Source organism: Bubalus kerabau, chromosome 15, assembly GCF_029407905.1.
Source record: "Bubalus kerabau isolate K-KA32 ecotype Philippines breed swamp buffalo chromosome 15, PCC_UOA_SB_1v2, whole genome shotgun sequence".
In the NCBI taxonomy this organism is placed as follows: domain Eukaryota; kingdom Metazoa; phylum Chordata; class Mammalia; order Artiodactyla; family Bovidae; genus Bubalus; species Bubalus kerabau.
In genome coordinates this window covers 10364410-10508588 of record NC_073638.1, presented here as the reverse complement: position 1 = coordinate 10508588, position 144179 = coordinate 10364410, and the positions used below count along the sequence as shown (strand labels likewise).

Genomic DNA, 144179 nt, shown 5'->3' with positions numbered 1-144179 from the left:
AGTTGAAATCATTTCAAGCATTTTTTCTGATCAAAATGCAGTAAGATTATGTGTCAACTACAGGAAAAACAACAACAACAACAACAAACTGCTAAAAATACAAACATATGGAGGCTAAACAACATGCTTCTGAATAACCAACAAACCATAGAAGAAATCAAAAAAGAAATCAAAATATGCATAGAAACAAGTGAAAATGATACACGACAACCCAAAACCTATGTGATTCAATAAAAGCAGTGCTAAGGGGAAGGTTCATAGCAATCCAAGCTTATCTCAAGAAACAAGAGAAAAGTCAAATAAATAACCTAACTTTACACCTAAAGCAACTAGAAAAAGAAGAAATGAAGAACCCCAGGGTTATTAGAAGGAAAGAAATAATAAAAATTAGGGCAGAAATAATTGAAAAAGAAACAAAGGAGACTACAGCAAAAATCAACAAAGCTAAAACCTGTTTCTTTGAGAAGATAAATAAAATAGGCAAACCATTAGCCAGACTCATCAAGAAAAAAGGGAGAATAATCAAACAAATAACAAACAAATAGCAAATAATCAAACAATCAACAAAATTAGAAATGGAAATGGAGAAATCACAACAGACAACACAGAAATACAAAGGATCATAAGAGACTACTATCAGCAACTGCATGATAATAAAATGGGCAACTTGGAAAAAATGCACAAATTCTAGAAAAGTGTAACCTTCCAAAACTGAACCAGGAAGAAATAGAAAATCTTAACAGACCCATCACAAGCACAGAAATGGAAACTGTAATAAAAAATCTTCCAACAAACAAAAGCCCAGGACCAGATGGCTTCAGAGGTGAATTCCACCACAAACTTAGAGAGGTGCAAACACCTATCCTACTCAACTTTTCCAGAAAATTGAAGAGGAAGATAAACTGTCAAACTTATTCTATGAGGCCACCATCACCCTAATACCAAAACCAGACAAAGATGCCACGAGAAAAGAAAACTACAGGCCAATATCACTGATGAACATAGATGGAAAAATACTCAACAAAATTCTAGCAAACAGAATCTAACAAAATATTAAAAAGATCATACATCATGACCAAGTGGGCTTTATCCCAGGGATCGAAGTATTCTTCAATATTTTGCAAATCAATCAATATGATACACCATATTGACAAATTTAAAGATAAAAAAACATATGATTATTTCAATAGATGCAGACAAAGACTTTGACAATATTTAACATTCATTTATGATTAAAAAATCTCCAGAATGCAATAGAAGGAACATACATGAACATAATCAAAGCCATGTATGATAAACCCACAGCAAACATTATCCTCAATGGTGAAAAATTGAAAGCATTTTCCCTAAAGTCAGGAACAAGACAAGGGTGCCCAACCTCACCACTACTATTCAACATAGTTTTGGAAGTTTTAGCCACAGCAATCAGAGAAGTAAAAGAAATAAAAGAATCCAGATTGGAAAATAAGTAAAACTCTCACTGTTTGCAGATGACATGATCCTCTACATAGAAAACCCTAGAGACTCCACCAGAAAATTGCTAGAGCTAATCAATTAATAGAGTACAATTTAAGGATATAAAATTAACACAGAAATCCCTTGCATTCCTATACACTAAGAATGAGAAAACAGAAAGAGAAATTAAAGAAAAATTCCATTAATCATTGCAATGAAAAGGTTAAAATACTTAGGAATATATTTACCTAAAGAAACAAAAGACCTATATATAGAAAACTATAAAACACTGATGAAAGAAATCAAAGATGACACAAATATATGGAGAAATATACCATGTTCATGGATTGGTAGAATCGATACAGTGAAAAGAAATATACTACCCAAAGCAATCTATAGATTCAATGCAATCCCTATCAAGCTACAAATGGTCTTTTTCACAGAACTAGAACAAATAATTTCACAATTTGTATGGAAATAAAGAAAACCTCAAATAGCCAAGACAATCTTGAGAAAGAAGAATGGAACTGGAGGAATCAACCTGCCTGACTTCAGACTATACTACAATGCTACAGTCATTAAGACAGTATGGTATTGGCCCAAAGACAGAAATATAGAAAAACAGAACAAAATAGAAAGGCCAGAGATAAATCCATGCACCAATGGACACCTTATCTTTGATAAAGGAGGCAAGAATATACAATGGAGAAAAGACAATCTCTTTAACAAGTAGTGCTGGGAAAACTGGTCAAGCACTTGTAAAAGAATGAAACTAGAACATTTTCTAACACCATACACAAAAATAAACGCAAAATGGATTAAAGATCTTAATGTAAGATGAAAAATTATAAAAGTCCTAGAGGAAAACCTAGGCAAAACACTCTATGAAATAAATCACAGCAGGATCTTTTATGACCCAACTCCCAGGATATTGGAAATAAAAGCAAAAATAAATAAGTGGGACCTAATTAAACTTAAAAGCTTTTGCACAACAAAGGAAACTATAAGCAATGTGAAAAGACAGCCTTCAGAATGGGAGAAAATAATAGCAAACAAAGCAACTGACAAAGAATTAATCTCAAAAATATACAAGCAGCTCATGCAGCTCAATACCAGCAATATAAACAACCAAATCAAAAAAATGGGTCAAAGAACTAAACAGACATTTATCCAAAGAAGACATACAGAAGGCTATCAAACACATGAAAAGAAGACATATAGATGGCTAACAAACACATGAAAAGATGCTCATTATCAGAGAAATGTAAATAAAAACCACAACGAGGTACCATCTCATGCCAGTCAGAATGGCTGCTATAAAAAATTCTACAAACAATAAATGCTGGAAAGGGGCAGAGAAAAGGGAACCCTCTTACACTGTTAGAGGGAATGCAAACTAGTACAGACACTATGGAGAACCGTGTGGAGATTCCTTAAAAAAACTGGAAATAAAACTTCCATATGACCCGGCAATCCCACTGCTGGGCATACACACTAAGGAAACCAGAATTGAAAGAGACACATGTACCCCAATGTTCATCACAGCACTGTTTGCAATAGCTAGGACATGGAAGCAACCTAGATGTCCATCGGCAGATGAATGGATAAGAAAGCTGTGGTACATATACACAATGGAATATTACTCAGCTATTAAAAAGAATGCATTTGAATCAGTTCTAATGAGGTGGATGAAACTGGAGAATATTATACACAGTGAATGCAGAAAAAAAGAAAAACACCAAAATACAGTATATTATCGCATATACATGGAATTTAGAAAGATGGTAGCAATGACCCTATATGCAAGACAGCAAAAGAGACACAGATGTAAAGAACAGACTTTTGGACTCTGTGGGAGAAGGCGAGGGTAATATGATTTTAGAGAATAGCATTGAAATATGTGTATTACCTTATGTGAAATAAGATTGCCCGTCCAGGTTCGATGCATGAGACAGGGTGTTCATGGCCAGTTCACTGGGATAACCCTGCAGGATGGGATGGGGAGGGAGGAAGCAGGGGGGTTCAGGGTGGGGGACACATGTACACCCATGGTTGATTCATGTCAATGTATGGCAAAAACCACTACGATATTGCAAAGGAATTAGGCTCCAATTAAAAAAATGAATTAATTAAAAATAATGCATTTGATAATATGGAAAATATTGATTTTTTGCCTTCAAACAACAATAATTAATGATTGTGTGTATAGTGAAAAAGTTTATTATCAGTAGAATCATTATTGATTTTGCTAGAAGATACAGAGTGTTATTTTCAAAACTCTATTGTCCTTTTACTAAAAATAATCTAAAGTTATATATTAAATGTATGCCCTTTATCTTTTTGCTTCTCTTTACTAGTCAGTGTTCGCTTGATAAAATTTGGGTTTTGTGTCAGTGAGAAAAACTATTCTTCAGATTTACATTGCAGTTACTTTCAACAGTGTATGACTATAGACTGGTATTAGAGGTAAGTAAGATTCAGTATTTACTCTTAAAAATTATTTATATATTACAAAAATATTGAAAAATACATCACATGCATGCTTTAATTTTCAAAGAATGAACGTGAACATGAAGTCGCTCAGTCGTGCCTGACTCTTTGTGACCCCATGGACTGTAGCCTACCAGGCTCCTCTGTCCATGGGATTTTTCCAGGCAACAGTACTGGAGTGGATTGCCATTTCCTTCTCCAGGGGATCTTCCCAACCCAGGGATGGAACCTGGTTTGGGAATATCAAATATTTTCAAAGAATATTCAGTAAGAATTATAATCAGTTTGTTAGACCGAATTAGTTTTCTTTCACATTTCAACTTTAAACACATAGTTTGACAAAATACAGGAAACATTATTTAAAATATGAATCAATGAAAAAAAATGCCAATAGGCACAGACCAAAAACAAAACAAAACAAAACAAAACCCCAACAAGAACTGAAAGGAGCAAGAAAGGAAGACCCTATCAAACTGTGCAACTCTTAGCTAATAACCACTCCACTCCAAGCATGGCCCTGCTCATTACAGCAAGACCCAGATGCCCCCACAGTCAGTCCTTCCCATCAGAAAACTTCCACAAGCCTCTTATCCTTATTCATCAGAGGACAGACAGAATGAAAACAACAATTACAGAAAACTAACCTAACTGATCACTTGGATCATAGCCTTGTCTACTTCAATGAAACAATAAGCCATACTGTGTAGGACCACGCAAGACAGACAGGTCATGGTGGAGAGGTCTGACAGAATGTGGTCCACTGGAGAAGAGAATGGCAAACCACTTCAGTATTCTTGCCTTGAGAACCCCATGAACAGTATGAAAAGGCAAAAAGATATGACACTGAAAGATGAACTCCCCAGGTCAGTAGGTGCCCAATACGCTACTGGAGAAGAATGGAAAAATAATTCTAGAAAGAATGAAGAGACGGAGTCAAAGCTAAAACAGTGCGCAGTTATGGATGTGACTGATGATGGAAGTAAAGTCCGAAGCTATAAGAACAATATTGCATAGGAATCTAGAATGTTAGGTCCATGAATCAAGGTAAATTAGAAGTGGTCAAAAAGGAGATGGAAGTGAATATTGACATTTTAGGAATCAATGAATTAAAATGGACTGGAATGGGTGAATTTAATACAGATGATCATTGTATCTACTACTGCAGGCAAGAATCCCTTAGAAGAAATGGAGTAGCACTCATAGTTAAGAAAAGAGTCTGAAATGCAGTAATTTGGTGCAGTCTCAAAAAAGAATTATCTCTGTTCATTTCCAAGGCAAACTATTCTATATCATAGTAATCCAAGTCTATGTCCCAATCAGTAATGCTGAAGAAGCTGAAGTTGAATGGTTCTACAATGACCTACCATACCTTTTAGAACTAACACCAAAAAAAGATGTCCTTTTCATCATAGGGGAGTGGAATGAAAAAGTAGGAAGTCAAGAAATATCTGGAGTAACAGGCAAGTTTGGGTTTGGAGTACAAAATGAAGCAGGACAAAGGCTAACAGTGTTTTGCCAAGAGAATGCACTGGTTATAGCAAACACCCTTTTTCAACAGCACAAGAGAGAATCTACACGTGGACATTACTGGAATGTCTATGTGCTATTCTTTCGAACTCTGCATTCAGATGGATACATCTTTTCTTTTCTCCTTTGCCTTTCACTTTTCTTTTTTCAGCTATCTGTGAGGTCTCCTCAGATAACCATTTTGCCTTCTTTCATTTTTTACTCTGGTATGGTCTGAAATATATACAATAATAATACCTGAAAAATGAATATTTACTAGTCTGCCTTATATTCTTTCTAGGTTAATATTTCTTCACTCATGGATACAGCATTTCTTCATGTCAAAAACATACACCAAGATACCAACTACACCAGTACCAAACCCTCCTTAACCACAGGCCCGCATCCTTTGTGCTTTTCCAGGTAGGCCTGGAAGCCACTGAGCCAGAGGGCATCCTCTCCTATGAGCATGCCCACAGTATTCAGCCCTGCTACAACAGAAAGGCCCTTGTAGTGCACATAGGGAGCAGCTCTAGAGTATGCAGACCTAATGAACTGAGGGGAATGTGTTGCTGGGTCCCATAAAATATATTATTCATAAGGTCACTTCTCCAAAAATGGAAATATAACAGTCCTAACTAATAGATAGAAATAAAAACAGAATCAGGTAAAATGATATCACAGAGGAATATGTTTTAAGTAAAATGGAAAAAAAAAAAAAAAAACTTCAAAAGAAGAACCATGTAAAATAGAAATAACCAATCTACCCAATAAAAAGTTGAAAGTAACAGTCATAAAAATGCGTAATGAACTTGGGAGAAGAACGGGTAAACAGAGTGAGGAGTTTAATATTAAGTTTCAAAATATAAAAAGTGGGACGACCCAGAGGGATGGAATGGGGAGGGAGGAGGGAGGAGGGTTCAGGATGGGGAACACATGTATACCTGTGGCGGATTCATTTTGATATTTGGCAAATCTAATAGAGTTATGTAAAGTTTAAAAATAAAATAAAATTAAAAAAAAAAAATATAAAAAGTAAACCAAAAGTTTATTATTACAATAACTGAAATAAAAAATACACTGGAAATAATTGAGTCAATTAAATAAAACAGAGGCACATAGAGAATCAAAAGATAGAGTAGTGGTAATCACCACAGGTTAACAGTAAAAGGAAAAAAAATAAAAGCATGACAAGTAAGAGACTTCTGCAGCAACAATAATTTACTATCATTTGGATTTTAGAGTTCTCAGAAGGAAAAGAGAGAAGAAAAGGAACAGAGAAGATATTTGAAGATACAATAGCTGAAAATTTCCTCAGCTGGGTAAGGAAACAGACATCCATTCCCACACCAAGATGAAACAGTCATCTGGGAACACATCAAGATACATTTCAATTAAAATGGCAAAAATTAAAGATAAAGATAGAATCTTAAAAGCATCAAGAGAAATGCAATTGGTCATCTCTAAGGGAATCCCCATAAAACAATTGGCTGTTTCTGTTTGCTTGTTTGTTTTTTGGCAAAAACTCTGTAGGACAGAAGGGAGTGGCATAATATATTTAAAGTCATGAAAGGAAAATGAAAAACTGTGATTAAGAATACTCTACATGACAAGGCTATCACTTAGATTTGAAGGGGAAAAAATGCTAAAAGTGTTCAGCACAACTTAACCAGCTCTGTAAGAAACATTAAAGTGATTTCTCTAAGAAAGAAAAAGAAAAAAACTGTAACAAGAAATATGAAAATTGTAAAAGGAAAAATATCATTGATAAAGGCAGTTACACAGTAAAAGTAATGGAACAACTGCTTATAGTAACAAGTTTAAAAGATAATAGCTCTAAAATTATCTGTATCCCACTATAAGTAGTTACGTTATACACAAAATAAAAATGTGTAAAATATGATGTCAAAAACATGAAATATGAAGGAAGAGGGGTAAAAATGAAGCATAGTTAAACTGTGTTAAAATTTAAGATATCATAATTAAACAACAAAAAACAGACAACCTCATTAAAAATAGGCAGAGGACCTGCAAAAGTATTTCTTCCAAGCAGGCATAAAGATTGTAAGTAGGCAAGTGAAAAGATGCTCAGCATCACTAATCATCACAGAAATGCAATTCAAAACCACAAAAAGATATCACCTCATTACTTTTCAGGATAAATAATGTCAAATAGACAAGAAATAACAAGCTGTTGAGGATATGGATAAAAGAGGACACTTGTGCCCTGTTTGTGGGAATGTAAATAAAGGCAACTTCCATGGAAGTATGGAGATTCCTCAAAATTAAAATATAACTAATATACAATCCAGCAGTTCCATTCTTGGGTATTTAGCCAAAGAACACTAAGACACTAATGTTAATTCTAAAAAAATCGTGTGGATTCTAAAAAAAAAACAAAAACAAAAAACAACTAAAAGAAAAACAAGTGAACACTCATAACAACAATGGCAACAACAATGTTATAGACACAGAGAAAAAACTGGTGCTTTTCAGCGAGAAATGGGAGCAAAAGAGAAATAGGTGAGGGACATAAGAAGAGACAGAATTTCAGTTGCAAAGTAAATTAGTCAAGGGGATGAAATGTACAGTGTGGGAAAAATAGTCAATAATATAGTCTTTGTTTAGTGATATGGTAACTAGACTTACTGTAGTGACAATTTTGTAATGTTTAGAAATATTGAATCACAATATTGTGCACCAGGGTCTAACACCATGTTATGAATCTACTGTACACCAAAAGCAAACCAAGAAATAGAAACAGAGACTAGATTTTGTGGCTACCACAGCAAACAGAAAAAGGGTTGGATGAAGAGTTAATAGATATAATCTTCTAGCTATAAGTTAAATAAGCACAAGGAATGTAAAATACAACATGATAAAAACAATAAATAGTGCTGTATGAAAAAAATAAAGTTAAGAGAAAAAATCTTAATAGGTTTTATCACAAGTAAAATACTTTTCTTATAATTTGTTTCTATATATGGTGATGGACATTTATTAACCTTATTTTGGTAATGATTTTGTGTTTCTGTAAGTTTAATCTCTTTGTGTACATCTTATTATAAAGTAATATACATCAAGTATATCTCAATAAAACAGTGGGTAAATATTCAAAAATATGATCACTGAAAACATCTCAAAATTTTCAAGAGACAGAAGCATCCAGATGAAAAAAGTTGAGAACATTTTAAGATAAATAAACCCTATGAAATCTGCATCAAGACACCATGATATTTTCCCTAAGCACAGAAAACAGCTTGAGGATGGCAGGAGGAAAAGAAAACTTCTGAGATCTTACCTGTAGAGGATAAGTAGTTTCAATGGCAGTAGATTTCTTACCAGAAACATGGAAGTTAGAAGTGGTACAATATCAAAACCTGAAAAATACTATTAACTAGAACCATATCCTAGTAAAATATATTTCTTCAATGAAGGAGAAATCAAAACATTCCAGGTGAAGGAATACAAAAATAGCTTCTTTGTAACAGACCTCGTAATAAAAGAATGACTAAAGGAAGTTCTCTAAACTAGAAATAATGAGAGGCGGAAACCTGGAACACTAGGAAGGGAAAAGATACAGTAAGTAAAAATATGGATAAATGCAATAGGCTTTTTTTTTTTTTTTTTTTCCTGTGGATTTTCTAACTTTTGTTTTGTACTTGAAGCAAAAATTATAGCACTATGTGATCTGGTTCCATACACAGAGAAAATACTCGATAATTATACTATAAATGGGGTAAGGGCGATGGCACCCCACTCCAGTACTCTTGCCTGGAAAATCTCATGGATGGAGGAGCCTGGTGGGCTGCAGTCCATTGGGTCGCGAAGGGTCGGACACGACTGAGCCACTTCATTTTCACTTTTCACTTTCCTGCATTGGAGAAGGAAATGGGAGCCCACTCCAGTGTTCTTGCCTGGAGAATCCCAGGGACGGGGGAGGCTGGTGGGCTGCCGCATGTGGGGTCGCACAGAGTAGGACACGACTAAAGCGACTTAGCAGCAGCAGCAGCAGAAGTGATGTACAAAGACGCAAGTGTTCCATACTCCACTAAAAGTGGTAAAATAATGATGTTAGTAGATTGTGACATTTTGTATTAATATATACACTGAAATACTCAGAATAACCATTAAATGTGTATGTAAAAGGAGATATCCTAATCAAAAGTGTAGATAAATTAACATGAAATTCTAAAAAGTGCTCAAGTATGAAAATAGAATAAAACAGAAACAAAAATCAGAAAAAAGTAAAATAGCAGAATTACTCCTTAATATTTCAATAATTACACTGAATATAAAGAGTATAACTACAGTAACTACTAGACAGGGATTGGCAGAGTATTTTTAATGGCCCAACTACATGCTCTCTCCATGACAATAACTTTAAATATAAAACATAGTAATTTATATTTTATAAAGGAAAATCAATAGAAAATATATCATGAAATATTAAGCCAACGAAACTATGGTTTTATATATTATTAACAAAAAAATTTGACTTCAGAGCAAAGAAGATTATGAGAGACAAAGTTAAAAGGGTCAACCTACCAAGAAGACCTGGTACTTTTAAACTTGTATAAGCCAAACAACACAGTTGCAAAATGAATGAAGTGAACGATGATAGAATTAAAAGGAGAAACAGACAAATTCACACTTACAGATAGCAAGAGTCTTCTCAAAAATTGAAAAAACACATAAATGGAAAATCATCAAGAATATAAGAATCACTATCAATGAACAGGATAAAATAGGTATTTATAGAACACTCCATTCAACAAACAGAATATACACTTTTTTTCAAGTATGCAAAGAACATATGAAAAGTAGATCATAAATGGACGATAAAACAAACCTCAAGCAATTGAAAATAATTGAAATCATATAAATTGTGTTCTGTAACCACAATGAAATCAGACTAGAAATCAAATAAAATTAATAGGAAGATAACGTAAAATGTGAGCAATAAATATTGGACTTCTAAATAATCCATGGGTCAAGGGAGGTAAGTCTCATGGGAAATTAAAAAATATATATATCTACATGAAAATGAAGACACAGCATATAAAAATGTTTTGGTCATAGATATAGCAGTATTGATAGGAACTTTTAGCTCTAAATGAATATATTACAAAAGAGGGCAAGTCTCAAATAAATAACATAAGCTCATATGTCAAGAATCTAGGAAAAATAGAACAAAAATATTAAACAACAAAAAAGCAAGCAAGAGGTAAGTAATAAAGAGTGGAAATCAATGAAATAGAAAAACAATAGAGAAAAATCAATGAAACAAAGAGCTTGTTCTTTGAAGAGATCAATAAGTTTGACAAGTAAGAAGAAAAGATTAAAATTGTCAATAGTGAGAATAAAACAGAGGACATAAGTATTATTGTAGTTACCGAAATTAAAGAAATGGAATATTCATAATTTAAAACTCTTCCAAAATGGAATTTTCAGACCCAGATCTCACTGAAGAATTTAATCAACTGTTGAATGAGAAATTATCACCAATTCTATCCAATCATTTTAAGAAATGGGAGAAAAGGAATAATTCCTAATATAGTTTTTGAAGTTAGTATTATCATGCTATTAAACTCAAAGTACAGAAAAAAAAAAAAGAAAGAAAAGTAAAAGAAAATGACACATCAATAACTCTCATGAATATAGAGGCCAAACTGCTCAGGAAAATATTATCAAGGCAATAAATATAATTTAGCAATACATAGGAGGATTTAAACGAAATGATCAAGCAGTGTTGATTCTATGCATTTGAAACTAGCCAGGTATTCAAAATTCAATCAATATAATCTACACTGTTAGGCTACTGAAGAAAAAACACATAATCATTTCAATTATTGAAAGAAATCACTTGATAAAATTCAGTATTAATTTTTTCATAAATATCAGAAAATTAGAATAGAGGAAAACTTCATTAATTTGATAAGGAATACTTAAAAATGTTGACATTTAACATTATACTTAATGTTCAAAACGACTTTTCGAAAAGATCAGGAAGTAGGCAAAAGTATTTTCTCTTACCATTCCTATTCAATACAGTACTTGAATTTTGAGCAAAGGCAATAAGGCCAGAGATACTGAAGGACTGGGAAGCCTGGCATGCTGCAGTCCATGGGGTCACAAAGGGTAGGACACGACTGAGTAACTGAACAACAACAGCAAACAAGGCAAAAGGAGGAAATAAAAATGCATACAGATTGGAAAGGAAAAAATAAAACAGTCCCTATTTTCAGATGATATGATTATCTATAGGAAATTGCAGCAATCTAAAAGTTAAAAAAAAAAATCCCTACAACTGGCTCATTGTGAGTTCAGTAACTTAAGAAGATGCAAAACAAATATATACAAATTCATTGTATTTCTACATATTAGCAATGATACTTATAACTGCTGCATCAGAAGGAAAGGTCAAAACATAAAATGTGGAAGTTTAAGAACAAATACAATACAAACACAAAAATAACTAGGAAAAATTCAAACAATCTGTATACCATGCATTTGTAGAGAAAATTTTTTTGATTTCTCATAGACAAAGCCATCATAAAGTTTTGTGAGCAACTTGGTAAGATAAAGTGTATAAGAAGCACAAATAAATAAGAATAATCAAGACAGTTCTGATAAGTAAAATTAATATGTGAAGTTTTGCCTCTAAGAATCAAAAAATTATAAAACTATATCAATAAAATAGTGTGGTATTGACTCAAAGAATTACCAGTTTGTCAATGGAACACAATAGAGATCCCAGAAACAGTCATATATGAGTGTGCATGCAAGTATATCACACACACAAAAAAGGTACTACTGAGGAATGGGAAGTATGGAGTTCTTAAAAAATTGGACTTGTAAAAAATATTCTCCACGTGAAAAATAAAATAATGTGTTAAACACACACCTGTATGTGAAAGGAAAACCTTTTTTAAAAATTGTGCACAACAAACAAAATCCACAAGATTTTAGAAAACGACAAAAAAAGTATATCTTATCATTTCAGCACAAGTAGCACTTGTCAATGAATACATTTTATTGTTAACACTAACAGAAATTCTTGAAATATTCAATTCATTACCTGTAAGAAAACTGGTTTATCAAAAGTACTATAGATAAAAAATTAAAACAAACAAACAAACAAACAAACAAAAAAACCTCCACATTCTCCAAGGGAAGATATGTGCAGTACATATAGCTGACAAATAATCTGGATCTGAAAAAATGTAAAGCAAGGCTATAAAGGGCAAACTTATACAAAATGAACAAAAACATAAATGAACAAAAACATGGTAGCTTCCTCTATCATGAGATATTATCTCATACATAGTCTATGGGGTCACACAGAGTCAGACACAACTGAAGCGACTTAGCAGCAGCAGCAGTAGCAGACTGACAAAAATGAAGTGTGACTGACAAATTTAGTAAAAATGTGGATCATGAGGGGCTTCCCAAGTGGCACTATGGTAAGGAACCTGCCTGCCAACTCAGGAGATTTAAGAGACACAGGTTGGATCCCAGGGTCAGGAAGATGCCCTGGAGGAAGGCATCAAAACCCACTCCAGTATTTCTGACTGGAGAATCTCATGGACACATGAACCTGGTGGGCTACAGTATATGGGGTCACAAAGAGCTGGACACGACTGAAGTGACTTAGCATGCACAGACATTGGAATAAGAAATCACTTCTAGCACAGGGATTTCAAGAGGAATCATTAGTTGAATAGGCAGAGGGTAGTCTCTGGATGTAAGGAAGTTAAGAGTGAAGAAGAGAGATGGCAGCCAAATCATATACGACTGAATCACACTGTAGTGTATTCAGAAATGAGAGGAAATTTGAGTATTTTAAGTGACTGGCCCATCAGATTTATGTTTTATAAAGAAAAGAGGAGGTCGCTTTAAGGATAGTTCAGAGAAGAGCTAGAGAGGAAACAACCACCAACATCAGAGTGAATAGCAGATGTTTAAAAATGGAGAAAGTGGTGAGTGAAAAAGTTGGCTTAAAGTTCAACATTCAGAAAACGAAGATCATGGCGTCCTGTCCCACCACTTCATGGGAAATAGATGGGGAGACGGTGGAAACAGTGTCAGACTTTATTTTTCTGGGCTCCAAAATCACTGCAGATGGTGATTGCAGCCATGCAATTAAAAGATGCTTACTCCTTGGAAGGAAAGTTATGACCAACCTAGATAGCATATTGAAAAGCAGAGACATTACTTTGCCAACAAAGGTCCGTCTAGTCAAGGCTATGGTTTTTCCTGTGGCCACGTATGGATGTGAGAGTTGGACTGTGAAGAAGGCTGAGTGCTGAAGAATTGATGCTTTTGAACTATGGTGTTGGAGAAGACTCTTGAGAGTCCCTTGGACTGCAAGGAGATCCAACCAGTCCATTCTGAAGGAGATCAGCCCTGGGATTTCTTTGGAAGGAATGATGTTAAAGCTGAAACTCCAGTACTTTGGCCACTTCATTCGAAGAGTTGACTCATTGGAAAAGGCTCTGATGCTGGGAGGAATTGGGGGCAGGAGGAGAAGGGGACGACAGAGGATGAGATGGCTGGATGGCATCACTGACTCGATGGACGTGAGTCTGAGTGAATTCCGGGAGTTGGTGATGGACAGGGAGGCCTAGCGTGCTGCAATTCATGGGGTCGCAAAGAGTCGGACACGACTGAGCGACTGAACTGAACTAAAATGAACTGAAAAATGGAGAAAATAAGAATAGTATGAGAGAAATACTATTTCCTAAACAAAAACTTGACACAATTTTAAGTATTTTATTACTAATTCAAAATTACATTATGTCACAGGGATAGTGAAGAATCCCTGAAGGAGTTTTTAATCATGTTCGTGTTTCCTCAAAATAAATTATTTGATTAGAGACTTGTTACTAATTTAAGAATTTTTAATTAATGCCTTATGGCCTAAAGGATTTCTTAACCAAGTACATTACAAACCTATTGTGCAATTAATAATAATTTAATGAGTCAAGTGACAATTTTCTAAATTATTATATTTGACAGGTTTCATAGATTAAGCCTACATTATTTTAAAATTTTATATTGATACTGTAAGCTGTCTGCTCCAAAACTGCTCTAAAACTGTGTAATTCCTGCCTCCAGATAGACTCTATGAATATAGGAAACAATATGTATTTAACCTCCAATTAAAATAAATAAATTTATGTTTAAAAAGAAATATAATAATTGAATACATTTGTTTTCATTAATCATATACTTATTTCCTCTAATTAATATTCATGTGCTTTTACATTTCATAGGAATGTCATTTAATTACAGGATTTTGGCAATACATTAGAAAGTCTATTAAAAATAATTGAGTAAATCAAAGAAAGCAAATTATTAAGAATTTTTATCTCTACATTTCTATTTTTATATTTCATAATGTTAAGCATTTCACCATTTTTTAAGCAGTTTGGTTTAGTCCTTTGGCTTATTCTTTGGTAGGGGTAAGATGACTGATACAGTTAGAGAAACCACATTTTCAGACTGTGCCCATAGCTGGAGGAAGGGTGACAAGGAACAAATGAGCATTCCTCATGCCACTCTTGCCTCCATGAGGGAGGAAAATCTTTTACAGAGTCTCTTAAGCAGTCTTTATTTATATATCATTGCCCTTTCCTCAACCAGTCCCAAGCAGCGGCATAGAATCACCATGACTGGCTCAGGCAAAATCATGACATGTCCCTTGGAGCTGAACATGTTACTTCTCAAACAAACAAACAAACAAACAAACAAACTGAGAATGGGAAAGAATAAAGACTGATCAGTTTACTGCAATAGAAATGATGCTGCCATTTGGGGTAGTGATGGACGGGCAGGGCTAACGTTTTTTGAAGGCCCACCTGTATCATCTACTAAGCTGTAAAATTTATATGGGTTAGGAGAGAAGACAACAAATCTGGTATTTAAAAAATAATATTCATGCAGTATACTGCATCTCTTTTATCTTGTTTAAATGATAACACATTTAACATATATATTTAAACCTTAATTCATTTAAAAACAATTCAAAAAATACAATATTTGTAAAAAGATGTTGAAAATGCAGATGAAGGCAACATTTCAATCACTTCTGCATTATATTTTATTTTCAATTAATTTTTATTATAATTGCTTTAATATATTGTGTTTGCTTCTTCTATTTAGCAAGGTGAATCAGCTATACATATACATATATTCCCTCTTTCATTTTTGGATTTATTTGCTATTTAGCTCACCACAGAGTTTTGAGTAGACTTCCTTGTGCTGTAGAGTAGGTTCTCATTAGTTATCTATTTTAAACATAGTAGTGTATATATATCAATCCCAAGCTCCCAATTCATTCCACCCTCCTTCACCCCTGGTATCTATACTCCTAGTCTCTACACATGTGCCTCTATTTCTGTTTTGCAAATAAGTTCATCTGTATTATTATTATTTTTTGTATTCCACATATAAGTGATATTATATGGTACTTATTTTTTCTAACTTCCTTCTGTATTACAGCCTCTAGTTCCATTCATGTCTCTGCAAATAGCACAATTTTGTTCCCTTTTATGGTTGAGTTAATATTCCATTGTATGTATGTACAACATCTTCGCTATCCATTTATCTGTTGATGAACATTTAGTTAGCTTCCATGTCCTGGCTGTTGTAATGAAAATTGGGTGCAAATATCTTTTTGAATTATAGTTTTCTTCCAGGAGTGGGACTGCAGAGTTATGGTAGTTCTATTTTTAGTTTGTTACAGAATCTCCATTAAGTTCTTCATAGTGTCTGTATCAATATACATCCCCATCAACAGTGTAAGAGGGTTCCTTTTTCTCCACATCCTCTCCAGCATTTATTGGTAGTAGATTTTTATGATGATGGCCATGCTGCCTGGTGTGAGGTGACACATCATTGTACTTTTGATTTGCATTTCTCTAATAATGAGTCATGCTGAGCATCTTTTTTTTTTTTTTTTTGTATTTCTTGGCCATCTATATGTCTTCTTTGAAGAAATGTTTATTTAGGTCTTCTGCCCATTTTTGGATTCAGTTGTTTGTTTTTGTTCTTTTTTTTTTTTCATTGAGCTGCATGAGCTTTCTGAATGTTTTGGAGATTAATCACTTATTAGTTGCCTCATTTGCAAATATTTTCTCCCATTTTGAGGATTGTCTAATTTATTTATTTGTTCATTATTTATTTGGCCGTGTTAGGTCTTCATTGTTGCATGGAGTCTTTTCTCTAGTTGCAGGAAATGGGGGATATTCTCTGATTGCATTCTGTGGGCTTCCCATTGCAGTGGCTTCCCTCATTGCAGAGGATGGTCTCTAAGGTGCATGGGCTTTAGTAGTCGCAGCACATAGGCTCAGTAACTGTGGCTCCCAAGGTATAGAGCACAGGCTCAGTAGTTGTGCCTCTGGATTTAGCTGCTCTGCCACACATGGGATCTTCCTGGATCAGGGATCAAACCCATGTCTCCTGCATTGCCAAGTGGATTTTTTTTTTTTTTTTCTTTTAATCAGTGAGCCACCAGGAAAGTTCCTGAAGATTTTCTTTTTGTCTTATTTATTATTTCTTTTTTTTGTTTATTTTTTCATTTTATTTGTTTTAACTTTACAATATTGTATTGGGTTTGCCATATATCAACATGAATCCGCCACAGGTATACACGTGTTCCCCATCCTGAACCTTCCTCCCTCCTCCCTCCCAGTACCATCCCTCTGGGTCATCTCAGTGCACCAGCCCCAAGCATCCTGTCTTGTTTATTATTTCTTTGCTGTGAAAAAGCTTTTAAATTTAATTAGGAACAATTTGGTTATTTTTCTTTTCATTTTCATTTCTCTAGAAAGTGGGACAATAAAATCTTGTGGGGATTTATGCCAAAGAGTGTTCTGTCTTTTCCTCTAAGAGTTTTATAAGTGCATGGCTTTACATTTTAGGTCTTTAATCCATTTTGAGTAAATTTGGTGTATGGTTTTAGGAAATATACTAATTTCATTCTTTTACATGCACTGCATATTAAAGGGTCTGTCTTTTCCATGGCATATTCTTGCCTCATTTGTCATAGTTTAGGTGACCATAGATGTGTAGGTTTACCTCTAGGCTTTTTATCATGTTTCATTGATCTACATTTTTGTTTTTTGTGCCACTAACATATTCTCTTGATTACTGTAGCTTTGTAGTATAGTCTGAACTCAGGGAGCCTGATATCTCCAGCTCTGTTTTCTTTCTCAAGATTCCTTGGCTGTTTAGTGTCCTTTGTGTTTCTTATAAAGTACAACTTTTTTTTTCTCTAATTCTGTGAAAAATGCCCTTAGTGATTTTGATAGGAATTGCATTGAATCTGTAGATGGCTTTGGGTAGTATATCATTTTTACAATATTTATTCTTCCAACTGAAGAACATGGACTATCTCATTTGTGTCATCTTTGATTTCTTTGAAAGACATAAAAGCTCATTCCATGAGGTTACAATCACCCTGGTTTATGCCCTGTTATTTTATTATTTTTGCTGAAATGGTAAATTGGATTTTTTCCTTTATTTATCTTTATGATCTTTCATTGTTAGTGTATTGGAATATAAGAGATTTCTGTGTATTAATTTTGAATCCTACACCTTTACCAAAATCACTGGTTAGCTCTAGTAGTTTCTGGTAGCAGCTTTAGGATTGTCTATGAAGAGTATCATATCATCTACAAACAGTTACAATTGTACTTTCCCAATTTGGATTCTTTTATTTTTTTCTTCTCAGATTGCTATGGCTAGAATTTTCAAAACTATGTTGAATACAAGTGGTGAGAGTGAACATCCTTGTCTTGTTCCTGATCTTAGAGGAAATGCTTTCAGTTTTTCACCATTGAGAATGATGTATTCTGTTGGTTAGTCTCTTTAAAATGCTTCTATTTATAGAGCTAGCTTCCCTCTAATAATTATCTGGTTTTTATTCTTCAGTTTGTTAATATGGTGTATCACATTGATTGATTTGTGTATATTAAAGAATTCTTGGGTCACTGGTGTAAATCTGGTTGATTACGGTATATCAGCCTTTTCATGTGTTGTTGGATTTTGTTTGCTAGTACTTTGTTGAGGATTTTTATGTATATCTTCATCAGTAATATTGGCCTTAATTTTCTTTCTACCTCTGGTTTTGGTATCAGGGTGATTGCAGCCTCATAGAATGAGCTTAGTAGTATTCCTTTCTCTGTGAGTGTTTTTGGAAGAGTTTGAGATAGATAACTTTTATTCCCTTTCTAAATGTTTGATAGAATATACCTGTAAAACCATCTGGTCCTAGACTTCTGTTGCTGGAATATTTTAATCACAGTTTTAATCATTTATGATTGAATGTTCATATTTTCTATTTCTTCCTGGCTCAGTCTTGGAAGGTTATACCATTCTGAAATTTGTCCATTTCTTCCAGGTTGTCCATTTTTTGGAATATATTTGTAGCAGTCTCTTAGAAATCCTTTGTATTTCCTGGCATCTTTGTTGCTTCTCATTTTTCCTTTTAATTTTATTGATTTGAGTCCTCTTTCTTGTTTCCTTAATGAATCTGTCTAAAAGTGTATTGATTTTAACTTCTAGAAGAACCAGATTTAGTTTCATTGACCTTTGCTATTGCTTTGTTTCTATTTTATTTATTTCTTATCTGCCTTTATGCTTTCTTCTACTAACTTTGGTTTTTGTTTGTTTTTCTTTCTCTAGTAGCTTTAGGTGTAATGTTAGGTTGTTTATTTGAGATTTTTCATTTCTTGAGGTGAGACTATATTGCCATATACTTCCCACTTAGAATTATTTTTGCTGCATCAAGTAGTTTGGGGTCATCATGTTCTCATTGTCATTTGTTTCTAGGAAATTTTTTAAAATTATTTTTCTTTAATTTCTGCAGTGAACTATTGGTTATGTAGTATGACACTGTTTAGCCTATATGTGTTTGTGTTTTTGCAGTTTTTTTTTCCTGTAATTGATTTCTAATCTCACAGCATTGTGGTTGGAAAAGATGCTTGATATAATTTCAGTTTTTCTGTTTCTTAAATTTACTTAGATTTGACTTGTGACTCAAGATAAGATCTATCTTGGATAATGATTTGTGTGCACTGGAGTAGAAAGTGCATTCTTTCTACTCCTATAATGAATGAAATGTTCTATAAGTATCAACTAAGTCTATTTGATCTAATGTGCCATTCACGTTTGTTTGTTCTTATTTGAATTGATTCTTTTGAGGGCATCAAATTGATGCTTTTGAACTGTGGCATTGAAGAAGACTCTTGGAGTCCCTTGGACTGCAATGAGATCAAACCAGTCAATCCTAAAGGAAATCAGTCCTGAATATTCATTGGAAGGACTGATGCTGAAGCTGAAACTTCAATATTTTGGCCACCTGATATGAAGAACTGACTCATTGGAAAAGACCCTGATGCTGGGAAAGATTGAAGGTGGGAGGAGAGGAGATGACAGAGGATGAGACGGTTGGATGGCATCACCAACTCAATGGACATAAGTTTGAGCAAGCTGTTGGAGTTGGTGATGGACAGGGAGGCCTGGCATGCTGCAGTCCATGGGGTTGCAAAGAGTTGGACACAACTGAGTGACTGAACTGAATTGAACTGTCCTTATTAATTTTCTGTCTGTATGATCTGTGTTTTGGTATAAGTTGGGTGTTATATTCTCCCACTATTATTATGTCACTGTTGATTTCCGCTTTATGACTGTTTACATTTGCCTATGTATCAGTTCAGTTCAGTCGCTCAGTTGTGTCTGTTGTGTAAATATTTACTATTTTTATATCTTCTTTTTCGGTTGATCCCTCGATCATTGTTTACTGTCTTTCCTTGTCTCTTGTAATGTTGTTTCTTTTATAGTCTATTTTTTCTGAGATGAGTCTTGCTACTCCAAATTTCTTTTGATTTCTATTTGCATGGAATATCTTTTTCCACCACCTCACTTTCAGTCTGTATGTGTTCCTGGGTCTGAAATGGGCTCTTATAAACAGCATATATATAGGTTTTGCTTTTGTATCCATTCAGGCAGTCTGTGTCTTTTGGTTGGAGCATTTAATCTATTGATATTTAAGGTAGTCATCAATATGTATATTCCTATTACCATTTTCTTAATTGTTTGGGGTTTGTTTTTATAGGTCATTTTCTTTTCTTGTATTTCTTATTAGAGAAGTTCCTTTAGCATTTGTCATTAAACTGGTTTCTTTGTACTGAATTCTCTTAGCTTTTACTTGTCTGTATAGACTTTGGTTTTTCCATCAAATCTGAATGAGATTCTTGCTCGATAAAATAATCTTTGTTGTATCTTTTTCCCCTTCCATCGCTTTAAATATACCTTGCCTATCCCTCTTGCATGCAGTTTCTCCTAAAAAGTAAGTTGTTAATATTATAAGGATTCCCTTGTATTTTATTTGCTTTTTTTCCCTTGTTGATTTTAATATTTTTCTTTATAGATAGTTTTTGCTTGTTTAATATGTGTCTTGTCATGTTTCTTCTTGGATTTATTCTCTGTGGGGCTCTCTGCACTTCCTGGAATTGGGTAACTATTTCTTTTTCCATGTTAAAGCATTTTTCAATTATAATCTGTTAAAATATTCTTTCAGGCCCTTTCTCTTTCTGTTCTTCTTCTGGGATTCCTATAAATTGAATGTTGGTTAATTTAATGTTGTCCCAGAGGTCTCTGAGACTGTCCTAATTTCTTTAAATTCCTTTTTTAATCCCACTCCATGGAAGTTATTTCCATTATTCTGTCTTCTACTTCACTTACCTGTTCTGTCTTAGTTATTCTGTTATTGATTTCTTCCAGTGTGTTTTTCTTTTAAGTTATTGTGTTCTACATCATTGTTCTTTAGTTCTTCAAGGTCCTTGTTAAACATTTCTTGTATCTTTTCAGTTCATGTGTCCATTCTATTTTGTAGATCTGGATCATCTTTACTATCAATATTCTGAATTCTTTTTTTTTTCATATTTTGACATTTTTAAATTTTATTTTATTTTTTAACTTTACAATATTGTATTGGTTTTGCTTCAGGGAGATTGCTTATTTACTCTTCATTTATTTGGCCTTGCAAATTTTTACCTTGTTCCTTCATCTGCAACATATTTCTCTATCATCTCATGTTGTCTAACTGACTGTATTTCTAGTTTTTTCTCTGCAGACTGCAGTGTTATAGTTCCTCTTGCTTCTGGTGTCTGCCCACTGATGGGTGAGATTGGTCCACTGGCTTCTGCAGGCTTCTTGGTGAGAGGGAATGGTGCCTCCCCTCTGGTGTGTAGACCTGAGTTTTTTTCCTCTGATGGGCTGAGCTTCATCAGGTTCTGTGTGTTCAGGTGTCTGTGATCTTAGTACCACTTTTGCTGCTGCTGTTGCTGCATCGCTTCAGTCGTGTCTGACTCTGTGCGACCCCATGTACTGCAGCCTACCAGGCTTCTCCGTCCGTGGGATTCTTCAGGCAAGAACACTGGAGTGGATTGCCATTTCCTTCTCCAATGCATGAAAGTGGAAAGTGAAAGTGAAGTCGCTCAGTCGTGTCTGACTCTTAGTGACCCCATGGACTGCAGCCTACCAGGCTCCTCCATCCATGGGATTTTCTGGGCAACAGTACTGGAGTGGGGTGCCATTGCCTTCTCCCTAGTACCACTGTAGGCAGCCTTATCTGCTAATGTGTGGGACTGTGTTCCATTCTTGCTTGTTGCTTGGCATGAGGCATCCACCACCAGAGTCTGCACCTCTAGGGGGAACTCAGCCTTGTTGTTGAGATGGAGTCCTCCAGGAGAGTTCATGCTGATTAACATTTCCTAGGGCTGGGAAATCTCTGGTGATCCAGTGTCTGGGATTTGGAAGCTCAGCCCCAAACCTCAGCTGGGAAATCAAGACCCTACAAGTCACATGGTGCAGCCAAAAATTAAATAAATAAATAAGAGAGGACAAGAAAATAGACAAATAAAACATAAGATACATGGTAAAAGCAATAACAAACAAAAACACTGGAACAACCAATGACTGAATAATAAAAACAAACAAAAATAAATCTAACAAGAACAAAAATAAAAAACAGAAAGCAAACTCAAAATAAAAAAAGAAAAGGAAAGGAAACATAAAACACAGTAACAGTTAAAATAAACAAGAATTAAATAAAGAAGAAAAACAAAAACAAGAAAAAGACATAAAACAACCAAACAGTAAACTAAAAAATATAAAGATAAAAAAGTAAAAAACACAAACTAACAGAACAAAAGATAAAACGTAACATTAATAATAATATGTTCCTGAGGCCTCCACTCTCAGTTTTTTTTACCCGTACAGTGAACTACAGCCAATCCCCATTGCCCCACGAGGCCCGCTAATACCTTGTCAGAGCTACGGACCAACTCTGGGCACTGTGGAGGCACCACACTGTGTACTGGCCTACCACCCTTGTGTACATGCCCCCAAAGTCCACTGTTGCCAAAGTTATACCAGTTATATCACAACTTTCTCCATTGTGGAGTTACTCATTGTCCATTTATATATTCCACAAACACAGGGTTTACCAAGCAGACCAAGGGGATTTAATCGGTGGGGGAGATAGCTGCACAGAGAGATTGCCATTCCTCTTCCTTAGCCTCACAAACCCTGGGGCTGCACTTTTTTTTTTTTTTGGCCCCACCTCTGCATGTGTGCCACCCTCAGGCATCTGTTCCCTGCCCAGTTGAGGTGGGGTGAAAGCAGTGGCTGATTGGGACTTTCAGGCTGATTAGGGCACTTATGCACTCAGGCCAGTGTGAGATAGTGAAGTTAAGTCTCTCAGTCGTGTCCGACTCTTTGCGACTCCATGGACTGTAGCCTATCAGGCTCCTCCGTCTATGGGATTTTCCAGGCAAGAGTGCTGGAGTGGATTGCCATTTCCTACTCCAGGGGACCCTGCTGACCCAGGAATCGAATCCAGGTCTCTTGCATTGCAGGCAGATGCTTTACCGTCTGAGCCACCAGGGAAGCCCAGTGTGAGATAAGGCAGCCACAACCGGGGTGTGTGTGAACTTCCTGTGGTGGCATGGACCAGCAGGAAGTTGCAACAACTTGGTAATGCTCCGTCTGGGGGACATCCCTCCCAGTGCCCTAAGAGACAAGCTCTAGTGGTTAGAGAGGGGTGCTGCAATGGTGGCCCAGCCCCTTGCATGCCACTCAACAATGACGCCTCATTTCTAGGGTAGACCAGGCTTCCTCGAGGAGCATTTCTGGCCATAAAGCCCTTCATTTCAGTTTCCTCAGTTGGTTTCTGTGCAGCCAACAGCAGTCTTCTCCCCAGATCTGCTCTCCTAAAAGATGCTTTAGCATGTAGCCCCCTGCCAGCATTACTGGCCTCCTGCCTCAGGCAGGGGCACCCATGACTGATTCTGGTAAGGCTTTGGCATGGGAAGCATGCAGGCCCACATGCTTTAACTGGATCCTGTGCAGTCAAAAGGAGACTTTAGCAGTAGCAGTGCTCAGGACACCAGAGTCTGCACTGGCTAGCTTTTGCATTTTAATTTAAGTGTTGTTTTAGAAAGCACAGGTAATTGGAGAATCAGATACAGATAAAAGGAACCTGAATATTCGCATAAGAAAGATGTATATATATGGAAACAATGAAGTTCAAAACATAAATTTCAGTAAAATAAAGAAGGTAAAAAATTAAATTTGGAAATACTAGGATGAACTTTGACACAACGAACACTGATTAAAGCATTTCTTGTATGTTGTATTTATTGTTTATTTTCTGACTTCTAGATTTTACACTCCTTTTTACTTCTCATCTGATACTAGTACACTATTCATATGTTCATTCAAAGTTATCCCTTTTGTATTTTCCTGTATTTTATTTCATATTATTCCATTTCTTTTTATTGTGTTGTTTTCCTCCTTTTCTTCTGGTCTGTTTGCCTGTACCTCTCCATCCCCAAATGCACTTATTTCCTTACCTAATGTGCTCTGAAATATGCATGAAACATTATCAAATGTGAGATGCTGTTGAGGGTGTGTGCTTTAATTTAAAAACATTATATTTAAATATGAATTTTTATTTTGTTGCTTTTATTCTAAACACCAATATTTGGAGATATATTCATGCTTCTTTATATGTTTCTAAGTTGTTAACTTCTTTCCACTTAAAAATATTCAGCTCACCACATTTTACTTATGTGTTCTCCACAAATTGCTCAGGTTTGAGCCTGTGACCAAAAGAATGATGAAGTGATAAACCCTTTCAAAAAGGTGTTTTTTTTTTGTTGTTTTTTTTTTGTTTTTTTAGTTTGTCCAAAAATGGTATTGGTTTGTGTTTTAGATGATATACAATTTAAGGCCACTCTACAGTGTTAGTTAGTTCAGTCGCTCAGTCATGTCCGACTCCTTGCAACCCCATGAATCATGGCACTCCAGGCCTCCCTGTCCATCACCAACTCCCGGAGTTCACTCAAGCTCACATCCATCGAGTCAGTGATGCCATCCAGCCATCTCATCCTCTGTCATCCCCTTTTCCTCCTGCCCCTAATCCCTCCCAGCATCAAAGTCTTTTCCAATGAGTCAACTCTTCGCATGAGGTGGCCAAAGTACTGGAGTTTCAGCTTTAACATCATTCTTTCCAAAGAACACCCAGGGCTGACCTCCTTTAGAATGGACTGGTTGGATCTCCTTGCAGTCCAAGGGACTCTCAAGAGTCTTCTCCAACACCACAGTTCAAAACCATCAATTCTTTGGTGCTCAGCTTTCTTCACAGTCAAACTCTCACATCCATACATGACCACTGGAAAAACCATAGCCTTGACTAGATGAACCTTTGTTAGCAAAGTAATGTCTCTGCTTTTGAATATGCTATCTAGGTTAGTCATAACTTTCCTTCCAAGGAGTAAGTATCTTTTAATTTAATGGCTTCAGTCACCATCTGCAGTGATTTTGGAGGCCTCAAAAATAATGTCTGACACTGTTTCCACTGTTTCCCCATCTATTTGCCATGAAGTGATGGGACCGGATGCCATGATCTTTGTTTTCTGAATGTTGAACTTTAAGCCAACTTTTTCACTCTCCTCTTTCACTTTCATCAAGAGGCTTTTGAGTTCCTCTTCACTTTCTGCCATAAGGATGGTGTCATCTGCATATCTGAGGTTTTTTATATTTCTCCAAGCAATCTTGATTCCAGTTTGTGCTTCATCCAGCCCAGCGTTTCTCATGATGTATTCTGCATATAAGTTAAATAAGCAGGGTGACAACATACAGCCTTGACGTGCTGCTATTTAACTAGAAAACTAGGTTAACAAAACTCCTGGAAGGGCTCGAGTAGGTAATATCAGGGAACATTGCTATCACCTCTCAGAATCACTCCTAGATTCCATAGCATCAGGAAGTGGACTCGTATCAGGAAGCAGAGTGAAAAAACTGAAGCAAATAAGAAAAACCCTTCCAATGTTCATGCATAGTAGAAGCAACTGGAAAACTAAAGTTGAAATACCATACTTCATTTTTTATTTCGGAATTCATTATTTTGCTTTAACAAAAATAAAAATCAAACAAAAATTCATAGCTTTTCCACCTACCCACCCCCCTCACTACAAATTTTGTTCCTGCTTGCTCAGCCTCTCAGTATTTGCTGTCCCTATTTTTGGTGAAAGTAAGGAAAATGGAACTGTCAGAGCCAAGGGTTCTATACTGAGTCATATTATGAAGCAGAGTTGGTGTAAGAAGAGAAATTTAAAGGATGATGGAAAGTAGAAAAAGAAGAAATAAGTGCACTAAACAAATCAGGAATATATGTGATCTGAGAATCAGAGGATTTAGAAAATTAGAGCTATTGAGGTGACTGCTGGGCTTGTGAAATGATGAGAGAGGACTTGGGGAAAGGAGATGGGAGAGAGAACTGGTCAAAACATTATTAAAAACATCTATGTCTTAGGAGGAGATTTGCTCCTTTAAATCTTTTCAGAGTCGTAAATACTTAAACTGCCTTTCAATTTTCTATGCAAGTCTGGTGATTATTTAATTATAATTGTACTCAAAGTTGACTAAGGGTAGCTCAAATTTATATGGGTTCACTTAATTAATTTTAGCCTTAGAACAAAAGTTTCTAAAATGTAATTGCGCCATTAGGTTATATTCCTTTACTTACTAGATTTTTGTATGCATGTGCATATGCATGTGTGCCTGTAAACCCTAGAAGACTTAATTGTCATGTTAGTTTTCCTACTGATTATATGGAATGTTGTGTCACACTGCTGAAGCATTTGCTTTATAAGGAATAGAAAAGTACCTTTTACAAAATGCTAGTTACCACTGAAGCCTGTATTCCTATAAACTAGGTAGCTAAATGCTTTCTTTTTTAAATTTTTATTATTTTTTGCCACACTGGGTATTCACTGATGCATGTGGGCTTTCTCTACTTGTGGTGAGCGGAGGCTACTCTCTAGTTCTGACATATAGGCTTAGTTGCTCCCCAGCAGGTAGAATCTTCCTAACCAGGGATTGAACCTGTGACCCATGCAGTGCAGGTGAATTTTTGACCACTGAATCACCAGGGAAGTCCTAAATGCTTTCTATACAGCGAATTCACATTAGCTATTTTGGCTTCCCTGGTGGCTCAGACAGTAAAGAATCTGCCTGTAAATGCAGGAGGCCCAGGTTCGATTGCTGGGTCTGGAAGATACCTTGGAGAAGGGAATGTCTACTCACTCCAGTATTCTTTCCTGGAGAATTCCATGGACAGAGGAGCTTGGCAGGCTAGAGTCCATGAGGTCGCAAGAATAAAACATGACTGAATGACTAACACATACAGACAAAGAATCAAATCTGTGTAAATATATGGACATAATAATAAATGTTTTAATCTTAACACAGTTAAATCATTCTGATTTATAAAACTGACATTAACCAACATTAGTGGTTTCTAAAAGGGGGTCCTAGGATCTGGGGTGTTGATGACCCTTTTAGGAAGTATAGGAAATCAAACTACGTTCATAACAGGGCTAACATTTGCTTTTTTTATACTTTAACTCTCTCATGAGTGTAGAGTGGAGTTTTCCAGCAGCTACATCCCATTTACTGCAACAGATTAAATGCAGAAGCAGACATGAGAATCCATCTGTCTTCTATTAAGGCAGATATTTTTTAACTTTTGATAAACATAAAATGATGCTAATCTTTTCACTATTTTTTTGAAAAATACAGGCATTTTCATAAAATGTTTATTCTAGCAAACAATGATTCATTATTGCTAGTTTGAAATGGATTATAAATAACTGTTTTCAAGTTTCTCATTTTAATTTCTTAAATTATGAAAGTCAACAGATGTAATCAATAACAACAACAAAAATTTGGGGACATTAACATATTAATTAAGACTGCAAAGCAGTTCTTAGACCATAAAGATTGACCATCTCGGGCCTTAAAGCTTTTAAAATAATTACATTTTTCAGAATAGAGAGGCTACTGTATTTTTTTTTTTTTTTGGAGTTTCATATATATCTTTGCTGAAGAATTAAAAACCAAAGATAACAAAAAGAGAAGGAAGGACTGATGAAAGGGCGGGAAGACAATAAAGAACATTGCAAACGGAACAGAAGGAAACAAACTCATTCGTTCTTCATACATCACATGTCAAACAGACACTGTTTCTTTTATATGAATAAATAAACTACAAGAAATATCAGAATTCCACTGCCTCTACTCTCAAAACAACATTTATGCCAGACTCTTTGGATAATATAAAATATGAAAGGCAAAATATATAGATCTTTAAGATGAAAAAGTCATGTTGTTCTTGTTTAGTTGCTCGACTCTTTTGCTACCCCAAGGACTGTAACCCGCAAAGCTCCTCTGTCCATGGGATTTCCCAGGCAAGAATACTGGAGAGCGTTGCCATCTCTTTCTCCAGAGGTAATACATTTCTTATATTTCATTTTTGGAGTCATTAGGGGACAGTGCTTTTATTTCATAACACTTTCTAGTTCTTTATCACTTAAAATAAATGCATGCAATAATCAAAAATCTTAGAAGTCATTGAGTAATTTTAAGAGTATGGCATAGAGACACTGTACCTATGGCATAGTTAGCATGTTTTTAATCTTTCTAAAATAGGCAAAATTAATGTTGCAAAATCAAGTTTTGCAGTGCATATAAAGTCATGGAAAATATTAATAAGCCAATCACCAAGCCAATGTAATACCAAATCAGTAAGTCTAGTGCTTAAAATGTAGTGCTAGATGATTTAATGATGCTATTAGCGATATTTGCAGTTATTGGGCTGGCACAAACAATTAGTATTTAGGATACAGTTTTTTGGTAGGAAAAAAAACACAAATTCCACTAATTGTCTCTAGTTCTGCTTCTATTAACTACATACATTCTATATGCTACTAATCTTATTATCACCTGTTTCTGAGTTAATTAAAATTCATGTATACAAGCATAAAACAAAATAAAAAGACATATTCTGCTCAGTTTTTATATGTTAAATAATTTTGGAAGACCAAATTTAAACATTCATCTCCAGAAAATTCAAGAGAATTAAAAATATGCATATGCCAAATTAAACTTGTAAGAAGTTGTAAAAAGGTTGTAAAAATAATTTTGCATTCTCATTATAATAGTTAAGAATCATGCCAGTCCATCAATTGGTTTAGAAATACATTCTTTGTTTTCAGAAAAGAATTATTTATGTATTTTTTTGAATGAAGGAATTTACCCCCAAAAGACTCTTTTGATTTGGGCTTTTTGTCTGAACAGCTAAAATATATTTTAATTTGCTCTGTAAGTTCCTAAATCAACCTGAGGTATGTTTTCTTTTGGGTCGGTATTTTATTTTATCAGTTTTAGTAAATAATTTCTAAACAATAGTATAAGTTGCATGGAGGACTCTTTTTTACTTTTTATTTGTTAGAAGGAAATCATATATGGTGTCACATTTGCATCTAGCAGCAGTGACTTGAGTTTTAAGACTCTATTATATATAACTCATCATTTGTGACAATGTATTTATAACAGACAGTGTTTTACAATTAAGACCATAACAGTACACTTTAGTTATGTTCATTTGTGTTATTAATAAAGACATAAAGATGTTAGGTATGACTAATCTTAGCAGATTTTATTCAAGGAGAATCACTCTAATTGGGACCAAATTAAATGAGTAAATTTTCCTGTGACTTTAATTTATTCTGTAAACATTCAAGCTGCCTGGCTTCTCTCAAATGGGAATTGGCAAGTGCTGTGTTGTTATAAGCTGATACACATCCTGTAGTAAGGGCTCTGTGTTATAGTGTGCCTTTTGTTTTAAGAACAAATCATTCTTAAATTGTCAGAATAAAGTGTCATATATTTATATGTTTGTGTTAGTCAGTCTGGAGTGGATTGCCATTTTTCTTACCCAGGGGATCTTCCCGACCTATGGATCAAACTAGGGTCTCCAGCACTGTAGACAGATTCTTTATTGTCTGGGCTACCAGAGAAGCTCATATACAATATTTTGATAAACAAAATATCTATATCCATTTCATGTATGGACTAGGCACCAGAAATTGAATTCCTAAAATACAATCTTCCTTGTAACAATGACAAAGATAAGGATAGAAAAAAAGTAAGATGCTATGCTTGAAAAATATCTCTTTAGAAAAACAAAAACAAAAAACCTTTAACTATATATATGTACAATTGATCTCAAGTGAAAATTCAGCCAAATAAAGAGTTTTACCAGGTGGAATTTTCACCCCCTAATATTTCTCTATGTTCTACTTCATTAAAACAACTATGTCAAAATTTGGATGATCTGTTCATGTTCTCCATTGCTTCTTAAGCATTTTTTAAATAACTGCAACACACCTGTGTAGATTTCCAACCTCCTTGAAGCCAGACCAAAAACTGGTTTTTCATTCTTATTTCTTTGAACTTGATGCATCTATGAATGGCCCTATTTCTTGAAGTTCTTTCCAGCTTTGGCTTATTTGACATCCTTTTAAGTGATTCTCCTTCTACATACATGATATTGCCTCAGCAGTGTCCAGTTTTAGTTCTTATTTCTCTATATCTCTAAAATATGGTGTTCTCCAAGTTTCCATCTTTGTCCCTGACTTCTTTTGTGCCCGACCCTTTGCAACCCGATGGATTGTAGCCTTCTAGGCTCATCCATCCATGGGATTTTCCAGGCAAGAGTACTGGAGTGGGTTGCCATTTTCTTCTCCAGGGGATCTTCCTGACCCAGGGATTGAACCCAGGTCTCCCGCATTGCAGGCAGACACTTTACCATCTGAGCCACCAGGGAAGTTCCCCTAAAATACGGTGTTCTCCAAGTTTCCATCTTCGTCCCTGACCTCTGCTTAAGATATCATTCTTGAGATATAAATCCACTTATTCCATGCATCAGCTAAACTATACCAACTGACTTTCAAAGCAAGATCTATTACCTTAAACACAGGCACTCAATTTTATCTGGTCCGCTTCCTTCGGCATTGCACAATTGAATGCATATTAGTATCTCCAAAGCTTAACTCAATATTTTTCCTCCCAAGAATGCATCTCAGCTAAGCCCACTATTTTTGAGCAACAAGGGTTCTCCCACTGTTCCACTTAGCCCAGTGGGTTCCATGTAGTGTCTTATTTACTTATCTACATCTTTCATTGAAATAGAACATCTGAGAGGGCAGAGTTTGTTTCTTGTTTGTTTTGTTCACCATGGTGTACCTAGGTCTGCTGTCCAAGAAGATAGAGCTAATGCTCAGTCACTCTTCCCGGTTACCCTCCTGCATGCCCAACTACTCCACAAGTCCTCTTGATTTTTCATCCTAAAAGTCTCTGGAATCCAATGCCCTGACACATTTTTAGTTTTTTCTTTTATTATCTATGGCTACAAATATTACAACAGCTTCCTAACTGATTTCTTTGCTTAAAGGCTATTCATCTACAGAATTGCCTCCTTTTGATTACAACTACACAATGATTCCATTTCCTTAAGATGATGTATAAGTCTTTTCACAGTGGAGCTGCTACTTACTTCAGTATCATTTCAGGCTCTGCACTTTTCCAGGGGCTCCAGCATCAACCCATATTCATTAACTTTACAGAACACATGAATTTGAAACAGCACATTGTGCACCTATCACGGCACTGGATAGACATTGATATAGGTATAAGTTCAGATATCTATGAATATAAAGGAGAGATAAGAAAGCCTTCCTCAGTAATCAATGCAAAAAAAAAAAAATAGAGAAAACAATAGAATGGGAGAGACTAGAGATCTCTTCAAGAAAATCAGAGATACTAAGGGAACATTTCATGAAAAGATGGGCACAATAAAAGACAGAAATGGTATGGACCTAACAGAAGCAGAAGCTATTAAGAAGAGGTGGCAAGAATACACAGAACTATACAAAAAAGATCTTCTGATCCAGATGATCATGATGGTGTGATCACTCACCTAGAGCCAGACACCCTGGAATGTGAAGTCAAGTGGGCCTTAGGAAGCATCACTAGGAACAAAGGTAGCGGAGGTGTTGGAATTCCAGTTGAGCTATTTCAAATTCTAAAAGACGATTCTGGTAAAGTGCTACACTCAATATGCCAGCAAATTTGGAAAACTCAGCAGGGGCCACATGACTGGAAAGGGTCAGTTTTCATTCCAGTCCCAAAGAAAAGTGAAAGTGAAGTCACTCAGTCGTTTCCAACACTTTGCGACCCATGGACTGTAGCCTGCACGTGGGATTTTCTAGCAAGAATAGTGAGGTGGGTTGCCATTTCCTCCTCCAGGTGATTTTCCTGACCCAGGGAATCAAGCCTGGGTCTCTCCCATTGCTGGCAGATGCTTTACCCTATGAGCCACCAGGAAATCCCAAAGAAAGGCAATGTCAAAGAATGCTCAAACTACTGCACAACTGCACTCATCTCACAAACTAGTAAAATAATGCTCAAAATCCTCCAAGCCAGGCTTCAACAGTACATGAACCGTGAACTTCCAGATATTCAAGCTGGATTTAGAAAAGGCAGAGGAACCAGAGATCAAATTGCCAACATCCATTGGATCATCAAAAAAGCAAGAGAGTTCCAGAAAAACATCTACTTGTGCTTTATTGACTATGCCAAAGACTCTGACTGTGTGGATCACAATAAACTGTGGAAAATTCTGAAAGAGATGGGCATACCAGACCACCTGACCTGCCTCTTAAGAAAATCTGTATGCAGATCAGGAAGCAACAGTTAGAACTGGACATGGAACAACAGACTAGTTCCAAATAGGAAAAGGAGTACTTCAAGGCTGTATAACGTCAGCCTGCTTATTTAACTTCTATGCAGGGTACATCATGAGAAACACTGGAATCAAGATTGTTTGGATAAATATCAATAACCTCAGATATGCAGATGACACGACACTAATGGCAGAAAGTGAAGAAGAACTAAAGAGCCTCTTAATGAAACTGAAAGAAGAAAGTGAAAAAGTTGGCTTAGCCATCTGTATGTCTTCTTTGGAGAAATGTCTATTTAGTTCTTTGGCCCATTTTTTGATTGGGTCATTTATTTTTCTGGAATTGAGCTGTAGGAGTTGCTTGTATATTCTCGAGATTAGTTGTTTGTCAGTTGCTTCATTTGCTATTATCTTCTCCCATTCTGAAGGCTGTCTTTTCACCTTGCTAATAGTTTCCTTTGATGTGCAGAAGCTTTTAAGGTTAATTAGGTCCCATTTGTTTATTTTTGCTTTTATTTCCAATATTCTGGGTCAGAGAAATGCAAATCAAAACCACTATGAGGTACCATTTCACACCAGTCAGAATGGCTGCGATCCAAAAGTCTACAAGTAATAAATGCTGGAGAGGGTTTGGAGAAAAGGGAACCCTCTTACACTGTTGGTGGGAATGCAAACTAGTACAGCCACTATGGAGAACAGTGTGGAGATTCCTTAAAAAACTGGAAATAGACCTGCCTTATATTCCAGCAATCCCACTGCTGGGCATACACACTGAGGAAACCAGAAGGGAAAGAGACACGAGTACCCCAATGTTCATCGCAGCACTGTTTATAATAGCCAGGACATGGAAGCAACCTAGATGTCCATCAGCAGATGAATGGATAAGAAAGCTGTGGTACATATACACAATGGAGTATTATTCAGCCATTAAAAAGAATACATTTGAATCAGTTCTAATGAGGTGGATGAAACTGGAGCCTATTATAGAGAGTGAAGTAAGCCAGAAAGAAAAACACCAATACAGTATACTAACACATATATATGGAATTTAGAAAGATGGTAACAATAACCCTGTGTACGAGACAGCAAAAGAGACACTGATGTATAGAACAGTCTTATGGACTCTGAGAGAGAGGGAGAGGGTGGGAAGATTTGGGAGAATGGCATTGAAACATGTAAAATATCATGTATGAAATGAGTTGCCAGTCCAGGTTCGATGCACGATACTGGATGCTTGGGGCTGGTGCACTGGGACGACCCAGAGGGATGGAATGGGGAGGGAGGAGGGAGGAGGGTTCAGGATGGGGAACACATGTATACCTGTGGCGGATTCATTTTGATATTTGGCAAAACTAATACAGCTATGTAAAGTTTAAAAATAAAATAAAATTAAAAAAAAAAAAAAGAAAGAAAGAAAAAGTTGGCTTAAAGCTCAACATTCAGAAAACTAAGATCATGGCATCCAGTCCCATCACTTGATGTCAAATACATGGGGAATCAGTGGAAACAGTGACAGATTTTTTTTTTCGGCTCCAAAATCACTGAAGATGGTGACTGCAGCCATGAAATTAAATGATGCTTGCTCCTTGGAAGAAAAGTTATTACCAAACTAGACAGCATATTAAATACCAGAGACATTACTTTGCCAACAAAGGTCCACCTAGTCAAAGCTATGGTTTTTCCAATAGTCTTATACAGATGTGAGAGTTGGACTATGAAGAAAGCTGAGTGTCAAAGAATTGATGCTTTTGAATTGTGCTGTTGGAGGAGACTCTTGAGAGTCCCTTGGACAGCAAGAAGATCCAACCAGTTCATCCTAAAGGAAATCAGTCCTGAATATTCATTGGAAGGACTGATGCTAAAGCTGAAACTCCAATATTTTGTCCACCTGATATGAAGAACTGACACATTGGAAAGACCCTGATGCTGGGAAAGATTGAAGACAGGAGGAGAAGGGGACGACAGAGGATGAGATGGTTGGAAGGCATCACTGACTCAATGGACATAAGTTTGAGTAAGCCTCGGGGATTGGTGAGGGCTGGTGTGCTGCAGTCCATGGGGTTGCAAAGAGTCAGACATAACTGCACGACTGAACTGATATAGATATAAGCATAGATATGGATGTATAGGTGCTTCCTCAGTGGCTCAGTAGTAAAGACTCCACAGGAGATGTGGTTTCAATTCCTGGGTCAGGAAGATTTCCTGGAGGAGGGCATGGCAACCCAGTCCAGTATTCTTGCCTGGAGAATCCTATGGACAGAGGAACCTGGGGGGCTACAGTCCACAGGGTTGCAAAGAGTTGGACATGACTGAAGCAGCTTAGCACAAACTCACAGACAGATGTATAGATGTAGAAGTGGATATAGATGTAGAGGCCGATTAGATATTTTTAGTCACTTTGAGTCAACTCTTCTATTCATTCTAAGCCAATTCAAATACACGTCCTTGGTGAAGAACTTCCTTCAACACACAGAGCAGTATTCTCCCATTTCATTCTACAGAATACTGAGAATATCTGTGTTAAGGCACTTTGGATTTTGCATTTACATGTTTAGAGCATAAACTCCTTAAGAGTCAATCAATGTACAATGGTATATGACACAGTGTAACATAATCAGTAGTAGAAACATTTGTAAAGGTATGCGTCAATTAAAAAAAAAGACAATTTATAATAATTATCAAATTAATCTATCAAATGAAGAAAAATAAATTTAGTTTTTAAAACAGCTATCCAAGTATCAGTGGCAAAAAGATATTCAAATTAGAGATCTTACAAATAAAAATCAATTTCAGAACTCTTTTCATAAATACAAGACTATTAAGTAATACTTAATATAAAAAATAAATGCTGAGATAGGAAACAAGAAATAAATATTTACTTACATGAAAAACACTTGGAACACTCCTCTCATTTATTTTTAATTTTAACTGGTAAGTATATGAGATATTAAAAAGGTTTATAGTTGAGAATGTGATTTTTGCTAACACCCACATTGCTCTGAGAATTCAACATTAAATTGTTAAATGACTTAAAACTGTTTAATGGCTATTCTATTAAAAGTTTTCAAAATTCTCCTGGTCAAACATGCAGTTATCACCAATAGTATAGACCATTACACATTAAGTGTGCTGATTTTCACTGTAAAACAAAGATACTGTTACCCTTCAGGGCCTGTCACTGTTGGTGGCATCGTCCTAAGGCTCACTATGAGTGTAGAACACCCACTGCTGTCATTTTCCAACAAATATTGTGAATTTTTTCTTGTTTCATATTGTTTTCCACTGAGTTTTGATATAATTTCTTCTTCTGCTGGGTTCTTATCACCATCTCCTCTCTCATTAGCAGAAGCCTGAGCTGACATGATGCCACCTTGTTCAGCCTTCTGGTTTTCCTTGGGACTATCCATCAGAGATTCCTTTCTCTTCAGTATAAGACTGCCAACCTTGGCCAGCTAATAATTAAGTACTGGTTAATGCTGGATGAAAAAATTGCATTTTATTGTACTTGGATACCTGAAGTGATTTATTTTCATCTCATTAGGAATGTCTCTTCACCAATTGCAACTGAAAGCAAGTTCACAGTGCCTTATTCTCTCCCTTCGTATAGTTTGTGTACCTTCGCAAATGATGTGGCACAGGAAATAATGAGAGGTGTATAAAAGCCGTGTCATGGAGTTATACTATATTGATTAATTTTGTCGCTGTATTAAATAGGCCTGGTATCCTTACAAGAAAGATGCTATTTAAGCACAAAATAATGGTGTTGTGTCTGTACTTGCATAGTTTATAAATTGTATCTCAAAATTTCACAGAGACAAAGCAAGTTTTTACCATTGTCAGCAGCAAAGCCAGAGAGACTTTCCAGAGAGAGCCTTCTCCATTAAGGAAACAATTGCCAGTGGAGTACTAATCCCTTCATTGTTATTAGTTACCTTGAGTGAAGTCTGGTTGTGAGTCAGAAAGAACACAGCCCAATTTCTGGATGCTAGGCTGAAACTGACATGGTGACAGGAAAATACTTTTTTTTTTTTTAATCTACAAAGAGCACGAATCAGATATAAATAGAATTGATGACAAATACATTTGGATCACCAAAATGTAGTATCTTCTAAACAAACAGCACATGTTGTGAAAACTCTGTATTTTCTTCCACAACTATGGACTGTCTTGTGCCAATTAGCAGTTTGAATCAAGTATTATCCAGGCAAAACACTAGAATGAGAGAATCTATAGTTATTCACTTTTTGAAGTGTTGACATGGAAGTTTCACTAAAACCTCACTTCATGTATGTATAGTGTTTAGAAAAGTAAGTTCCTAATACATGTCACTTGAATGAATGTCTCTGAGAATAAACAAAAATGCTACAAACTGCCAACCAGTACGTTTAATATGGCATTAATCTTTTTATACACTTGTACTAAAATTATTTTCCATTTACTGCATTTTCTGTACATCAGGTCTGTTCTTTGGATCTGGTACTTGTTAGTGGTGATTTGATTAATCAAAATAAGGTTTGGGTTAGTGAACTGGTTAAGAACACATGGTGGAGGCAGGCTATTTGAGCTTGAGTTTCAGCTAGACTACTAAAATAAAATGGACAGTTCATCTAAAGCATGCCTGTTTTAATGCCTTGTGTATAGTTGGTGGTGGTGGAGTCATGTCCGGCTCTTGTGACCCCGTGGACTGTAGCCCACCAGGCTCCTCTGTCCATGGGATTCTCCAGGCAAGAATACTGGAGTGGATTGTCATTTCCTTCTCCAGGGAATCTTCCTAACCCAAGAATTGAACCTGGGTGTCCTGCATTGCAGGTAGATTCTTTACCAACTGAGCTACAAAGGAAGACCCAAATGTATAGTTAACTCTCAACAAATGTTAATAGCTCTTAATTTAAGTGCAAGATCACCTATTAAAATTTTGACACTTTGCAAATTGTTGATGTTTTTATTATATGTTGTATGTTAAAGTATATATATATATAACTCTTCTTATAGTCTCAATTACTAGTTTGGGGGTTATTCTGAGTTCCTAAAAATTCAGAAAATCCCTAGGACAGAAACTGACATTCCTAATTAGAACACGATTGCCATCTAGTGGTAACAATTGCTATCTACAGGCTTACTGGTGAACAGAAATGTAGGTGGTGAAAATGTTCTGCTTCTGCTTCAAATGCAGGCTGTTGGAGAGAATCTCTGACAAACTAATGAGGCTTACTATATGGACACTACCCAACCAATAAAGATATTTAAAGACACATTTCATCAGAGTGTGGGGGAAATTTAGTTCCTGGCCCACAGGAAGCATACAGTCTAGTTCTACACAGAAAGACCTCTGGTGGTGGTGGTAGAGTCGCTAAGTCATGCCGGATTCCTTCGACAGCATGGACTGTAGCCTGCCAGGCTCCTCTGTCCATGGTTCTCCAGGCAAGAATACTGGAGTAGGCTGTCATTTCCTTCTCAAAAAAAGACCTATATACAATGCTTAAATACAAATTTGAAAAAAGAAAGCTGTGAGTCCATGTGTAAAACAGACAAAGGAGAGTTGAAGAAAGATGGGTATTTAAAGAAGATTATTCTCATTTGGTGCAAAATGTCAAAAAATGTCAAGTTAATGCACCCAAGATATAGGAAAGTGATGGAAAATAGGAAAGAGATGGGAAATAATCAAGGTGCAATACACATAAGAAAATCCTTTAAAATCATTTAGAATATAAGAAGCCATTAGAAGTTTTTATCTCAGATTGAGAAGATTGGTGTGTCAACAGAGACAAGAGCTTATAAACAAATAGATCCTAGTTCAAATTGATCCTAGTTCTTTCTTCATATAAGAAGATCTTGGTAATGCAATGCTATATGGAATGGAGGTTAGACATCTATAAATGTATTAAAATAGATAGGTGTTCTTGTACTGAAGACTTATCTAAGAAAAAATGGAAGTGCTTATCTAAAGAAAGTTACCGTATGTAAACTAATAAGTAAACTTTATTTTTAAATTTTTAAGATTTAAAGTTTTGCTTCTGTTTTCTAAATTGTTTAACTTCTAATGTTTTCTGTTATCTTCTAAGGAAGAACTTTTTTGCTAGACAAAGATGTTGCAGAGGGTGAGCACAAGAACCTCTTAGAAGTCAGTTATGTCCACGGCTTCTGTGAGCATAGGCTTGCACTATGAGCAGCAAAACAGCCAAATAAGAGCTCTCTCTCTCACACCACTTAATGGATGCAGTTGCAGATGTTATCAAGACATCTACAAAGTAGGCTATGTTCTTTAGTGTTGGTAACTGAAACAGCTGTTAAATTAATTAAGTCAGTATATTTTCCAAGTCTGATTAGGATATGTTTATTTCTGCCTTCACAAAACAGCTGCGATGTAAGTAGTAAAACTGATGTTCTAAGAAACCTAAAATAAAATTAAAATCATCATAAGTTGTCCAGTTCAAGTGAAAGCTTACTTTTGGATCTTCATGTTTTATTTACTTATAGGAACACTAGTGTATATGGGCAAAGCAAGATTTTAATGTCTTTGTTTGTAAGTATTTTCACATTTGTTATTCTTTTTAACATATAGTATAGAGGACTGAAACATCAAAACAGAATATGATATGCAAATGCTGAAAGTGGCTTTATTAAGCAAAGAAGGCAATCCAAGAAAAAGGACTAAACTTGAATTGAGTATTGCTCTGGGTTTCCCTATGTTTTATGGTACAGTTTGTTGGAATATAACTGTAGTTATGGTCTATTAACAAGAATCTAGAAGCTTATTTGAGTCATATGAAAGGAGAGAAAAAAAAAGGGCACAGTTTAAAGAAAAAATCTGTAACAAAAATAAGACAAAAGCTCAGAGGCAACTCAACTGCTCCAGATGTTCTGCATCTGCTCACTTGCCCACTGGGGACCAGGAGATAAAGAGATTAACACATTTACACAAAGATGGTTAGACAACAAGCTCAGATAAGGAACATGACAGCTAAGTCCAGGTACCCTAACCAGAGTATGGAGAAAATGACTCACTAAACCTCTTAACTCACTTACACATGATATTTTAATTTATTTAATGTTCAAATGCTACCATGGTAGACTATGAACTGGTTATTAAAAAAAAAAAAGTCACTTTCATTCTGAACTAGAAACATAAGATGTTTTAATAATGACTTTTCAAAGGAAACAGAATTAGGATTTTATAAGAGGTAATGAATAATACTCATTTTTTAATTACAATTTTAAGTGAGGACAGTATTTTAAAATCCCATTTTCACATGAGAATAATAGAAAATCTTAGTTTTGATGCATGTGAGAAAATTTAGAAAACAGAGGAGTTAGTCTCCTCTTGGCAGACCTACTACAAGGAATTTTTTTTGTTGTTGATTCCTACTTTATGCAGTTTTTTTTTTCTAATTTCAAACGTTGAACTGCATATTCCTGAACCCTGAGGATGTAATAGGATACCAAGGTGAACATGATCTAAATAAATACTTTTCATACTTTTCAAATATGCAGCACAAAGATATAGTCCATCACAGCAAAATTCTAAAAATTTCAGGAAGATGTTGAAGTAAAAAAAGACTCATATAGCCACATATAACACATGAGACGATGTTAATATATAATATATAGTATTAATATAGAATACCATAAAATGGAACAATATAAAGTCATCTATCCTGAAATCTTGCTGAAATGTGTCCATATAATCCAGTGATCCTTAAATTAAGACTTGGAGCTAACAGTCTAAATTTGAAATAACAGAAATTAACCAGGTTCATCCTTTCCTTTCTTCCTCTCTAAATTATCAGATACCCTTCAAAGTCCCATTATGTCATCTTCTTGTTACAAATGTTTCTGGCCCATTCTTACAATATCACTTCCTTTATAAAAGTCAAAATATGTCTTTATATATAAGCCTTTATTAAAAAAGGAAAAAAGATTTAATCCATCCACATTATTTGAAACATAAATTTCCTTATTCATGTTAATTATAGGGGGTGCCATGAATCATGTGACTGGTACTGTTTCCTTGTTTACATTGGCTACTATCTTCATGGTACACTGAGAGGCCCATTTCTAACACAATGTAAATGGATTTTTCTCTTGAAACCTCATTCCTGGCTTCATATCTCTCCTACTATTACCACTTTACCCTATGTCTTGATGTGACTGACCTACATTTTTGATTAATTTTTTAGTTGAAAAAATTCCTGTAAGCCAATTTAAATCCTTTCTGAAACAACACTAGTTGAAAGAAAATACATGAAATACATGAGATAATGACTCAAATGCCAAATTACCAAATCACATGTAATATAAAGGTGCTCTAGGAAGTGAAGCGAACTATAAACAAGCTCAACCTCTGTACCCCCCATTAACGCTGGATGTGCTCAATTATAACAAACACTTAAAGACAAAAACCCCACTGCACAATAAAAGAAAATGTTTTAAGCTTTTAGACTTTGAATCTATTTCGTAATATATTTAAAGAGGTTATAAAAGTCCTGGTGATTCTCTCCGTGAACCAACAGCCTAACTCCAGAGTGGAACCAGCGAAGCAGAGAAAAAGCCCAGAGAAGTCGAATCTCGGCAACAATCCCTCAGTTAACACATAAAGAAAATAACCTAATTACTGGAAAGTGGGGAAAAGAAAATAAAAAAGTATGGAAGGGTAGAGAAGCATTAAATGTGAACACACACATTTGTCTTCGCTATGGAACAAGAAATCAGCCCAGATCCTGAGGGTAGCCATAAAAAGCAGAGACTGACTGTTTGTACAACATGTGTGGATGAATGAGAAGCAGCCAAGAAACAGGAAAAAGACTAATTTTAATTACCAGAAAAGCTGCAAAATAGAGAACACAGAGCTAGTGGCAGGAAGGCTTCCAGCTACAGGCTGCACGACACTGAACTCTCCTCGCCAATTAGAGCCGTCAGACCCCATCAGGGGATTAAGTGAGCAGGAGAAACAGCCTCCGTGAGGGTGAGGCTGGACTCATCATACGAGAGGCGGCCGCGGGCCGGCAGCGGGGGCGGCCTGAGGCACGCTCCCGGTTCCAGAGACCCACAGGCAGAAACAGCCAACAGTGGGTGGGACTGCCGTCTCATTACAAACAGGTGCTAACCCCGCCATCTATGGAAATAGGTTGCCAAAGACATGTAGCATAATTTAACCAACAATTACATCCAGGGAGAGAATTCCAGAAGGACTCAGGAAAAGTAGGAGGGGGTACTGGCTGAACAATGGCACTAAAGCTGCCACACTGTGGATTTACTACCTGTGTTATGTTTCCAATTACATCCATCGGGAAAGGAAAAATTCAGAAAGGAAAGGGGGCTGCTGTCTGAGACTAAGCCCACTCGGTCTTCAGTTTATTTTGAAGTGAGCCGGGGCGGGCGGGGATCAGGGAGACACAAACACAAGAGCGTCTAAGAGCCCTGAGATAAAACTCGCAAGTGTAGAAACAAAGAGAAGCGCTTCCCAGGACCTGAGGGGATTCTCCGAAGTGGGAAAGTCCACTCAGGAGCCCGCCTCAGCCAAGGCAGCAGCCGGTGCCGCCTCGCGAGGTTAAGGCGCCGGGGCTCTGAGAATCCGGGGAGAAAGGAGACGGCCGACGACCGGCGGCCGGCGCGAGGCGCAGGAACTCAGCGGAGGGGCCCCGCGCGCTCGGCCGCGGCCGCGCTGGAATCTCTGACTGAAATTCGCGCAGGTTGCGGGGCGGGGTCCGGAGTTGGGCCGCGAGGGAAATAGCGGCTAGCGAATGAGACGCTGAGACCCAGAGAAATCCCTTCCAGGGGCGAGGGGACCTGCTCGCCAGGGGACGCGCCGACTGAAGCCAGCGGCAGGAGACGCGGGCGGCGGCGGCGCAGGGGGCGGGGCGGGAGCGGGCCGCGCGGGGCCGCACAGCCAGTCAGAGGCGCGGCACGCGAGCCGCGCGGACGCATTGGCCGCGACGCCCGGGCCCCGGACGCGCCCGCCGGGGGAGGCGCCGCTCCGGCCCCCCGATTTAACCAACTACAGAGACGGGGAGCGTGTCGGCCAGGAGGCGGCCGCCGAAGTGCCGTGGGAGCGCCGCGCGGGAAGGATGCGTTACCTGCGTCCCCTCCTCAGGGAGCGGCCGGGCGAGCTGGAGGATTCTCTGTGAAGGACTCGAAACTCCGCAGTTGGTCTCCTGCCATAGGCTGGGGTGCACCTGAGCCTGGGCTCTTGTCTGAGCTGTGCCGACGGGCAGGAGGATGGTAGACGGGAATTGAGAGGCGCGGAGGAAGGACGGGGAAGCCTGGCGTCTCCTTGGTAAGTGGCTGACATTCCTTCGCCGGTGACTGCTGTCTGCGATTGTGCACTTGGCTTCCCAGGCGCTGACAGTTTGTGACACGCTCGCTTCTGCAAAGCCATCCTTTCTTGCCGTGTTGCCAGAATTTTTAAACTGTCACATAAAGCTGCTTTTCCCCCCGCCCGCCCCCCAACCTTCTTCTTCTTTGAAATCAAACGTGCTCTTTTTCTCTGCTGGGGGTTGTAGGTCAGAAAAGTTGAGGCAACGCTAAGCATAATGTATTTGTGTACCTCGTAATGTCATTCAGAATGCGAGTAAACAGTTCCTACAACTGAAGTGGAAGGTGACAGATGTCAGGAGAGGGTAGGAAATTGTCTGCAAGAGAAACTAAATGTTCAGAAAATAGGCTGTCGTTCTCAGGTACTGAATGTGTGTCTTCTGACTTAGCAGTGTGTTTGTGAGAATAGAGCCTAGATCACTGGACATCTGGCAGTGCTATAACTTGTTAAAATTCAGTAGAGATGCTCTATAAGTGGAGTTCTACAAAGTTCAAGAGACTGAACAAACAAGTATCTTGCATTATGCTAAGGTGTTTTCTCAGTGTTGTGTAGGAAGGTGATAGAATTTTTTTAAATGAATATAAAAATATGCTCAGACATATACTCAAAACTCCTGAGTTTTTTATTGAAAAAATTGGAGAGAACATTAATTTGCATATATATGAACATAATATACAGTAAGTTAAGAATAACACAACCTCAAATTTTTTCAGTTTTTTAATTAACCTTATTTTGAAAATAAAAGTATTCACTAAATGTTTGAGAATTATTTTATTTTTAAATTTCATAACCTCTGTCATGAAAACTATAATCAATGTGGTAATTAAAGCACAGGTTTGGAAGAAAAAGAAAACCTTTTAACTGTGAATTGCCTCAACCTGTGTTCAGTTCGTCTGCTTTTTCTGTTAATTTAAAAGATAAAGTCATTTAAAGATGGCATTCTTCTATTTTAATTCTCTATTTTCACTGGAAATATGATGAAAGAAATAGATGTTCATTAGAATACTAGCGTTGAGAACTGCACACAAATAGTGGGTCAAATTTTAAAATCAATAGAGGTATTTTTGTGTACTGTTGAACTATAACAAGACTGCAGAAATAACTTAGGACTATCACAGCAAGCTTAAAGAGTTCATCATGATTAATATTGAGACCCTAAACATAAAAGAACTGGTAATGATTAGGTCATTATTTTTTTTCAAAGTGACTGTAATGCATTTTAAGCCACTCACAAATGTTTCTTTGCATATTTTTGTACTTCGTATTCAGATTATTATAAGCTTTCTGAGGAGTAGTATATTGAATCTCATACTTGACAGGTATATGTTCCTTTGATTTAAGTGGAAAAAACAATATGACTATGTAACAATACATCACATGAAACAAATGAATACAAAGTAGAAGGTGTTACTAAGACCATCTAAGTTAGTAAAGAAAACAAAGCCCAAAATTCAGTTACAAAAGGAAAGGAGATATAAAAAATAGAATTTGAAAAGTAACTGGAGTGTGGTGAAATGGTATTAAAGTGTATTTGAAAATAGAAAATCAATAAAATGTTTGTTACAATGTAAGTGCCAATGTTTTGTGCAAGGATTGGTGGCATTTTTCTTATTTAAAATATCTGAAAGCTAAAAAATGAGGAAAAGCAATTCATTTTTAAGTTCTCTTTGATTCCATACACAGCTGTATAGATAGTTTGAGTTCTCAAAGTTTAGAAAAAAGAACATTACCCCAATAGATTAACTGAATGCCAGATTTTGCTTGTAAATTGTGAGGCACAAGCATAGGAGGATGCATTTGAAAATAGATCTGAGAAGCTACAGTTGTGTGATTTTTAGATGAATTCCTAAAATACCTTAGTGTTTCCCAAAGTGAGTAATACTTCAAATATTAGGTGGTCTGAAATCTTTGGTTAGTTAGGAAGAAAAGCTAAAATCACACCTTGAATGTAGACATATGCTATGTTTATTTGAACAATAATTAAAACTAGTTTCTTGTGAATGTTTAATCTTATGTGTCCAGTTAAATGACACTAATAAAAATGAACCAAGTCTGGTTAATATATAATTCTTTATATATCTTTTTTATTTAACAGTTTAGGAAATGTTCACCACCTGGGAAGAGGTTGGAGTGTGGTTTAATATCAAAACTGACTTAGTGATCAGGACCAGAGGGTGTCAGTAAAGGGTAGAGGGCTCTCCAGATGGAGAAAGTAAGAGCATGTGGTGCTAGTCAAGTCATTTTGGAAGTCTGTCTTTTAGCTCCAACAGAAAGGTATACTTTTATGGAATTTAAAAAAAAAAAAAAAAAAAAAGGATGAAAACTTGTCTGGATGACTGTTCTAGGTTAAAGTTGTTTTAACTATATTTAAGTTCCTTTGGTTAAGATGAAGTTTTATAGAGGAACTTACTGTTCTGTAACCATTAAAAACTAATTTAGGAATTTGATGAGACTAAGATACTTAAAATATAGTGAGATGCCAGTTCCATCCTTGAACACCTATTTTGCTTACCTGTAGTCCTTGAATTGCCTCTCTTTTTAAATATGGGTAAAACAGTTTTTTAACTAAGAGGTTGGAAATGTATTTGTCTTAATTTAAGTAGACTTGTATATTTATATTATTTGATATCTCAAAATTCCAACTTCAGGACCTCGGATTTATTCATCTATTACTTATTTCTGAAGATACAAACATAAAGTGGGAGAGGTTTATTTCTGACAAGATATTTTAGATTAGTGTTACAAGGTTGTGTTTATATGCCGCATAAACTTCTTAGTACTTTATAGCAGGAAAGAGGCTGGTCGGAAGCTCAAAGCGGTGGGATCTTTGCGAGGTCTGTTTTCTGAGCATTTGTGATCAATAACTCTACATCAGAGACTGGTGCATTTTAAAAAGTAATGAAGTATACAAAAACTCAGTAACACTTAAGATTTAGGGTTAATGACTATCATTAACAATGTCTCATATCTCTACTCAGACCCTTTCAAATAATTGCTGTTTTATATTTTTTAATATTCAAAGTATAATGTTAGAAAGGTTCTGAAAAATGGAATGTTATCAGTTAATATTCCTCTTAGATATTTTTACAGTTTTTTAAGTTAATTGTTTTCATGAAAATGAATAAAACAAATTTGGTAGTATTGCACTGACGTAGATATGGGGAATTTTTAAATGGCTTTATTATATATTTGCTTTTTAGAAAGATATTAAATTCTTTTATTAATCAGTTGTTGGTTAAATTAAAATTATATCCTATGAACTTGATTTAAGGCTACATATTTAACTTCATTTGATTTTTACTTATTATAAATCTGTGTATATGGTAAATGTTGAACATTTTCATCCTTATCAACCTCTTAAGTGAAACAGTCTTTAATTTCATATTCCAGAGTATTGCATATTGTATTTTTGATTTACAGACTTCTTAACTTTAAATGTTTCAGTGGAATCATCAGCTCATAAGGCTTACTGAAACTGAAAATGTTAGTTGCTCAGTCATGTCCGACACTTTGAGACCCCATGAGCTGTAGTCTGCCATGTTCCTCTGTGCATGGGATTTCCCAGGCAAGAATATTGGAGCTGGTCAAAAAATGGAAGCTCTTCTCTTCTTTAGTACAGGGAAGTGGAACTTTAGAAATAGTCCTTAATGTAATTCTGAAAAATAATCAAAATTCTGTTCTTTTTGGGTAATAGAAAAAAAGAAATGAATCCACCATTTCTTAATCTAATATAAAACAGTATGGTGTGAGCAACTTTAGAAAGTATAGTCATGTTGTTTTACCATGTGTTTCTTGACCTGGAGTTTCTTGTGATCACTGTCATTTCTAAATAGTTCCAAAAATGTTTTATTGGATGGATTTGACAACACAGGTACAAAACTTATTTTTATTCCGGTCTTCTCAGTGGTCACTGATTAACTTGCTTCCCTTTGGATACTACTTTTTATTTTTAACAAGTGGACTTCTCTTAAAGATCTTAGTAGGACTTGCACATTTTCTCTTATTCCACTCATAGTTCCAAGTATTTCTTATACTCACTTGTATAGACCAAAAAAGTTAAAATCTTGAAAGAAAACAACATATTAACATATTGTACTAATGTATGTGTCCCACAGGCATACCTTTACAGTTTGTATCTTTACTGAAATATGAACCTGCCTATGGTTAAAATGACTAATTTGAAGGTTATCCAAAATTTAAGAAACTATAGATCAGGCAAGGAAGAACTAGAAAGTATTTCATTCATCTGAGTAATCAAAAACTCTTTTTTGTGACTATTGACTGGAAAAGTGTAATTATATGAATAAACATTTTATGATGGGGAATAAGAATCTGCTTGCTCATTATCATCCTTATAGCTGTTAAATGCTCAAAAAGGAGATCATCTCATTTTCTGTTATGATCCAGTAAAGTAACTATAGCATATGGAGTTCAGGAAGAGAAATTTTGCTGATCACTTAGGTGATAAAAGGTAGATTGAAAGTCTCTTTCTCTTGATAGTCATAATATTGGCAGAAATATTCATCATGAGGCTAAAAAATTTAAGGGCTTCTTATTGAGAGAGATTTCATAATATGGTAATTATAGTTATAATGTCTAGAGTCAAAAACACATTTTTAATGTGTTTTCACAGATATTTCACTAGTTGCAATATTTTGTGTTTAGTCGGTAAGTAGCAGAGAAACGGTATATTTATTTGTTGAAAAATTTACTTTTGAGTGTATGAGGTTTCATCTTTATTTTCTCAGATATTTAATTTCATATTTATAAGTATTAAAGAACAAAATTTTCTGAAACTAAACCAAAGGTAACAAAGAGTTTAATTTTAAACTTACTAGGTTTCCGATTTCATTTCTCTTTATATAAGAACTGACTTTTAAATAATACAATATTTGATAAGTTACTCTTATACTTTCAGAATAATAAGAAATTCCTGGTGATTAAGATGACTATTACTTGGAAAATACAGATTGGAGTGGAAATATAAAAAAGAAATATAGTTTTCTAGAAATACATTTTTATTTATTGGCATTTATAATCATTAATGTAAAATTGTTTCCTGGGCATCTAAATAATGTTAAGTGCCCCTCCCCAATATTTCTGAAACCTTAGAAAAATGTTGTATTTAATCTTAATTAGATTTTGGCTTTGTCTTATTTTTTTATTTTGAAACTTATCTCTTTATATTCTTTTCTAAAAGATATAAACAAGGTTAATCTAGTCTCTTATGTTCAAAAATTAATAAAACTATGTTAGTGATGATTGGAGAAGGCAATGGCACCCCACTCCAGTACTCTTGCCTGGAAAATCCCATGGATGGAGGAGCCTGGTGGGCTGCAGTCCATGGGGTTGCTAAGAGTCGGACACGACTGAGCGACTTCACTTTCACTTCTCACTTTCATGCATTGGAGAAGGAAATGGCAACCCACTCCAGTGTTCTTGCCTGGAGAATCCCAGGGACGGGGAAGCCTGGTGGGCTACTGTCTATGGGGTCGCACAGAGTTGGACACGACTGAAGCGACTCAGCAACAGCGGCAGCAGCAGTGATGATTAATTTTGTCAGTTTTGAGTATATATAATGATACATTTATAAGTTACCTCTTTTGTAATAGAATTGATACTTCATAATCTGACACTCTTCCTGTTTCACTGCCATTATTCAAATGGCAGTGTGTGGAGCTACTGATGGAGAGTTCTTAAGGCTAAAATAAGCATCTCAGTAAATATAAGCACACATCTCATGAGTTATCGATGATGAATAATGAGAACATTTAGAAAAAGGTGACAAAATAATACCACTTAGTGTTGATTCTTTGTCCACCTGATGTGAAGAGCCAACTCATTGGAAAAGATCCTGATACAGGGAAAGATTGAAGGCAAAAGGACAAGGGGGAGGCAGAGGATGAGATGATTTGATAGTATCACCAACTCATTGGACATGAATTTGAGCAAACTCTGGGAGACAGGGAAGGACAGGGAATCATGTTGTGGAAGTGACTTAGCAGCAGCAGCAGTCCATGGGGTCACAAAGAGTTGAGTATGACTTAGCAACTGAAGAACAACAATAAAAGTCTTGGGAGGAGGCTTAAAGAGCTAGTATTTTATTTAACATAAAGAGTAAAGAGATGAAGTTATATGTTTAGCATTACATTTGATGCAAAAAATGGGAGGTCTCTTTAATATATAAATCAGAGATTTTTATAGTTTATACCTTTGTTTTTTTGCTGTGAAAATCTTATTTTGATTTCTACTCAAATTAAAACTAAGATATATGTAATATTCTTTTGCCATTGATTATCTGTAAAACTAATGTTTTACAGTTTTTAAGACTAGAAAATTAAAAATCCAGTTATATTAACTCAGAGAAAATAGCTATGCCCATATTCTTTTAACCAAAGGCTGAATTGAATGTCTAGACAATTAAATTGCTAGCTGTGAACTTTTTCACAATGAACTTAGTGTGCACTCAACAGCTGAATCAAATGGAGAAGATTTTTGACATTTGAGTTAAGAAACCTGGGAACCCAAGGAGGAAAATAATTGTAGTTGTTTTTTTCTGCAGTATATTTAGAAAGAATTTTCCATTTCTTTTGTTAATATTTTTTCTCTGTATTGGCAATTGTTTTCTTCAGTAATTCATGTTTAGAGATACACTAAATGAAATAGAAAATCAATGAAAAATGTGAGGAGAGAATATTCCTGTGACTTGACAAGTTTGGGTAAAATTTAAATTATGGGCTCCCTTAGGACAGTAACAATTTTAGCATTTAATAAAATGCAAAACAGAAAGTGAAATAAAAGTTTTTTTAGAAATAGGCAGTATTTTTCAATTTAAATATCAACTTTTATATAAATTCTAGTTTTACTGTTACAGTAATAAAGGAATTAAACAGAGCAATTTTGAGCCTATAATAGTATTTAGTTATCATTGTGTCTGAATCAAAGTTCCTCTGTGCTTAATTTTAAAAACATGATGTAAATTATTTTAGAATGAATATATGCTAAAATTTTTCTTCTGTAGAGCTGAACATGCTAAACTGTAAAATTGGCACAGTGCAACTCAGTGGAAAGGCAGTTATATATTGCTGGGTTCCTGCTATAATAATAGTTTTACAGATGTCTTCTCTCAAACGTTTGTTTGTCTAATTAAGACAATAATTGTTTTGTGTGTCCATGTGGGGTGACTTCATATTTAAGACTCTCTTTTTCTTTAAATACTGAGTATTTGAAGGCAATAAAATACATTTAACAAAGATGAGGTAAAAGATTGGTTGAAATGATTGATGGCTGATCTGAGATTTGTTCTACTCTATGCATACAACCAAACATTGCAAATAACTCTAGTAGAAAATATAAAATATATTCTCAAACTTCAAAGTATAAATGATCCTTAATATTCTTTGAATTTTTACTTTCTTTAGATATTTACTCACCTACAACCTAACTGTGAAATTTTCGGAGAACAACAACCTTAATATGTAATATTGAGATTTAAGTTAAACGATCCAGAATTGATTTTATGAAAATTTACTATTATAAGTATGTTTGAAAACTTATGACTACTTATGTTTGTTTTTCATTCCTTAATGTGGTCTTGGTGGTTTATACTTCAGTGATTAAAAGTAAATAAAAGTAGTTCTTTTCACATTCAAATTAATTTTTACATTATTTCCTCACTCAAATGGTCCCTGGTGGGCAGTTGTTGTCAAGTTAGAATGTAAAGGGAAATAAGTAGCTCATGGGCTGGTAGAGGAAATAAGCACATAGGGTGAATACAATTAAGTGTGAAATATGCATTTAAGAGTTATGTGCAGCCAAGATACAAATTTTCAGTATTTCTCCTTTTGGAGATGGCTGTTTACTCCTACTGCGACTTTCCGGCATACACTGTTTCATGCTAGCGTTGGTTCTCTAATTGCTGCATTTACTTCCTAGTACCTAAGTTATTCTGAAGTACCTTTGGTTTCAAGATTCACCTAACCACTTTAAATGAATGTTGTATTTTTCTACATCTCATTATAGTGCTAACTTTAGTATCTTAAAACCATCTAGTCTCTAATGATATAGACGGATTTGTGGTGAATGTGGCTTAGATGCTGTGAAAAAAATGCAGTTCTTTTATGTTGTTATAAATAAGCTTGATTTCCTTCAGTTATTAAGTATGGAATATTTATGGTACTTGTGTTGGCAATAGTCATTTTGCAGGGGTGGATTAACTGTGAGGCTGTGAAGCTTTGCTTACGCAGTCCCTACTATATAGTAATAGTAATAGTAGTAACAGAAGCAGGTGGTAAATGTTATTTTGATAATTATATACTATATCTAATATAAAGAGGCAGTATGAATTAGGGGGTTTTGTGTTTGAATTTTAGGATTCAGTCTTGGCTCTACAATTTATTAGCTGTGTAATTTTAGAAAAGTAACTTAACCTTTATTTATATGCAACATCAGAATAGTAAAATGTCATGCAGTTGTGATAATATAAAAGAAAAAGATTGACTTTTCAGTGACAAAAAAGTGACATGTTAGAAACATCAAAAGCATAAACCTGGGAAGAAATTTTGATTTTATGCCAGTCCCTTCTAACATATAAGCTGTAAATTATCTGTCTACCAAAATATTCTGTCCCTGTTTTACCTGTGGACAGTGACACTGACATGTGGAGACCAAAATCCTTTAAAGGTTATTCTGTGTGTCTTCTTTTTCATTTGAATAATTTACTTCAGTAGACATTTCTTAAAAAAAATTTAGTATTTATTGGTACCACTACCTTTGGAGATCTGAAGGAAGTGAAAGTTTTGATCCCTGACAGTAGAGACATGGAAAATAATCAGTCAGAACACAGTAAGAAACTTAAGAAAATGTACAAGTAAACGTAATTATTGAGCTATTGCTCACACATTTCTCACTACCTTGGAGGAACAGAAATTGTCATTGTGGGGATGGATTTAACTGACTTCCCAGGTAAAACAAGAAACACTGGGACTTGAAGGAAGTTTCAGTTAGGGATTGTCAATGTCTTTTTCAGTTGGTGAGAAGAAAGGCAGAAATGATGTGGATATTTAGAAGGAAGTAGAAAGATTACTTAATGTAAAGACAACTCTTTGTAATGCAAAATGTTAATATATGCCAAATGAAGAAATGTAAAGGATTCCAGGAGACAATTGCAGAATTGGAATTTTGTTCAAAAGCAAGATGTAAACAGTTCATTTTAAGATTAGATGGTATTTAAGATGAAGTTCAGCCCCAGTTTTTCAGCTTGTTGTTAGTTGGTCAGGTCACTTCCTCAGTTTATTAATACTTACTTTCTCAAGCAAAAAAGTTAAAATCAGTGAAATAAAAGGACTTTTTCTCTTCACGTTTTGATCAGCTGTGATTCAGAGTCTGTGTGTGATGTGAAGTTTTGATGAAGAGGAAAATTGAAACAGAACTGTAGTTGTGGACAGCTGAGTTTAGGATAGAGTCCACCAAACAGAGATAATATGAAAAGGGATCATGTTCCTGGCATACGGGGAGGCCATGGAAAGAATATGGACTTGTTACACCCATGCTTGGTCCTGGCTCAGCAGCTTCTGTTGGTTTCCCTGAACAAAACAATAACTTTTTTGAGCTTTCAGTTCTTTTCCTGTTGAAGGATGATGTTAACTACTAACAAGTTTTCTTTTTTTCTTTTTTTTTTTTTTCTTTTTAAGGAAGGCAATGAGACTGTAGATTCAGAAGGCAAAATCACATTCTTCACATGTATAGATCTAGTTGCTTATAAAAATCTCATTTTATGCTTAGGTTCAAGAAATACTTAAAGGCAGAAAAATCTTTTGAGTTTTGTATAAATATACATGGGTACAATCATTCTAGTTTTCCAAATATGAGGAAAACCACTTAATTTGTAGGCATAGCCTTGTAAATTTGCTCATAGGTGCTTTCTTTTCATTTTGTTAATTTTACTTGGACATATTTAAAGAGATGATTTTGTTCTTAATTGTCTTTTTATTTGCTTAAAAACGTAGTTGTTGTCAAAAAATAAGTCTTTAATGTCCCTTTACAAAATTATTTAGAACATAGGATCTATTTTGGTAGGAAGGGGAGATGTTTCAAATATTGTTTCTGAATCTCATGTGACATAAAATGGTATAAAGTATATTCATTTGAAAATAAGTTCCTTCAAATTTTATTACATTCTTGTTAATTAAAAAAATTATGAGAGTGGCTTATGCTGTAATCATTAAATGATAATTTACTGCTAATTCATTAAAGCAAATATGTATGTGTATCTTTTAAACTGTGAATTGTCATTTAATTGCAAAATGAAATCTTTTTATTTTTATTAACATTTTACAGGTGTATTTTTATAACATAATATTTGGTATATTGCTTTTATTGGCTGCTATGACAAGAAGTTATTATCAGCATATTTATGATAAGTGTGCTACTTTAAATATGTATATGTTTTGTATCTGTACAATTAATCCAACAACTTCCTCCAGTATATACAGATCATTTTGTTATTGCAGAAGATTTGACACATTATTTACAAAATGGAAGAAATTAATTAAAAAAATAGTGTCTTTCAAAAAGGTGTGGTCAAGCTATACTGTGTCTGGAGATACTGGCCAGAGAGGGAAAATGAAAGGTGGAGAAAGCTGCAAAGCAGACAGGAGAGGGAGCTGATAGAAAGCAATTTTATGCTGTTCAATAAGGATGTGATTAAGTAAGTATTCATATCTTGAGATACTTTTCAAAATGCCTGGAGCTGATATTTCACCTGAAATGAAAGTGTCTTTTCATCTTTTTCTGCATGTAGTTTTCTTATAAGATAATAGGCTTTAGGTATAAATGTATGGTTGATTTTCCAAGATTGAATATACAAATGCCATCTGTTAAAATATATTGTCTAGTTGTTCTGATAAATACTAATTTAGAATAAAGAAATTATTCAGTGTTCTCATTCTGATTCTTATTTTCCCTGTTTAGATATTCTTCATGATCAGGTGTCTCCTGCATATTACAACTTTAATAGATGCTTAAAAGTTAAGACAACTATCTTGATTTATTTTCAAGTTAACTACTTTTTCCAAATGTTAATCTTTACTTAGTTAGTGTTTGCCTTTAGTCAGTGTTTAGATAAATGGTCTATCTGAGATCAATTTCTTTTTTATTTGAAGAAATTACTCTATAATTAGGTTCTTTTATCCTTTTTATTTCAAACACAGTAAGGTAATTCAGGTTTTCTCAAGAGAAAAAAGGAAAAGGCAAATTAAAATAGATATATCTTATTAATTTTTCCCCAGGTAAAAATAATAGAAACATTATATTAAGGATTAATTTAGAAAACCATTGTTTTGTAGAGGAATTACTTTCCAGTAACAAAAAGGTGCTTATATTTTTATCTAGCCTTTCATTGATAAAGAGTGGAGTGCTGTCTGACAATTATTTTAAATATGATCCTGAGACACTTTATGTTTGAGTACAAGTGATTTGTTCCATTGGGTGCGTGATCAACCTGGCCACTGCAGAATAAAGCAGCTCTCACAACTCAGAATGTAGAGAATGAATACTGTTGTCATCTTTTATTTCCTAACATCATTGAATTGACAGTGAACAGTATAAAAAGAATATAATCAAAGCCCTGAAATGTCTCTAGCTCCTCTAGAAAGTAGCCATCCTCATTAGGACTTTGTATCTACATCCTTTACGAAGCTGTTACAGTATGTCTTTTTTTTTTTCTTAAAATAATTTTGGTTGTGTGCATTACAATTCAAAAAGGTATACAGTTTTTGAACACTTTAAACTACTCCATAATAAAGATATATCATAGTTTATATAAATAATTATTGACTTGAAATTCTTTGTCAACTTATTTTATTAGCAAATATGAATGAATATGAAATGAAAATTCTTATATACGCATTTTTATACAAGTGTGGGTAGATCTAGAAGTAGAGTTGCTAGGTCAGTGAGAACATGCATTTAGAATATCGGTTTTACTGCCAAATTGCCTTCCACAGGGATGTTTCCAATTAGTACTCCCACCAACACTGTATTAGAATGTCTGCCTCTCCATATTGTAGCAGTACAGTGTATACCAAACTTCTCAATCTATACCCGGTGGAATAGATGAAAAGTATCTTGTTTTTGATTTAATTTATGCCTAATATTTTGAACATTTTATATATTTAATAAAACATTTCTTAAGCTCTTCTTTTTGCTCTTCCTCAGTTTAAGTCTATTAAATTGATCTTATTCCCTTTACATATTAACTGAAACCAAGAAACACATAGCAGCAAGAAGTCAATTAAAAATGATTTGAGGCATTGCCAAATTTTTGAAAAAAATAAAATGCACATCTGTGAAAAGTCAGAGATGTTTTGTAAATAACATTGTTTTTCCTTTCCTGTGCTGTGTGTAAAAGATTCAGTGGCATTAAAATGAGGACGAGAGAGTTCTACTTGGGTAGACTGGGAAAGGCTTCAAACATAGGAATTTTTCTCGACAAATATGCCCTCTCATTTTCAAACTAGTCTTCCAAATTTTATTTACCCAGCACTAGTTTAGGGCATCTTTCACTAGAGTAACATCTCCAGATTGCTTTATCTCTCTGTATTCTCCCATGTATCAATCTTTCTCATGGAACAATCTTTCAGTAGTCTTTCAAATCTTTCAAGTCTTCTCATGCCATTTTCTTGCTTTGAAAGTTCTAATGGCTCCGACTGTTTGAAGAACACACTTCAGATTCTGCAGCATGCCAAGGAGTTCTATAACCGTCCTTTAGAAACCCTTTCAAGGCTCCTCTGCAACTACACCAATGAACACATTGTGGATTGAGCCACAACCTACATCAAAACCTGTATTACATTTACCATCTCTATACTTTTCCTGACATTATACTTCTGCCCCAAATGATGCTTCCAGATATCTCCATGCAAAAACTACTTTTCCTACCTGGAAATAATAAGCTGCTTTAAAGATAGGAACATATTTTGATCTTTTTTTGGAACTACTTTGTATAACATCAACAAGTGAAATATTTGTTTGATTATATTAGCCCTTTGTCCTAACATAATTCACTGTAAATAACAAGGCTTTGAAGATTCCAGTATTGAGAAATGCTGCATAAGAAGCAAATTACCTTTAGTATAGTATAACACAGAATGATCTCTCAGCAAGTGTTCTTTACTATGACTCTGTGTAAGTTTGTGTTTGAAACTGGACCTGATAAAGTCAGTAAAACTCATTATTTGTCCAAGTTATCTTTTCCTAATTATAATAAAGAAACCAAGCTTGTATATCCTTGAGAAATTTGTGTTGAAGGTTTTTAACCATTTTTAACATTTTTATTTCAGTTTCAAAATCCATTGAGTTTATGAATTTTGTTGTATCTGCATTTCTCATTATAGAACATGTAACATTATGTGTTATAAAAATATGGGCAGTAGACCAATATTACTTTTGCACTCCTGAAACATGGGCACATGTTTTTCATTTTATACATCATTTATAAATCAGTTTCACAAAGTTGAAGCTTCTTAGCACAATGAAATCAAGAAGGATATATACTATTTTATACTTTATTGTAAGATACTACATAGGTAAAGTTTATAATGAAAAATGATATATCATGTTTGAATTTCACCATTGAATGAGATCTCAAGTAGCAATGAGTAAAATGTCCTGTATAAACTTATTTCTTCCTACCATATAATTCTATTCTAATTCAACAAATTAGCAATCTGCTAACATGTGGTGTATGTCTATTAGATATCAAAGTTATCATAATAATAAAAAATTAGCTGAAAAAGCATTTTCTACATCTTTTCATATAATTAAATTTTTGTCATAGATATATTTTGGGTTCTTTTTTTTTTTTATTTTGTATTTTTTAGCTGCACTGGGTCTTTTTGCTGTGCACAGGCTTTCTGTACTTGAGCCAGCAGGGGCTACTCTTTGTTGTGGTAAGCAGGGACCACTCTTCATTGTGGTGTGTGGACTTCTCATTGTGGTGGCTTCTCTTGTTGCTGAGCGTGGACTCTAGGTGTGCAGGCTCAAAATTTGGGGCACACAGACTCAGTAGCTGCAGCTTCCAGGCTCTAGAGCACTGGCTCAATACTTGTGGCACACAGGCCTAGTTGCTCTGTGGCATATGGGACCTTCCTGGACTGGGGAGCGAGCTTAGATTCCCTTCATTGGCAGGCAGATTCTTAACCACTGGACACCAGAGAAGTTGGGGTCTATTTTAAATAAAACATAATTATCTTATTCTAAAAAATAATGTTTTCCCCATTCTGGTGTATATTTTCAGTTCAGTTGCTCAGTCATGTCTGACTCTTTGCAACCCTGTGAACTACAGCACGCCAGGTCTCCCTGTCCATCACCAACTCCTGGAATTTACTCAGACTCCTGTCCAATGACTCGGTGATGCCTTCCAACCATCTCATCCTCTGTCGTCCCCTTCTCCTCCTGCCTTCAATTTTTCCCAGCATCAGGGTCTTTTCACATGAGTTGGCTCTTAGCATCAGGTGGCCACAGTATTGGAGTTTCAGCTTCAACATCAGTCCTTCCAATGAATATTCAGGACTGATTTGCTTTAGGATGGACTGGTTGGATCTCCTTGCAGTCCAAGGGACTTCTCCAACACCACAGTTCAAAAGCATCAGTTCTTTGGTGCTCAGCTTTCTTTATAGTCCAACTCTCACCTCCATACATGAGTACTGGAAAAACAGCCTTGACTAGACGGACCTTTGTTGGCAAAGTCATGTCTCTGCTTTTTAATATGCTGTCTAGGTTGGTCATAACTTGTCTTCCAAGGAGTAAGTTACTTTTAATTTTATGGCTGCAGTCACCATCTTTTTGATAACAATTAAAAATTGAATCCATAAACTTGAGGTCATAAGGTCATAGAAACATCAGGAATACAAAAATAGTAAGTGCATTTTAGGAGAAAAAAGAACAGGGAACTACTAGAGAGGATTTTGATCCCAACAAGCCTAAAAGTATTTCTCAGTTTTTCAGATCATTGACACTATATAAGTCTTGGGGTGTTGTTAGCTCCTTTATCTCCTGCTCTTCTTTCTTCTTTATCATATTATTCCATTCTTTGAACCCGTTCCCTCTGAACAAGAGCTGTGTGTCATCAACAGGAAATACTGTGTAAGGATCTATATTATTTTTTCCATCACTAGACAAATACAGGAAACCTAAGCTGCTGTTCGTTGTTTCTCTCTGCCTCAATAGAAAACACTAAAAGTAAAAACCAAATAGAAGACCAAGACTCCTTTCTGAGATCAGGGAAAAAATGAGTTTGCAAGTGCAAATACAAAGACACTAGCTGGAGTCACAAACATTTCAGTGTGCACAGTTAAAATTAACTTATCATTTCTGTGATTTTACTGAATAGTAGGCAGTTGGTTAATAAGGGAAAAGACGAATGAGTGTGTATACTTCCTGCTTGCTGAGCACTGACTCCAAAAGCAGAAAAGAAAACAATTGTATTAGCTTCTGTGGTCCTAGTGCTGAGAATTAGATGGCCTGGGGGAATCAGGCCTATCAAACATTAAAAAGGAATGTTCTTTGGCATTCCTAAATGTCTATGAAAGAAATTCAGAGTTTTTTTTTTACATTAAAAATGGTGTAGGATGTCAGTATCAAAAAGAAAATCCCTCAAATAAGTTGAATATACCTATGTTAATTTGTTTTTTAATTTTAGACTTAGAATTTTTTAAGGTGAAAGAGGGGTTAGGAATTTATTTTTCATTTGGGCATAGAATCAATTTGATAAGAACAATTCTGCAGCAGATCTTTACTAACAGCAGGGGGATAAGATTTGGACAGTTGGACTATGGCTAACAAGGTGCCAATTACTGCAAAAAAAGCAAGAGATGATTAATTATGACTCAGATATATGTAAATTTTGGAAAAAAAAAAAGAAAATTTAATGAATAGAACCCAAACCATTTTTCTAATATTTAAATATATTGTTTTTTTATTCCAAATACTATGAAAAGTCTCAAAGGTCGAAGACATTACTTAAATTATTAGTCTTGGAAAAAAGAAATTCCTGTAGCAAAGGTTTATCATAAAAAGGATTATATACATTAAACACATTATATATGAATATAATGTGAATAAATATTGCACCTACCTGATTAATGAGCATAATACATATGTTTGGTAATATTTGATGCCCTTATTCTTAGGCTTTATATTTACCAGTTAACTATGTTACTTTCCATATAATTTAAATGTAAAAACCTGAAATTATAAAAATTCAAAGAAAAGACCAAAGAAAAATAAAAGAAATATTAAGAGCTCATGCAAAAATAAAAGTAAAAATTGAGTACACTTCAATTCATCCTGTGTTTATTTGCTGTTTACTATGTTGAAGGCGAGTTGACATGTAGATGGAGGAAACTCATTTTTATATATTAGCAATGTATCAAGTTTACTCTGAACTTTTTATTCATAAATCAGAACCTCACAATATCCATTATATAAATGGTTTTGCTGATGCATGTATAGAGATATTGTGTATGCTTTCAACATCTTTTATGTTCAGTTCAGTTCAGTCATGTCCAACTCTTTGTGACCCCATGAATCACAGCATACCAGGCCTCCCTGTCCATCACCAACTCCTGGAGTTCACTCAAACTCATGTCCATCGAGTCGGTGATGCCATCCAGCCATCTCATCCTCTGTCGTCCCCTTCTTCTCCTGCCCCCAATCCCTCCCAGCATCAGATTCTTTTTCAATGAGTCAGCTCTTCACATGAGGTAGCCAAAGTATTTGAGTTTCAGCTTTAGCGTCAGTCCTTCCAATGAACACCCAGGACTGATGTTTTTCAGAATGGACTAGTTGATCTCCTTGCAGTCCAAGGGACTCTCAAGAGTCTTCTCCAGCACCACAGTTCAAAAGCATGAATTCTTCGCTGCTCAGCTTTCTTCCCAGTCCAACTCTCACATCCATACATGACCACTGGAATTTGCAAAGTAATGTCTCTGCTTTTTAATATGCTATCTAGGTTGGTCATAACTTTTCTTCCAAGAAGTAAGTGTCTTTTAATTTCATGGCTGTAATCACCATCTGCAGTGATTTTGGAGCCCCCAAAAATAAAGTCTGACACTGTTTCCCCATCTATTTCCCATGAAGTGATGGGACCAGATGCCATGATCTTAGTTTTCTGAATGTTGAGCTTTAAGCCAACTTCTTCACTCTCCTCTTTTACTTTTTTTCTGCCATAAGGGTGGTATCATCTGCATATCTGAGATTATTGATATCTCTCTCGGCAATCTTGATTCCAGCTTGTGTTTCTTCCAGCCCAGTGTTTCTCATGATGTACTCTGCAGAAGTAAAAACTGTCATAAATCTCAAGTATTTACCACTAACATTTTTCTGCTAGCCATAATCTTAGGGCTCAATGTAAAATTAAAAAACAAAACCGCAAAATTTAATTAATGCACTTTTGAAGTGTTAGTATTAATGATAGTAATAAAAGCAATTTATGAGATATAAACAAAAGGTATACGGGCTTCCCTGGTTGGTGCAGTAGGTAAAAAATCCGCCTGTAATGCCAGAGACCTGGGTTCTATCCCTGGTTTGGGAAGATCCCCTGGAGAAGGAAATGGCCACCTACTCCACTATTTTTGCCTGGAGAATTCCATGGACCGAGGAGCCTGGCAGGCCACAGTCCATGGTGTTGCAAAGAGTTATTAGACACTACTGAGCAACTAAGCGCAGCACAAACAAAAACTTTATAGAGGGATGGAATGGGGAGGGAGGAGGGAGGAGGGTTCAGGATGGGGAACATATGTAAACCTGTGGCGGATTCATTTTGATATTTGGCAAATCTAATACAGTTATGTAAAGTTTAAAAATAAAATAAAATTAAAAAAAAAAAAGAAAAAAAAAAAACTTTATAGATAAAGAAATGTGACTTTGTTTTAAACTGAAATGGTATCCTTGAATCTAGAAATCTCTGTTTCTCATTTATTCAATGAGAACACAAAACTAGTAAGACAGGCTGTGATGGCCTTGAATTTTCAGAATATGGCCTTAACTTTGGTAGAGTAGATCTTTACCTTACAAACCATCTCTGTGAATGTTTTTATTATTTCAAAACTTATCTGAAAATTTTACCTTTTCAACACTTCTGTTTCCACATCTGCTTTTATTCAGTCATTTTATTTTTCCTTCTGTTGGGTCTCCATCTCTCAGGTTTTTGCCCACTCTTTAGTATCTTCAGTTTCTCCTTTTCTCTGGCTTAAAGAAAGTGAAGTCACTCAGTCGTGTCCAACTCTTTGTGACCCCATGGATTGTAGCCCCCCAGGCTCCTCTGTCCATCGAATTTTTCAGGCAAGAGTACTGGAGTGGGTTGCCATTTCCTTCTCCAGTGCATCTTCCCGAGCCAGAGATCAAACCTTGGTCTCCCGCATTATAGGCAGATGCTTTACTGTCTGAGCCACTATGGACGCTGCATACATTCACTGACTTGCTTTTGTCCTAAAAGAATAGAAGCTGATCCAGTACAGGGAGGGAGGAGGGAGGAGGGTTCAGGATGGGGAACACGAGTATACCTGTGGCGGATTCATGTTGATACATGGCAAAACCAATACCATATTGTAAAGTTAAAAAAAATAAAAAAATAAATTAAAAAAATAATTCAAAGAGAAAAATAAAAGCAAGACACTTTCTTGTCCTGCTTTTGCTTGAGCTAATACCTATGTGTATTTTCACACTTCCCTTCTCCAGACTCATTTGTTGGCATACTTTACCTCTCTTCTTGTTAATTCAGTGAAGATCAATTTACTGAAGTCCGTATTCCCATCACCAAAGACTTAAGACCTTTGCCAAATACTTACTGAAGGCATACACAAATCCTACCATGTCGTATAATTTCAATACACTTGCGATCATTTCCCATGCTAGAAGGTTATGCTCAAATTCCTTCAATCTGGGCTTCAGCAGTACATGAAACGAGAACTTCCAGATGTACAAGTTGTATTTAGAAAGAGCAGAGGAACCAGATATCACATGGCGAACATTCGTTGTATCATAGAGAAAGCAAGGGAATTCCAGAAAAAAATATCTACTGCTTGATTGAGTACACTAAAGCCTTTGCTTGGGTGGATCACAACAAACTGTGGAAACTTCTTCAAGAGATGGAAAACCCTTTCCTGTCTCTTGAGAAACCTGTATGTGGGTCAAGAAGCTACAGTTAGAACCAGACAAGGAACAATGGACTGATTCCAAATTGGGAAAGGAGTACATCAAGGCTGTATATTGTCACCCTGCCTATTTAACTTATATGCAAAGTACATCATGCAAACTGCCAGGCTGGATGAATCACAATCTGGAATCGAGATTTCTGGGAGAAATATCAACAACCTCAGAAGAGGATTAGGTGGTTAATTAACATTACCAACTGACATGAATTTGAGCAAACTCCAGGAGACAGTGTAGGACAGGGAAGCCTGGTATGCTGCAGTCCATGTGATTGCAAGGAATCAGGCATGATTTAGTGACAGACCAACGACTCTCATGAAATGTATTTTTAGATAGTCATAGAATTTGTTGTTTAAATTAGTTGGAGTATAAATAGCATGCTATCATAAATAATAGCCCTTAATCTCTGAGTTTTTAGCACATGTGGAAATAACTTGGTGATAGTTATGGGTAATATACAAAGTGCTATTTATTACATGATTAAGGGCCATAATTTAATTTCAATGTCCAAATCAGTAATACTTATTTGAGTTTTGTAAAGTAACAAATTCTAATCTATTAGCTAATCTGTTATAGCTAGCGCTACTAGCTATGGTGGTAGTCTGATTTTGTAATGATGGTTTCAGGGAGAAAATACAAATAGCTCATGGTATATAGAGCTGTTTGTTGGTATATATGCCAACATGTTTCCCTCCTCACTGTCTTTCTGCATTGTATTCCTTGGGCCTGAAATATTCCTTCTTCTTTCTTTACCTAAATACTTCCTACTGTTTAGATCTAGAGTATTACTTCATCAGAAAGGCAAACCATCTGTCTGATAATTTTCTATTTCAGTAAAATTTGTTCCCATTATAATATTTATCAAATTATGTGATTATATGAAACTTAGTTACTCAGTTGTATCCAACTCTTTGTGACCCCACAGACTGTAGCCCACTGGGCTTCTCTGTCCATGGAATTCTTCAGGCAAGAATAGTGGAGTGAGTAGCCATTCCCTTCTCCAGGAGATATTTGAGACTCAGATCGAACCCAAGTATTATGCATTGCAGGTAGATTCTTTACCATCTGAACTAGGGAAACCCATGATTATTTGATAAGTAACACACTTCTATTTTTGAAAATCTGTGAGTTCAAATTTTATTTTATAGATTTTTCAAATTGTGCATTGCCTGTAATATTTTGTGTACTTGATAATACTTATTAAATGAATGAACAGGTGAAGGAACACAAGGACAGTCTGGAATAGCTCTTTAATGCACAGTTCCAATAGCTGAGGAATTAGCATTTCCATTGATCTCCTTAGTGTACTGCCACAACTTCAGGGGACTGTGATTCCTTCTCTAACATTTACAATTTAATTTAAATTTCTCCAGATGTACATAGCTTTATTTGTTTTCAGCCCCCAAACCATTTCAACCATACAGCTTACATTCTTCAGTAGAGTTATCTCCTTGGACACTAAATTAATTTGACTAAAACCTTTCCTATCCTTGATTAGAAAATGGAGAAAATAGCTTAGGAAAGGAGATGTAGGAGGGGAGATATGTTTTCTAACAATGTTTGCAAAACTCATTTGCTAGAATGTTGCTAAATATTAGAGGAATAAAATCATAGTGCCATAGGAATTAACTTCTAAATTTCATTATTTTGTCTGAGTATTTAGAAGTTGCACTATTGAAAATCAGGTGTGTTATACTTTAAAGAATAGTAAAAAAGTATAATAATGCCTTATAATTAAGAAATGGTCATTGATGTACGTGAAAATAGAGATATCTTAGAAAGTGGCTAAAAATTGCTGATATTTAATTCTGTAGTGTCTTTAACCTAAAAAAGCTAAATTTTCTATATAATGTTGACTGAATCTTAATAATTTCCTAATATTAAATATTATTCACTTTCACATTTTTCTCCTCATACCATTTTTCTTATGATAAAATTAAAACAATATAGTTTTAAAACAGAAATGATACTAGAATTTCAGTTACACAGTATTAACTAAAAATCTGAATGTTTAGAGATAGATTTCTGTATGATATTGATTCTGAATGCCACCCAAAGTGAGTTGTCCTCTTTATTGTTTTTATGATTATATGAATTCTGTGGATGTTCTGATGATAAATGAGATAATATTAGAGAGTTGTTGTAATGTCTCTAAGTATAGTCTAAGTATAGGTATTCAATAAACAACATGAAGTAAGTTTCTATTGTTCTGTGCCCTCTCTTAAAGCATTAATTATGTTCATATTCACTGTAGAGAGAAAAGAAAAGTCTTTCTTATACCAAGTAGGTGAAGAATATGAAGTAACAGTCGAATACTGTTATATGATATATATATATATATATATATATATATATATATATGTTATATGAAATAAATATATGAAACCAGGCCCTTCCCTAATATTTGAGAGTCAGGGACAAGAATATTTATTGGTTCACATACCATGTGTAAATACTTAAAAGTTTTAAGCTAAGCTAATGAACTTCTGCTCTTCAGTTTGATAAATATCTCTTTATATAATTCCTGAGAAATCAGTTGTGAATTTACAATTTTTTGTTCTAAACATTGGTAAATATATAATTTTTTATTTTTTAAATGTTGTAAGTCTTTATTATTGACTTTTGTATTTGTAATCATTACATATGTTTTCGACATTTCATTTTTCTGCTCCATTGTATTCCATTTACACGAATGACTTAATAAAATTGATTTGGATTAGTAGACAGGAGAATTTTTAAAGTTTCTAAAGGTTAAAGTTTATTCATATATCTGTAATAAATATAAAATCATTCACTTCAACATTTATTAACTTATCTCTGTTGAAAAATAGAATATTATCATTTAAACATTGCAGTAATTACCTGTTTTTAAATGATTAACCAAAACAAAAAGTATATGGATAGAACATTCTTCCCATATGAAATCAAAAAGTAATGGTTTCAATAGTTTATTAAAGACTTACATTTTAATAGCCTTTTCTATTCCAGTACTCTTAACTTGTTCATCCTATGTGAGTGAAATACATGTCTCATAAATTTATCAATATTGAGAAGTGGTAATACATGAGGCTGATCTTATTATTTGATCTTAGAAAAAAGCTAAAAACATGAGTGTGTGTGTATGGTGTGTCTTGCAAAATTAGGGCATTTAGAGTGTACTAATATATAAATTGTAACTGTCATTGTGTACATAAAAAGCAGGTACTTTCGGTTTTTTAAAAGCTCCTAAAACAGGGTATGGGGCTTCCCTTATAGCTCAGTTGGTAAAAAGTCCGCATACAATGAAGGAGACCCTGGTTCGATTCCTGGGTCGGGAAGGTCCACTGGAGAAGGGATAGGCTACCCACTCCAGTATTCTTGGGCTTCCCTTGTGGCTCAGCTGGTAAACAATTGGCCTGCAATGCGGGAGACCTGGGTTTGATCCCTGGGTTTGGAAGATCCCCTGGAAAAAGGAAAGGTTACCCATTCCAGTATTCTGGCCTGGAGAATTCCATGGACTGCATAGTAGTCCATGGGGTCGCAAAGTTGGACACAACTGAGTGATTTTCACTTCACTTCAAAACAGGGTATATATTATAAAATTTTTCCATATTGATCTTATGTTTCCAGTAATTCACCCAGTAAAAGCTAATCAAGAATTTCAACCACCTGAACAATGAAAATGACTTCTTAATAGGATCAACTGTTCCTCTTTTGACTTTGTGAAATTTTACCCTAAATAAAAAAAAAAAAAAAAAAAAAAAACAACAACGAAATCTTAGGTAACAGCAACACCCATCATGGCACAAGCTATTTCCATAACTCATACATAAATTAAACAAGTGTTCTGTTGTTCCTATTACACACTTTGCAACTTTCAGATATATTTTCATACAGTTATTTTCATACTTCCCTTGTGGCTCAGCTGGTAAAAGAATCCGCCTGCAATGCAGGAGACTTGGGGTCAATCCCTGGGTTGGGAAGATCCCCTGGAGAAGGAAGGGGCTACCCACTCCAGTATTGTGACTGGAGAATTCCATGGACCTTATAGTCCATGGGGTCGCAAAGAGTTGGACACAACTGAGTACTTTTCATTTTCATCTTACATAGTTGTGAAAATTTATTTGTACTTGTTAAAAAATATAGCTTATGAGATTTTCACATAATTTGTGAAGTTAAATGTATATAACATGTTTTAAAAATGTGTTTTGAAAGTTAATTCTTTTTCCATGCCTTTTTATAAAAAAAAAATCAGGTATATTTCATTTTTACAAAAGATAATTGAAAACAAAGCAAGCTGTTTGACAGACATATACAACTGTAAAGCTTATAATAACATAATACCACCCTTTTTAAATTTTTTTGGAATAACTTTCCCTTTTCCTTATGTTTTGCCCAGTAGGTTTCACAGTCAGTGCACAAACTAAGTCTTAAAATGATAGTAAATCAGACTACTGATGTCAGTTTACAGATAAAATTGAAGGTGACCCAACACATTAAATCAATGGAGTGACTTTAATATCTGCTCTAAAAAGTTCGAGGTACTGCTATACAGCCTAGGGCAGAGCAAGGCTATCTCAGTCCAGAGGTGATGTCATGAATTGTACTCCTTTTATTTATATGATGTTAGAATATCAGTTATTTTTTAAAAGAATATTGACCAATTTTACAATTAATATCAAAATGCTTCATTATATCCAGTTTTTCTCTATTTTCAGGAATTACTCTGTTTAAAGGACCACAGAATAAAAATCTTACTTATCCAGTATCTTTATTTAAATATTTTCATATTATTAGTTATGAAATAAATTACTGTATAGGAGGCATATCCAAGTTGGTTGTTCTTAATGTTTATACTATTTGTGTTTAATTGGCTTCTACATTCTAGTGCATCACGTGAAGCTTTCAGTTTTTTGACTCTTTAGAGACTACACTGTCTTGCAGGCTTAGTTTAGCAAAGCCAGATTCTTATTAATAGCTGGTATACCAAAATGTTTTTATTATTGAGAAAAGCAATTCAAGAGGAATTTACCTGTCTTAAATAAGTATTACCACTGTGCCATTAGTTACGTTCTAAGTCAGGAGGACCCCCTGGAGGAAGGCAAAGCAACCTACTCCAGTATCCTTGCCTGGAGAATCCCATGGACAGAGGAGCCTGGAGGGTTATGGTCCATAGGGTCACAAAGCGTCAGACATGACTAAAGTGACTTAGCACGTATGCAGTCTACATCTTAGGCAAAGGTTGTTTCTGTTCTGAAATTCACCAAACGTGGTTCATCCTTACTTTTTCCTTAGTTTGCCTTTCATTGTATAGTTGGACTAAAAACCAATAATAATGCCTTGAAAACACTGTTTATTTTGTGTTAATTCACAAGCAATTTTAATTTTACTGTGGCTCTGCTCTTGTCTCAAAAAAGGGATACCTCTTCCCTTGCTGAAAGAGATTTCAGAAACATAGTAATAGCTATGGCTGCTCTATCTAGTCAAAAAGTAGTCATGCTGGAGCCAAGTCACCCAAGTATTTTCCTCCTTTGTAATGATCTTAATTACAATACTTAGTAAATTGAAGGTGGCTTTTGTAGTTGACTTAACCTTAGCAATTGACTTAATTTTGTTTGCACATTCACCTCAGCTAGGTAGAGAAGTAAAACAGAAAAGTAAATGCACAAGATGTCAGGTTTTCAGATTCTCTGGCTGTCTTTTGAAATATGACTTAAATGAGCATATCCCTTATACTGATGACAGTACATGGTCACCCTGATTCCTTTAAGGGCCAATTACTCCAGAAGTATATCTAAAATCTATTCATTATTGCAGAATGAAAACCTACATGAAAAACATTAATATTTTTTTCATATGAATAAAGAATGGAAAGTGAGAGAATGGAGACAAATTAATAACAATTTTCTTCAAGTCTCAGTATATATATTTTCACATTCATGTCTATATAATCCTGTTAGTTCTTTAAATGACAATGATAAAGACTGAAAATTTAATATTTTATATTTTCATTTTGTCACAATCCTATATGACAATGATCCTATTTTTCACATTTCCCATTTTACAAAGGAAAGAATAATATCTTGCATGTTCTTTTTTGTTTTATTTTCAAAGACTAGGTAATATTTTGAATCTAGTTGATGGTGAAAGTGTTATGCAATGAATTAGTTTCTAGATAACTACTTTTTGTTGTATAGCACAGTAAACAGCTATTAATTTAAAACTTACAAATTGGAAATCTGGGGCCCATTGCAGTAGAGCTAGTAGAAACATTCTTTCAGAATGTGATTACTAACATAATTCTTAGGTATGGAGAATTACTCTCAAACAAAACAGTCAACTCTCCACAGTGAGATGTGTTGACTGACACTTTAGTAGAAGAAAAAATAGAAAATGAGGACATAAGAAGAATATATATTTTTGAGAATATCATGTAAAAGACAAACTAAAACAATTTATGCCTTTTTTTATATTTAAGAGAGTAAAGAAAGCTAAAAAATAAATTTATAACATTTATGCTATTTTAAATATATGTGCTTTCATATCCTAATTTGGTGGAAGATCTTCTATCTTTACTTAGATTAATTCAATAATTAGTATTTTTCAGAAACAGAGATCCTTTACATCAGAATTAATATTTCAAATAGAATAAACATTGGAGAAAAAGAAGGCCATACCTTAAGAAAATAAGGATTCAATTTTAAATTGAAGTAATAAATCCATTTGTAGTATGCAGTTATTCATGTTCAGCTTAAGACTTTTCTTGGGGAAAACAGGCTCTTTAATGGTGATCTAATATAAGTGTTTGGCACATATTTAATATTTTGGTGCTTTGCATATATTTAGCAATTTATAAACTTGAGCAGTATTTTGAAGTTTCAATATTTTCGTTCCTATCTCAAGGAATAATCATGGGATGAAACATGAATGTATTCTCATATTAAATAATGCTTTTTACATGCAATATGTTTATTACAGCCTTTTTTTGAATCATAGCTTATTTCCTTAAGTGAATCTCAGTATGTAGCAATTATTAATATCCTATATATATGCTAATATCACACATGCATACATATATATACACACTATACATGTGAATATATGTGCTTTGAGTATATATTAATATCCTATTTGTATACTATATCATATTCTAGTTATTTCATAACTCAAGTTCAGAATAGTATTATTTCACATGGCCAAATTAATCATAGGAGGATGAAATGAAATTAGTTCAGTTTAGTTCAGTCACTCAGTCATATCCGACTCTTTGTAACCCCATGGACTGCAGCATGCCAGGCCTCCCTGTCCATCACCAACTCCTGGGGTTTACCCAAACTCATGTCCATCAAGTCGGTGATGTCATCCAACCATCTCATCCTCTGTCATCCCCTTCTCCTCCTGCCTTCAATCTTTTCCAGCATCAGGGTCTTTTCAAATGAGTCGGCTCTTCGCATCAGGTGGCCAAAATATTGGAGTTTCAGCTTCAACATCAGTCCTTCCAATGAATACCCAGGACTGATCTCTTTTAGGATGGACTGGTTGGATCTTCTTGCAGTCAAGGGACTCTCAGGGGTCTTCTCCAACACCACAGTTCAAAAGCATCAATTCTTGGGTGCTCAGCTGTTTTTATAGTCCAACTCTCACATCCATACATGATCACTGGAAAAACCATGGCCTGGACTAGATGGACCTTTGTTGGCAAAGTGATGTCTCTGCTTTTTAATATGCTATCTAGGTTGGTCATAACTTTTCCTTCCAAGGAGTAAGTGTCTCTTAATTGAAATCAAATAATCTGTATAAATATGGAAAATAATAATTTCCTGATTTCAGTCATATTAGTGGAAGCTATTTTAGGAGGCATTTATATTTCTCTCCTACATCATATTATTCTTACTAATTATAAGCCAGATATCCTTTTTATAGTGCATTTGAAGAACATCATTTATAACTGTTTTTGTTTAATGCAGTATAGTGGCATCAGTGTACTTGGTCCCAAAGGGAAAAAAATCAAATAGATGAATCATTACTGCCATCCAGAATTTTCTCACTTTTGAGACTTAAATTTTCAATATTTCTAGCAATTGCAGCTAGCGGTGGTATATCTGAAAGTATGACATTCACTTGAAATATTCAGTGTATCATTCATAAACTTTCCTGTGGTGATTTAATTTAGCATGCCAAAAATCACCAAGGGGAGTTCTGTTACTAGAAACAAGCTTGGCTTATTTTTGTAAATTTATTTTAGTTCAACAGTGAGTATTGATTACCCACTGTGTTGATAGCATTGTACTGTGTATTGTGAGGAAGTCATTACATAGGAAGTAAAATATTTGCTTAGAAACTCATTTACTTGTCATCTAATGAAGGTAGGATGGAAAATGTTATACAAATGATTAGGCATCAGTCAATCTATCCATTTACTCTTTATTCATATGTACATTGAAGTTTACTATTTATTTACCTTTTTTTTAAGCTTTTGGAATTTATACAGATACAAAAAAGTATTTATGGCCTTCAAAACTTACAGAGTCACAATATAACTACATCCAGAACAATATAACAATTTATTATCACTAGGAGTTCTGGGAAGCAAGATTGGAAAAGTAATTTTTGACTGTGGTCTTAAAGGATGAATTGAATTTTGACTGTGAGAGATTGAAAAAGTAAAGTTCACTAGAGAAAATCTCATAAACAAAGGCACAGAATTTGGAAGAAGAGTCATACTAAGGTATTAATAATTGTGAAACTGCAAATAGTTTAGTTGGGCAGAACAAAGATTGTGCTACTGAGGAGACAGATAAATATGGGGGTATATGGTTATATGTATAATACATAGTATGTGTATTTATTGCATATTTATATGCATTCCTAAAAGATGCAAAGTACGAGTGGGTGAGCTTTGTTGAGCAAAATTGATGAAACATCTTGAAAAGTACTGTTAGAAGTTTCAAGAACTAATGAATTGCTAAACATTTTCAAAACAGTAGTTAATGTGTTCAAGTGTTCACTTGTAAAACATATCTATTCATTATATGTGGTATGGATCGACTTTATGAGGAGACAGCAGTTTTATTATATGACCTGGAAATGTTCTGAATTTAGGGAGAATGTTTTTAAGTCATATAGGTTCTACATGGTTGGTGGATTTAGTCTTGTCCTTTTTTGAACTTTAATGCTATCACAGATAATTTTCTAATTCTTAAATTTATTATATCTTATATACCACATTTAAAACAGCTACAAATTAGACTTCTTCAAAAGTTTGAGTCTGGTACATGGTGAAATCCAAGCATCAAAGCATGATATACAAGACTACGTTCTAGTTTTAGACTCAAGTCCCTCTACATCCCCCACCTCCATGTCCTTATGTTCTTTTTTTTCCCCTAGAGGAATGAAGTTTATTTTCCTGAATAAACAATAAAACAGCAATATGTTTTCCTGAATAAAGTATATGAAACAACAATTTTTAAGACATCAAACATTAGGCAATAAAGGGTGGTGATCCATTTAGCTATATAAACATATGAGATAACACCTACAATTGTCCTGGCTTATTGCCTGCAGGTTTCCCAAGCCACAAGGGAGAAAACCCAGACAAATTGTGAAAGTGAAGCTAGGAGTTTGGGGAGACCTCAGAACCTTGAGTTCATAGATAAGAGTGTAGCAGAGGAAAAAGCTTTTCTGAGAAAGGGAGAGAGATCTCTGTAGGTTTGCAGAGTCCTCTGTGAGTCTTCAGCTGAGTAGTCTTTGCTGTCTGAGGGTGAGGAAATTGCTCAATGCAGAAAGGATTAGAAGGAATAATACTCAGTGTTTATGGAGGGCACTGGCCAAAATGGAAAACCTCATAATTTATGAGGAATGTTGAGTAAAGTACTCACAAGAGTTTTGCCTCAGCAGTAGCAAAATCATTCCATCATTCCTAAACTAAATGCTGCTCTGTTTTCTCCTAACAGTGCTTGTAAGCAAGACCTGAATGGCTCAAACTATTCCTAAAGAACAACATCATGGAATAAAGCTCAAGTATATTTATACAAATTCAAGAATATATAGCATCTAAGAAGATAAGATTAATAATGATCAATCAAAGATTATCGTGCAAAGAAGCAAAGTATAATTGGTCCATAGAGAGAGATTATCAAAACCAATACAAATGGAACACACAAAATAGAATTAGTAAATGAGAACAATAAACAATTACTGTATTCCCTAAGTTTAAGAGGGCTTCCCTGATAGCTCATGGTTAGGAATCCATCTGCAAAGCAGGAGACCCTGGTTCAATTCCTGGGTGGGGAAGATCTGCTGGAGAAGGAGTAGGCTACCTATTCCAGTATTCTTTTGCTTCCATTGTGGCTCAGCTGGTAAAGAATCCACCTACAATGAGAGAGACCTGGGTTTGATTCCTGGGTTGGGAAGATCCCCTGGAGAAGGAAAAGCCTACCCACTCCAGTATGCTGGCTTGGAGAATCCCATGGACTGTATAGTCCGTGGGGTTGCAAAGAGTTGGAAACAACTGAGTGACCTTCACTTTCACTGAGTTTAAGAAGCTGGAGTAAATATTGTACATGTTAGGTAAAGACAGACTATGTTAAGGACTCAAATTGGACTTGAAGGGATGAAAAAGCAATGTGTGAAATGAAAAAAAGTACCAAATGGATTAATGATGTATTAGACATTGGAGAAGAGATGTTTATTGAACTTGAAGACATGGTAAGTGAAATTATACAAATTAAGCACATAAAAATGACTGAAAAAGAGTGCATTGTTTTAAAATATTTCTTATAGTACAAATCTGCCAGAGGTACGGTAAATCCTTTCAGTCTTTGCCTGCTTTCAAATGGCTGTATTTTGACTTCATGTTGAAAGGATATTTTTACTGGATATAAAATTATATTTTAGCAGTTTTTCTATAAGGGCTTTAAAGATGCATTTAATTACTTCTCCCCTTAGTTGTTTTATTCTGATAGGATTTGTTTCCATTCTCCTGCTTTGCCTTCAGCCTTCCTCAGACACTGCTTGTCTGCATCTCAGAGGGATATCTCTAGGCTCTCTTGCCTCTGCCCCAGCCAGAATCAGTCATTGCTTTGTACCTATTGAAGACCTCATGTACCTGAAGAGTTCAGTTCAGATTTTCCTGTGCTGCCTTCAGACTTTTAAGAAATCCCCTATGCTTACACTTTAGGGAAGAATCTCTTTCATCTCCCCTACCCCTCTCTCAGTCATAAGATTATTATTGCTCTTACTTAGGGTACAGCCTGGAGAACTTAAAGTTCTGCACAACTGTGCCTTTGTGGAGGAGGTCTCTCTCAGTGTTTATGCTTGTCTTCACCAAACTTGGTCCCTTTATACTTTGTATCAGTGTGAAACCTGAGTGCTTGAAAGTTTCTTTCAGCATTTCTACTCTAGCCCCCCAAACAGGATAAAAGAACAGGACAGAAATAAATATTGAAAGAGATAATTACTGACGATTTTCTAAAACTGAGGAAAGACATCAGCTCACAGACCTAAGAAATTTGGTGAAACCCAAGAACAATAAATGTTGAGAAAATTCCATCTAGGAATATCATGGTTGTACTGCTGAAATCTAAAGCAATGCATAGACAGTCTGTTGATTTTTGATGGTGAGGTGGCTGAATGAAGAGATATCTTTCAGAACCAGACTTTTACAGGCAAAATAAAACAGGTCTGAGAAAAATTCTCCCAAGTTTTATCATGTGGGCTATAAGGCAGGATTTGTTCTGTAGAGGCTAATTCAGTGAGAACTTCTAAACTCATTGGCCCTTTGGAGATGGCTCTTGGATGAACTTATACTTGTCCTAGTTCTTACAAACTTCTACAGAAAGGAAAGAAGAAAACATATTAAGACAAATAGTAATTTTGTTAGTAATAAAACATGCTTCTATTGAAATGGATGTTTTCCAAAAGGACTTCCTAAAAGTATTCTAATAATACATATAAACATTCATAAATATGTATGCACATATTATATATTATACACACACACACACACACACACACATATATATATATATATATATATATTTCTTTTAAGAAAAAGTCCTCTTTACTCCTAGAAATATTTGGGGAGTTTGGAAAGAAAAAATATGAGTTCAAATCCAACACAAATTTTACTTTATCGCCAAGATTCAAGGGTTGACATTTTCATAGTTGTATTAAAAGAAGCATTTATGAGTAAACAGTTGTATGGATGAGCCTAGTTGAATAATTTTTCCTAGAAGAAGAATATAACTCATATGAAGGGTTAGTGCATAGTTTATTTTTCAAATGTGTTAGAAAGTTCCTTAAAAAAGTAAAGCTATATGAAAATTCATCTTTTGGGCTAGCATTTTTTTGGATTAGTAGTCATGCTAAAAATAATGTAGAATGTATCTTAAAATACAGCCACCCCAAAAAAACACATATAACTAGGCTTTATTCCCAGAATTCAAAATATCTGAGCTGATGCCCTGGCATTTGCAGTTGTAAGAAGTTTCTAGTTGATTCCAGTATTGCTGATCTGTGAGAACACTTTGAGAACCACTGATGTAGACAGTCTTACTCATTAACTGCTTTAAGCCATGTGACTGGTGATATAAAAACTAAATAAAAATTTGAATGCCTATTAATTTCTTTAGGACAGCTCACATTTCTGTTTGTAGTATTCAAGATGTTTATTACTTAAGAGAAATATATTGGGTTTCCTCTAAAGTCAGGAACAAGACGAGGGTGCCCACTTTCACCATTACTATTCAACATAGTTTTGGAAGTTTTGGCCACAGCAATCAGAGCAGAAAAAGAAATAAAAGGAATCCAAATTGGAAAAGAAGAAGTAAAACTCTCACTATTTGCAGATGACATGATCCTCTACATAGAAAACCCTAAAGACTCCACCAGAAAATTACTAGAACTAATCAATGATTATAGTGAAGTTGCAGGATATAAAATCAACACACAGAAATCCCTTGCATTCTTATACACTAATGAGAAAACAGAAAGAGAAATTAAGGAAACAATTGCATTCACCATTGCAACGGAAAGAATAAAATACTTAGGAATATATTTACCTAAAGAAACTAAAGACCTATATATAGAAAACTATAAAACACTGGTGAAAGAAATCAAAGAGGACACTAATAGATGGAGAAATATACCATGTTCATGGATTGGAAGAATCAATATAGTGAAAATGAGTATACTACCCAAAGCAATTTATGGATTCAATGCAATCCTTATCAAGCTACCAACAGTATTCTTCACAGAGCTAGAACAAATAATTTCACAATTTGTATGGAAATAACAAAAAACCTCGAATAGCCAAAGCTATCTTGAGAAAGAAGAATGGAACTGGAGGAATCAACCTACCTGACTTCAGGCTCTACTACAAAGCCACAGTCATCAAGACAGTATGGTACTGGCACAAAGACAGAAATATAGATCAATGGAACAAAATAGAAAGCCCAGAGATAAATCCATGCACATATGGACACCTTATCTTTGACAAAGGAGGCAAGAATATACAATGGATTAAAGACAATCTCTTTAACAAGTGGTGCTGGGAAATCTGGTCAACCACTTGTAAAAGAATGAAACTAGAACACTTTCTAGCACCATACACAAAAATAAACTCAAAATGGATTAAAGATCTAAACGTAAGACCAGAAACTATAAAACTCCTAGAGGAGAACATAGGCAAAACACTCTCTGACATACATCACAGCAGGATCCTCTATGACCCACCTCCCAGAATATTGGAAATAAAAGCAAAAATAAACAAATGGGACCTAATTAACCTTAAAAGCTTCTGCACATCAAAGGAAACTATTAGCAAGGTGAAAAGGCAGCCTTCAGAATGGGAGAAAATAATAGCAAATGAAGCAACTGACAAACAACTAATCTCAAAAATATACAAGCAACTCCTACAGCTCAACTCCAGAAAAATAAATGACCCAATCAAAAAATGGGCCAAAGAACTAAATAGACATTTCTCCAAAGAAGACATACAGATGGCTAACAAACACATGAAAAGATGCTCAACATCACTCATTATCAGAGAAATGCAAATCAAAACCACTATGAGGTACCATTTCACACCAGTCAGAATGGCTGCAATCCAAAAGTCTACAAGCAATAAATGCTGGAGAGGGTGTGGAGAAAAAGGAACCCTCTTACACTGTTGGTGGGAATGCAAACTAGTACAGCCACTATGGAGAACAGTGTGGAGATTCCTTAAAAAACTGGAAATAGACCTGCCTTATGACCCAGCAATCCCACTGCTGGGCATACACACTGAGGAAACCAGAAGGGAAAGAGACACGTGTACCCCAGTGTTCATCGCAGCACTGCTTATAATAGCCAGGACATGGAAGCAACCTAGATGTCCATCAGCAGATGAATGGATAAGAAAGCAGTGGTACATATACACAATGGAGTATTACTCAGCCATTAAAAAGAATACATTTGTTTCAGTTCTAATGAGGTGGATGAAGCTGGAGCCCATTGTACAGGGTGAAGTAAGCCAGAAAGAAAAACACCAATACAGTATACTAACGCATATATATGGAATTTAGAAAGATGGTAACAATAACCCTGTGTATGAGACAGCAAAAGAGACACTGATGTATAGAACAGTCTTATGGACTCTGTTGGAGAGGGAGAGGGTGGGAAGATTTGGGAGAATAGCATTGAAACATATGTAATGTCATGTATGAAACGAGTTGCCAGTCCAGGTTCGATGCACGATACTGGATGCTTGGGGCTGGTGCACTGGGATGACCCAGAGGGATGGAATGGGGAGGGGGGACGGAGGAGGGCCCAGGATGGGGAGCGTATGTATACCTTTGGCGGATTCATTTTGATGTTTGGCAAAACTAACAGTGTTTCAGGTTTAAAAATAAAATAAAATAAAGAAAATAAACACATTCAAAGGAAAAAAAAAATATATTGGAATCTTACTGTTCTGCATAACTAACCTTAAGATATGCTTGTGTTTTTTTTTTTTGTTTATTTGTTTCTTTGTTTTTTATTCCTCTATACTGTAAAGAGATTTCTCCAACATTAATTACTAACTCAATATCAGCTATCAGGATACAGTTTATTCTGATTCTTTAGAGGTCTGTTACATTATGAAAATAGATCAGTCAATAAGAATTAATATATACTGATTGAGGAGATGTGCACATTGGCTCTCTGGCTTACAATATTGCACTCAGTACAGGTTTTTATCAATATGTGCTGCTCACTGTCAATCCGTTTTCTCTTTTTCTCTTTCATTGTCTAGTTTTCTCATAAGCCATTTGCTGCACATTTAAATTCTTGCCACATCCCAGCTCTTAGCAATCAGACTTACTATCATTTTATACAAAATGCAGGCTGCCCCTAGTTATATGCTTAGTTTTTCAATTCCAGGGCATTAAACATGCTGCCTCAAAGCTTGGTCCATTGTAACTTATTGCTAGAGCCAAAATGAGTCTTGCCCTGAAGGGATCCTTTCGAACTCACTGTTGGGCCTGAATGCATTTTTGCCCTTAGGCTTTCTCTGTTCCTTCAGCCTGATCATCCAGGCTCCGGTGAATGTTGCCTTTGGGTTGTCTCCCTCAGTTTCAGTTTCAAGGCTTGCATGCTTTTTACCCTCAGGTTTTCCCTTTTCACCTTCTGTGTTTTAAAGGCCTGGTGGCTTTAAACACATTCTCATTGCAATACTTTCCTGTTTCGTGCTTCAGTAATATAGATGTGGAATACTGTTTCATTGATCTGATCTTCCCTGTTAAGAATTTCAATATTCCTTCTTATTTACTTGTTTTTATGTTATACCTTATTTCAAATCTCAGATTTAATCTGTGATAAAGTATATGTAGCATATAATCACCCATCTCACTGAATACTTATTTTCTATTAGAAGAAAATCACTTGCACATCTATACTATTATAACCAGCCATAGTGCTGGTAATAAACAAAAAATACATGCTTGTTTTAATTTAAGCAGAAACAGGCTTATTGGAAAGTATTCAAATAGGACACTGAAATAATGTTAAGCTGAGAACCATGCTCCAAAAAACCAACGAAGGGAAGGTAGAGGGAACCAACTGAAACTAGGCAGTTTGAAACACAGCCAATGGCATTGAAACATGTAAAATATCATGTATGAAACGAGTTGCCAGTCCAGGTTCGATGCATGATACTGGATGCTTGGGGCTGGTGCACTGGGACGACCTGGAGGGATGGAATGGGGAGGGAGGAGGGAGGAGGGTTCAGGATGGGGAACACATGTATACCTGTGGTGGATTCATTTTGATATTTGGCAAAACTAATACAATTATGTAAAGTTTAAAAAATAAAATAAAATTAAAAAAAAAACAAACAAAACAACAACAACAAAAAACAAAACACAGCCACACATACATCGATCGTACAGCTTGGTTAGGGCATGGCTAATGCAGATGATGAACACTACTGCCAGTGTTTGCTGGATGACACCCTTCTCCTACTGAAACAGTTACTAAAAGTTTCTCCTTTGGAATCACTAGTTTTGTATTCAAGGCCCCAGCTTGGAACCAGACTGACTGAACTAAGTCTGCCCCTCCTATTGCCTTCTTGTGGGATAAGTGGCCCTGCTACTCATGGCTTTCCTGATGGCGGCATTCCCCACACACAATACCAGAAGTGACTTAGATTTTGTGCTGAAGAAAACATGATTCTTAATCATGGAAAAGATTTACAGGATCATTATGTTAGAGGATGTCATTGGGAGATTGTGACCACTATTTGACTCATGACCTGGATCCTCATAGTTGGAGACTCATTTCCTTTTCCCCCTCTGTTGTCGTTTTATGCACATCCCACCTACTATTCCTATGCTAACAGCTATGTCAAGGATGTACCCTTGAAAGAATAAAGTGTTGTTGATACCATTTGGACTGAACATGTGACAACTCAGTTAAGGCTACTCTCAGTTCAGTTAAGTCACTTAGTCATGTCCGACTCTTTGTGACCCCTTGAATCACAGCACGACAGGCCTCCCTGTCTATCATCAACTCCCGGAGTTCACTCAGACTCACATCCATCGAGTCAGTGATGCCATCCAGCCATCTCATCCTCTGTCGACCCCTTCTCCTCTTGCCCCCAATCCCTCCCAGCATCAGAGTCTTTTCCAATGAGTCAACTCTTCGCATGAGGTGGCCAAAGTACTGGAGTTTCAGCTTTAGCATCATCCCTTCCAAAGAAATCCCAGGGCTGATCTCCTTCAGAATGGACTGGTTGGATTTCCTTGCAGTCCGAGGGACTCTCAAGAGTCTTCTCCAACACCACAGTTCAAAAGCATCAATTCTTCAGCGCTCAGCCTTCTTCACAGTCCAACTCACATCCATACGTGACCACAGATAAAACCATAGCCTTGACTAGACGGACCTTTGTTGGCAAAGTAATGTCTGTGCTTTTGAATATGCTATCTAGGTTGGTCATAACTTTCCTTCCAAGGAGTAAGCGTCTTTTAATTTGATGGCTGCAGTCACCATCTGCAGGGATTTTGGAGTCCCCAAAAATAAAGTCTGACACTGTTTCCACTGTTTCCCCATCTATTATCCATGAAGTGATGGGAATGACCGGATGCCATGATCTTCGTTTTCTGAATGTTGAGCTTTAAGCCAACTTTTCCACTCTCCACTTTCACTTTCATCAAGAGGCTTTTGAGTTCCTCTTCACTTTCTGCCATAAGGGTGGTGTCATCTGCATATCTGAGGTTATTGATATTTCTCCCAGCAATCTTGATTCCAGCTTGTGTTTCTTCCAGTCCACTGTTTCTCATGATGTACTCTGCATATAAGTTAAATAAGCAGGGTGACAATATACAGCCTGACGTACTCCTTTTCCTATTTGGAACCAGTCTGTTGTTCCATGTCCAGTTCTAACTGTTGCTTCCTGACCTGCATACAGATTTCTCAAGAGGCAGGTCAGGTGGTCTGGTATTCCCATCTCTTTCAGAATTTCCCACAGTTTATTGTGGTCTACACAGTCAAAGGCTTTGTCATAGTCAATAAAGCAGAAATAGATGTTTTCCTGGAACTCTCTTGCTTTTTCCATGATCCACCGAATGTTGGAAATTTGATCTCTGGTTCCTCTGCCTTTTCTAAAACCAGCTTGAACATCAGGAAGTTCGCGGTTCACATATTGCTGAAGCCTGGCTTGGAGAATTTTGAGCATTACTTTACTAGCGTGTGAAATGAGTGCAATTGTGCGGTAGTTTGAGCATTCTTTGGCATTGCCTTTCTTTGGGATTGGAATGGAAACTGATCTTTTCGAGTCCTGTGGCCACTGCTGAGTTTTCCCAGTTTGCTGGCATATTGAGTGTAGCACTTTCACAGCATCATCTTTCAGGATTTGGAATAGCTCAACTGGAATTCCATCACCTCCACTAGCTTTGTTCCTAGTGATGCTTTCTAAGGCCCACTTGACTTCACATTCCAGGATGTCTGGAAGGGTACTCTATAAACTTTGAATATTCTTGTGAGTCAGTGGTGAGATGCACTGGTCTTGAAGTGGCCTAAGACTACTCTCATTTGTAAGTTCCCTTGATTATTAAAACTTGCCACCTTCCAGTCTTTAGTGGTCTGTGCTTTTTTTTATTCTTTCCTTAACCTCTGTGTGTGGAAACAACTTTGGGATACAACACATAGTCATTCATATAATACATATAAATAGTATCACATATAACTTTTGACAGGCTTTCATCTTTGAATTTCTCGTTCAGTAGGACAGATAGTGTTATTTCCTTTCCTGGTTGCTCATCATCATTTTTTTTTTTCTCTTTGGTCTTAACTCTCCTGGAATATAAGGAAAATTATGAACACTACCTGTAGACCAAATTTCAGCTTCTCATTAAAGGGACAGCTTTAGCATCCTTAAGAAGCACAATTTAATCCGGTCAGAGGTAACAAATTATTCTGTCGCTTGGGATAGATGGTTATGTTGCCTTTGAAACACTTACAGGATTCTGTCTACCACTGCATGCTCTTAAGTTGCCCTCAGTGAGCCTGGTGTGTTTATCTTGAAGATTTTCAGTAACAGCCATCTATCTTTACTTCCAGTTTCCTGGCTTTCATATAGTTCTGAACTGTGTCCACCCAAAGTCTGTATATAACCTGCACAATGCAGGCTTATTCTTTTTTTTTTCCAAATGTATTGAAAAGTTGTCCTTATAGTAAATAATAGTATTTGCTTATTTCAGACTGGGAGAGACCAGATTCTTCCTGTTCTTTCTAAGTATGCTTTTGAGTAAAGGGAGATGACACTTATAGACAGAAAAGAAGCCCAGCTGTAACCTACAAGTACGTCTTTGTGTCTAAAATCAATCCAATGGATGGGCTGTTTAATTCAGTTATACATGACTCAACTGTGTGTCATTGAATGTATTTTAAAGTAAAATTTTTAATTGTAGTTCATTTCTTCATTTAGTAAACGCTTAAGTACCCACTTTGCACCAGGCACTGTTCTCAATGATAAGGATGAAATATTGAAAAAAGGAAGGTGAAAAATGCCCACTTATATTAGAGCTTACATTCTAATAGGACTGTCAGACATATATGTAATAAGTAAGTGAAAAAAATACTAATATAATGTAGTGAGATGTCCATAAGTGCTGAGTGGGAAATGGAGAGAAGAGAGTTGGCAGTGTTGGGAGAGACAGAGTATAAACGTTTAACAATTTAGAAAGAGAAAAAGGTGATATTTAAATACAGACAGGAGAGAGTAAGACATGTAGACTTAAAAGAGATGAACATTCTAGTTAGAGGAAAAAGAGTGTAAACATCTCAGGCAGGAACTTCCCTATATTTCTGGGGACATAAACGAGTCAGGTTCTGTTGACTAAGTATAAGGAGTTTGGGAGAAGATGAGGGGATTAAGTCAGAAAACAGGTCAGTATAATGACACTGGGTTTTACTGTGAGTGAGACAAGAATCTTTGGAGGCTTTTGAGTAGAGGACCGTATATTCTGACTGATACTGAGTAACACAATTTTGGTTCCTAGGTGAAGCATAAATTATAGGGAGAGTAGGCAAAAGTGCGAACATTCAGAATATTAAGAAGGCTACTGCAAATTAAAAAAAAAAAAGGTGCAGACCTTTGCTAGGTGATACTGATGCAGGTGGTCAGATTTTGGATATATCTACAGACAGCACTTGCCATTTTGATCTTGAATGTGAGGGGAAGGAATAGGATGACTCGAGTTTCTGGCCTCAGCACATGGGGTGGTGCAGTTTACTTTGAGGTGACTATGTATATATGTATATATGTGGATATGGATTACACACACACATATATATATATTACATAAATACATATATATTATATATATTACATTAATATATATATAATATATATTACATTAATGTATATTACATTATATAATACGTATATATTATATATATTTATGGAAGAAAGTGAAGAGGAACTCAAAAGCCTCTTGATGAAAGTGAAAGTGGAGAGTGAAAAAGTTGGCTTAAAGCTCAACATTCAGAAAACGAAGATCATGGCATCTGGTCCCACCACTTCATGGGAAATGGGGAAACAGTGGAAACAGTGTCAGACTTTATTTTTCTGGGCTCCAAAATCACTGCAGATGGTGACTGCAGCCATGAAATTAAAAGACGCTTACTCCTTGGAGGAAAGTTATGACCAACCTAGATAGCATATTCAAAAGCAGAGACATTACTTTGCCAACAAAGGTTCGTCTAGTCAAGGCTATGATTTTTCCTGTGGTCATGTATGGATGTGAGAGTTGGACTGTGAAGAAGGCTGAGCGCCAAAGAATTGATGCTTTTGAAGTGTGGTGTTGGAGAAGACTCTTGAGAGTCCCTTGGACTGCAAGGAGATCAGCCCTGGAATTTCTTTGGAAGGAATGATGCTAAAGCTGAAACTCCAGTATTTTGGCCACCTTATGTGAAGAGTTGACTCATTGGAAAAGACTCTGATGCTGGGAGGGATTGGGGGCAGGAGGAGAAGGGAACGACAGAGGATGAGATGGCTGGATGGCATCACTGACTCGATGGACGTGAGTCTCAGTGAACTCTGGGAGTTGGTGATGGACAGGGAGGTCTGGCATGCTGTGATTCATGGGGTCACAAAAGTCGGACACGACTGAGCGACTGATCTGGTCTGATACATTACATACAATGTATATATTATATATATATATATATATATATATGTGTGTGTGTGTGTGTGTGTGTGTGTGTGTGTGTAGGGAAAAGCAGATTTGGAAGGAAAGATCAATAGCTCCGTTTTTGATACATAGTTTGTGTTGGCTATTAGATAACAAAGAGTAGATGCCAGGAGATGTCAGTTAAGTGTCTAGATATTCAAGTCTAACATTTAGAGAAGAGGTCTAAATAGGGAGGTAAATATGAGAGCCATATTCATACAAATAATGTATATTCTCAACACTATAACCTATTTGTACGTAACAAAAGCACCCTTAAATTAGCTCCTTAGGTTGCAAATTAAAATATTTTCTCAGTTTTAGAGATGAGGAAGCTACAAGTTGGGGATCTAAATAGCTCAGTCACACACACACACACACACACACACACACACACACAGGGTGTTTTGTGCCAGGGCTCGGTTTCAGAGATCTTTATTGCTGAAGACTCAGTTCCTTCCATTACACAGCTCTGCCTTCTGAGCATCTTCTTTGAGCTGGCTTCTCTTATCACAGCTCCTACCCAGTCTGCTGATGTGTCCCACTCTGCCTAATTCTCCCACTTGTCCAGTTTGCTTTATCTGCATAAACTCTCTTCACTGTCATTAATCAAAGATTGGCACTCTTCCAGTCATCAGAGCAGACAGGAGGGCAAAAAAGAGGAATGGACAAGGTGCCTCAGAGCTCAGACAGATAATGAGATCAGACTCTTTAGACAGTTTTAAATGATTAGGATTGAATGGAGAATAGGGAGAAGGGGCAACTAATGGTGGGCATTTTATATATATTATCCACACACACACTTTTAAGGAAAGCAGACAAGTAATTTTTTGTTGTTGTTTTCCAACCAAATTGAATTACTGAACTCCCAGAAATTACAGAAAACAGCTCTGCAAATTTCCACAAGAAATAAAATATGAATGAATGCATTCAGCAGTGTATGGCTTTCAAAAGGTATTTCCCTCATTGTCCATTTATCGCCAAACTCTAGAAATTCCCTCTAGACTAGTCTCCATTCCATCAAATTATTTCCTCATGATCTGAAAAGATTACTGACTCAAATTTCTTTTAGAAATGAGAAATGTTAAAACTCAGATTACCCGGTGTTACAATAGAGTGCTGTGGTATCTATAGTGAACTTGAGCAGATTCAGTTCAGTTCAGTTGCTCAGTCATATTGGACTCTTTGCAACCCCATGGACTGCAGCATACAAGGCTTCCCTGTTACTCAAAAACTCCCAGAGTTTGCTCAAACTCATGTCAGTCGAGTCAGTGATGCCATCCAACTGTCTAATCCTCTGTTGTCCTTTTCTCCTCCTGCCTTCAATCTTTCCCAACATCAGGAGGGTCTTTTCTAATGAGTCAGTTCTTCTCATCAGGCAGCCAAAGTATTGGAGTTTCAGCTTCAGTGTCAGTCCTTCCAATGATTTCCTTTAGGGTGGACTGGTTTGATCTTGCAGTCCAAGAGGCTCTCAGGAGTCTTCTCCAACACCAAAATTCAAAAGCATCAATACAACTCTTACATCCACGCATGATTACTGGAAAAACAATAGCTTTGCCTGGATGGACCTTTATCAGGAAAGTAACGTTTCTGCTTTTTAATATGCTGTCTAGGTTGGTCATAGCTTTTCTTCTAAAGAACCTCGTGTCTCTTAACTTCATGTCTGCAGTCATCATCTGCAATGATTTAGGAGCCCAGAAAAATAAAGTATGTCACTGTTTCCATTGTTTCCTCATCTGTTTACCATGAAGTGATGAGGCCATATTCCATGATCTTTGTTTTTTGAATGTTGAGTTATAAGCCAGCTTCTTCACTCTCCTCTTTCATTTAATCAATAGGCTCTTTAGTTCTTCTTTGCTTTCTGTCAAATGGGTGGTGTCATCTGCATATCTGAGATTATTGATATTCTCCCAGCAGTCTTGATTCCAGCTTGTGCTTCATCCAGCTCGGCATTCTGCTTGATGTACTCTGAATATAAGTTAATGAAGTAGGGTGACAATATTCAGCCTTAATGTACTCCTTTCCCAATTTGGGACCAGTCCATTGTGCCATGTCTAGTTCTAACTGTTGTTTCTTGACCTGCATGCAAATTTCTCAGGAGGCAGGTCAGTTGGTCTGGTATTCCCACCTCTTGAAGAATTTTCCACAGTTTGTAGTGATCCACAGTCAAAGGCTTTGGCTTGGTCAATAAAGCAGAAGTAGATGTGTTTTTTTTTTTTTTCTTTTTTCTGGAATTTTCTTGCTTTTTTGATGATACAGTGGATGTTGGCATTTGATCTGTCATTCCTCTACCTTTTCTAAATCCAGCTTGAACATCTGGAAGCTTTGGTTGGCATACTATTGAAGGCTGGCTTGGAGAATTTTGAGCATTTCTTTGCTAGAGTGTGTGCTGTGTGCAATTGTGCAGTAGGTTAAATGTTCTTTGGCATTACCTTTCTTTTTTTTTTGCAAAACAGATTTTATTTTATTTTTTTTTCCTTTCTTTATGATTGAAATGAAAAACTGACCTTTTCCATTTCTGTGGCCACTGCTGAGCTTTCCAAATTTGCTGGCATATTGAGTGCAGCACTTTCACAGGATTTGAAAGAGCTCAACTGAAATTCCATCACTTCCACTAGCATTGTTCATAGTGATGCTTGCTACGTCCCGCTTGACTTCACATTCCAGGATGTCTGGCTATAGGTGGGTGATGATACCATCATTGTTGTCTGGGTCTTAAGATCTTTTTTGCCTAGTTCCTCTGTGTATTCTTGCCACCTCTTCTTATTATTGTCTGCTTCTGTTAGGTCCATACTATTTCTGTTCTTTATTGTGCTCATCTTTGCATGAAAAGTTCCCTTGGTATCTCTAATTTTCGTGAAGAGATCTCTAGTCTTTCCTATTCTATTTTTTATTCTCTATTTCTTTGCATTGATCACTGAGGAAGGCTCTCTTATCTCTCCATGCTATTCTTTGGAACTCTGCATTCAGATGCTTATATCTTTCCTTTTCTCCTTTGCTTTTCGCTTCTCTTCTTTTCACAGCTATTTGTAAGGCCTCTTTAGAAATCCATTTTGACTTTTTGCATTTCTTTATCTTGTGGTTGGTCTTCATCACTGCCTCCTGTATAATGTTACAAACCTCCATCCATAGTTCTTCAGAAACTCTCTGTATCAGATCTAATCCCTTGAATCTGTTTGTTGCTTCCACTGTATAATCATAAGGGATTTGATTTAGGTCATACCTGAATGGTCTAGTGGTTTTCCCTACTTTGTTCAATTTAAGTCTGAATTTTGCAATAAGGGGTTCATGATCTGAACCACAGTCAGCTCCCAGTCTTGTTTTTGCTGACTCTATAGAGTTTCTCTATATTTGGCTGCAAAGAATAAAATCAAACTGATTGTGGTATTGACCTTCTGGTGTTGTCCATGTGTTGTTGGAAGAGGATGTTTGCTATGACCAATGCGTTCTCCTGGCAAAACTGCTAGCATTTGCCCTGCTTAATTTCATACTCAAGAGCCAAATTTGCCTGTTACTCCAGGTATTTATTGATTTCCTACTTTTGCACTCCAGTCCCCTGTGGTGAAAAGGACATCTTTTTTAGGTGTTAGTTCTAGAAAGTCTTGTAGGTCTTCATAGAACTGTTCAACTTCAGCTTCTTCAGCATTAGTGGTTGGGACATAGGCTTGGATTACTGTGATACTGAATGGCTTGCCTTAGAAATGAACAAAGATCATTCTGTTGTTTTTGAGATTTACCCAAGTACTGCATTCAGACTCTTTTGTTGACTCTGAGGGCTACTCCATTCCTTCTAAGGGATTCTTGCCCACAGTAATAGATGTAATGCTCATCTGAATTAAATTCACACATTCTAGTCCATTTTAGTTCACTGATTCCTAAAAGTGTCGATGTTCACTCTTACCATCTCCTGTTTGACCACTTCCAATTTACTTTGATTCGTGGACATGGCCTTCTGGGTTCATATGCAATATTGTATTTTACAGCATCAGACTTTACTTCCATCACCAGTTGCATCCACAACTGGATGTTGTTTTCACTTTGGCTCCATCTCTTCCTTCTTTCTGGAGTTATTTCTCCATTCTTCTCCAGTAGCATATGGGGCACCCACCAACCTGGGGAGTTTATCTTTCAGTGTCGAGTTTATCTTTCAGTGTCAATTTATTTTTCCTTTTCATACTGTTCATGGGGTTCTCAAGGCAAGAATATTGAAGTGGTTTTCCATTCCCTTCTCTAGTGGACCACGTTTTGTCAGAACTCTCCACCATGAACCATCTGTCATAAGCAGATTAGTCTTGCAAAAAAGTCTCTGTTTGTCTGTCTCTCTCCCTCCTTAACACTGTGTTTTCCAAGATTAATACAGCCCTGTCCCAGATGTAGTCCACTTCAAATTTCTATTCAGTGAATTTTAAAAAATAGTTTCTTAATCTTTTTAATTTATAGTTTAAATAAGTTTATTTAAAAAACAATGGCCTCCTGTTCTCTAGGAGCTAACTGAATCTCTTCACTTTCCATTATTGGTTTAGGTTTCTTCTATATGAGTGAATTGTACTTAACATTGAGCAGAGTTCCATATGCATACAAATAATAATCAATACTATATTGCCTATACAATAGATATATTGCTATGCAATACATTTTTATTGATTTCCATTTTAAATATAGCAGTGTGTGCATGACCTTCCCAAAGTCCTTAAATGTCCCTTCCTCACTGACAACCATGGGTTCGTGTTCTAAGTCTGTAAATCTCTGTTTTGTAAGAAAATGTTCTTGGTGTTAAAAGAACATACAAGTTAAATTAAAAAAAAAAAAAAAGAGTGAACTGTACTAATGGATATGAGGGCTGTGGAAAATGTCTTCCAAACACTTCTCCTTCATAAGTACTTTTATAATGCAGTGTTTAATTAGCAAATAACTTATACACGCCAAATATGTTGGTCCATGTCCTACATTACCTACAGTTTTCCAGACACACACATGCACACACACACACACACACACACACACACACACACACACACACGAAGCATGGGAATGAGAGATGTTACATATTCAAGTCCATCAGTCTTTAAAATGATGGGATATGGGACTAGACATAATATCCATTTTTGATAGTATTTTGGAGAAATGGCCCCTCTGTTTGTTCTCCCCTCCCTCCCTGACTCCCACCCTACCTTCCTTCCTTCCCCCTTTCCTACTTTTGTGTTTTCTTTCTCTTTAATTTATAGACATGACACTTACAGTGGTCATTTTAACTATATGAGTAAGGCAACCATTTAAAAATTGAATACATAATGTTAGGAAAACTGGTAGGATTGTCTTTATTAAGCTTATATGTAGTCCCTATAAATAAATTATTGTTAGACTTTCTTGTCCTTCATTATCATAGAAACTAATGTAGATTATTATTTTACAGAAAACCCAAACCGTTGTTTAGTAGAGAAATTTACTTCACTGATCCTCTGTTATGATCTGTGATGCTGCTGGTAGTGATTGCTTCCTTAGTGTTAAATTCCTTAAATTTAACAAATTTAAAATTAATACTACACTTTATTTCAGGTTAGTTCCCAGAGCTAAATATTCTCAGGATAAGATAAATAATTTCGTTTAGTCATTTATGGGCCTGAATGACCAATAGATTTTCTACTCTGAAAATCTCTGCAGTCCTTTATCTGACCATTCATTATTATCAAGTGTAATTCACATACACTTTCCACATTCTCATTAAAAGTGTTAGAGGCTTCTTGCTGCCAATATTATTGACGTCCCTGTAACATCCTATTTACAATATGTATTCTGAGTTTCCAGTATCTCTATTAATATTTCTATTAGCAATTCTATATGTTTTATCTCCTCTCTTTAATAATAATGTCATATGTACTGGTTCCAAAGTGCTTATTTTATTTTCTCATTAAGGGATTCTGCGCATCCCAAGCTTTCTTTTGTACATATGTGATGGATCAAGTTTGCATATAATTCCAGAAAGATCATTATCATTTATATGAATGCAATTTGTAATTGTACTAATTGCTCATAAATTAATCTAACTGTAGAAGTCAGTTTGTAAATTGTGAGCCTAAGGTCAATATGTAATTCAAATGCAAGTCATAGTGAGATATATTTTTTGTTTATATTTTCCATTTACTGATTTGAATTCATTTTAAAATATTAAAATTTAACACTGGAATGGTAATGTAAGAGAGAAAAAGATTGGTTTAAATTTTACACTAGTAAATATGGGTATGCATGGAACTGTAGTTAATCTCTTGATTGGGAAATAAGGAGTTTTATTTGATTAACTACAGTAAAACAACAACACAAACATATTTCCTAGTACTCCTTGGTTAACTACTGCAGTAGTAAGCTTTGGCTATGATGAAACAGGAGGAGTACTAATCAAAGGTTTGTTAAGGATTGTGTTAGTTTGAGGTGTGGTTTTTGTTGGACTAAAAGATCAGACAATCACAATACAGTAGTTTTGAAGAAAAATGAAATCAATGCAAATATTTTAGGTTAAGAAATTTTTCTAATCTTAGGAATTCCCTTGCAGTCCAGTGGCTGGTACTCTGCAGTACCACTGCAGGGGTCACAAGTTTGATCTCTCATTGATCTAGCAAGCTGTATGACGTGCCCCCCCCCCCCAAAATGTGTCCAGACTTGTGTATGTGTGTGTGAATGCACAGTAGTAAATTACTAAGAAAATTCTTTATTTAAAAAAATCTAGATTTACAAAGAAAATACAAAATTCACATAACTCAGTACTGAAAACCAAATAACACTAAAGCTATCATAATTGGAAACATAGTTATGATCTGATTAATAATTAACTGGCTTATAATCAGATCGATCGTTGGTATTAAGATAATGTTGTAGAAGATTCAATTAGTAACAGACAGGGAGGAAAAATATGAGCTTGATATAGGAAATGATTTTTTTTCATTATAGAGAAGCAATGCAAAAAAAATTTTCATAGATCTATAGTGGAGAGAAAAGGGCTTAAATAATACATTGTTTTTCATTAAATGCATTTTAGTATTTTGTTGGTGTTAAAAATACATAAACAAAATAAAACTGGGCCTCTGTTTTAAATTAAGATTCATCCTCAGATAGCTTTAAAACCCTCAAAAGGAAAAAAACCTAACACAGAAAGCTCTTCAAAGTACTATATGTTTAGGGAGGGCTTTTGAAGAGGTGGCAATACTGTATACCACAGTGTGCAGATTAAAATGCCTCTACTCATCTCTTTCAGTTCCTCACACAGTATTGCTATCGTAGTCTCCATTATGGCCATTCCCTCCAATAGCCTCTCTGCATTTCCCTTCTCCATTGTCATAAATCCATTCCCAGTTTTGATAATTTTATTTTTAAGTAGTTTTGTGTTAATTAGAAATTAGTTTATATAACCTGGGAACAATTCAGTTAGTCATTGTTCATTGGTCTTCCTGTACGACTGTGATCTGATATCTGATAATAAATAAATTCTCCTTTGATGACTGGGAGGAGGGGCGAAGCCTGTGAATATCTACGCTTTTTTCCCCTACCTGAATATCACTGCACTGGAAAATTGTTTTCATTCTTTAAAAACAAATATCCATGAAATATGCCTCTGGGAACAGGGAGTTGTGGGCAGTATCAGGGAACCCATATTAGCAGCAGTGGAAATGAAAATCTGATCCAGCACAAATGAGTCTGCAAAGAGGAGAAGCTTTATGGGGTGTGGGCCCACAAGGGTAAGGGTGGTACATGGATTGACCTTGGCTTTCTTCTCTTGCTGCTGTTAATAGTCTGATCCATTGCAGGCTCTTGGGCGAGATACAAAAAATAAGGTGTATTCCATGTAGAAAAAAAGGAAAACCACAGTCTTCATAAATGGAAAGAAGAGATTACAGGCATGGATAATGAGGCAAAATTTCAGCTGGATTTAACTTTAAAAGGTGACAGAATCTTTCTGAACTCATAAACTGCAGACAGATTCAGTAATTAAAATCAGTGACTTCTGATTAAATTGGACTCAGTTGGAGAATTTTGGAAACTATTGGAGTTATTCAATAGTAGGAAGAAACTTCATGACAATTTTGAAGTAAATGATCTTTCTGAAAATGAGAACATGACCCAGATTCAGACTATGATGATGCTTCAGCAGATTTAATTAAATCTAAAAGGTTCCATACAACAGTCAGCATTACAGAGAAACAGACAAAATAATCTGATGTAGAAAATTCAAAGGAGACTATAAATTGGTTAGCATATGAGAACCAACATTTGTTTCAGTCATTTATGTATAGCAGCCTACCTGGAACTAGGAATAGGGATGTTCCAGGTACTTCCAGGTCAACAAATATATTGCCTGTACAGTTATTGTTAATTTTTGTTGTTCAGTTGCAAAGTCATGTCTGCCTTTGTGACCCCATGGACAGCAGCACACCAGGCTTCTAATGTCCTTCACTATCTCACAGAGGTTGTTCAAATTCATGTCTATTGAGTTAGTGATGCCATTTAATTGTTGCATCCTCTGTTGTCTCTTTCTCCTCATGCCATCAATCTTTCCCAGCATCAAGGATTATTCCAGTAAGTTGGCTGTTTGCATCAGATGGCCAAAGTATTAGAGCCTCAGCTTCAGCATTAGTACTTCCAATGATTATTCAAGTTTGATTTCCTTTAGGATTCACTTGTTTAATCTCCTTGATGTTCAAGTGACTCTCAAGAGTCTTCTGCAGCAGCACAATTCAAAAGCATCATTTCTTTGGCATTCAGCCTTCCTTATGGTCCAGCTCTCACATGATCCGTACATGAACTCTGGAAAAACTATGGCTTTGGCTATATGGACCTTTGTCGGCAAAGTGTTGTTCAGTCACTCATTCATGTCTGACTATTTGCAATCCTATGGGCTGCCTCATGCCAGCCTTCCCTGTCCTTCACTACCTCCTGGAGCTTGCTCAAACTCATGTCCACTGAGTCGGTGATGCCATCAAACCATCTCGTCCTCTGTCGTCCCCTTCTCCTCCTGCCTTTAGTGTTTCCCAGCATCAGGGGCTTTTCTAATGAGTCAGCTTTTCACATCATGTGGCCAAAGTATTGGAGCTTCAGTTTAAGCAACAGTTCTTCAAATGAATATTCAGGATTGATTTCCTCTAGGATGGACTGGTTTGATCTCCTTGCAGTCCAAGGTACTCTCAAGAGTTGTCTCCAGCACCACAGTTCAAAAGCATCAGTTCTTTGGTGCTCAGCCTTCTTTGTGATCCAACCCTCACATCTATACATGACTACTGGAAAAAACATAGCTGATGGTACAGACCTTTGTTGGCAAAGTAATGTCTTTATTTTTTTAATATGTTGTCTAGGTTTGCTGTAACTTCTTCCAAAAAGCAAGCATCTTTTAATTCCATGGCTGTAATTAACCATCTGCAGAGATTTTGGAGCCCCCAAAAATAAAATCTGTCACTGTTGTTCCACTTTTTCCCCATCATCTATTTGCCATGAAGTGCTTTGACCAGTTGCCATGATCTTAGTTTTTTGAATGTTGAGTTTTAAGCCATAATTTTCAGTCTCCTCTTTGACCCTCATCAAAAGACTTGTTAGTTCCTCTTGGCTTTCTGCTCTTAGGGTGATAACATCTGCATATCTGAGGTTGTTGATATTTCTCCCAGCAGTCTTGATTCCAACTTTTAATTCATCTAGCCTGGCATTTTGCATGATGTACTCTTGCATAGAAGTTAAATAATCAGTGTGACAATATACAGCTTTGATATTATTAGCCTACAGATATATTTGTTGTAAACTGACAGATATTTTGATTGTTCAGTTAGTAGCCTGCAGATGAACTCTGGTAGAGGACTTAAATAAGCAGGGATATTTAGCACAGGAATGATGGATGAAAAGAAACTAACACAACAGCCAGTGTACAGCTCTGTACAGATGAAGCCTGAGAAATTATCTAGCAGAAGATGTTGGAGAAGCATTATTTTGTAACTCTAGGAATTGGGAGATGCATAAAGATATAACTGATAGTGTTAACAATATCTAATATTTATTGAGATATACTATGTACAAAATTTTTGTATATGGATAAAACTTTATATTTATATGCTGTTTTTATGCACTTGCTCCCACTGAGAAAAACAAGGCCCACAAATATTGAGTAACTTGCTCAAGATTATACTGTTTAAGGGCATCAGAGCCAAGGTTTAGATTCAGAGAGTTTGGCTTTGGGATGTGTGTTCTGAGTAATTGTATAGTCTACCTCTTAATTTAAGGTACACTTTAGTAGTTCAAAAGATTAATAATGAGAGTAAGTTGAATTCTTATTAATGAAAGCCTTTGACTGAAATTCTGTAAAATTAGAAAAAGTATATATAACCATAGTATCATAGTTCCTGATTTCAAAACTTATTAGCTCTGTAGAATTTACTAGTGATACAAGTCAGTTAACACACGAATGTTTCTACATGTGTAAAGCAGGGATTATATTTACATCATAGAATTGCTATATGAACTAATGAAAATAATCCATATAAATCACCTGGACTTCCTGGTGGCTCAGTGGTAAAGAACTTGCCTGCCACAGCAGAAGCAAAAGATATTAAGAAGAGGTGGCAATAATACACAGAAGATCTATATTCAAAGAAGAATACAAAAAGATCTTAATGACCCAGATAATCACGATAGTGTGATCACTCACCTCGAGCCAAACATCCTGGAATGCAAAGTCAAGTGGGCCTTAGGAAGCATCGCTATGAACAAAACTAGTGGAATTAATGGAATTCCAGTTGAGCTATTTCAAATCCTAAAAGATGATGCTATGAAAGTGCTACAATCAGTATGCCAACAAATTTGGAAAACTCAGCAGTGGCCACAGGACTGGAAAAGGTCAGTTTTCATTCCAATTCCAAAGAAAGGAAATGGCAAAGAATGTTCAAACTGCCACACAATTGCACTCATTTCACAAGCTAGGAAGTTAATGCTCAAAATTCTCCAAGCAAGGCTCCAACAGTATATGAACCGAGAACTTCCAGAGGTTCAAGCTGGATTTAAAAAAGGCAGAGGAACCACAGATCAAGTTGCCAATATCCATTGGATCATCAAAAAAAAAAAAAAAAAAAAGAGAGTTCCAGAAGAACATCTATTTCTGCTTTATTGACTTTGACTGTATGGAAAACAACAAACTGGAAAATTCTTCAAGAGATGGAAATACCAGACCACCCTACCTGCCTCCTGAGAAAACTGTATGCAGGTCTAGAAACAACAGTTAGAACTGGACATGGAACAATGGACTGGTTCCAAATTTGGAAAGGAGTACATCAAGACTGTATTTTGTCACTCTGTTTATTTAACCTATATGCAGATTACACAATGTGACATGCGGGGCTGGATGAAGCACAAGCTGGAATCAAGATTGCTAGGAGGCATAAAGAAGAAGTGAAGTCGCTCAGTTGTGCCCGACTCTTTGCGACCCCATGGACAGTAGCCTGCACCAAGTTCCCCTGTCCATGGGATTTTCTAGGCAAGAGTACTGGAGTGGGTTGCCATTTCCTTCTCCAGGGAATCTTCCCAACCCAGGGATCGAACCCAGATCTCCCACATTGTAGACAGGCGCTTTACCGTCTGAGCCACCAGGGAAGTCTAGGAGGCACGATGGCCCTTAGTAATTATCAGCAATTTCTCATATTATTATTTGCACACTAGACATACGGGACGGGGGAGCCTAGTGGTCTGCTGTCTGTGGGGTTGCACAGAGTCCGACATGACTAAAGTGACTTAGCAGCAGGAAATCTAGATAGAGCTTAAAGTGTTTGATGTTTAGAACAGAGGTCGAATCTGGACATATTTTTTAGCAAGTCAGCAGCATAGAGATGATAAGTGAAGCCCTGAGAATAGATGATCCTGCTTAGAGAGTAAAGGATGATTGGAAGGAAGAGGTCAGTGACACCAAGGGGGAGGCCCAGGGCATTAGTATTAGTTCATCCTATAAGGGGATCACTTATCAACTAGAACTTCAGCAGGGCTTTTAGCAACGACAGTGAAGACAGATGCAATGAAGCTAGCGAGACTGGATTGGGATGAAAAGTGAAGAGTTGGCATAGCCAGTAAAAGCAGCTTTCAGGAAAGGTTTCTTAACAATGGAAGGAGAGTTAGGAAAAAAAAAAAAAAATATATATATATATATATATATATACATACATACATACACACACACACACATATATATACATATATACACACATACATACAGGACTCATCTATTTGAGAAGGCCCTTTGTGTTTTAGCTGGTGGAGACTTAAGCATGTGTATAGAAGTAGATGGAGTTCCAGAGGATACCAGGGAGAAGATTGAGGAAGACAAACAAAGAGCCAGATAAAATGAAAGCTACAGTTCAAGGAGCAAAATTGTATTGTTTGCTGTTTTTCTGAGTGGTAGAAATTATACCAAACAAGAAAACTTAGCTTATTTAGAAATGCATAAGTACAGAGAATACAAGCCTAAAGAGAATATTTAAAAAAAACATACTAAATAGAAAAAAAAAAATTTAGATGTGTTCCATGTACACTCACAAATGTATGTATACTTTTTGGAAACCATGAATGTTAAAGGAGTTACAATTTGATGAATGACCAAATACAAAAGCAACATTTTTTCCTACTCTTGCCATTTTTAACTTATTAGCCTAGAGCCAGCCTTCTATATGTAAGGTTAAATTATTAGCCTTCCTTTTGGAATTATAAGAGTCTATAAAGAATTCCAATTATTTAAAAAAAATCTACTTAATTTCACACCCCTGGAATTATGCCTGTCCCATCAGACCCCCCCCCCCCGAATTTTTTTTTTTTTTCTAATGTTATCAGACTTCTAAACAAGTTTTGAAAAACTGAGTAGAGGCTATTGTGCTAGCAAGTTACGGTAGACTTTGTGTGAGGAACACAATTTCTAGGAATCATTTCTATAAGATCACTTCTATAAGAATCTCTATACCTTTGCAGTCCGATGCAGCAATTTGAATGTAGTGACTCCAAACTGAGATATGCTAAAAAGGAAAAATATATATATGTCAAGTATCAAATACTTAGTATGAAAAAAAGTAATCTATCACAATAATACTTGTGCAGTATTCAGTTCAGTTCAGTTCCCTCAGTCTTGTCCGAGTCTTTGCGATCCCATGAATTGCAGCACGCCAGGCCTCCCTGTCCATCATCAGCTCCCAGAGTTTACCCAAACACATGTCCATTCAGTCGGTGAAGCCATCCAGCCATCTCATGCTGCCCTCCTCTTCTCATACCCCCAATCCCTCCCAGCATCAGGGTCCTTTCCTTATATATGCATATAATATTTTGGGTTCAGTTCAGTTCAGTCTCTCAGTTGTGTCCAACTCTTTGCAACCCCATGAGTTGCAGCAGGCCAGGCCTCTCTGTCCATCACCAACTCCCCGAGTTCATTCAGACTCATGTCCATCGAGCTGATGATGCCATCCAGCCATCTCATCCTGTCGTCCCCTTATCCACCTGCCCCCAATCCCTCCAAGCATCAGAGTCTTTTCCAATGAGTCAGCTCCTCCCATGAGGTGGCCAAAGTACTGGAGTTTCAGTTTTAGCATCATTCCTTCTAAAGAACACCCAGGACCGATCTCCTTTAGAATGGACTGGTTGGATCTCCTTGCTGTCCAAGGGACTCTTAAGTTGATGTATGGCAAAACCAATACAATATTGTAAAGTAATTAGCCTCTAATTTAAATAAATAAATTTAAATTAAAAAAAAGTCTTCTCCAATACCACAGTTCAAAAGCATCAATTCTTCAGTGTTCAGCTTTCTTCACAGTCCAGCTCTGACATCCATATATGACCACTAGAAAAACCATAGCCTTGACTAGACAGACCTTTGTTGGCAAAGTAATGTCTCTGCTTTTGAATATGCTATCTAGGTTGGTCATAACGTTCCTTCCAAGCAGAAAGTGTCTTAATTTCACGGCTGCAGTCACTATTGCAGTGATTTTGGAGCCCAGAAAAATAAAGTCTGACACTGTTTCCACTGTTTGCCCATTTATTTCCCATGAAGTGATGGGACCTGATGCCATGAACTTAGTTTTCTGAATGTTGAGCTTTAAGCCAACTTCTTCACTCTCCTCTTTCACTTTCATCAAGAGGCTTTTTAGTTCCTCTTCACTTTCTGCCATAAGGGTGGTGTCATCTGCATATCTGAGGTTATTGATATTTCTCCCGGCAATCTTGGTTCTAGCTTGTGCTTCTTCCAGACCAGCGTTTCTCATGATGTACTCTGCATGTAAGTTAAATAAGCAGGGTGACAATATACAGCTTTGACATACTCCTTTTCCTATTTGGAACCAGTCTGTTGTTCCATGTCCAGTTCTAACTGTTGCTTCCTGACCTGCATACAAGTTTCTCAAGAGGCAGGTCAGGTGGTCTGGTATTCCCATTTCTTTCAGAATTTTCCAGTTTATTGTGATCCTCACAGTCAAAGGCTTTGACATAGTCAATAAACAGAAATAGATGTTTTTTTTGGAACTCTCTTGGTTTTTCCATGATCCAGCGGATGTTGGCAATTTGATCACTGGTTCCTTTGCCTTTTCTAAAACCAGCTTGAACATCTGGAAGTTCATGGTTCGCATATTGCTGAAGCCTGGTTTGGAAAATTTTGAGCATTATTTTACTAGAGTGTGAGGTGAGTGCAATGTGCAGTAGTTTCAGCATTCTTTGGCATTGCCTTTCTTAGGGATTGGAATGAAAACTTACCTTTTCCAGTCCTGAGGCCACTGCTGAGTTTTCCAAATTTGCTGGCATATTGAGTGCAGCACTTTCACAGCATCATCTTCCAGGATTTAAAAGAGCTCAACTGGAATTCTTTTTTTTTTTTTTCTTTTTTTTTTAATTGTATTTTTTTTTCTTTTTTTTTAAATTTTATTTTATTTTTAAATTTTATATAATTGTATTAGTTTTGCCAAATATCAAAATGAATCCGCCACAGGTATACATGTGTTCCCCATCCTGAACCCTCCTCCCACCTCCCTCCCCATACCATCCCTCTGGGTCGTCCCAGTGCACCAGCCCCAAGCATCCAGTATCAACTGGAATTCTATCACCTCCACTAGCTTTGTTCATAGTGATGCTTTCTAAGGCCCACTTGACTTCACATTCCAGGTTGTCTGGCTCTAGGTGAGTGATCATACCATCATGATTATCTGGGTCATGAAGATCTTTTTGTACAGTTCTTCTGTGTATTCTTCCCACCTCTTAATATCTTCTGCTTCTGTTAAGTCCATACCATTTCTGTCCTTTTCCGAGCCCATCTTTGCATGAAATGTTCCCTTGGTGTCTCTAATTTTCTTGAAGAGATCTCTAGTCTTTCCCATTCTGTTGTTTTCCTCTATTTCTTTGCATTCATTGCTGAGGAAGGCTTTCTTATCTCTTCTTGCTATTCTTTGGAACTCTGCATTCAGATGCTTATATCTTTCATTTTCTCCTTTACTTTTCACTTCTCTTCTTTTCACAGCTATTTGTAAGGCCTCCCCAGACAGCCATTTTGCTTTTTTGCATTTCCTTTCCATGGGGATGGTCTTGATCCCTGTCTCCTCTACAATGTCATGAACCTCCGTCCATAGTTCATCAGGTACTCTTATCTATCAGATCTAGTCCCTTAAATCTGATTCTCACTTCCACTCTATAATTATAAGGGATTTGATTTAGGTCATACCTGAATGGTTTAGTGGTTTTCCCTACTTTCTTCAATTTAAGTCTGAATTTGGCAATAAGGAGTTCATGATCTGAGCCACAGTCAGCTCTGGGTCTTGTTTTTGCTGACTGTATAGAACTTCTCCATCTTTGGCTGCAAAGAATATAATCAGTCTGATTTTGGTGTAGACCATCAGGTGACGTCCATGTGTAGAGTCTTCTCTTGTGTTGTTGAAAGAGGGTGTTTGCTATGAGCAGTGCACTCTCTTGGCAAAACTCTATTAGACTTTGCCCTGCTTCATTCCGTATTCCAAGGCCAAATATGCCTGTTACTCCAGGTGTATCTTAACTTCCTACTTTTGCATTCCAGTCCCTTATAATGAAAAGGACATCTTTTTTGTGTGTTAGTTCTAAAAGGTCTTGTAGGTCTTCATAGAACTGTTCAGCTTCTTCAGCATTACTGGTTGGGGCATAGACTTGGATTACTGTGATAATGAATGGTTTTCCTTGGAAACAAACAGAGATCATTCTGTTGTTTTTGCGATTGCATCCAAGTACTGCATTTGGGACTCTTGTTGACAGTGATGGCTACTCCATTTCTTCTAAGGGATTCCTGCCTGCAGTAGTAGATATAATGGTCATCTGAGTTTAATTCACCTATTCCAGTCCATTTTAGTTTGCTGATTCCTAGAATTTCGACGATCACTCTTGCCGTCTCTTGTTTGACCACTTCCAATTTGCCTTGAATATTTTGGGTACGCTGCTTTAAATGAGATATATTCTTAAAGACAGTATTTTCTCTTTGTTTTTACTGCTCTGCTGTAGAGTGCTGCTTTAGGTCTCATCCAATAAAAGTGGAATAAATTCATTAAATCTTCTATATTGGCAACACATTGTGGTCAATCTATACTTGTATATGATTAAATAAATGTGCTTTTTTGGTGTTATGTATGACTATGAAACTGCATGAATTAGTTGTGTGTACATCTGTGGGTGTGATTCTGCCACTGCTCTTCACTGGCTGATTGACTGGTTCAGAACACGTTGATTAAGCATTGCTTTGTTCATGTCTTGAGTCACATTCACAGTGACTCAGAGCATCACTTCCTCAAAGACAAACTCCTTGTTTTAAAGTGAATCAACTTATTTGTTCAGTCAGTCAGTCTGCCTAAGCTCTAATACATTGGCCACCTGATGCAAAGAGCTGACTCATTGAAAGAGACCCTGAGGCTGGGAAAAACTGAAGATGGGCTAGTTACATAGTATCACCAACTCAGCAGACATGAATTTCGAACAACCTCTGGGAGATAGTGGAGGACATTGAATGCTTGTTGGCTACAGTGCATGGGAGTCAAACATGAATTAGCGACTGAACAACAGCATCTTGGGTCTTGAGTCAGACTCACAGTGGCTCAGAACATCACTGCCTCAAATGCAGACTTCTTTTGTTGAAGTTAATCACCATATTTGTTCAGATACTCCGTCTGCCTAACCCTCTTGCTTTGCAGTTCTTCACAGCCAGATTATACTATGTGAACTCTTTTTTCTAATATGTTCTTATAGTTTCTCTTCTACTTGTCTCTTCAGGAGCTCTTGACAAGCTCTTCACTTGTCAGTGTAATGGCTGCTTGAGCATGTTTTGCCAGTTATTTCTGTGCACACACCAAAGATTCTCTTGGTACCATATCCTGAGATTTTAGAGTCCTGTGTGTACAACATATCAGGAAATAACTTAAATCAGTAAAATGTGTAGATCATTTGAGTTTTTTTTTTATTATGGAAATAACAGATTTTGTCAGAAAACATAGTCAAGAGGAAGCTGTTTATATAAAGTAATGACATACAAGCTAAATGAGACTTGTTTTTTATATTAAAAATTTTTGGTAAGTGGCTAATGATCATGAACATATCCATCTCTTCATTCACCATATGAATAAGTTGTGAGTTGAAGGTCTCATAGTCTTTAGTATTGAACAAATCTTTAACCCAAATGTTTTTAATGAAATTTATATTAAAATATCACAGACTTTGTTAATACATTTTTAGTGTATCAAAAATAGTTTCATGTTGTCCACAAAGTATGTGGTATCACAAAGAGAGGAGCAAATTTTCACTTTAAAAACTCATGTAAAAAACAAAATACTTAAAAACAGTGTTATTTTTGTTAAAAAATCATCTTTAAATTTTTTAGAAGTGTTTGTAGGGTATGAAAAAGTTTTCCTTAACATTCCTAGGGTTCCTGACTAGGTCAGAGAATTAATCTGTCAGAGATATATTAACAGGAGAAAAAACACCAATTTATTTAAGAGAAGTTTTACATATACAGAATTCCATGGACAGAGGGCCTGGTAGGCTACAGTCAGTGGGGTCACAAACAGTTGGACACAACTGAGCGGTTAACACTTTATCTTTCACCTTTACTGACATGGGAGCTTTTCAGAAAGAAAGAAAGACATGAAGAAACAGGCCTGTGTATTTTTATGCTAGGTTTGAAGCATGAGTGCACAGTATGGAAGAATATGTTAGTTTATGGGCAGAAAACTTTTCCCTTCTTTTCTAAGTTATTTGGCTGGTCTACTAATTAAATTGATACGGGACACATTAGCAGAAAGAAACCAAATTTTGTATGTATGGGGATATTATAAAAAGATGAAATTCCAGGACATCCAAGTAATCGAGGCTTATATAACATATGAGTTAAGGGTACAGAGGGAAGGAAGGCCATTCACAGGAAGTTGTGTTAGGATGTTTGGAAAACACAGTTTGCCCTGTGACACAGATAAGTTTCTTAGGTAAATGGGTGTCCCCTCAGTAGCTCTTTTTTCTGGTACAGGATGCCTTTCCTGTGTAAATTTAGTCAGTTGAGGGGGCAGTAACATGTTTTCCTGAATCTGTAGGGTTTTGATTGCCTTTAGCTCAAAATACTACCTATGCCAAAGTGACATATGTTGGGGTGACAAATTCTGCTCCCCTTCAATAGGTTAAGGAGCATGGGGTTTAATGGCACCCCACTCCAGTACTCTTGCCTGGAAAATCCAAAGGATGGAGGAGCCTGGTGGGCTGCAGTCCATGGGGTCACTAAGAGTTGGAGACGACTAAGCAACTTCACTTTCAGTTTTCACTTTCATGCGTTGCAGAAGGAAATGGCAACCCACTCCCGTGTTCTTGCCTAGAGAATCCCAGGGACGGGGGAGCCTGGCGGGCTGCCGTTTATGGGGTCACACAGAGTCAGACACGACTGAAGCGACTTAGCAGCAGCAGCAGCAGAGGAAACTTAACAATACTTGTTTCTTAGGGTCCTTCTTGACATCCTTTGGTCTTTGAAAGTAAGGATGCCCCTGGGAATCCTCTTCCTCTGGGGAAGAGAGACTACAGGGTATATGGAGGAGCTTTTCACATGAGGGTTCTGTGACTTTTTTCAGAGGCAGAAGGAGGGCCTGGGGGAGGGCACAGTGGCTTTCTTGCTTCTGCTATTTTCTCAAGCTATTTTAACTTAAAATGTTCAGTATGCCAAGGTGCCATAGTGTGGAGTAGTGTGTCCTCTAAACACATCGTATTTTTTTATTTCTAAAGTTTTATTAAGATTAAATAATATATAAATGTTAAGTTGATATTAAAACATATTATATAGAATAAAATATTATTTATATTTTGTAACCCTTAATAAAAATTATTTGGCCTAAGATTTAGAAAGTAAGAGTAATTGCCTTGTAAAGAACATGTTTGCCCTATAATTAGATTTTATAATGAAAACCTTAGCACTACTAATTTTTGTAATAAAAAATAACAAAACAGAATGATACCATTTTAAAAGCATTTCAGTTTTTCAATTAAATGCCTGTGAGAGTTTGTGTTTCCGATTATAGATGAAAATAGAATTGCAAAGTAAAGCTACACATAAAAGAGTAGGAGACATACAAATTAATGGGAAATCTTCAAATTCACAGTGATCATGTGGAAATCTGCTCTCACTGAAGGTGTGCAATTATCTTAAGGATATGTGACACAAAAAGGCAGTAAGCGAGGTTTTCAGTAGTAAATCACAGTGACAGTTATCCTTAAAACGGTAAAGGAGACAGAATTACCAAATTTAGCAAGGACTATACAAGTACAGAATGGAGAAGGCAATGGCATCCCACTCCAGTACTCTTGCCTGGAAAATCCCATGGACGGAGGAGCTTGAAAGGCTGCAGTCCATGGGGTTGCTAAGAGTTGGGCACGACAGAGCGACTTCACTTTCACTTTTCACTTTCATGCACTGGAGAAAGAAAGGGCAACCCATTCCAGTGTTCTTGCCTGGAGAATCCCAGGGACAGGGGAGCCTGGTGGGCTGCCGTCTATGGGGGTGCACAGAGTCGGACACAACTGAAGCGACTTAGCAGAAGCAGCAGCATACAAGTACAGAAGTATTAGGATTAGGGGTAAATAGAGATCAAATTGCCCAACATCTGCTGGACCATGGAAAAAAAGCAAGAGAGTTCCAGAAAAACATCTATTTCTGCTTTATTGACTATGCCAAAGCCTTTGACTGTGGATCACAAAAAACTGTAGAAAATTCTGAAAGAAATGGAAATACCAGACCACCTGACCTCCCTCTTGAGAAACCTTTATGCAGGTCAGGAAGCAACAGTTAGAACTGGACATGGAACAACAGACTGGTTCCAAATAGGAAAAGGAGTACATCAAGACTGTATATTGTCACCCTGTTTATTTAACTTCTGTGCAGAGTACATCATGAGAAATGCTGGGCTGAAGAAGCACAAGCTGGAATCAAGATTGCCGGGAGAAATATCAATAACCTCAGATATGCAGATGACACCACCCTTATGGCAGAAAGTGAACATGAACTAAAAAGCCTTTTGATGAAAGTGAAAGAGGAGAGTGAAGAAGTTGGCTTAAAGCTCAACATTCAGAAAACTAAGATCATGGCATCTGGTCCCATTACTTCATGGGAAATAGATGGGGAAACAGTTGAAAGTGTCAGACTTTATTTTTCTGGGCTCCAAAATCACTACAGATGGTGTCTGCAGCCATGAAATTAAAAGACGCTTACTCCTTGGAAGGAAAGTTATGACCAACCTAGATAGCATCTTCAAAAGCAGAGACACTACTTTGCCAACAAAGGTTCATCTAGTCAAGGCTGTGGTTTTTCCAGTAGTCATGTATTTATGTGAGATTTGGACTGTGAAGAAAGCTGAGCGCCAAAGAATTGATGCTTTTGAACTGTGGTGTTGGAGAAGACTCTTGAGAGTCCCTTGGACTGCAAAGAGATCCAACCAGTCCATTCTGAAGGAGATCATCCCTGGGTGTTCTTTGGAAGGAATGATGCTAAAGTTGAAACTCCAGTACTGTGGCCACTTTATGTGAAGAGTTGACTCACTGGAAAAGACTCTGATCCTGGGAGGGATTGGGGGCAGGAGGAAAAGGGGATGACAGAGGTTGAGCTAGATGGCTAGATGGTATCACCAACTTGATGGCCATGAGTTTGAGTGAACTCCAGGAATTGGTGATGGATAGGGAGGCCTGGCTTGCTGCAATTCTTGGGGTTGCAAAGAGTCAGACATGACTGAGTAACTGAACTGAATTGAATTTGAAAAAAACAGTGAATCTTAAAATCATAGATTAGTTATAGAACAAAAACATGTCTCTTCTCCTACAGTTTCCTTTATCTTCAAAGAAAATCAATGATTTCATAGTTTTGCCATCTCTTTATGTTGTATTGAATTAATAACAGCAATATTTATATGCAGATAACTTAAAACCCAGAGGTCATTTTAAAAGCACATGTAGTTTTATTAGAAAATGTGAAAAATTACACATATTTTGAAAGGACACCACCTACACATGCAGATCCATACACAAATGTGCTGGCCTTATTAGGGCTGATTCATCCCCTATTTGACAAAAGCAATGAGTGAAAAGTTTGATATTTTTAACTTTTCTGTTGAAGTATAAACACAGTTAATAATGAGCCACATTTTAAAATATATATGTTTAGCATATGATTTTTAATTCACAGTTTTGAACTTACTAATAAGTGTAACCAAGCAAAAGGTTTCTGTGCCTGTAGTGCAGAAATCCAAACTCCTCACAGTGGGAGTTTGGATCAAAGTAAGGGTTTATGGCAGGGCACCATGCAAAGGAGTGGGAGGGAGGAATGTCTCAGATCCACTCCAGCTTGGTTTCAGTAGTTTGGCTTTACTGCATGTGAGTGAGTGGACCTGGGTTTGGTTGAGTAACAAGTAGATAAAATAACTAACAAATATAGATGATATGTTGATTAATGTTATATCAAGGAAATTTCCCAATGATGAAGGCCATACCATGTAAAACATACTGTGGGATTCTAATTGACCAGCTCTTAAACTCTAAAATATATCATTGTATTTAAGCTGATGCTTCATTTCCCACCAGCTATACCTAACCAGTCGCTAAGCACAGCAGGAATACTAAGGCAGGTTTGTTCCTGGGAGATATGGAGCTTTAATGATCCTGACTTAGACTCAAGGACTTACCATTGTCCTTGCCACACTTTCTTCCAGCTGCACTGCAATTTAAGATCTTCTATCCAAACTCACTTCTCTTTTCTTCACATAATCAGAACCTTGTTATACTCTGTCAGCTCTCTTGACTTCCCACCTCCTTTCCATTTTCTATCATAGGCATTTTCCTCAGTAAATCACTTGCATAGCTAATTCCATTTTGGGGTTTGTTTCATTGAAGACCCTGACTAACACCCACATACTTTGGTATTTTGGGAATTTCATAGGAGGAAAACTACTTAGACGTTCCTTTCTAGGTTTTTTATTTAGTTCTAAAAAGCATCATTTTGGTCTTTCAAATACTAATGGCATGCATAGTCAGATAATTTGTAAGAATTACAGTAGTGACCAGATGCTGATGCAGCTCTTGGCAGCCCCTTACTTTTATATGCCTTCTTTTTAAAGAGCATTTGTTCTCCTAAAATAAATATTGGCAGTTCTGCCAATAGAGAGCTGTGCAAGGGAAGCAAGCAATCAATTTGAATTAAACATAAATGGAAGTCTTCCCTAGAAGCCTGAGAATGGGACGATTGACTTGTGTCATCTTTGCCATTGAAATGCAAGAACATATGAAGAGGAATGTAGGGATGTGCAATGAAGAGGATGGGGAGATTTTAGAGTATTCAGAAGAGGAAAATAAAATGAAAATTAAAAAGCTTTGAAGTTTGAGGAAAACTTGACAGATCACATTTAGACAAGCAAAGCAGATTTCTACTTCTGTAACGTAAGGATGGGCTTCCTAGGTGGTGTGGTAAAGAACCTGCCTGCCAATACAGGAGACATAAGAGATAAGGGTTCAATCACTTGGTCGGAAGAACCCCTGGAAAATCCCATGGACAGAGGAGCCTGGCCAGCTAGTTGATGGAGTCGCAAAAGAGACACAACCGAAGTGACTTAACACAACATAAGGATATAGTAGATGATCTCTAATATCTTAAGATAAAGTTTAAATATTCTAAGACTCCATTAATTTAGTACATATTTACACAATGCCTGTTATATACCTGCTTTGTGCAAAGCGCCAAGCTGTAGATCTTTAACAGGGAAGAAAGACAAGTAATCAACATTTGCAGTACAGGGTGGTGCATACCATTAAAAGGTATGCCTATGATGTGATGGGATATAGGATAGTTTAATTCATTCATGTGAGAAAACTCAAAAAAGAAATTTCAAGTAAAAGAATGTATGGTTAGAGCTTAAACATGAGTTCAGTTTCTGCATGGTTTGGAGCAGGGGACTGTGCATCTAGACAACAGCTTGTTTAAAGACACTAGGCCATGTGGTGGCACAATCTATTTGGAGACATTAGGAAAAAGCACATCTTGAGCAAGCGATGCAGGTGAGAGAGCAAAATGCATGAGACAGGAAACAGAGACAGGCCGGGTCTCTAAGCTCTTGGGAAACCAGAACTTTCATCCTGAAAGCCATGAAAAGTATTGGAGGAATTTTAGGAAAAAAAATGTTCCATAATCAGTTTTGGCTTTTAGAAAGATTGCTTTGAGTGTAGTGTCTGAAGTATGTGGCGACAGGCAGGGAAATCTTTTAGAAGTTTACATAAGATGAAGTAGCACATAATATGATTGAGTATATTTTGGTTGGACAAATAGAAAATTAGTTGCAAAAATGCATAGGATGTGAGTTCTAGAAATTGAATACATTTAATAAAGAAATTAGATCTCACCATAGTGAATGAAAAAGGAAAATCTCTCTTGACTCTCTTCCTGGACTCTCGCCTTGTGATAGCCATGATTCTAGCAGAGTTCCCCTCCTTAGCTGGCATCACTCACTGTAGTTGGCAATGATTCATTCTTCCCTTATTTGAAAGCAGTAATGGGAAGCTGGCATGGTTGAAAGTTATTGCCAAACAGAAAATCATCCATGAGGAATCAGTTGATAGAAAATTGAGCCTTTCAGAGTTGGTCCTCTATAAAATGAAGGTTATCTCCAGAAATTGACTCTTGGATGATAAATATGCCTGTCCTAATGGTAGTTTCTTAATGTACAATCATCCGAATTTTCTTATCACTTAGATATAAACCAGCCTTAGGATAAAGGGGCAGATAAAGGTCAGGAGACTCTTAAGTAGGAGTGGGGGGGTCAGTAAAAAAATAGGAATTGAAGGGTGCCTTCAAAAGAAAGTCTAAGTCAAAGTCAAATATACCCTCCATTTTGTCCTCAAAAGGCAGCATTAGATTGGTAGATACCATGAGATCACCTTGTGCTTATATTCCTTCCATGCTGTTACTGTGAACATCTCTGTGATTACTGTGATCTTTAGTTTTGTTAGTTTACAAGTCTGTCTCTCCTGCTGGACCATAATCTACTAGAGAATAGATACTGAGTGTTGTTAATTTATTTATTATCTGCACTTTTCATCAGTACTTGGCATATATTAGATATTTAGTAACTTTTTTCTGAGAGTACATAGCTTGATTGTTACTATTTTTAAAAGAGAAAGTGGTCTTTTAAATGCTTTGAAAGTGGTCTGTTTCATTAATACAAGTTTCTTTTCTTTAGTTTTTCTTGTCTTCCAAGAATTACTCTGCTAAGCATATAAACCTCACTCATGCTCTTTGCGTTAGGCGGCGATTTCAAGATCTTTGCTCATGTCAGTGTTGCTGCTTACAAAAGTGCACAGGGGTTAAAGCTGAGCCCTCCGGCTTGTTTCCTGGCGTCAGCAGGGAAGGACTTAATTAGCCACTTAACTTCTTCAGGTGTAGGGGACAGCTCTCCCTCTTCTGTTAATGAGGTCTGAGATGCCAGCCAGCCACACTCAGGCAGAATCTCTCCTACACAGCTGGTGAGCTGGCTTCCTGATGACTACTTAGTCCCCACTAGTATGAAAATAGCCCTGTCAGTATCTACCCTGGCTGTGCTCTGGGCAGTATCATCTCCCTAATAACTTCAGAAGAGTTGTAACTCCAAAATCTATCTCCTGTCATTGACTGTTCTACTTTATTGAGTGAGGAGAAGGATCTTCTCCTCTTCCTCTTTTTGTCTCAGGTCTTCCCCTTTCTTCCTTCAAGGAGATTTGTATACAGAGAGAGTTTTGGTTTAGAATTAAGGTGTGTTTAAAAAAAAAAAAAAAAAAGAAAAGAAAACTTTTGTGTTCAGGAATAATGACTTTTTTTCTGAAAATAATTTTAGATGCTTTCTTTGTATTAATAAAAATGCAAGCAATACAGAAAAGTAAAGAGAAGAAAATGAAAAATACATCAGATCCTCTATCCAGATGGAACTATTTAAGCATTTGACAGAATTACCTTCAGATATATTTGTATGTGTGCAGATAAAAAATTAGATGAACCAAGGGATAGGCAAATCAGATCTTTATATGTATGTTTCTTGGAGAAGGCAATGGCACCCCACTCCAGTACTCTTGCCTGGAAAATCCCATGGATGGAGGAGCCAGGTAGGCTGCAGTCCATGGGGTCGCTAAGAGTCGAACACGACTGAGCGACTTCACTTTCACTTTTCACTTCCATGCATTGGAGAAGGAAATGGCACCCCACTCCAGTGTTCTTGCCTGGAGAATCCCAGGGACGGCAGAGCCTAGTGGGCTGCCGTCTATGGGGTCGCACAGAGTCGGACACTACTGAAGCGATTTAGCAGCAGCAGCAGCATGTATGTTTCTATTTACTTCTAATTAAGTAAAAACAATTATTATATCTATGTTCTAATATATCTATGTTTATATATAGGATATACCTTCTAGGACAGAGTGGGTATTTTTTAAACTTTAAATATATTTTGAACAAACATATCAAATTATACCAATGGTTTTAAAATGACACTTTTTTTTTTCAAACACACTAGAGACCTCATTCAGATGTTATGCACATTTGTGTCAGATTTCAATATTAATATAATCAGCCTAGAGAATATCAAAAAGGATCTCAAAATAGCCAGAGAAATGTGATTACAAAGTAAGAGTACTAATAATACTATTATAATAATAGTACTAATAGTAATTTAGAAAGTGATTCTGAAACGGGGATGAGCATACTGATCATGTGGAAATTTGTTAAAATGCAGATGATGATGATTCAGTAGATCTGTGATGAGGCCTGACATCCTTCAAGTTCATAGGAGATGTTGATGTTGTTGACTTTGGACTATCCTGTGAGCAGCAAAATTTAGAAAGCACACAAAGTATTAGGTACTGTGTTAGGCTAATTCATCAGGGTTCTATTCATAATCTAATTGAATCATCACAAAACTTATAACTATTGCATTTGTAAGTATGAAACGGAGTCTCAGAAAGCATAAAATTTGTACCTTAGGTCACTCTACTAGTAGGGTACATATAAGTGTTTGAATCTAGGCCTGTCTCTTGACAGACATGTTTTACCTTTATAAATTCCTCTGATGCTTTGTTTTGGAAGGCTTATTGCTGAGAATGATAAGAATTAAAATCTATAATATCATTAAATTATGTATGAACTGGAAATATCACAAACAGTCCATAAAATTAGGAGAACAATTTACTTAAAAAAATGCTTAGGTAAGTCAAGTAAAAAAAGGATTATCAGTGAATTTTGCATGTATTATATGCATTGAAGAACATTTTAAAGGAATTTTTAAGATTTATAAGTCAGTGTGGTAAAAATTACAATTTAGGAAAAACTGGACTATACTTAGCTTTAAGTTTAATATTCAGTTCAGTTCAGTTCAGTTCAGTTGCTTAGTCGTGTCTGACTCATTGCGACCCCATGAATCACAGCACTCCAGGCCTCCCTGTCCATCACCATCTCCCGGAGTTCACTCAAACTCACGTCCATCCAGTCGGTGATGCCATCCAGCCATCTCATCCTCTGTCGTCCCCTTCTCCTCCTGCCCCCAATCCCTCCCAGCATCTGAGTCTTTTCCAATGAGTCACCTCTTCGCATGAGGTGGCCAAAGTACTGGAGTTTCAGCTTTAGCATCATTCCTTCCAAAGAACACCCAGGGCTGATCTCCTTCAGAATGGACTGGTTGGATCTCCTTGCTGTCCAAGGGACTCTCAAGAGTCTTCTCCAACACCACAGTTCAAAATCATCAATTCTTTGGCGCTCAGCTTTCTTCACAGTCCAACTCTCACATCCATACATGACCACTGGAAAAACCATAGCCTTGACTAGACGGACCTTTGTTGGCAAAGTAATGTCTCTGTTTTTCAATATGCTATCTAGCTAATATGTAAACCACAAGTATCAAGTATTTTCCATGTAAATTATTATCATCTGTATTTTTACTTTATGAAATCTAAATTAACTGTTACACAAATATTCAGCCTTATTTGTACACCTAGATTTCACACTCAAATTTTTTTTCAGTATTTCTAAAAGAAGCCATCTTTACAGATTACATTTGCAGGTTTTGCTGCAACTTAGATAAAATGAATGTAGTCCTTGAAAAATATAATTGTCAGTATTGGCACAAGAATACATAGGATGTCTGAATAGTTAAATAAATGAAATTTGTTATCAAAAATTTTTCATAAGGAAAACTTTTTGCTAGTATGGTACTGATGAATTCTACTGAAAATTTAAGGAAATAATAATACAATCACACAAATTCTCTCAGAACACAATAAATGAGCATAAGGAGTCAGACATAAGAGTACATATTCTATGTGTGTGCATGCATGTGTGCATGCAAAGTCACTTCAGTCATGTCTGACTCTTTGTGAACCTATGAGTTGTGGCCTGACAGGCTCCTCTGTCCACGGGATTCTCCAGGCAAGAATACTGGAGTGGGTTGCCATGTCCTCCTCCAGGGGATATTCGTGATTCAGGTATCAAACCCACATCTCTCAGTCCCCTGCACTGATAGGCAGATTCTTTACCACTAGTGCCATCTGGGAAGCCCACCTATTGTATAATTCCACTTATATAAGTTGAAAACCTGCCTAAAGTAGTCAGTTATGATAGAAATCAGAGCAGCTATAGCCTATGACGGTCTTGGAGTAAATGTGAAAGAAGCGTGAGGGGATGTTTCTTTAATGAAAGAAATGATTGGGGTGTTAAAAGAGTATATACATTTTCCAGAACTCAAAAAAATCATACAGTTCCTAAACCTGATTTATTTAAGGTGAAAAGGAAACAAATACCTTAAAAATGTTCCTGGTTCTCAAATTGATCCATATGCATAGTAAATTAAACTGGTATCAGGTTTGGGGAAAATATGCTGTCATTAAGGATAACTGAATAATCTGGAAACAGGGAGTAAGAATGTTTTGAATGATGACATTGTCATTGGCATTATCTGAATGGTTGTCTAAAGTGATTACTTTGAAAGAGATAATGCATATTTGGATTAAAAGTCCCATTATATTTAGTTAAGAGTTATGTTATTTTGTGGACTTCCCTGGTGGCTCAGACGATAAAGTGTCTGTGTACAATGCGGGAGACCCGGGTTTGGTTCTGACAGACCCGACATGACAGAGGAGCCTGTGCGGCTACAGCCCTGGGTTGGGAAGATCCCCTGGAGAAGGAAATGGCAATCCACTCCAGTACTGTTGCCTGGAAAATCCCATGGACAGAGGAGCCTGGTAGGCTACAATCCATGGGGTCACAAAGAGTCGGTCACAACTGAGAGACTTCACTTTCACTTTATGTTATTTTGTAATTGCAACATATACTTTTTATTGTTCTCTTGTTTTCCATGTTTATAAATGTGTCTTTTTTCTTACCCAGGTGTTAGTTCCAGATAGGAAATAAATTTCTCATGTTGCTGATTATTAAAAGTAAAACTAGATGTCACTGAAGTTAAATGTCTCCTTTCTATAATGTATTTTTATAAGGAGCCCAATCAAATCTTTACAGGCTGGTTTATTTTTTATTGCAATTTTTCAAATGTGTTTGCTAGTGCAATTCACTCCAGCAAGGGTTTCTTTGGTGTTTCTTTGGTTCCAGGATAAGCTAAGTGAATTGAACACTATAAAAAAACAAGGCATAAGTCTCAAGGCACAATGTTCTTAAGTTAGAATATATACCAGCTATTAGATGGTGTGTGTCTGTTGACTAAAATACCTGGGATGGTATAAAACCTATTTGGCATTGAAAAACACACTAAAGATAAAGTAATATTTTCTCTCTGTAACATGATGTGTATATAAAAATGAAAACCCAGACCGTCTCTCTATATGCTCAGGACAGACACCCATGTGACAACCAGAACAAAGTTTAGAGTTGGTTATAAACTCAGCACTTTAATGAATTAATGATTTTAACAGATCTCTTTATACATCAATAAACTGCAAAACTTTGACATTTTCCAATGACATCCTTCAAAATCACATTTTGTTTCCCAACAAAATAGATCATAAAATAATTTAAAATTAGAATATTAAATGTTCATATGTAAAGGTTTGCATATTTTTCTGATGTATAAGCCTAAATTAGAAAGTGCTATCTTTAACGGTTTAAAGTACTATCTTAATGTCAGTGAACAAGTATTTTTGAAATTAAAGATGCAAATACCATGAAGATAAATTGTCTCACAACACATAATGAGCAATTCAGATACAGATTGTGCAAACATTATTCTTTTTATTTTAGATCTGTTTTTAGTAAGAATCAGTTCAGTTCAGTTCAGTCACTCAGTCGTGTCCGATTCTTTGCGACCCCATGAACTGCAGCATGCAGGCCTCCCTGTCCATCACTAACTCCCGGAGTCCACCCAAACCCATGTCCAGTGAGTTGGTGATGCCATCCAACCATCTCATCCTCTGTCATCCCCTTCTCCTCCTGTCCTCAATCTTTCCCAGCATTGGTCTTTTCCAAAGAGCTCTTCGCATCCTGTGGCCAAAGTATTGGAGTTTCAGCTTTAACATCAGTCCTTCCAGTGAACACCCAGGACTGATCTCCTTTAGGATGGACTGGTTGGATATCTTTGCTGTCCAAGGGACTCTCAAGAGTCTTCTCCAACACCACAGTTCAAAAGTATCAATTCTTTGGTACTCAGCTTTCTTTATAATCCAACTCTCACATCCATACGTGACCACTGGAAAAACGATAGCCTTGACTAGACGGACCTTTGTTGGCAAAGTAATGTCTCTGCTTTTTAATATGCTGTCTAGGTTGGTCATAGCTTTCCTTCCAAGGAGTAAGCATCTTTTAATTTCATGGCTGCAATCACCATCTGCAGTGATTTTGGAGCCTAGAAAAATAAAGTCAGCCATTGTTTCCACTATTTCCCCATCTAGAGATTTATATTTTTTTGGTCTCATCTAGACTTTGAAATAAATTCTGATAAAGGCAATGCTGGAAGGAATATTTCAACTTGAAGCTATCTCAAAGCTTTGAAATATAAAAGAAAATAGCAATAATATTCCTTACTCCATTATCAAATTAACCTTATTTTATCTCCTATAAATAATGTTTATTTAGCAGCCTTATAACATTCTTTCCATTTAATTCATACTGACAGCTGTAGGGGAATTATCAAAAAATACTAAATGATCAAATTCTGGTTTAGGAATGAAAGTGTGTTATGTTAGTATCACTGTGTTGTTATTTGTTTGCTATTAATACTGATGTTGCATGTGTGAAGTACTTGCTTTTTAGCTTTCCATATTTCCCTAAAAAGTGAAATATTTAAGATTAGTGAAAAAATTATTGCAGTTTCAGACTTTGAAATTTAAATCATTGTAACTAGGCTCAAACACATCTTTATTAATCAAAGTAGGAGCCATTACTATCAACACATTTCTGCCAATGAGAAATAAGTTTATTCATTCCTGTAACATAAAAATCCATGCTTTGGGATTTGACAAAATCTTGGAAAGCATTTCTGCCTCCTACTGGTTGTGGAAGCATTTTCATTGCAGAAAGTTGTCAAGATGCTTGACAGCTTGAGTAAGTTGGTAGTCAGTTGGTAGATGACAGGTGAATATGGTGGGTGAGACAAAAGTTCCTATCCCAATTTGTTCAACTTTTGAAGCATTGGTTGTGCAACATGTGGTTGGGCATTGTTGCAGAGAGGAATTGGTCCCGTTCTGTTGACCGATGCTCGCTGTAGGCACTGCAGTTTTCAGTGCTTCTCATCAGTTTACTGAACATACTTCTCAGATGAAATGGTTTTTCCAGGATTCAGAAAGCTGTAGAACAGATCGGCAGCAGACCACCAAACAGTGGCCGTGACCTTTTTTGGTGCAAGTTTGGCTTGGGTAAGTGCTTTGGAGCTTCTTCTCAATCCAACCACTGAGCTGGTCATCACTGGTTGTTGTATAAAATCCACTGTTTGTCACACATCACAATCCAATTGAGAAATGGTTCATTATTTTTACATAGAATAAGTGAAGACAACATTTCAAAACGATGACTTTTTTGGTTTCTGGTCAGCTCATGAATCACCCACTTATCGAGTTTTTCACCTTTCCAATTTACTTCAAATTTCAAATGACCATAGAATAATTGACATTGAGTTCTTTGGCAACTTGTTGTGCAGTTGTAAGATCAGCTTCGATGATGGTTCTCAGTCGGCCACTGAGCGCCTCATCTTCAAGGCTCTTGTCTCCTTTGCAAAACTTGAACCACCACTGCACTGTAAGTTCATTAGCAGTTCCTGAGAAAAATGCACAGTTTATGTTGCGAACTGTCTCCACTGCTTTATGACCCATTTTAAACTTGAATAAGAAAATTGCTCAAATTTGCTTTTTTGTCTAACATCATTTCCCTAGTCTAAAATGAATATAAAATAATAGTAAGTAATAAATCATTAACAAAAAATTTAAAAAATGCACATTAAAATGAGGCAAAACATAACCACCATTATTTAAGAATGTATTCCAGTATCAAACATCTAAGCTCAAAACAGTGCAAAATGGCAATCCACTCCAATACTATTGCCTGGAAAATCCCATGGACAGAGGAGCCTGGTAGGCTACAGTCCATGGGGTTGCAAAGAGTCAGACATGACTGAGCGACTTCACTTTCACAACAGAATCATTAAGGAAAACTTGTTTCAACAAAAATACAAAATCTTATTACTGATACAGATTGTCATGTAACATTATGTAGGGTGTCATTTGTGAACTGTTACTACTGTATAATCGACCTCGCTTTTATGATTTGGAACAATTTTTGTCCTCAGAATAAGTAATTTACTTTTAAGGAGGTTTTTCCTATTGGTAGAAAAAATACTTAATATTTTCAAATATATAGATAGAAACTTGAAAAAAACACACACAAATAAATATTTTACCTAAGGAATACTGATTGAGCTGAGAAATGAAGTGTGTGATTTCCTGTGTATCTGAATTGCCAGACATTTAATATCACATGATAAAAAAACATTGAGTTTTTTAAATAGATGAAAAGTTACCTCTTAAAAAATTCTCCTCCTATAGTTATGTTCACAAATATGAAAGCTGGACTTTTATGTCTACTTTATATGACTTGGGAAATATTTTCTTATATATTCCATGGAAAATGCAGTATCTCATTTTCTTTGGTATTTGGAAAATGAATATTATTTGCATGAAATTTTCACTGGGCACATAGGAGGTTAAAGGAATGCATATGATGGAAAAACATTAGGAAACCTAGCTCTGTTTCCTAATGAATGAGAATTATAGCCCATTGTGTAGGTTTGTTTTTTGTTTCTTTGAATTGTCTATGGTATGTCCTCCTCCTGAAAGATTGGTTATTTTGTGATTCTTCTGCTTCTAGCCAGTGGAACCATGACTTTTTTTTTTTTATTTTTAATATATGGTACTGATTAGATTTGAGTACCACTGTGGTTCTTGTAGCTCCATGTGCAATATAGTTTCCTTTGATACTCAGGAGATAGAATAAGCTATGCTAGCATATCACATTACTTGAAACTTAGTGAATATATTGAGTTCATGTGGCCTTCTGTGACAAACCTAGGCTTCAAACTCGGGTATTTGGCAGAAGGCATTTGGGATCTGTTGCCACTCTTAACACTGTTATGGAATGTAAAGTTTAACAACTGATTCAAATTTAAAGTAAAATTTATATAATGTTCCAGGGGAAGAAAATCTGACAAACATTGCTGCTGATATTTATGTAACAACAAGGAAGATGAACTCTTTGCCAACACTGTGAGCCAACTATATTTAATAGTATAACTGCAAGCAAGAATTACATATGGTGATAATCACCACATGTTTAACACTATCAATAGATTCTAGACACAATTTTAATTTTATCTCAGTGGTTTGCAATGATACACATCTAGTTGAAGTGACTATTTCTATGGACACATACTTTTTCTTCTTGTGTAGGAAAGTAACTATTTTCTAAATATACTGCTTTAAGAAATAAGTATTAAATAGTGATTTATTATTTATTAACAATAATCTGTGTGTCCATAAACTTAGATAAAGACAGTCTATGCAAAGAAAACTTTTGGTGGATTTATGTTTGAGGAAATTTTATGGTCCATTTCCACCTACAGTAAAACAAAACTTAAGGAGGCAGATGGGCTTTCCAGGTGGTTCAGTGGTAAAGAGTCCGCCTGCCAATGCAAGAGATGCAAATTCGATCCCTGGGTCAGGAAGATCCCTGGAGAAGGAAATAGCTACTCACTTCAGTATTCTTTTTTAAAAAATAAATATTTATTTATTTATCTGTATTTTTGTATTTTTGTCTGTGCTGAGGCTTTGTTTACGAGGGATCTCCTCTAGTTGTGTCAAGCGGGGGCTGCTCTTCGTTGGCGGTGCACAGGCTTCTCATCGCAGTGGCGTCTCTTGTGGAGCACAGGCCCGAGGTGCACCGACTTCAGGAGTTGCAGCACGTAGGCTCAGTAGTTGCGGTGCCTGTGCTCTAGGAGTGCAGGCTCAGTGGCTGTGATGCACGGGCATAGTTGTTCCATGGAATGTGGGATATTAAGATTCACTCTAAAAACAGAAAATTAAATTACTAATAATGAGGAAATACCATAGTACATCTTCACTTCAAGATTTTCCTACTCTATATAACCAACATAGCAAATTCATTAAGAAGTAGAATACCTGCAGTGTTCACGGAACAGTTTTAGGTGCTATTGATTAAAAAAAAAAAAAAAAAAAAAAAGTGAAGTAGCATATAATGGCAATACTGCTATCTTAAAATTCAATGAATCAAATACTCTCAGACTAGTTTAAGTAAATCTATGGGCCAAACATGCAGGGAGTTTGAAATCATTATCATTTTGCATTTCTGGAATATGTTCACTGAAATCATAACTGACCTCAAAATATAATTGGAGAACAAATACAGAAAATAGTTTTTTTTGTTGTTTGTTTTGTTTTTTTGAAGTATTCATTGCCTACCTTTCCAGCTTAATTTATGAGCCGTTTCCTCATTGGAGTGTATTCTCAAACCAAAACAAATTAACTTTAGGTCCTTGAAGGAGTCATGCTAATTCACATTTCTTTGCCTTTGTATATCATATCCTTTTTGACTATAAAGCCCTTAATCACCCTTGTCAACCTGATGAACTCTGACTTGTTCTTTAAGACGTGGCTCAGAGTTTCTGACTGCCCCCAGATAGACCAGATTATTGTTCTTTTCTGCCACTGCCCTTGTACATACGTGTATTCCAGTCTTTGCAGAAAAGAGAAGTTGCTTTTATTTTATTTGTTATTTCTTCTAGCCTTGAGCTGTTTGTGGACAGGAACAGAGTACTATTACACTCTGTATCCCACATATGTATCACTGGGCCTGACACACTAAAGATGCTCAGCATATGCTGAATACATAATTTCATTATAAGGCAAATACTAAACACTAAAATATTATTTTATGCCAGTTGTCTTTTATTGACCATGAGTGCTGTGCAAATTCACAGAGGGAAAAGAAAGGTGAAGGCAATTATGTTAAGCCTAAAATTATAGAGGAGGTGAGCTTCTTGTTATTTCCTGAATACGTTAAGAATTTGAATAGGCTTAAAGGAAAACATAGGTTATTCAAAGCAAAGGGAACAAGGTACTAATGGAGAAATATGAATATTATATTGCACATTTCAATATGATGTCTGTTACGACGTTCCTGGTAGCAAATAACAGAAAATCCAACTCAGGAAAGTATAAATTTAAAGGGAATATATTATCTCATTTAACAGTTACCACCATAGCAGTCATGAAGTAGAGTGGAGAGAAGCTTTGAAAGAAATTTCCAACATTTAATCTGTCTTTTTTGAACTTTGTCTTTGAATTGTGGACTTAGTCCTCAGGTTGACTGTTTTATAGATGGCTAGATTTCTACCACAGTACAGAGTAACATATTCAGTTACAGTTCTACAGAGCAGAAGAAACAGGGTGGGTTTTCAGTGTGAGGAAATATTTTCTCAGATTTCCTCAGCAGAATCCCCTTAATTGGCATAACTAAGTCACAGCCTTCATTAGAATTGGGAATTGAATTAACATAACTGACTAATATTTATGATTTATCCCTGTGCCACACTGAGAGGGAGCAGAAAACTGTTAAGAAGGAAAATGGAGCAAACGGCTATTGAATAGGCAACCAGCAGTTTCTGAGACATTATGTTTTGAGGAAAATAGAAAACAGATTTGTATGCATGTGGTGAGAACAGTTTAAGGAGAAATGTAGACTTAATGCAAGAGGAAATAAGAGGGCTTTGAAAGTTTTAGAAAATGTGAGTAACATATTGAGACAGAAGATTTTCTTTGGAGAGAGTTGCATTAACTCTTTTTAAGACTTGCTACAAGTTTTTCTCACCTATTGAGAAATAATATTTCTTTTCAGAAGAACATATTTATTCTTGTCATGAAGCTGTAGAGTATATGGTGAAAATGGAAAATTTTACTTTCTAAATGTATGTGTGATCCTCTGAAATATAAATTCATGTAATAGATTTTAAACATTTGTAAACAAAATATCTCATTGCATTCACTTTAAAAATTATTCTAACATGTTTTCTTTTACATTTCTTAATAATATGGAAAAGGTTACTTGTCAAAGAAATCAACTTCCTCCTTGCAGTCTCTTCCATATGTCAATGCCTTTTATTGAATGGTACTCTAAAGAGTTACCTGTGACACTACAACCTTATAAATTTAACAAAGAAATGTTTTTACTTCAGTAAACATTAAGCATAGGCAAGTGTATAGGAAAGCTATCTCAGATTTTATTCACCTGAATACACATGCTATAATGATAATTTCTGCATATGCCCAGGAAATTGTCTAGTTTCTATTGTCTGTTTTCAATTAATCTATAATTTAATAGGAAAATAATCACAGATGCATTTCTCAGAAGTTTCAGTCATCATACTTACACAATGATCTCAAGATGATATCATATCTATTTATTGATCCTTTTAGCACCAACAAATTGAAATAAACCACTGTTAGACACTATGTTAATGTTCCTAGTTTTTACTACTTATTTTCAGATTATCATATTTTAATAAATCATTTCCTCATTTATACTTCTGTTTTAAAAACAAAGTCAGTATACATAACACAGTTTTAATGCCTAGGACTTAGTTTAAAAATAAACACACTGAGTCTTGTATTAGGTTAGCAAGCAGGTAGATGACGTATCAATTATTAATAAGGAATTTTGAGTATAAAGGCCTGAGACTAATCGTTGTTACCTGTCAGAGCCAACATCCCCTTCCACAACCAATATTTGTCATATCTTTATGGCATAATTTTATTATCCTAAGATAAAATTCACAGATAATATCTACCCACACAATTTTAAAAAAATCAATAGAAAAGAACTAATTGTATCATAAAGGAGAAATAAACTGAGTGCAATTCTAAACTAGCATTCATTTAAATATGGATATGTTCCAATGGAAGAGTTGGGTGTTTGTTCTTACAAACAAAATCATGACCGCAGATACAGTTGCCAGTGTCTGTGGTGCCTAATCACTGTGAAGTCCAATATCCCTAAAAACAAATATTCAAAATGTGCTCAGAGAGAACCCTTGCTTTGGACTGAGACTCTTGTTTCAGTGCAAGGAATGATGTAATCTGGGAAAGCATAAATATCAAGTAAAAAACTTTTAGCTTGCATTTACCAGTTCATTGGGATTTAGGCTTGCTGATCTTTTTTTGCTTATAAAGAAAACATGCCCACTATTGAGCATTTTCCTCAAAAGGAATAGAAAAAGAAATACATTTAAAATGTACTTATGAGAAGATGTGCAAATTATGATCTAACTTATTATATAGATAAAAGGTGGATATTATGCCTACATTCACATACTGTTTAAAAGAATTTGAATGAAATGAGAAATATAAATAAATGAAAATGTAGCTATAATATGACATTGTATGTTCAGTATGAATTCACATAAGTAAAAATTGTTTTTGTTTAATTGCTAAATCATGTTCACCTCTTTCTGCAACCCCATGGACTGTAACCCTTCAGGCTCCTCTGTCCATGGAATTTTCCAGGCAAGAATACTGGAGTGAGTTGCCATTTCCTTCTCCAGAGAATCATTCTGACCCAAGGAACGAACCTGTCTCTCCTGCTTGGCCACTTGGACACTGATTCTTTACCACTGAGCCAGCAGGGAAGCCTTAAAAGTAAAAGTACATGGAGGGAAATAGGCCAAAATCTTAATAATGGTTAATTCTGCATTTTAGGACTACTCAGGGATGTTTCTACATTTTCCCTCTACTTCTGTATGATTTAAAAAATATCACAACAGATGATCAATAGATAAAAAACTTAAACATTAGATGAAGTGAGAGAATTGACATAAATTTTTGACCAGTTATTTACTTCTTATATTTTTAATCCCCACACATCACCAGATTTCCCTTATCCTACATAGTCACTAGCCTGCCTTTCTTCTGTGATTCTTTCCTCTTCTTTCATCTGTTAAATTTGGGTATACCCTAATGTTCTTTCCTTAGTCTCTCAGTTCTATCCCTTTCTTTTTCTCCATATTAGTATTAACCCACCCCTATATATTCTCTGGGCTCTAAAACAGTTTATAGATTACTACTTGATAACTTCCTCTGGGTATCAAGGTGGCACCTGAGACACATTACACCTTGTTTTAAACTCATCTTGCATTCCTTCACACTAGCATATAAAGAAAGTAGAGCACAGAGAATTGATGCTTTTGAACTGTAGTGTTGGAGAATGCTCTTTTTTAAAAATTATTTTTTATTTCAATTGGAGGCTAATTACTTTACAATATTGTAGTGGTTTTTGACATACATTGAAATGAATCAGCCTTGGGTGTACATGTGCCCACCATCCTGGACTTCTTTCCCACCTCCCTGCCCATCCCATCCTTCCCGGTCATTCCAGTGCACCGACTTTGAGTGCCCTGTTTCAAGCATTGAACTTGGACTGGCGATCTGTTTCACATATGGTAATATACATGTTTCAGTGTTATTCTCTCAATCATCCCACCCTCGCCTTCTCCCACAGAGTCAAAAAGTCTATTCTTTACATTTATGTCTCTTTTGCTGTCTTGCATATAGGATCATCATTCAGTTCAGTTCAGTTCTGCCACTCAGTCGTGTCCGACTCTTTGCAACCCCATGAATCGCAGCATGCCAGGCCTCCCTGTCCATCACCAACTCCTGGAGTTCACTCATACTCACATCCATCGGGTCAGTGATGCCATCCAGCCATCTCATCCTCTGTCGTCCCCTTCTCCTCATGCCCCAAATCCCTCCCAGCATCAGAGTCTTTTCCAATGGGTCAACTCTTCGAATGAGGTGGCCAAAGTACTGGAGTTTCAGCTTTAGCATCATACCTTCCAAAGAAATCCCAGGGCTGATCTCCTTCAGAATGGACTGGTTGGATCTCCTTGCAGTCCAAGGGACTCTCAAGAGTCTTCTCCAACACCATAATTCAAAAGCATCAATTCTTTGGTGCTCAGCTTTCTTCACAGTCCAACTCTCACATCCATACATGACCACAGGAAAAGCCATAGCCTTGACTAGATGGACCTTCATTGGCAAAGTAATGTCTGTGCTTTTGAATATGCTATCTAGGTTGGTCATAACTTTCCTTCCAAGGAGTAAGCATCTTTTAATTTCATGGCTGCAGTCACCATCTGCAGTGATTTTGGAGCCCAAAAAAATCAAGTCTGACACTGTTTCCGCTGTTTCCCCATCTATTTCCCATGAAGTGATAGGACCAGACGCCATAATCTTCGTTACCATCTTTCTAAATTCCATATAAATGTATTAATATACTGTATTGGTGTTTTTCTTTCTGACTTACCTCACTGTATAATAGGCTCCAGTTTCATCCACCGTTAGAAGTGATTCAAATGCATTCTTTTTAATAGCTGATTAATATTCCATTGTGTACATGTACCATAGCTTTCTTATCCATTCATTTGCCAATGGACACTCTTGACCATTCCTGGGACTATAAGGAGATCAAACCAGTCCTAAAGGAAATCAGTCCTGAATATTCATTGGAAGGACTGATGCGGAAGCCAAAACTCTGACACTTTGGCCACCTGATGTGAAGAACTGAGTCATTGGAAAAGACCCTCATGCTGGGAAAGATTGAAGGCAGGAGGAGAAGGGGACGACAGAGGATGAGATGGTTGGATGGCATCACCGATTTGATGGGCATTAGTTTGAGCAAGCTCTGGGAGCTGGCATTGGACAAGGAAGCCTGGTGTGCTGTAGTCCATGGGGTCACAAAAACTCAGACACAACTGAGTGACTGAACTGAACTGAACTGAGCATATTTCCCAATTACTATCACTCTACATACTTATTTTCAAACTAATGGATAGCATTGGTTATTTCTTAATAATTTCCTTCTGCAATAGTGGCCCAGAATTTCTGTCAGAGGAACTTAAGGGTAAGAGGGAAAGCTGTGATTACACAGTAGATTACACTTTAGCAGATATGGATGCTTTGGGGGAATGTGAGTGGTTAAATCCCTACCCATAATCTGCCTTTGCCCTTTTTTCTATTCCTAGAATGAGCACCACACTAGACCCTTCATGCTTCATTGCTTTATTCCTGCAGTGATCCTCTATCTAGAGTTGAGAGCTCTTAAAATGAGGTCCCTGACATCTTATGTTAGGCTGTTTTGGTTTTACACTGTTAAGGGTTTATTGTACTCCTTTAGTGGCATTATTCGCTTGTCCAAAGAAAAAAAAGAAAAAAAAAATGCCTACAATTTCTCTGCTTACCAGTGAAATAGAGATCTTTATCTTGTTATTCAAAACACTTCAAAACCTTATTGAAGTCTTATATTTTTCTGCTTCCCCTCCAGCAGCTAGACTTGATGTGCTAGACTTGATCCTTAATTAAGTTGTTATTACCCATATATACTTGTTTCATTTTCTGTTATGCAACATCCTATTTTCCTGCTCTATCTGTAAAACAATCTCTTCAAGAGCTGCTTTCCATATGCAACAATCTTTGGCTTTTCTAACACCATCACAGTTGGTCTGTATGTCTACTGTAAGTCTTGCTTCTCTCTGATCTGCATTGTGGTTATTTATGTTCATGTATTAGAATTTCTGTTTGACTCCAGCTAATTTAAGGGCAGGTCCCTGAATGATTATTTTTAATGTTTCCAAAGCATAGATCATTGCCAGTCCAGGTTCGATGCACGATACTGGATGCTTGGGGCTGGTGCACTGGGACGACCCAGAGGGATGGTATGGGGAGGGAGGGGGGAGGAGGGTTCAGGATGGGGAACACATGTATACCTGTGGTGGATTCATTTTGATATTTGGCAAAACTAATACAATTATGTAAAGTTTAAAAATAAAATTTTAAAAATAAAAAAGCATAGATCATTGCCTTATACATAAATAGGTCTCACTAAAAATGCATTGAGTGAATCCATAAATAAATATAGATGATAATATTTCTGTTTTCCAATCCACTGTTAATGTTTTCAAATGACTTTACTTTTATATGATATAGTTCTCATACATTTGACTTTTCCTGTTAAATTTACCCCTATGGTTTTTATATATTTGTTTTTATTTTCTTCTACTTCTAGGTTTTCCTATGTGTTTACCTTTCTTTATTAGCTCTTTCAAAGAATTCTGATTTTCTAGTGCTAAAAGTCTGATTTAAATTTCAAAGGATAGGAAAAAAAACTAATTTTTAGGTAACATTGCATTAAAGAGCTGTAGAAGTTGGTAAAATCTTACCTTCTCTGTTTTATTTCCTTTATTAACCACATTTTCAAAATATTTTTATCAATTCAATACCCAAATTCTACTTACTGTAACAGATAGCCACATATTTTTTCTAAGATGTTGTTTATCAGGTCAATATACATTTCTTTATTTATTAATCAAATATGATTATAATTGTAGTAGTTTACTCTTCATTTTCACATTATATCAGCTCTGCTGCTGCTAAGTCACGTCAGTGTGTCTGACTCTGTGCGACCCCATAAATGGCAGCCCACCAGGCTCCCATCAATGGGGTTCTCCAGGCAAGAACACTGGAGTGGGTTGCCATTTCCTTCTCCAGTACATGCAAGTGAAAAATGAAAGTGAAGGTGCTCAGTCGTGTCTGACTCTTCGCGACCCCATAGACTGTAGCCTACCAGGCTCCTCTGTCCACGGTATTTCCCAGGCAAGAGTACTGGAGTTGGTTGCTGTTCAGTTCAATTCAATCGCTCAGTTGTGTCTGACTTTTTGTGAACCCATGGGCTGCAGCACACTAGGCTTCCCTGTCCATCACCATCTCCCAGAGCTTGCTCAAACTCATGTCCCTCGAGTCGTTGATGCCATCCAACCATCTCATCCTCTGTTGTCCCCTTCTCTTCCTGCATTCAGTCTTTCCTACTCATCTTCCAATGAGTCAGCTCTTTGCATCATGTGGCCAAAATATTGGAGCTTCAGTTTTGGCATCAGTCCTTCCAATCAATATTCAGGGTTGATTTCCTTTATGATTGACTGGTTTGATTTCCTTGCAGTCCAAGGGATGCTCAAGACCCTTCTCCAACACTATAATTTCACCTTTTTCTCAAGTGCAATTTCAAAGAATCATTTCTCTGTCTCTCAACTTTCTTTATAGTCCAACACTTACATCCATACATAACTACTGTTAAAACCATAGCTGTGACTATATGGACCTTTGTTGGCAAAGTAATGTCTCTGCTTTTTAATATGCTGCCTAGCTTTATCATAGCTTTTCTTCCAAGGAGCAAGCTAGGAAAGGTTTATTGCTGAGTACGTTTTGCACCCAGGATCCTGCATATAAAAAAGCTCATTTTGTATATGATTGTCATTAAATGAAAGATTAAGACTTAAACTTTGAGTACAGCTTAGTATTCTGAATTTCTTTTTCATTTGTAAAAATGTGAAATCATCATAATAAACAACACTAATTCATATTTTTGTTCTAGTACCTTTTAGAAGATTTTCTAATGATAATGGTACATTAGTTTCTTAATTAAAAGAAAATGTGTTAAGTGGAAGGAAAATATTTTTGTTAATTTGGAATATTATTATAGTAATGAATAACATAAGTATGGCTCATATTTATTGTAATACATGAAAATATTTGATATATTTATATTAAAATATTATAATATCTCTAAGTTTGTTAATCTTCATTTGAATATATTGGTTCTCACAATGTCCCTGTGAATTAAATGGAAAAAGTATTCTTTTCCCTTTGTTGATAGGGAAGGAAATTAAGGTCAGAAGTTTTAAGAAATCTTCCCAGTGTCAAAATGGTCAGAAAAAAGATGGAGATACAAATTTTTATCTCAGTTACTTTCCCTTTACTCTTTTTGTCTAGTTACTTTCAAACAGTTTGACTCTGTCAATAACAGTGAATATGTAATATAAAAATGTTTGTTAACTGGTTTCACAATTTTAATTGGTTTCACTAAGGGCCTATATGTCAAATGATAAATCATAATAAACTTACTAGCTTCTTATATACCTGTCAAAATATGCAAAGGTAAATAAGAAGCAAAATATAAAGGTTTAACAATATCCATATAAATATATGGACACTGATAATAAATTTTTAATCTGTATTTGAAGTTTAGGTATGAGAGATTTCAGAGACTAGAAAATAGAGAGGTGATTCAGAGGTTGTTTTTTTTTTTTTTTTTTCAATATTTATTTTGTAATTAAAGGGAAAGCTAATAGAAGTGTTTGTATATCAGGAGAAGCAATGTGCTATTTCATTCAGAAAAATACACATGTGCGAATTTGAATGAAGTCACTGTGGAATGGATATATGTGAGAGCTATTTTGATGAGATCCCATATAAGGAGTCTAATAAGAATTTGAGGTTTTAATACTGCTCCAAGTAAATAATGGTGAGCTCAGTTGGTAAAGAATCCACCTGCAATGCAGGAGACCACAGTTCAATTCCTGGGTGGGGAAGATACCCTGGAGAAGAGATAGGCTACCCAGTATTATTGGGCTTCCCTTGTGGCTCAGCTGGTAAAGAATCTGCCTGCAATGCGAGATGCCTGGGTTCAATCACTGGGTTTGAAGGATGCCCTGGAGAAGGGAAAGGCTACCCTCTCCAGTATTCTGGCCTAGAGAATTCCATGGACTGTATAGTCCATGGAGTCGCAAAGAGTCAGACATGACTGAGAGAATCTCACTTTCACTTTCACAGTAATAATACTAATTGCAGAGACTCTGAAATACTTACCATGGGTCAGATATAGTTTCCCAATGCTTTACATACAAAACTTACATAATCTCCATGAGAACATTGTGGTAATGGTTTTATTTTTTTTTTTCCTTGTTTCATTCATGAAGAAAATTGAGGCCCATAGAGGTTAAGTTAACTGCTCAGGATAACACAGCTGTTCAGTTCAGTTCATTCGCTCAGTTGCGTCTGACTCTGCGACCCCATGGACTGCAGCATGCTAGGCCTCCCTGTTCATCACGAACTCCTGAAGCCTGCTCAAACTCATGTCCATTGAGTTGGTGATGCCATCAACCATCTCATCCTCTATCATCCCCTTCTCCTCCTGCCTTCAATCTTTCCCAGCATCAGGGTCTTTTCAAATGAGTCAGTTCTTTGCATCAGATGGCCAAAGTATTGCAGTCTCAGCTTCAGCATCAGTCCTTCCAATGAATATTCAGAACCTATTCCCTTTAGGATTGATTGGTTTTATCTCCTTATAGCCCAAGGGACTCTCAAGAGTGTTCTCCAACACCACAATTCAAAGTATCAATTATTCAGCGCTCATCTTTCTTTATAATCCAACTCCCACATCCCTACATGACTACTGCAAAAACCATATTTTGACTAGACAGACCTTTGTCGGCCAAGTAATGTCTCTGCTTTTTAATATGTGTTTAGGTTGGTCATAGCTTTTCTTCAAAGGAACAAGTATCTTCTAATTTCATGGCTGCAGTCACCATCTGCAGTGATTTTGGAGCCAAGAAAAGAAAGTCTGTCACTGATTCCATTGTTTCCCTATCTGTTTGCCATGAAGAGATGGGACCGAATGACATTCATCTTCATTTTTTGAATGTTGAGTTTGAAGCCAGCTTTTTCACTCTGCTCTTTAACTTTCATCAAGAGGCTCTTTAGTTCTTCTTAACTTTGTGCCATAAGGGTGTTGTTATCAGTATATCTGAGGTTATTGATATCTTTCCTTGAAATCATGATTCTAGTTTGTGCTTCATCCAGTCCTGCATTTCGCATGATGTACTCTGCATATAAGTTAAATAAGCAGGGTGATGATATACAGCTCTGATGTACTCCTTTCCTGATTTGGAACCAGTCTGTTGTTCCATGCCTGGTTCTAACTGTTGCTTCTTGACCTGCATACAGATTTCTCAGGAGGCAGATCAGGTGGTCAGGCATTCCCATCTCTTGAAGAATTTTCCACAGTTTGTTGTAATCTACACAGTCAAATGCTTTGGTGTAATCAATAAAGTGAAAGTAGATGCTTTTCTGGAATTCTCTTTTTCAATGATCCAGCATATGTTGGCAGTTTGACCTCATTTTCTCTCCATTTTCTACATTTTGCTTGAACATCTGGGAATTCATGGTTAATGTACTGTTGAAGCATGGTTTGGAGAATTTTGAGCATTACTTTGCTAGCGTGTGAGATGAGTGCAATTGTGAGATAGTTTGAACATTCTTTGGCATTGCCCTTCTTTGGGATTGGAATGAAAGCTGACCTTTTCCAGTCCTGTGGGCCCTGTTGAGTTTTCCAAATTTGCTGGCATGTTGAGTGCATCACTTTCACAGCATCATCTTTTAGGATTTGAAATAGCTTAACTGGAAGAGTTGACTCATTGGAAAAGACTCTGATGCTGGGTGGAATTGGGGCAGGAGGAGAAGGGGACGACAGAGGATAAAATGGCTGGATGGCATCACTGACTCGATGGGCGTGAGTCTGAGTGAACTCCGGGAGTTGGTGATGGACAGGGAGGCCTGGAGTGCTGCGATTCATGGGATCGCAAAGAGTCGGACACGACTGAGCGACTGAACTGAACTGAACTGAACTGGAATTTCATCACCTCTGCTAGCTGTGTTCGTTGTGATGCTTCCTAAGGCCAACTTGACTTCACATTCCAGCATGTCTGGCTCTAGGTGAGCGATCACACCATCGTGGTTATCTGGGTCATAAAGATCTTTTTTGTATAGTTCTGTATATTCTTTCCACCACTTCTTAATATCTCTGTTTCTGTTAGGTCCATACCTGTCCTTTATTGTGCCCTTATTTGCATGAAATGTTCCCTTTGTATCTCTGATTTTCTTGAAGAGATCTCTAGTCCTTCCCATTCTGTTGTTTTCTTCTATTTAACACAGTTGTGGTAAAATTTAAATTCAGACTTTGGGCTCCTTCCCATTATGCTAAATAGAGAGAAGGAAGATCAGAGAGGAGTGTGATTCATTACAGCATTTGGATTGAGGAGAGGTCAAGCACTATATGTATATTGTTTCTCATTCTCATAGTGGTCCTCAGGCTAATGAACCCTCCTGCTGTAAAAGAGCAGAACAAGCTACCTCTCTTGAACAGGCTGTAAAATAAATAGGAGTCAGAATTCTAATTCAGACTCAGTTAGCAAGTGATTCAAAAGACAATACTTTTTCAGACATAAACCTAAAAAAATTACAATTATAGATGAGTCTTCTCTGGACCACTTATTTACTCTTAAATTTAAAATCTTGAGTTTTTATACACAGAGTACAATATTAGGCACTGAGGTTAATGTAATAAAAAGGACTTTGAGGACTCTTGGGTGACAAATAAGCAAACAATATATTGCAATATGGCAGGAGCAGGTGAAAGGAACAGCTAATATTCATAGCTCTGTTGCAGCATTTCCCACAGTATAATGTTTATTTCAGGTGCTGTATGTAATTCTCTCCCTAGTACTCTTTGATCTCCTTTAGGGCCACAGTGTATACTTTTTTCTTTGCCAGTAATAAATGTAGTATTCTATACAAAGTAACTGCTCTATAAGTATTAGTGAAGTGAATTCAATTCAGTGCAAGCTGTAGTTTTAAAAGGCTTTGCAGGTATGTCTGTTACCCATGGCTGCATATAGCAAGGAATTTTTCAACAGAAAATAGAAAGGAGGAATCTTACTCTTCTTGAGAATTATTCTTCCTTCTGACTAGAGCCAACTTCATGGGCATTTGACCTGTGCAGTCATAATGCCCCATGCTCAGAAGGGCCCACTGTCTTGAGATTCATAATAATTTTGTACTAGGAGTCCTACCATTTTTTTTGCCCTGAGCTTCATAAAATATGCCCCCTGTCCTGCTCTTGATACTTCTTGTTTGCTTAAAACTGTGCGGATGTTGTGAGGAGCCTTTTTGGAGGACAGGCTCACAGAGCAGATGGTAAGAGAATATTGAAACTTTGATTCAGATGCAACTACCTTATCTCTTTCAGAAGTCTTCCCCTAAAATGTCCTTACACACATATACCATATTGGTGTCTGTACCTCTCCTGTATGCATCCACCACTCAGGTTGCCTCACTGTGTGTGTCTTCATCTGTACACTGGTACTGCCAATGATGGGGTGTCTCAGAGGGTAATAATTACTGTTGAGTTACTGGCAGATGTGCTTGCAGGATACTGGGGATACACTTATTTAGAACCTAGTATATGACCTGTTAAGGAATTGCTCCTGTGTTCTTGACTTCACAGTTGTGATCCTGAAGAACAAGCCTGAGGTTTTCCTTATATGTCAAGTGACTAAAAGAAGAAATAAAAAGAAACGTGAATCTTAAGAGAGAATGATGACTTTGTCAGAAGGATGCAGCTTGTGATAAAAGGTCACTGAAGTATAATGAAATGCAGAAAATGGGAGAAATACAATACAAATATAATAAACAGAAGCTTTAGAAAGGAACAGCTCTTGATTAGAGTGGCAGGTGCACCTTTTATGTAATAACTGTGCATTGAGGCAACCCAGAGGAGTCACGGATGACAAAAAGTGAGGAGCCAAAAGAGAAACAGCAGTGGGAAAGTCAAGAAAGCACTGTGCAGAAGAGAAGGAAGACATGATAGCAAGACCTTGAATTCAGCTATGTTTTTCCATGTAAAGCATTTATCATATTTTTTATATTATTCACTTAGATAGCTAAATCAGTGTTTATTAGTATGTACTCTCAGTATAAAAGCTTAGTATCCTGTGCACAAAAGAAATACATGATAGAGTTACTAGTCTCTTAAGTGGGGAATCAATAAAAATGAATCAACACAAAAACAACTATTAAATTTTTCATTGATGGATTCATTATTATTAATAACTGATTCTAAATATTAAATTTAATATTTTAATCTTAAAACTGATTATATCTGTTCATAAATACCAGTTTAAGTCACTGAGCCCGGGTGTGATCCCTGGGTCAGGAAGATCCCCTGGAGAATGGCAACCCACTCCAGTACTCTTGCCTGGAAAACTCCGTGGGCTACAACTCATGGGGTTGCAAAGAGTTGGACATGACTGAGTGACTTCACTTTCACTTTAAGTACTGAAGATTCTTAAAAATGTCAAATATCATGTGAAAAATTATGAAGTAATCTGGACCCACCTTGAAATTTGTCACATTAAGTATTTACTTACATGATAGTAGTACATTTATGAGAAGGAATGGCAGTTATGTTTAACATAGAAGGTCTTTTGTTTTAAATGTATAGTTTCAATGAGAGTAATATCAGACTCCATGTAATTTCTGCACTGGATCTACCTGCATTATATTAACAACTGTATTATAACATAATACACCAACTTTTATCAGTCACTACAGAAAACACTTATTAATAATACTTAACATAGCACTTCTTGAGACCTGGAAGAGACTTGATATTAGGTCACCTTACATAAATATGACTTCATGTAGATCAACTCATTAATCATCACTTACATTAATTCTGTAAGATAAGTGCTGTCATTGTCTCCATTGTTTAGATGAAGAAGTAGGCATTAGAGTGCTGATGCGGCTTGCCTGGAGTCTCATTACTACTAAGTGAGGGAGCCAAGATTTAGTCCAGATTCTGTACTTTTTGACAGCCCTGTTTGGCTCAGCAGTAAAGAATCCACCTGCCAGTGGAGGAGATACAGTTCAATCCCTGGGTTGGGAAGATCCCCTGGAGGAGGGCATGGCAACCCACTCCAGTATTCTTGTCTGGCAAATCCTATGGCCAGAGTAGCATGGAAGGCTACAGTGCATAGGTTCACAAAAGACTTGGCCATGACTTAATGACTAAACAATAGCAACTGTGTTTTAAGCCACTTACCTATATATCATTTCTAAAGAAAAGATTATTTAGCATTAAAAAGTGCAGTGAGCTGTCAACTGAGGATTTGTGTTATCTTTAGAGCACACTGTCAATTTTAGAATAAAGTATTTAAGTCTATTTTAATTACAGTTCAGATAAAAAATAAAGCTATAAACAACACAAATGCAAATATGCATGCTAAAGACATTTAGTATGTAACTTTACTTTTTGTATTACATGAGTATTTAAATTTTAAATCTGAATTTTTGGATATGGGCAGAAACTAAATTAAAAAATCATGGAAGTATCTAGGCCAGTCTTGACATTTATTGCATTAAGTATTAGCTTACATGATTGGCTTCTAGGTGCTTGTTTGTGATAATGATTAAATATATTTTTCAATGAAGTTTCTCTATCGATCCATACCCTGAATGGATGGACATTCACAAAAAAGAACGTGAAACATACCTCTTTTAATATACTGTTTTTTTGAGAGATCCTGTTTGCTAACATTTTGAAGTCTGATTCTTGTGTATGCATGTGTGTGTGTATGTATGTATGTGTGTATGTTGTATATATGTGTGTGTGTGTGTATGTATATATGTATGTGTGTATGTATGTATATGTGTGTGTGTATTTTGAAGTCTGATTCTTGTGTATGCATGTGTGTATGTATGTATGTGTGTATGTATATATATGTATGTGTATGTATGTATATGTATGTATGTATATTTGTGTCTATGTATGTGTGTATGTATGTATATGTGTGTGTATGTGCTCAATAATTTTTTTTACCATGATGATTGTTTGTATTAGAAAAATGTTAAAACATCAGGAAAGCCCAAAGCTTCAAGTATTTTTTACATTTACATGTCACTAATTTTGAATGTTATGTAAAAAGAGGCAGTAGGGATGTTCGTTTATGTTAAAAATTACCCTCTTAAAATGTAGAATCACTCCTTTCTTCTGTTTACGGTGGTCTCTCAGTCCATGGGTACTGGTTCCATGACCCACCTCTCACGAATCTATGATGCTCAAGCCACTTTTACAGAACAGCATAGTATTTACATCTAACCTATGGCAGATACTCCCATATATTTTAAATCATCTCTCAAATACTTATATTAATAATACCTAATACATTGTAAATGCTAGGTAATTAGTTGCAAGCATGATAAGATTAAGTTTTGCCTTTTAGAACTTTCTGAATTTTTTTTTTTTTGTCAAAATATTTTTAGTCCAGAGTAGGTTGAATCCACAGATACAAAACCTGGTGATACAGAGGGCCAATTGTATATAGGATGGCTTTTACAGTAAAGCTAGACTATCAGCCTTATGAAGTTAGTGTGTGTGTGTGTTTATAGAACAGAAAAGGGGGAAGAGGCACAAAAGAAGAAAGCAGGGCCAAAAAAGATTTATTAGATTTTACAGTTTTCTCAGAACTAGTTCTGCACATAGCTCCACATGACTAATGTAAGATATTATTGGTCAGTGTCTTTCCAGTGAAAGAACTTATAAAGTTCCAAAATTATTTGCATTAGATGTTTTTTCCAGGAAGAAAAGTGATGAAGACAGTCACAACAAAACATCCCCACAAATCTCTTATCCTTATGCATGTATATTTTAAATTACCTGTATATTAAAGGGTCTTGACTATAAGAAACAGAAAAATTACAGCCTGAATAGTGTGCCAAAGCACAAACTCCTTGGTACTTCTTGGAAGGTGATTTCTAACATATTCTGGTGGCTAGACAGAAGCTTACATCTGTGGAAGATTCATGACCTTATAGAAAATACAGGAAATGAAATTGAGAAGGTGTAAAGTAATGGAAGTGATAGGATATTTGTGTATTGTACATGTACCTGCCTCTTTATGCAGAAGAATTTATAGAGTGAATAAAATCTGTAATTTCCCACTGTGGTCCTGTTGCTATTACTTTGCTCACTTTCCCCTTTGTTCTATGAGTAGGAACTACATGGACATTTTTGTGTGATACACTGGAAAGACAGCACCCCTCGGTTTCAGATAGACCTGGATTTGATTACTAGCTCAACTGTTGGGTTTAGGCAGGATAACTGAGTCTGTGTCAAATAGTTTGGTGTTGATATTAGTCGCTCAGTCATATATGACTCTGCAAACACATGGACTGTAGCCTGCCAGGCTCCTCTGTCCTTGGAATTCTCCAGGCAAGAATAGTGGAGTGGGTTGCCATTTCCTTCTCCAGGGGAGCTTACCAGCCCAGGGATTGAACGTGGGTCTCCTGTACTGGGGCAGGTGGATTCTTTACCAGCTGAGCCACTGGGAAGCTTATGTATGAAATACCATTAAGTCATTAAAATGATATTTATGTACATTTAATAATATGGAAAATTGTATATGATATATTATTGAGTATAATAAGCATATTACAAAATAGCATGGTTCTATTTTTGTATGGATGTATTTGTATATACAAAAAAAGAAGAAATGAAATTTAATAATAATAGTTGTTATCTCAGTGAAGTGATGTTATAGGTTATTTTTACTTTGTCATTTTTATATTACAGTACTTCCTGGTATTTTTAAACAATTTTGTGCAATTAATTTTGTCTTATTGTTTTTAAAAGCAAATTGTTAATTTTACTTTGAAAGTGAGTCTTCCAGTTCTCAGTTTTCTTTATTCTTATGTATGGAATTTTAATGTAACTATTTTGTATATAACTGTTATTCTAGGTCACGCAATAGATATCAGTTAATTGAATGAAAACATAAATACATTTGAAACCCTAGGAAGTTTATACATTAATTCCTGGCTTGTTGATGAATAGAAAGATGCTTTCTTTAATTTAAATATGGAAACTTTCACATAGACAAAAGAGCAAAATCAGATTAAATTCTTCTAAGGCATGATTATTTCTGAATTAGTTTTGATAGTAGTAAAAAACAAAAAAGTGAGCTTTAAGCTCTAAGATAGATATTCCCCGGTGATTTTTGTTTTAAGGCACTAGGCCTTACTAGGCAGTGGTGGATAGAATCAAAGGAAAAGCATAGATAAAATGAGGCAGTCTTGGATGTATGCTGTAGAGTCATCAGAACATTGAAAATGTGTTGTAATTGCTTTCAGTTTGTTTTCATTTTTCTTTTTTATTTTGGTTGTCAGTATGTAATTATTTAGTTAATATTTAACCAACAGCTGTTTTCTTTTATCTTTAAATGTGACCTAATTGTGAAAGCTAAATGCCAGCTAAATTTACAGTGTTGTAGGTCAGAAAAATAAACCGAGACCTTGAAGTTGACAAATATGAGAATAGGAAGTGATGTCAAATAAATGCTTCTGTGAAATTAACAGTGACAAAAGTAGGGACAGTTTGTAATAACAAACTTTGATTATGTTGTATCCAGTATAATATATCATTATATTTTTTATTTTATATTGCTGAGTGAGGAAAGGGAAATACAAGTTAACATAAGTACACTTATCTTTATGATGGACCTGAGGTTCAGATCCATCACTGACTTCATGGACTTGAGTTTGAGCAAGCTCCAGGAGTTGGTGATGGACATGTAAGCCTGGCCTGCTGCATTCCATGGGGTCACAAAATGTCAGACATGACTGAGTCACTGAACTGAGGCTCAAAGAACTTAATACATTATGTAAATCTCTGATTTTCAAATTAGTTGCCCTTTTCCTAAAGTGCTTCATGATTTTCAAGATAGAGGGCTGTATAACTACTTCAAGTAAGTATTTAATACATTGTAAGTCATTTTGAAAAAACGGTGATAAGGAAAATATGAGATGATAAAATTTAGTAGATTTCTGACTACTGATAATAGTTTGTATACAGTTACTGTCAGTACACTTATTTATCTTTAAAGAATACAGCTTCAAATGTACCCTGATTCTATTAAGCATCTTTGTATTTTATCATGATGTATTAAATATCTTATAAGGATAAATCATTTTTGTTCATTAATATCTATAACTATCATTAAGAATAACAATACTAATCATAATATGTTGTCAATATAATGCATTATTGATTAATCTCATTAATATGTCATAATTATTGGTAGAACTATCCATGTATAATTTAAATTAATGTATATCTAAATTATTAATCCAGTCTGAGGGAATCTAGAAGTCTAATTGTTAAGAATTATGGAATATTAACATGTAAATCCTATGCTTTTGAAAGATATGTAAAAATACTGAGAAACTAAGAAACACTCTATATCAAAGAAACCTTTTCTGACAAACACATGACCATCCAAATGCAGAAATAAAATCCCAATGATAAAATCACTGCTCTGTTGAGAAGGATAGAAACATCTTGTAATATCTTTAAAAGATAAAATAGCTCAAGCACATGGCAACTATGGCAGAAAACAGCTATGAAAAGAAAAAATAAACATCTACACAAGAAGAAGAACAATAGTGACAGTGTTACAATGGCAGAGGGAAATGTAGCTGCTTGTGGAGAAGACATCCCCTGAGTAGGTGGAAAATTGCAAGTTTTTTTTTTGTTTTTTTTTTAATCAATGTCCTCTCCTACAAATACTAAAGACCTCTGGATATTAACACATTAAGCTTGTGTAAAATATATCAGTTTAGTGTGAGAAAGGAAATTCATGGTTAGTAAAAAAAATATATTATTTATTTTCTACCTTGAGTCCTAGATAGTCTCAATAGCCAGTCACATTTGTAACCTACTGTGTCTAGAAAATGTTTAACCTAATGTATAGTGGCTATTTAGAACCGTCCACTTGAATATTTCCTACTCCCCTAAGCAGTTGTTCAATATTTTATTCTTGCCTCTGTAAAGAAGAGTTTACTGAAGAATATGAAATGCTAACAAAAATGTGTTCAACTAGCAATAAGTAATGAGATGAAACATCAATATAATTATGTTTTATGGAACCTATTGACTGTATCTGGGGTGCTTAGTAAGACTAGCATTTGTTGTGGACTTTGAGTGAGAGAAGGAATGTCAGTCAAGAGCCAAAATAAGAGTAGAAAATCGCCATGAATAGATGTAGTGTGTGAGACATAAAGGTACTTAGCATGAGGGTAATTTAGGGGTGGAAGAGACTAAGAGGTGTATGTATCTGTGTTATGGTAGAGTCTGAGATTTTTAATGGCTGGGTTTTATAGGAGTATAAAGACTGAATTGACAAATACAGTTGGAATTGTAGTATAAGGACAGATTTGGATGACAGACTAAGGGCTTCAGACTTTATTCTTAAGCAATTAATTATGTGTATAAAATATTTTTACAAAAGAGTGATAAGAAAGAGGTAACTTTTACTGGGAGGTGTTTTTTCAAAACTAGTAAATATTTACTGTTTTTCAACTGGTAAACAGATCTTATTTCTTTTTCTTCTATTATGTTTAAGTACAATGGTTTTAAACATGATACAGTGATATTCATTCAATTTTATTCAAATAGCAACAAAATTTAAATTGTCTTCAATTTACATGAATAAACAGGTGTGTTTTAAACGAGCTAACAGTTTGCAGTAACTTCATTGAAAATGCTTTTGTCCCTTTGAAAAATTTCTACTAGTTAAATATATCCAACTGTGAAAAGAATGTGATAAAAACATCTTAATATATATTAAAGTTCATTGGTTTTAAAAATAATTGGTTTTAGATAAAAAGCTATTAGAATTAGTTAAAATGTCTACTTTAGAATAAAAGTTTTATTTGTATGCAATTACTTTTTGTTAGAATGTATTTGTGATGAAAAGAACAATTTGTTTTTGATGACAATAATGCTTCTTTATAGGAAAAATGAAATTTATTATATTTATAAGTTTAATAGATAAGTAATTGCATTAAAATAAATATCCAGGATGGGAAGAATATTCAAATATGTGTTTCCTTTTAACTGGGAACATGCAAAATATAACAATAGCACTGAGTTGTCTAGTATTGTATAGATTTTTTTTTTTTTAATTTGTTTAGTAATTTTTGCCTGTGTGGGATCTTCGTTGCTGCACAGGCTTTTCTCTAGTTTTGGCAAGTGGGGAGTGCTTTCTAGTTGTGGTGCACAAGCTTCTGGTTGCAATGTCTTCTCTCTTTGCAGACCACGGGCTTTAGGGCATGTTGGCTTCAATAGTTGTGGCATGTGGGCTCAGTAGTTGCAGCTCCTGGACTTTAGAGCACAGGCTCAGTAGTTGTGGTGAATGGGAGCTTGGGTAGTCCTTGACATGTGAGATCTTCCTGGATCAGATATCAAACCTGTGTCTCCTTCTTTGACAGGTGGATTCCATACCACTAAGCCACCAGGAAAGCCCTGCATAGATTTCTGAAGTGTTTTACTTCACTTGATCCCCAGAGTAATCCTTCAAAGTAGGAAAACTGCATGGTGAAATGTAGTGCTATTTTAATGATTTGCCTAGGTTTTAGATCTAGAATTAAAATCTAGTTGTGTTTTTCTTCTTCGTATTTTATACTGGAATTAGACTATTATTACACTTTTTTTCACACAGAATTATTTCATCTTTTATTTTTAAAGTCAAATATTTCAAAAACTCAGTCAAGTGAATACATAAGAAGAGTTTGTCAGATATTTCCCATTGTCATAGTGCTTGCATCAGTTCAGTTTAGTCTCTCAGTTGTGTCCGACTCTGCAACCCCATGGACTGCATCATGCCAGGCTTCCCTTTCCATCACCAACTCCTGGAGCTTGCTCAAACTCATGTCGATTGAGTCAGGGATGCCATCCAACCATCTCATTCTCTGTCATCCCTTTCTCCTCCTGCCTTCAATCTTTCCCAGTATAAGGGTCATTTTTAGTGATTCAGTTCTTCACATCAGGTGGCCAAAGTATTGTATTTTCAGCTTCAGCATCAGTCCTTCCAATGAATATTCAAGACTGATTTCTTTTATGATAGACTGGTTGGATCTCCTTGCAGTCCAAGGGACTCTTAAGAGTCTTCTCCAACCCCACAGTTCAAAAGCATCAAATCTTTGGTGCTCAGCTTTCTTTATAGTCCAACTCTCATATCCATACATGATACTGAGAAAAACCATAGCCTTGACTAGACAGACCTTTGTTGGCAAAGTAATATATTTGCTTTTGCTTTTTAATATGCTGTCTAGGTCGATCATAGCTTTTCTTCCAAGGAGCAAGAGTCTTTTAATTTCATGGCTGCAGTCACCATCTTCAGTGATTGATTTTGAAACCCCCCAAAATAAAACCGCTGATTGTTTCCACTGTTTTCCCATCTATTTGCCATGAAGTGATGGGACCAGATGCCGTGATCTTAAGTTTTCTGAATGCTGAGTTTTAAGCCAACTTTTTCCCTCTCCTCTTTCACTTTCATTAAGAGGCTCTTTAGTTCTTTGCTTTCTGCCATAAGAGTGGTGTCATCTGCATATATGAGGTTATTGATATTTCTCCCAGCAATCTTGATTCCAGCTTGTGTCTCATCCAGCCCTGCATTTGCATGATATACTCTGCATATAAGCTAAATAAGCAGGGTGACAATATACAGCCTTGACGGACTCCTTTCCCAATTTGGAACCTATCTGTTGTTCCATATCCAGTTCTAACTGTTGCTTCTTGACTTGCATAAAGATTTCTCAGGAGACAGGTTAGGCAGTCTGGTATTTCCATCTCTTTGTTTGTTGTGAGCCACACAGTCAAAGGCTTTAGCATAGTCAATAAAGCAGAAGTGAATGTTTTTTCTGAACTCTCTTGCTTTTTCGATGATCCAGTGGATGTTGGAAATTTCATCTCTAGTTCCTCTGCATTTTCTAAATCCAGCTTGAATATCTGCAGGTTCACAATTCACATACTGTTGAAGCCTGGCTTGGAGAATTTTGTGCATTACCTTGCTAGCATGTGAGATGAGTGCAGTTGTGGGGTAGTTTCAACAATCTTTGGGATTTGCCTTTCTTTGTGATTGGAATGAAAACTGACCTTTTTCAATCCTATGGCCACTGCTTAGTTTTTCAAATTTGTTGGCATATTGACTGCGTCACTTTAACAGCCTCATCTTTTAGGATTTGAAATAGCTCAACTGGAATTCCAGTGCTTGCATAGGCTGTTCATTTTTTGTTGTTCAGTCACTAAGTCATGTCCTACTTGGAAACCCCATGGACTGCATGCAGCACTCCAGGCTTCCCTGTCCTTCACTATCTGGCAGAGTTTGTGCAAATTTATGTCCTTTCAGTTGCTGATGCTATCTAACATCCTCATCCGTTGCCACCCTCTTTTCCTTTTGCCTTCACTCTTTCCGAGCATTGAGGTCTTTTCTGATGAGTCATCTCTTTGCATCAAGTGGCCAAAGTAATGGATCTTCAGCTTCAGTGTCAGACCTACATTTATTATTGATACATAGCAGACTTTAGTTTCCTTTCTGATATACTTAGCAGAAAATAATGTTAAGATTGTTTTAAAAACACTGTAGTTCTCAAGTTAGAAATTTAATGAGGGGGAAATGTCCTATGAATGCAAGAATTAAAAAGCTACAGTTATATTTGCTGTATATGATATGAAGTGCTGCATTGTGTTAGATATCAGTTTCAGCTGTGCATCCGCAGTGTGTCCAACCCTTTGTGATCCCATGGATTGTAGACTGTTAGGCTCCTCTGTCCATGGGATTTTTCAGACAAGAATACTGGGCATTTCCTCCTCCAGAACATCTTCCTTACCCAGGGATCAAACTCAGGTCTTCTGCATCTCCTGCATTGGCAGGTGGATTCTTGTTCCCTTGTGCCACCTGGGAAGCCCCAGATATCACTATATCCTGTGCTAATTTTTAAGTAACATGTCTGCATTTATGTGTGTGTGTGTGTGTGTGTGTATGTGTGTGTGTGTGTATATATATATATATATATATTTCAAACAACCTGTATTAACTTCAGTTTTCTTATAATCCACATAATTGATTTGAAGGTGTGTCAGAGGAAATCATTGGTTTATTCGTTCATTGACAGTTGCTTTCTGAATTTTAATCCAGTACTCCTAGCACATACCCTCTTAACAATTTTTTAGTCTTAGGAAGGCATAAAATGTGTCAAAGTCATTGATCAGGAGACAACACAGAAACAAAGTGAAATGTATTATAGGATATAAATTTTCCATCAAAAAAGATAAAAGGAGCCAAACAAAAATGACTGTAAAATGATTATAATATCACTAATTTAATACATTAATATAATCTGTAGAATGTATCTCATTTAACTATACACTATTAAATGGGTTTAATTTTAGTAAATATTATATGGCAGGTTTTTCCTAAGGTTTTTGTGTGGTTTTGAAGTCAAATTAATAATAGCATGTGATAAACAATAAGATTTTATAAAGTCAATATATCTACGCAGGCAGTACATTTCTTAATATTTGAAATTGCTAAAAATCTCTTTATACTGAGTGAATCAGTATTAGACTACCAAACCAAAACCTTTAATTGCATCTATTTTTGAAAACTTATCAGTTTCAGTGATGTTAATAATGATTAAAAGGGGTATTTGTTATTTTGAAGAACAGTGTTTTCTTAATTTTAGTAAAACAAATTACCTTACTTTTAGATAGTAATACCTACAAAAGAAAAACTAATATAGACTTTAATTTGGATGATATCTTCATATTATAATTTAAATCTCTATAAACTGAAGATAAAAGATCAGTCTTCCTATTAATAACAGAAAAGAAAGGAGACAAGATTTTAAAAGTCTATATAACGTTAAACTAAAAGGCAGCAGTTTTTAGGGAAGTACACTAATTACATATTTGTGAGTTTAAAAATATACTTCTTTGATGTAAAATAAGTCTGATGTATTTGGTTTCTTTTAGAAATGAGAAATTTTGTGTACCTTATTTACTGTTTTGTGGGGGAGGGAAATAATGGATTATTTCTCCAAGTAAATAATTAAGTAGTATCTATTCAGCTAAACATATGTGTCATTCATGGCTTTAATAATATTGAGATATATTTTTTGACCATAAATAAATATTTACTGGCTTGTTATTGATGAATGCTTAAACCTGTAAACTGGAAGGAACCAGTTGAATTTCCATCATGCATATGTCATTACATCTGAAGAAGTGGATATTAACCTTGGAGAGTGACACATTTGACAGAGTAGGCTGTTTAAGACAGTATAATCAGAGCTGTATATGTTGGGTGTCTGTTATATTTCCCTGGGGTAGCTAAAGCTAGTTTCCACTTACTAGTTTCCTCAGGGGACAGCTGGGTGAAAAGGGGAAAAATCAGCTGTGCTATAACATTTTTTAGCCTGACTTTGTGGCAAAATAATTGGTAGTAACTGCTATACTTCTTGGAGGATAGAAAACTATAGTCCTGGATTGTTTAAAGGGTATGTCTGATCCACGAATTCTAGGTACAACAATGGGTCACTCTCCCTTAGTCTTTTATGAACTAAACATTTTCCCTGTCAACTACATTTTTCTAATTCATATTCATAACAGGCTTAAATTGCCCATCAGTCTTTAATAGAAAGTGTTTCTCAGGGACTAAAAGGTTTCCACAAGAGATACTAATGGTTTCACACTAGTCACCAACATGATTTTTTCTGCTTCTCAGCTGTCTTTAGTTTCACAGTCCAGAGACCATCTGTCTAGACAGGTGTTATCTCACTGGTATCTAAAAGTAGAAACTGAACATAATTATTTAAAAAGTGCAACTCTAGTGATAACAGTTCTGGTCTGAGCTGTGCACTGTTACAAATGTCTTTCTTAGAACAAATGGATGACAAAATGACTTATTTTGCATGGACCAGCTGTGAACTTAAGTAGTGTATAGGAACTGTGGGTGCTACTTACATTGCACAGAAATATCAAGATATTTAATAAATATATATCAGAAAGTATTTGAAGCAAGAAAGATTTATGAGGTGGACTTAATCTTTAGAAAATATTCACTGTCTGCAATACAGGAAAAAAACAAAAACAGGTGTCATCAGTTAAAGCTATCACTATGAAAATAAATTCTGCTAAAAAATATTTTAAAGCCTATTCATTGATGGATCTTGACTGTGCACCATACCATGACTTTCAGTATAGAGGCTATAATTCATTTATTCAAAATTCAAACAGCCCATATGCTAATCATTATATGAGTATTTTTATTAGTTTGCACTAAAGAACTAACTTTTATGAACATAAATGATTTAAAGAATCTGATACAAAAGGATATGGGTTATGGAATCATATTCTCCTTCTACACTAGGGACTTAACACACACACATACACACATGCACACATGCAAGCATGCACATACCCCTTACAGAGGCACTCACTGTCTTAGAGATGCAGTTGGTACAGTAGTTCTATACTTGTAACCCAATATCTTATTCAATGCCCAGATCCTCTATTCTTAGCTGTACTCCATTGGGAATGTTATTTAACATATAGATACCCCTGTATTGATGTTTTCCTTTGTAAAATAGGAATAATAATAGTTCCCAAATAATAAATTTGCTATGAAAATATATTACATGATACATATAATTATCTTAGGAACAACCTGACATTTAATATGTGGACAATGAACTTTAGTGGTTATAGTTGCCTTTATTTTGGGAGAGTTCTAAAAGTAGGTTGATGTGTTTTGTCACATGTCACTTGAACTCAAAACATTTTTTTTCTGCAGCAAAAATAGGTACCAAGTTTGTACAGGTTAAGTTTAAGTTGGATTCTATTATTTTATAGTTAAGTTTCATTCGTTTTGCTATCTTGGTAAATTAAATTCTAATTTAAAGTGGTTTTATGACAAAGTAGTTTGGGGTTAAAGCTATCAAATTAAATTGAATATTTGGGAAGAAAAGTTTATAAATTAGTGACAGAGATAAAGTAGTTTTTCTCATCTATGTATGACCTGCAGACGGTATTTTTAAAGAGAGGAAACAGACTGTCTTCATGACTAAATATTTTTTGTGTATCATTTAAAAGCTTTTTTCTTTCAGGTTTTCTCTTTGTTTCCATGCCAGCCTTGTTTCCAAGGAAAACTATAGATAAGAAATAGTATAAAGTGCATCTTTGAGTAGTAACAGAGTCCATGAAAGAAGCAAATGGATCACATCAGAGCAGTGTTCCTGAACTTCTTGA

General features: G+C 36.0%; 1 long non-coding RNA gene across 2 annotated transcripts; it reads left to right on the top strand.

The window, feature by feature from the left end:
- The first annotated feature begins 42510 nt into the window (after positions 1-42510).
- Positions 42511-131143, top strand: LOC129628214 (uncharacterized). Of its 2 annotated transcripts, none has more exons than XR_008702743.1 (3): positions 42511-42884; positions 72068-72821; positions 130542-131143. It is a non-coding gene; the product is annotated as an uncharacterized LOC129628214 (long non-coding RNA). The 2 variants fall into 2 exon arrangements; XR_008702742.1 differs by lacking the exon at positions 130542-131143 and adding an exon at positions 74821-76338.
- The last annotated feature ends 13036 nt before the right edge of the window (positions 131144-144179 follow it).